This window comes from Perna viridis, chromosome 1 (assembly GCF_037379345.1).
Source record: "Perna viridis isolate PV_CMFRI_1.1 ecotype Kerala chromosome 1, ASM3737934v1, whole genome shotgun sequence".
Lineage (NCBI taxonomy): Eukaryota > Metazoa > Mollusca > Bivalvia > Mytilida > Mytilidae > Perna > Perna viridis.
In genome coordinates, this window is record NC_142445.1 from 28,453,679 (window position 1) to 28,597,857 (window position 144,179).

At 31.8% G+C, this 144,179-nt stretch overlaps 6 protein-coding genes across 15 annotated transcripts; 3 read left to right on the forward strand and 3 right to left on the reverse strand.

Annotated features, from left to right (window-relative positions):
• Positions 1-3,612: 3,612 nt before the first annotated feature.
• On the reverse strand, positions 3,613-15,858 carry LOC148628183 (phosphoserine phosphatase-like). 2 transcript variants are annotated; one of them, XM_088584314.1, is made up of 6 exons: positions 15,748-15,858; positions 13,778-13,961; positions 12,189-12,323; positions 10,999-11,144; positions 9,812-9,960; positions 3,613-3,730 (listed from the first exon to the last, which is right to left on the reverse strand). In XM_088584314.1, exons 2-6 carry the CDS (start codon positions 13,915-13,917, stop codon positions 3,623-3,625), a joined length of 678 nt encoding a protein of 225 aa, XP_088440440.1. In that variant the 5' UTR covers positions 13,918-13,961; positions 15,748-15,858; the 3' UTR covers positions 3,613-3,622. The 2 variants fall into 2 exon arrangements, with proteins under 2 accessions (XP_088440440.1, XP_088440449.1); XM_088584323.1 differs by having other exon boundaries at positions 15,792-15,810.
• A 195-nt stretch (positions 15,859-16,053) lies between these two features.
• On the forward strand, positions 16,054-27,985 carry LOC148628184 (RNA-splicing ligase RTCB). The gene is made up of 13 exons (XM_088584336.1): positions 16,054-16,150; positions 17,931-18,039; positions 18,853-18,999; positions 19,903-19,951; positions 20,343-20,550; positions 21,149-21,198; positions 22,121-22,227; positions 23,532-23,691; positions 23,962-24,137; positions 24,397-24,696; positions 25,531-25,650; positions 26,166-26,208; positions 26,657-27,985. The coding sequence occupies exons 2-13, from the start codon at positions 17,944-17,946 to the stop codon at positions 26,719-26,721; spliced, it is 1,521 nt and encodes a 506-aa protein (XP_088440462.1). The 5' UTR covers positions 16,054-16,150; positions 17,931-17,943; the 3' UTR covers positions 26,722-27,985.
• Positions 27,986-40,334: 12,349 nt separating this feature from the next.
• On the forward strand, positions 40,335-55,217 carry LOC148628185 (kelch-like protein 36). 2 transcript variants are annotated; one of them, XR_015922387.1, is made up of 2 exons: positions 40,335-43,039; positions 46,876-47,089. XR_015922387.1 is itself a non-coding variant. In XM_088584367.1 (2 exons), exons 1-2 carry the CDS (start codon positions 44,662-44,664, stop codon positions 49,385-49,387), a joined length of 2,568 nt encoding a protein of 855 aa, XP_088440493.1. In that variant the 5' UTR covers positions 44,521-44,661; the 3' UTR covers positions 49,388-55,217. The 2 variants fall into 2 exon arrangements, 1 of the variants encoding a protein (XP_088440493.1); XM_088584367.1 differs by lacking the exon at positions 40,335-43,039 and adding an exon at positions 44,521-44,717 and having other exon boundaries at positions 46,876-55,217.
• Positions 55,218-56,816: 1,599 nt separating this feature from the next.
• Positions 56,817-88,385, reverse strand: LOC148628186 (helicase ARIP4-like). Of its 2 annotated transcripts, none has more exons than XM_088584347.1 (20): positions 88,117-88,385; positions 83,851-84,772; positions 83,122-83,282; positions 82,172-82,267; positions 81,154-81,380; positions 80,436-80,769; positions 78,613-78,780; positions 77,903-78,017; positions 76,875-77,102; positions 75,741-75,918; positions 74,136-74,327; positions 73,116-73,234; positions 72,732-72,835; positions 71,412-71,511; positions 70,713-70,918; positions 68,140-68,213; positions 66,944-67,045; positions 66,073-66,260; positions 64,449-64,831; positions 56,817-63,147 (listed from the first exon to the last, which is right to left on the reverse strand). In XM_088584347.1, exons 2-20 carry the CDS (start codon positions 84,699-84,701, stop codon positions 61,634-61,636), a joined length of 5,340 nt encoding a protein of 1,779 aa, XP_088440473.1. In that variant the 5' UTR covers positions 84,702-84,772; positions 88,117-88,385; the 3' UTR covers positions 56,817-61,633. The 2 variants fall into 2 exon arrangements, with proteins under 2 accessions (XP_088440473.1, XP_088440481.1); XM_088584355.1 differs by having other exon boundaries at positions 82,172-82,249; positions 88,117-88,383.
• A 193-nt stretch (positions 88,386-88,578) lies between these two features.
• LOC148628187 (intraflagellar transport protein 122 homolog) lies at positions 88,579-116,935 on the forward strand. 7 transcript variants are annotated; one of them, XM_088584383.1, is made up of 31 exons: positions 88,579-88,729; positions 91,383-91,613; positions 91,828-91,904; positions 92,811-92,944; positions 93,596-93,675; positions 93,986-94,021; positions 95,410-95,485; positions 96,029-96,220; positions 96,574-96,712; positions 97,406-97,570; positions 98,053-98,111; positions 98,893-99,036; positions 99,700-99,837; positions 100,709-100,723; positions 101,443-101,607; positions 101,995-102,114; positions 102,732-102,850; positions 103,438-103,591; positions 104,333-104,494; positions 105,053-105,219; positions 106,166-106,337; positions 106,802-106,904; positions 107,523-107,663; positions 109,818-109,915; positions 110,370-110,470; positions 111,079-111,244; positions 111,631-111,742; positions 112,690-112,818; positions 114,123-114,202; positions 114,878-115,042; positions 116,356-116,935. In XM_088584383.1, the coding sequence occupies exons 1-31, from the start codon at positions 88,671-88,673 to the stop codon at positions 116,434-116,436; spliced, it is 3,780 nt and encodes a 1,259-aa protein (XP_088440509.1). In that variant the 5' UTR covers positions 88,579-88,670; the 3' UTR covers positions 116,437-116,935. The 7 variants fall into 7 exon arrangements, with proteins under 7 accessions (XP_088440509.1, XP_088440519.1, XP_088440535.1 ...); XM_088584393.1 differs by lacking the exon at positions 100,709-100,723; XM_088584409.1 differs by lacking the exon at positions 97,406-97,570.
• A 1,970-nt stretch (positions 116,936-118,905) lies between these two features.
• LOC148628188 (dol-P-Man:Man(7)GlcNAc(2)-PP-Dol alpha-1,6-mannosyltransferase-like) lies at positions 118,906-130,955 on the reverse strand. Its single transcript, XM_088584436.1, has 10 exons — positions 130,821-130,955; positions 130,114-130,263; positions 127,875-128,007; positions 126,729-126,902; positions 125,315-125,509; positions 123,862-123,965; positions 122,028-122,254; positions 121,460-121,629; positions 120,337-120,412; positions 118,906-119,141 (listed from the first exon to the last, which is right to left on the reverse strand). Exons 2-10 carry the CDS (start codon positions 130,255-130,257, stop codon positions 118,916-118,918), a joined length of 1,449 nt encoding a protein of 482 aa, XP_088440562.1. The 5' UTR covers positions 130,258-130,263; positions 130,821-130,955; the 3' UTR covers positions 118,906-118,915.
• Between the last annotated feature and the right edge of the window lie 13,224 nt (positions 130,956-144,179).

Sequence of the window (144,179 nt, forward strand, 5' to 3'; positions counted from 1 at the left end):
CATAAGGTTAACTTACTTTACTCAAACTATAAAAAAGTTGAAGGCTACATACAACGGATCATTTTCCCTATACTGAAACCTTTAACGTGTAACTGAGTTCCACGTTGACTCCCATAAGAATGGCCCGAAAGACATAGTAAAAACAAAGCATGTATAAACTGCTGGTCCGATAAACAAGATTACAGATTATTTTGAAATACGTGTGGAAAAGTTACTGTCTTATCTTCTTAGTTCTCTTCTCTATGCAAATGTGTTTTATTCTGTTATGTATACCGTGTATGTTGATAGTTTTCGTAAGAAATTGATGGCCGTTAATTTATATTTTAAAGCAGAAAAAATCTGGAACGAAAAGTCGAAAAGTATTTGCTTAAAAAAATCAATTGCGTTACTCAAAGTCGTCTGGCTAATTATTCAAGTATTTCATAAATAAGAGACTTTACTAAAATATACAAGCAAATATTATTCCTTTTACATGAATCATAATATTGCACTCGCAATCTCTTGCAAGGAAAAATATTACTCAGGATAAAAAAACGATTCACAATGTTAGAGTGCATCCAAGCTGGTTCTGGTAATGCTATTGTTAAAATAACTAGAAAACAAGCACAGACTAAGTTTTAGATACACAATCATCTTTTGTTATGCGCTAAGATGATACATAAGATGATGTTCTTAAATGTTTCATCCATGGACCGAAATAATCCATGAAAAGCCTGCAAGTATATCCGAAAAATATATACCCAAGTTAAATACTTTAACTAATATCTGATAAGACTAAAAGCATTCAATGCAAATTAATTTTCCAGACACGGTTTGAACGGGAAGCGTCCTAAATGACCCCCGTATTTCGGATTTTCAAACACGCAATCAAACTTGTGTTTTGGTTATGACGAGTGACTATGCATCTAACCGATCTACCGGAAATTAAATTCTCCTTGGTTCTTTCCATTTTATATAGGTCACATGCACATGGGACCTTAAAAAATTCTTTGCGTGAACAAATACCATTGAACCCAACAATATGTTTGCGTCATAAGAATAGAGAGGTAATCTTCAGCTTTTGATAATATTTAAATTCAGTCACAAAAAGCGACTAAGTGTTTCACTGGAAGTTATTTTTTAATTAACGTAAGTATTTTATCCAGGACAAGGTCGACGTCGCATCGAACTGAAACTTGGTTAAGTTCTAATAAAGGCAAACTGGGCAATTTGTCAGAAAGGACAGGTTTCCCAGTACCCAGTACATACAACTTAAGCAGTAACACCAAAATCATATCTCTGTATTGATTTCAACATTAAAGAAAAAAATTGACCGCATGAAAATCAATCAGTACTGAATTAAAATAAAAGATAGTGTAAGGAGTCAAACGATATCAAATAGATTTTTAAAAAAAATAGGGCATCAATGGAACATTTAGTGATTACCCCACCACATTGTGTGAAAAAGTGGGATGGCAAAATGTTCAAAACCGTCTTACTTTAAAAAAAATCATTGATCTGTAGTACGCACATTGGCAGTAGGCACACAGGGATGGATATCCCCCGCATTTGCAGAAGGCGCACAGGGTTGACTATCTCCCACATCGGCAGTAGACACACAGGGATGGATATCTCCCTCATTGGCAGAAGGCGCACAGGGATGAATATCCCCCGCATTTGCAGAAGGCGCACAGGGTTGACTATCTCCCACATCGGCAGTAGGTACACAGGGATGGATATCTCCCGCACTGGCAGTAGGCACACAGGGATGGATACCAACCTCAATGGCAGAAATCGCACATTGGTGGATATCTCCAGCATTTGCAGTAGGCGCACAGGGATGAATATCTCCCACATTGGCAGTAGGTGCACAGGGATGAATATCTCCCACATTGGCAGTAGGCACAGAGGGATGGATATCTCCCACATTGGCAGTAGGCACAGTGATGGATATCTCCGGCATTGGCAGGGATTAAGTTACTCTCTTACTGAATTTTGCCAGTCTTTTTTGCAACCTTTCCAAAACATTTGGTTTTACAAAAAAAGTAATAAGAAAAATGAGAAGAAAAATTGGAACAGCTTTACTTTCATAGCAATTGCTTAACTGATAATATAATTATCAATTCTTGGTACTTTTTTTGTTTTTGTTGTCCTTTTAACAGTAAAATCATAGCAACATGTGCAAAAAAAGTCTTGCTTTAGAGTGACTGGTTGGTAATTATACCCTTTAATTATTTAGGTACATTGGATCATTTGATGCACTCTAAAATGTCTAATTTAAAAAGATGCATTGGAAAGCTAACAAAGTTAATCTTGTGAAATAGCTTTTTAAAGAAATGCTAACTATACATTCAATTATGCTTTTTAAAAATCCATTTATATCATTGATTATTTGTTCTATGACCTAGTATCTTAAAAACTATAGTGGTATTTACTGCTTACGAAGTTACACCCAAATATTCTTCTGTCTAGAATAATAAAAAAATAATAGCCTTATTTTAGAAAAATTATGGCTTTACAATTACTTATTACAACCTGGTCTATGCTCCCAGTTTTTAGTGGCGTCTGAGTTGCTCATTTACTTTTGTTACTTTGTACATATTATTTTAGTTACTTTATGTTCTTTGTTGTGTTTGTCTGTTTTCCATGTCTGATCTTTGTCCCTGGATTACATTCTTCTGATTTCCGCTAGAATCTTGGTTTCCTTGATTACAACCTTTGAAAAAGGTTTTACTAAGTTTGGAATACTGCAATCTTTTGAAGAGAGTTAAACAAATAAAAAAAATAGATCAAAGCAATTCTACCTTGACTTTGTTGTTCTAAAAACCTTTCTTCTGAAATTTTTTTCACATTTTTAATATCAAAGCTTTGAACATTAATCAATCAAAGCATGTTAAAAAGTTAATACATGATTTTATTTTACTGACCAAGAATAAAAATATATTGAGCCTTGTCATTGTTGCCTTTAACATGAATTATTCTGTTTATGTTTCTGAATACTTCAAAAGCTTTTCAGTGTACAGGGCCCAAGTAAGAATCAGGTAGGATGAAATAAAACTGTGATCCATCAAACTTTTTTAACAACTTATTACTGCTTAAACAAAATTATTTCATCTCAGAAACACCCCCCCTTTACATGTTTCATTGCAAAGGTCTAGGATGGAAAAAAAGTTTAACTTAGTTAATTATTGATTGCATTAGTATTGAAATTGATGATTTTTTTATTCACCCCACTAACAAGTCTTTTCTAGATTTATTTCATATGTATGAGCAATAAAGGGGATAAAACACATTTTTAGGTGTATCAATCCATCTACCCAGGAGGAGAAAGTGTATCACTCCCTTATGCAACGGATATGTGACGTCATCCTACCTGCCCAGTTCTTTTATGGACATGTATTTATTTTTCGTATTATAGCTGACAACCCCAGCATGTAACACGACAGGGGTACCCCATTCCACCGCCTGGGGCATACATCCCAGTTGCTCTGTCGGCAGAGCGCCTAGCCCCGGCTAGGGTCTGAGCACTATTTAGTCACCTTTTACGACAAGCTTAGCGTTGCTGCAGGCCTATTCTTTTGACACCCGGACCCGCATGGGGCTGTATTTATTATCAAAAAAGAGAACATTAAACAGATAGAAATCATGATTTTAATTCATTGATCAGATCTTGTACATCAGTGACAAACCACGGAGCATTCTGTTTCACCTTGTCTCTTATGATATTTCCACCGAATCCTATAAACGCATCCTACAATAGAGAACATTAGCTATGCATTATGGATATTCTTTTTATATATTTTGAAAATGCAATATTTAATGTGTGTAACCCAATAAGAAATCTATACAGAAATAATGACTAATAATCAAGTAACTATTTGGGAATTTAGACATTGGAAACCCGTTTCAAGAATCAGAGATTGAAAACTGCCTGAATGTTCGATTATTTATATTGTTAAAAGGTTGAAAATATTTTCCCTAGCCATTTACAAAGGCCTGCATAAGTTCATACTGCAAAAAGCAAATTTATACATGTAACAATATTTGCAGCAGATAAAACACATATAAGTTTTTTTTCATATTTTTTTATGAGTCTGATTATTTATTTTTTTTGGTTTCTCTCTTTTCATTGCTTCATTACAGAGTTCTAAAATTCCTATTTCAGGTCATCCAGGAAAGTGAAATTTACATGTGAAGATGAGAGACATTATTTACAATGTTCTACTTTCCCTACATGACAATTACTAATAAAAAACTGGAAAGATAATGACAGTGGGAAAGTTTATTTGTAACTTGAGCTTGACTGTTGACACCTTAAGAGGGTGTCTATATAGAAACCAGACAGTTACTACGATATGGATGACAGATGGTTAATTTTATCCCCTTGAAGTTTTTTGTTCCTATATAACTTTTTTATCATATGTACGTCATATAGTGCAAAGATGTTTTTTTAATTGACAATGAATGACTCAGAAAATGATTTTAAAGTTCCCTAACAAAGCAACCAAAGTTTTCTCAAATTAAAGAGTTATCTACCTTTCTTTAATGAATTTCAATACTTTATATGTAATTTATTTCCATTTAATTATTGAAGTTAATAAAAATCAAAGACAGAAGTCTTCAAAGACGCTAATCGTCAAATAAAGTTTAACAAATGGCAATGCATGGCTATATATAGATATCGGGGCCCTGATAATGTATATCACCTATATAATCAATTGTAATGAGCCTCTTTGTTTGAATCAGAAACTGGGTATAATGTTATTTAATTCAATGCTAACTGATAATTTCATCTTTTATTGTAAACTTTCTGCTCTCATACAAGCAAAAAAACAAACATAGACATGTGTATGTTATTTTTTAAAAAAGGTACATTTTAGCGATCTTTGGGTCGCTTATGGTATTGACCAGGGAACCAGATTAGGAGCCAGATTAAACTAACTAAGGGGGTTTTTAACATCCTTGACTACCCTGTCGGGTCTCGCACGGACGGTAACAAAATTAAACAAATGGCAATTAATATTTATAGATATCAGGGCCCTGCTAATGTACATGACTTATATAGTCTTGTAACAAGCCCCTGTGCCTGAATTGGAAACTGGGTAATGTTCAAAGCTAACCGATCATTTCATGTAAATTTCTCGTTCTCATACAAGCAAGATACACATGTAGAACACATGTGCATGATATTTAAGAGGTACATTTTTATCTCCTATGAAGTTAGAACTATAAACTGGCAGTAAACACAGCAGAGATCGGCAGCATAACATGCAGTAGTAATCAATAATTATGCAAATTGTATGCGAAATTATGAGTGCAAGAAGTCACTAACACAACTAGCCACATAAAAACAACTGTCAACTTTGAGACAGGATGCATTTGTGATTTGAAATGGATGAAAATTTTTTGAAAACAAAATTTGTCATGTGCCAACCACTGCCTGGTTTTTGAATGCACTCCTTCTTAATTTGTTTTTAAAAATCCTCCCATTAACTTTTTAAAAATCTTTCCAGAGTTTAAACAAAACCAGTGTTTCTAGTCATACAAATTCAATATAAAATGCTGAATCATAGTCATTAATTAAATACAAGCATGAAACAATTCATAAATCAGTTAGGTATTAATTTTAATGCAATACTGTCAGTTTCATAGTTTTTCAGAGGCTGTCCGTGTAAATTCAAGCAGATGCTATGATATGGTTGGCAGAGGTTAAATTTTATCCCATAGATTTTTTTTTGTTCCAATGTAATGTTTATATTATATGTATGTCAAATAGTAAAAGATTTTTTCAAAGTTACAATGAATGGCTTGGAAAATGATTCTGAAGTTTCCTAGCAAAGTATGCTCAAATTAAAGAGTTATCTCCCTTTCTATAATGAATTTCAATACATTGTAATTTATTTCCCTTTGATTTTTGAAGTTAACAAAAAAAAGCAACTGTCAACTTCGAGAAATGATGGATGCATTTGTGATTTGAAGTGGATGAAATTTTTTTGAAAACAAAATTTGTCAGGGGCCACCCACTGCCTGGTTTTTGTATGCATTCCTTCTTAATGTTTAAAAAAAAATATTTTTTTAAAACCTTCCCTGAGTTTAAACTTAACTTTAAGAGTTAAAGGTCATAGAATTTTTTTAATCCTAAATAAAAGGTCCACCAGAAAAAAAGTAGAAGATTGAATGGATCCAGGACCTAGACAAATGAAATTTCAATGGTGACAGACCACATCAGAAATTGAGGGTCCAAGACCACAGACCTGTGCTGCTTTAAACTCCTTCAATGGTCCTTTATCAGAAATTGAGGGTACCAGACCTTAGACTCGTGCTAATTCAAACCCTGTTGTCAATTGTAATACCATAGAACAATGTTTTCCTTGATTTCACCTTTAATTAATTATAAACATCTGTAGTTGTACAAAACCAGTGTTTCCAGTCATATAAATTCAATGTAAAACACTGAGTCATAGCCATTAATTAAATAAAGATAATGAATTGATGAAAAATAGCCACGTTTGCAAGGTAAAAAGGAACTAAATACATATAAAATATGAATAAAATGTAAAAATATTGAGAAACATTCATTAATTAAATAGATGCACGAAACCATCCATAAATCAGTTAGGCTTTAATTTTAATGTAATACTGTTTTTAATTTTAATGTAATACTGTTAGTTTCACAGTTTTTAAGAGGCTGTCCTTATTAAAATCAGGCAAATCCTATGATATGGTTGGCACAGGGTATATTCTGTCCTACAGAATTTTTTGTTCCAATGTAATGCTTATATCGTATGTATGTCAAATAGTAAAAAGATTTTTTTAAGGCCACAATGGATGACTCAGAAAATGAAGCAACCAAAATCTGCACAAAAATCAAGAGTCATCTCCCTTTTTCAATGAATTTCAATGCTTTCCTTGTAATTTACTCTCTTTAACTGTTGCAATTAATCAAAAGCCAGCATTCAATTTTGAGTAAGGATGCATTTGTGATATGAAATGATTTTTTTTTAAAACAAAATTTGTCATGTGCAACCAACTGCCTGGTTTTTGTATGGACACTCTCTTAAAAGGATGAAATGGTTTACTGCATTAAAAATGGTCATCTTTGGTTTGTTTTTCATTCTTTTTGTGCCACACCAAATTGACATCTATGATAATTCAAGAAGTTGTAATAGTAAATAACTTTGACCATTATGAAAAAAGGACAGATTTCAACAATTTATATCATACCTATTTCATCACTGTGTGATTCTTATTCTGTGCTGTATGACTATTTGAGTACTTTGAATATCCCAAGCAGTGACATTAGGTATTTCAGGGATGACGTCAAGTTATGAGTCAGTTTTATTAATAAAAATCTTGTTGCTATGTTGTTTTTTTACAATATCTTGCACAATGCACCTCTTAAACTATAGCCAGATTACCAATATCACTATACTGATATTATGTGAAAATGGAAATAATGACCAGGAAAGGCAATTTTCATCATATGATGCATTTCTCTGAAATATGCCACAATTATCTCCCGTGGGTTTTTTATTGTATGCAAATACAGTTCAAAAACTACTTCTGTTATTTTTTTTTGCATCAAGTTTTATCACTATTTTGTAGAAAATAGATAAAATTTTTTATTACAATTAATTCTGACTTTTTTACTGTTTGATTTGGTCCTGTGGTAGGTAAAAAAATTAGCACTTTTCATCTGTCATGTCTGCCCTACCTCTCGATTATATGCATTACAATGAACCTTTAAAAAGGACAGTGGATTTCTGAAACTTACATAAGTAACCCTACTAGTAGATATTTTAGTACAAAGAATTTTGAACAGGTGGACTCTTTTTCATGTATATGGAAAAGTACTTGAAAATAAACTGTGGTCTTGTGCAAAAAATTCCTGCTATATTGAAATCCAATTATCCCTTTTCACATCATATTACATTTCTTTTATAAAAGAATGCCTCTCTACTATGGTTTCGAAAATTTGCACATGTTCCTAATTTGTGTTTAAAACATTATTTTTAGCTATGAGAGCATATTCTCATATCATTCAACAATTCAAAGTTACATGTATTTTAACTATAATACCCTACTTTTCATGTGCTTGTTTCCATGACAGTTTTAAAGACTTTGAAAAGGCTGAAAAATATTAGATGCATAAAACACTGAAGGAGGTAGACCTAGGGTAAGGGACACAACTCTTACTAATCATTGGCATGTTTGTAATAGGTGTAAAACCACTATTAAAAGTCTTACTTTCTATGTTGAATTAAGCAGTTTTAAAGGTCCCAATCTTTTTTTTCAAGTTTGTTAAAATGAACTTAAACAGGTTTGATCATAGAGAAGACCCTTTTAAGACTCTCTCATAAAATTTGCAGCATACTTTTAATCACTTCTAAGAAAGAACGGTGAAGTAAAAGTAGGCAGGTACTAAAAATACTACTTTCCTTTTGGAAATTTGACAAATCAATGGGCTTAAGATCTAGATTCTGACAAATTATTCTCTACATCAGAGTTCAAAACTGTTGTATTCAGTGTGTACCTGACATGATAAGCTTTCAGATGATACCCAGTTTGCATATACTGTCTAAATCACAAAAAATATACAATGCATCCTAGAAACTACTTTGTTTTTCACAGACTACTTTCTGGTATGTGCAGGCGACTGGTTCCCCTTAATAGTGGTATTATATTTGTATTCAGCATTTTACATCCATCACATGTAAGCATGTAAGTAACTTGGACTAATTTCATTCTGTTTCAAATGAAAGCTTTGGTGAAATCGAATATGATACAAAAATATCACTGATTTCAAGAGTTATGTCCCTTACTTTAGGTCTACCTGTTTACAAGAAGTTCTCCTGTTCATAAAACATGATTTTGACACTGTATGCTTTATTTCCCCGATTTAGCTGTTTCACTAATGTAATCAATGTGTTATTTAATTTTAATGATACTACAATCAAGTATTGAATCTGAATATTTATTTCTGTTTCAAATTGTTACTAACTAATTCATAACTAATTAATAATTATTGTGGAAAAAATACTTTATATAAGTGCATAATGAGAAAATTTTTGAAACAGCTTTCTGTGAAAATTAACCAATTCAAAATCTCCAACTACATCAAAGTAGCTGGAGCACAACAGGAACAAAAAAATATTAATATTGCGGAATAAAAACCATATCTATGAAATAACTATAACCTATGGTAATACCTTTCCCCATTCCTAAGCCTCATATATTTACAATATATGTACCAGTATTTTTAACAACAGCTTCAAAATTTTATTACTTCTTTGGGCCTACAAGTGGTCTTTAATTTGTTTAAAATATAAACCTGTATTTATACACCATAATAATCAGCCTTCACCTATCAAATTTTAGGCAATATTACATGCAATCCTTTTGTATAAAATTCATGTCTTATCCAATATAATCATTAAAGGGGTTCAATATAGACTGGTTTCACACAATTCTGGCAACAATACAATGAGGCAAAAACATATCTAAGACTCTTATGTATGAAAAAAATTCAGACTTGACAAATGTTTTGGTTTGGCATCCTTGACATTGTTCCATAAAATGATTCAATTTTTCTCAAATCTTTGTATTTAAGTCATCTGATTGGTCAATATATGAGATAAGAAAGAATTTAAAGAAATTTGATCTGGACTTTTTTTGTTGAAACAGCCTCCATAGTCTTCAAAGTGAACAAAAACATCTCCAGAACTTACAGCTGGTGGACAATATTTGTGATCAGAAAGAATTTTAGGAAATTTGATCATGTAGTTTTTTTCTAGTGTCTGAAATTTGAATAAAATTATTTTTGAGAACTTACAGCTGGTGGACAAGCTTCCATGTCTGTAGCTCCATCACCAATCATTACAAGGTTCTTATATCCGTGTTTGTTCTTCAGTCTCTCCACAACGACTCTTTTACCCCCCGAGGATGACGTTGGTTGATCTTCATCGAAACCTGCATAATCTCCTACAAAAGATATTGAGTTCTAAGTGAACGGTATCAATTACCCCTTTAAATCTATAAATACTTTCTTTTTGATGCATGGAACCTTATCACAATGTAGTAAAAATTTCACAGAGATCCATTCACTTTTACTCAGGAATTTCTTCATGATTAGGGACATTCAAAATCAATCCAAGTCTGGTAATGACCTTGTGGTACAATTCAATAGAGATCCATACATTTACAATTAAGTTTTCAGTGTTATAAAATGCCTGCTTTTGGTCTATTTTCCTATTAATTTGTGGTAATCGTTGCCAAAATCAATCAAAACCTTCCTTTTGTGGTTAAATATAGAACCTTTTGGGACATTATCATGGAAATCCATACATCTTCACAAAAACTATTTATGTCAGGAAACCAGAAAATGTTGTCCTTCTTGTTTTCAGCTATTATCAGCCCCTAAATCTTTAATTGATCAAGTTATAACCTCTAATACCAATCCAAGTGTGATATTTGTGGTACGGAACTTTGTGTATCTGTGGTATCAGAACCTTGTGGTATGGAACCTTGTTGTATGGAACCTTGTGGTATGGAGCCTTGTGGTATGGAACCTTGTGGTACAATTTCATACAGATCCATAGACTTATATATACTTGAGTTATACAGTTGGTTTATGAAATGCTTATTTAGGCCACTTCTTTTCTTAAATAGTTGGTGTTATAACCCCTACATCAATACCAACTTTTTTTTGAGTAATGGAACATTGTTGTTGTTTCTACAACCTTTTAAAGATGATATATTTGTACATGTGTCTTATTAATCATAAGACAGACCTCAATTTCTAGTGAACTGATATATCCTTATATAAACCAGTGTATGACATAAATTACACAAAAAAGTAGGTGGTAATTTCGCTAACCAAAATAATATATGCATGTCCTGTATAGTAAATGAATTTCAGTGGTCCCTTAGATAAGTGTGTTTTTAACTTGAAATAGATTTTTTTTTCTACCATACCATAAATTTTTTTTTCACTCTTATAAGCATCTGAAAAAGACATACCATTAAAGTAAAACTTGATTCTGTTAGCTATAATGTTTTCTACTGGAATGTTCAGTTGCTGAGCTACTGGTACCAAGATACTCTGGAACCCGCCAGATACTAAGTACACATGCACTCCTTTTCCATGTAAACAGGATACCAAGTCTCTGAAAAATAAAAATGATTAAAAATGGCAATGACACAATACCAAAATAATTTGATAGAAAAGTATTACTTTTTTATAAATTTGCCCTTCAAAATATCCCCATTTATCCAATTTGAAGATTTACATGTAGTTCAGAGTGATTTTATCCATGCAACACTCAAAGACTTAGAAAAAGACATGGTGGTTCTAGTAACATCAGGGTAAATCACTGTTGTATTTTTTTCAATTGACAATTGTCCCTGTTAAAACAGTGGTCAGAAAAGGATAACTATGTTTACAATAGTAATTTCTGTAGAACTCTGAGATACAATAGTTGTGATTTTGTAAACACTATTAATGCTTCATTTGACTCTTCATAGAGACGAATCAGCTTTGTTAAATTTGAGAGTTATCTACCTTTATAAAAAAAACAGCAAAATATAATTAAAAATAGGGCATTATTGGAACATTAAGTGATACTCTGCCACATAATGGTTAAAAAAGGGGGATGGAAAAATATTCAAAATGGCCTAACTCGATAATGTTATTTTGGATTTTGCTGACAATTTAACTTGACTTGTATTTTATAGCACTACACAACTGTGCCGAGTTTTTTTTTTTTTGAAATTCATTTATCCGTTCTAAAGTTATTATCTAGAAACTGTCTGGGGCAAACAAATGGACAAGAAGAGAGACACACAACTTTTCTGAGGGCTTCACATGATACCTTGCCACTTAATATGTGGGTGTGTTATAAAAACACTGAACAAATATCTGTCACCCTTACATTGTAATTAAGGTCCAGCTGAAGTCGATAACTGGGACATTTCTTATTAAAATGTTTTCATTCAAAATTTTAACAATGCATTTTGCTGAAAATTTAACTTAACTTGTATTTTATAGTACTTGATAAGTACGCAAAGTTTCAAAATAAAATTCATTGATCCATTCTCAAGTTATCATCTGGAAACCATTGGGAGATGGACAGACAAACATACTTGCTACTTTTTTGGAGGGTATCACATAATAAAATTTAGAATAAGCATAAATCACAGAATGATCTTACTTGATTCCAGGTGTGAACAGAGGGGGATGTTGAGCCATAAAATCTGCTACTTTCTGGATAGTTGGCTGTACAATCTTAAGCCTCTCTGTCAAAGCTTCTCTAAAGAACACATTTCCTCCCATAGCTTTGTAGGTCCTTAAAATATACAAGGATGTCCATCAAGAAGTTGATGGTGTGAAAAAAGAACTTATCCCATAACAGGCCTAAAAAAGAGACCATATTAACTCCCAAGTGAAATTTTGGGTACAGTTTCTACATTATTAAGCAAAAAGTACCCGGTTGTCAAAACCTGGATCTCCAAATTTATGACTGTTTTTAATACATAAAAAAGTTATGATACATGTACATGATGAATATTACAGTAATAAAAATACTTGAATGCTGTCATACTAAAGTTATAAAGAATACAAAATCATCTGAATCATGTATGAAGCACTATCATGACTTAACATGTACCTTAAGGAATGACATTCATAAAAATAAAGCCTTCATGTGAAGTTTTCATATGAAAGAGGGTGGTAAACTCCATCTAAGGGTAAATACCGGCACGAGTCTGATAGCAGACAAGTAATGTGAGGGAAAGTTGAAAAGAACTTTGAAGAGCGAATTCAAGAGTACATGAAACCGCTTAGAGGTAAATGGGTGGATTCACAAGGATCTTCACACATTAAAACACTAAAAACAAGGGTAATAATCATTGCAATGTAAAACATTAACCCTGAAATCCATAAATCGTAATGTTAGCTTGAAATTAAGTAGACTTTGTAAGGACTATTTGTGTATGAATTTAGGTCATAATATAGCAAGAATAAATATGGTGAATATGTCAAAGAGACAACACAGCCAGGATGAAAAATGTCAACCATTAATGAATTTATTAATTGTTGGTGTTTAAGCAGCAATATTTCAGCTATATCCAGGTGATGAATACAATGTATGAAATGGATGACAAAAAGAATATGAAATGATGTTGAAATGAAAAATGGGAAGGGACACAAGAATACTTGGGTTAACAAATTTTGATTGCCATGGGAAATAGGAAGAGGGGTAAGGTCGAGCAATTTAACCTCCTGCGGTGGAGTGCTAAGGTTCCCACTCCTTTTGAATAAGGCAGCAGGGTTCTTTAACATGCAAAGAATGTGGCATCTTTCTCAACACATTGCACCACTATGGTTTGTGGTCAGGTATTCCCTAGTATGGCCTGACGACCCCAGCATGTAGCATGCCAAGGGTACCCCATTCTACCACTTGGGGCATACAACCCAGTTGTTCTGGGTGCAGAGCGCCATAGCCCCCGGCCAGGGTTCTAAGCACTTTTTAGACACCATTTACGACAAGCTTAGCACTGCTGCAGGCCTATCCTTTTGACACCCTGACCCGCATGGGGCAACCAATAATGTATGTTGATCTGAATATATATCTGGATACTATAGAGTATGCATGGACAGATGGAAAGACTGTCTCCCTGACGGTAGTATGTGTTACAATAACCTTGCCATTCGTACACATTGCAACAACAATAAGCAGCCAGAAGGAAAGAGCTATATGAGAATATATATATACTAATAGCATATGCTCACAATTTTTACCATTCTACAACTTCATCTCCTACACCACAAAACTTGGCCAGTTCATCCAAGGCTTCATCCTGCAAAACTGTAGAGTCAACATCAAAACACACAGCATCCACACTCTTCCATACCTGTTTACACTGCTCTGTAGACATCATCCTGAGGAGGAAAGTGGAAAGCCTCCTACATGTACTGGGAAACCCTTTACAAAATATAATATGATTATATATTACACAGTAGCTATGCATTCTTCTTTTCAAAGATAATGATTTGGCTGAATGAATCACCCAATCAATGGAGCTAGCGAGCAATTTAAATTATGGGTCACTAAAGGTGTTTCATGAGGACAAATGTGAAATAAGATCAATTGTATCACAGTTCTCAATTTTACATCGATTGAAATATATACAGCCATTATCATGATATTGATGTGATGTACAATTATGATTGAGTGATAGTGTAGACCTTCTTCGAGGAAACAATGTAGATCAACATTGTATGTAGATGCTACTATATTGAACACAAAAATTAGGTTGCCATGAATTTTTGTATAAACCAAACAAACTCTATTTTTTTATAGATATTTTGGATGCTTGTATTACTTGACAGCATGATTCACATTACAAAACAAAATATTCCACCATCAAGGATTGAACCCTACACCCCATAGTGACTGTCCAGTTAAAGATCAGTTTGGCTTTAACATCTAATTTTGGACTGGCCATTATTTAGTATATCCAAAGTCATCCTGACACACATGGTTGGCTAAAACATATCAAATTCTTTTTTTGACCGAACTAATTTTTATTATTAATTTAAATTTGGGCCCTTTGGACCTTCATGTGAACAAATTTGGAATGGGGGTCAACTTAAAAACAGTAATATTAACTAAATCACTTAAGCAGCTTTAGACATTACTGAAATTCACAGCCTAATCTAGACATTAAAGACAAGAAGATTTAGTAAATTTTGTTTGAAAAATAACAATATTAACATTTTATTCTATATAATAATTATATAGAATAAAATGTTAATAATGTTATCTACGTTGTATTACATGTACTAAAATTTTTCCCTGTCAAATACAAATGGGAGAATTGAACACAAACAAAAAGTTTTTGCTCATTTCTCCCTCCTGGGAAATTGACTAGGCAATCAGCAATTTACATGTATGCATAGTATTATAGTCTTGTGTTTGGTCCATAATTCTCGAATAGGCTGGACCTTACTACAAAATCAATTATTTTTTGGTACACCTTCACACATTGGGGTCGATGGTCTTAAATTAAATTAAAACCCTAAGGATGACGAGGAAGATGAGGACAGGACAATAAATATATGCAGATGTCAATAATATCAATGATACTAACAAACTTAACTACAAATATGTAGCTTTGAAGGTCTCTCTTTTTAAATTTTGAAATTTCTTTGAGACCGTAAGAGCAAGTACCATGGAGTGGTGTGAGTTCAACCATTATTACATGTACTAACTTAATTTCCCATAAGGTTCCCCTATATATTGACAAAAAAAGTAATGTCCTGGAAGTAACAAAAAGTGACTGTCCTTACAGAGAAAATTCATTATTTCCTTAAATCAAACAAATAAAAATTTATAGGTTAAGATTATATTATGTTTTTTTTTCTGATAGTTTTTAAGCCTTTTCCATTTTTTATACTTATTAAAAGAAGTGAATATGATGTGTTAAAATTTCGGGAAAAATGTGGATGAACGTAAGTTAATCTCCACTGTTCCACTGCTGCTGTTGTCAAGAACCTAACTCCCCTGGGAAAAATATAACTCTGATAGTATTATCTAAAGTTGAAGCATAGTTTTTCTAAGATAGTAAAGGCAATCATTTTCTGTATATATTTTTATAAGGATTACATCCAAGAGTACAAAATGTACTACTTATTAATATCAGAAATTATTCCAAGTCTATGCTAAGCAAAGCTAATTTATAAGCAATGAATGGAAACAATTGTCTTACAAATCCTTTAATGTCTTTCGTAATTAACTGACTACTTTGTGTACATGTAATCAGCTGACTGGACCTCTTTGGTGACCCGGGTAAATAGGATTTTTTTTCTAGCTACACCGGATGAATGGTGCAGATAAAATACAGACGATCCCGATTTCAATAAAAATAAAGATACTAATAAGCAATCAAGAAATAAAGAAAATTGCTGACTTTCTATAAAGTTCAGTCATCCATTTCCATAAATACACATTTTCTTGTGGGAAAAATACATGCTCTCATCATTTTATTTTACAGAAGCTCAGAACAAATCTCTTCCTTTTAGAACTTTTTGAAATTAATTATCTCCCCTGTTTTTGGCCACAAGATTGCTGATTTCACAATTTTCACGTTTTACGTTATTAGATTCTTTAATGTAAGCCTGATAAACTCTTATCAAACTTGGTTACCTTTGTTGCATGATGAAACCATGTCAGAGTTTTTTTTTGAAACAACTCGCATGCACTTGACTGGTTTATTTTTTGTAGCAAGGATCGGTATCTACATGCAGTTCTTTAAGAAGCAAGCGCCTGTGCTACAGTCACTACTACATATGCAGCCTGACTATACTCAACGTCAGTGCATGCCCTTTATAGATTTAACCCTATTTCTTCTCATCCATTCAATTCTCTTTTCCAAACATTTGAGCACTTCGGTCTTCATAGGTGTGTCAAGGTGGCTCTTCAGATTTGTCTTTGGTTAACTTACAAAGAATCAACACCTAACTCAAAATATGTTGCAGCTATTTTTTTTAATCATTAAAAGTTTTCTTTTAAATAATCTTTGGAACAGATTATCTATGCCCTTTTTAGTACAAATTTCTATATTCAAAGATTATGGTTGAGAAATGAGGACTTTTCCATCTTGGCATTTTACTAGTTATTTCTGAATGGCTTCTGGTCAATTGAAATTCCTCAATTAACCATTCATATTAAAACATGAATGGCATATGGAGCTGTGCTGCTCCATTATTACTGGTGGGACCTCTTTGTGACTCAGAATGTAGGGGAGCTACATTATTGTAGACTAGACTCCAACCTGGATCTTACTCATTTGCAATGTACTTGTAGTGGATGCTGCTGTTGGAGCCATGTCTCGTTTTCCTTATCTTCAGTTTATATATGTAATTGTAGTTTATTCTGTTTATTGCATAGTATACATGTACATGTATGTTGGTGGACAAAGATTTGTTCATTCAGGTTCCACTTGTACTATTTTGCCAATTTCTTCATTGTGATTTGATCTTTCCAGCTGAAAATTGGTACATAATTACAAAATGACATGATGGCTAGGCTAGAATCAATGATTTTTAAAATGTTAATCGAAAAATTGATTTTTAGCTGATTTTCTGTTTTCAAAACGTCAAAATTTGTAACCTGAAATTCTTTACACAAAATCAAAGTCCAGTATTTTTATCTGTACAGTTTTTATGCATATTTGACATACATTGTAAGAACGTTGCAATGCATGAATATTGAAACAGGGTTTAGCATATCTCAAGCAATTTTCAGACCTCAATATTCTGTAATAAGGAATATTTTAGCAAAACATTATTTGGGTACATGGAAAAGTTGGTACAGGTATGGGTAACACATTTTATTCCCTACCCTATTTCTATTCACAAATGGCTTCAGGCGATAAGTGCTGCTGTTAGCAACATTTAGATCACTGTAGCACATAAAAACCTATAAAATCTTTCAAAGCCCACACTCCAATAGAAAGCAACTTAGAGTCTTTATTCTTTTTTTGAAAATGGTGATTAAAAAGTACATAGTCTATAATTGACCAATATTGATAATTATCAATGGCCTTAGAAATTTTTCAATGATCATGAATTCATTTAGTTGTTGTGTAAGGCAAGGCTTATGTTTAAAAGTACGACTAAAAAGTAAGAAGTTGGAACATTGACAAATATAAATGTCAACCTATTACATTTTTGTATTGGTTTCTCACCTTATGATACATGGAAATCATTTTCAGTTTTAGTTTAGGATTAAATAATGCTTTTCTAGAATTTATCAATGTATATATTCACCATATACTTTCTCCTTATCTAAATTACAAAAAAGGCTTATACTAATTTGATTGGAATTATTATTGCACAAATGTTTATTTGTAAAATTTCAAAATATGTAAATGTATTAAATGTTTTACAGATAACTGTACACTATGGTTGTGAGAACATATAATGATGAGTTATCCTATCTTGAGAAAGTTGGAACCAATGCCTGGAGAATCAAAAAAGGATTTGTGCCAAACATGAAGGTTGGTTCATTATCATAATTATTTACTTGATACACAAACATGATCTCATTACTGTAATTTATCTTGTACCATCTTAATACAGACAGACAATTCTATATGAAACTCTCACCACTATACATATACTTTAAAAACTATAGTCTCATAAAAAGCCAGTGTAAAAAAAGTTATGAGAAATTATGTTTAGATAAATACATTTTTTTAAACTATATATAGCTAGTTGTATAAACAATTTATACATATATTAATAATTGAAGTAACAATTCTCAGCAAAATAGATGTAAAAATTCTGACGTCATGAATATGAAATACACCTTGTGACTTCAGAATTCAATAGCAGATTGTGGCTGTATTAAAACATGCTTATTCATTACTAACAAGAAGTACAAAGGGTTACGGTCATTAAGGCCTATTTAAATTGTGATCCATAATTCGTTATGAACTGAATTATTTTATAATACCCCTTTCTCATCATCATTTAAATAACAAAATTGTTGAAATTTTGTTATTTTAATAAATGTAGAATTTAAAATTTAAATTTCATGACCACATTTGGTCATTCTCAGAAATCTATGCTTTATATTCTAAATTCAGGAGTATCATGCTTGAATGTTGTGTAGCTTGTGTTCATACTTTCCTGTTCAGGTGTGGACCGCTGTATGTGTATTTGGTTGCAACTGCAAAGTATTTTATTGTGATATATTAATACAAGTATTAAGTGGTCAAAATTTTGTATACCACTGTCTTGTAAACTTGTAAATACACATTAAGTATTATGTTGATATTATGTTAGGTGAAGGCAATTTTTTCTTACAGGTTGAAGGATTATTTTATGTAAATCCACGCTTAGAGAAATTGATGTTTGATGAACTAAAACAGTCTTGCAGATCACAAGGGTATGGAGGATTTCTTCCAGGCATGAAACAAATTGGCAATGTAGCAGCCCTACCAGGAATTGTTGGGGTAAAATAAATAGTACTACACAATGTTTTTATCAGGTTCAAGAAAAACCATGGCTTTATTTTTGTCTCCTGACACACTTCAAAATTTGTACACCTGCAGTATGGCCTGTTCTATTTTTCTATGATAAATCATTGGCCCTTGGACTAATCTCATGGTCATACTTGTAAAAGTGGTATATTCATTTATACTAGTTTCTTGCCCAGTTAACGGCATATTTTTGTGTTAAAAGGTGACTAAACCAGACATAAAAAGCTGTTAAACATTTATGAGACAAAATGAAGTCAAAAAGTATCCTCTCCTTTCTTACAAAATTAGGAGTTTTGCAGTAGTTTTTGGATCCCGGTATATTGGTCATTCAAACTAGATATTTTGTTAAATGTAGTCTTGATTCAATAGGCTTTGTGGTTGGGATAGGTAATTTGTTTAGGCATTTAGCCAAAATCTCTTGCAAAAAAATTAAATGAAATCAAGTGCTTTTCCCTGGTGTGGAGAATGTAAACAGTTTGGCTCCATTTTGAACTAAGGTTTCTATGTTTTTGTTTGGATGACCTGCAAACAAAGTTTTGTTGGCAAAATAAGCATTATGCAAATATTGTGCAATTTCCATTTGATTTTCTAATTTTTTTTTTTTTTTTTTTTTTTTTTTTTTTTTCATAGCAGATTTTATAAAAAAACCTAACATACTCCTTTGTTCTTATTGTAAGTTGAACTTAAGTAAAAACGACATACTTTTTTGGGCTTATGACCCAAAAGTTTATTGTATAGCCATTTCACAATTACAGTAATTGATTTACAAAATGTATTTAATTGAAAGCAGGCTTACTTTCATAATGGGAAAGAAGTTGCTACATGTTGATATTTGATATTTTATAGAAATATTGACCTTTTAATGTGTTTTTTTAGAAATCAATTGGCTTGCCTGATGTCCATTCTGGTTACGGGTTTGCTATTGGTAAGTTTTATAAAATGATGACGTAATTTAATTAGCCAGAAATTACCTGTTTGCTCAGTACATTGTGCACATTCTTTGTTGCCTACGTTCAACATAATTATCTCCCCTGGTGCACAAAAATCTGATTTCACATAAACAATATAGAGGTTCATTGAGATAAGATGTGTAATTCTTATCATTATATCAAGTTTTAAACAAAAAGAAAATGCTGCCATAAAATGACTTCTAGATATACATGATATAATAACAATTTATATTTATTTTTTGAGGAGACATGTACGGTAATTGTTTTTACAAAAAGAGCTAAAAAAATTTTGTTGTTTTTGAATGAGTCTCTAATTTCCCATTAGAAATCATTAAATAAAATTGATTTTTTTTCTTTTTTGCACAGGAAACATGGCTGCCTTTGATTGCAGTGACAGAGATTCTGTTGTATCACCAGGTGGCGTTGGGTTTGACATTAACTGTGGTGTCCGTCTTCTCAGGACTAACTTGACGGAGAAGGACGTTATTCCAGTGAAGGAACAATTAGCTCAGTGTTTGTTTGACCACATTCCTGTAGGTGTGGGATCTAAGGGAATAATTCCTATGACAGCAACGTAAGACATCTGACAATCCAAATACCATAAATGTATTAATTTGTGGTTGATGATTTTGATTCTATCAGATGAACATATTTGTAGGTATCGATTTTGGCTGTTTCAAAAAATGTTCAACATTATTTAGTTTTTGAAGTCAATTTTGCGGGTAATATATTGTGTGTTTTTCTGTCCACCGCAAAAATAGCAAAACTTGATGCGCTTACAGTAATAGTCAGTAATATCACAGCACTGTGAATTTTAAAATGATGGCTTTCTAATCTGATCTCTGGATAAATACTGGTAAGCATTCTTTTATCAGAGATGATTTAAAGCCTTCAATATCAGTTTCAATGGATTTCAAACCTCTATAAACCTAAAATCTGTATAAACCATTAGAGGTTCACTTTAGATTGGTTTAACCCTGAATTTAATACCTTTAAAGATCACAGATGATTTTTTTCCCCCCTTTTTAGCGGAATTCCACCAATAGAAATCCGGATTTTATCATTATGATTCTTTTTTTTATTGTTTATTTATTTCCGATTTTACCAATTTCCGCTTTGTTTGACGTCCCAGAAAGATGTAATGCACATGTATGTCTATCTATTGCTTTTAGGAATCTTGAAGAAGCTCTTGAGATGGGAATGGATTGGTCTCTAAGGGAAGGTAGGTCATTCATTACACAGGACGTTAATGTCAGGTTTGGACATTGTTATTGTTTTTATCTATTTTAAGCCGTCCCTGAATTATGGATGCTGTATTATTATCAATATATGAAATATTTGAAGTTGGAACTTCTTTTTATGATATCAAAATAAAGCAAGTAGAGGAAATTTCATTTAATGTCTTCCCACAGTAAGGAGCATTACATTGAGGTTAAGTTACATTAAGACCTATTTCACATGGAAATCTTCTGATACATGTTTGATACAAACCATTCAAATTAATATTTATGTATGAATTTAGATAAATTTGCATTATTTTAACATAAGCTTAGGCAACATCTATCTTTACAGTTGAATACACTTGCATTGGTATTCAGTGCTATTGAATGTATTGTTCACATGAAATTCAAGTGAAGAGTCATTTCACATGGATTTCACAAAGTTTGTTTACTCACTTCATGTATGTGAAGTAATTTTTCCTGTGTATACTTCTCAAAGGGCATAAGATGTATTGTACGATTTAAGTGTTGTGTTGACCACTCGTGATTGGATAAAACCGTTCGTCCAAATAACCAAAGCAGCAATATGCAAATTAAAATAATCCATCCACAAAATCTGAAAAAAAAATGTTGTAAGCTCTGGTAACCATCTATGACTTTTTAGACAGTCACCTGAGAGCTTATTACTTTCACTGTCTCAACTTGATATAAGAATTGGTTTTACGCATTGTGAATGTAATGTGTATTTGTATGTGCTTAAAGTATGAATTAATGGACACTATATTAATGTAGGAAGCAGTATGACGGTATAAAAATGGACCTGAAGTAAGCAAAATGATACTTCTACGTTAAAAATTCCATATTGCCTTTCTGGCTGTCCAGTAGATCTGTTATACATTATATAGCTTTATTTGTCTGTAACAGGATATGCCTGGGCTGAAGACAAAGAACATTGTGAGGAGTATGGCAGAATGTTACAGGCAGATCCTTCTAAAGTCAGCAGTAGGGCCAAGAAAAGGGGGCTTCCTCAGGTAAGATTAATATATTGAAGTACATGTTTATTTATTAGGTAGTTGTGATCAAAGAGAAAGGAAGGTTTTCTTCTTGATTTCATGTTCAGGTTAATGATTCATTTTTATAGTTTTTATATGGATTTTTGGAAAGCATTTATTAGGGTCATGCTTTGCAGGTGCAGGTGCCCATTTGTGTTTATTTTGTCCATCCATCTGTTTGTCTGTCCAACTGTCTGTCCATATGTTGAAAGTTTCTGTGAGTGCTGAGATCCTAACTGTATAAAATGAGAGTTTTCATTAATTACTTTTTTTGAAAGTGCACATTCAGCTTTAGTCAAGTTAAGAAAATGATTTTGTAATAACTTTCATTTTTGAATAAGCCCAGATATTAAGAATCAGTGGTCCTTTTCACAAAAAATCGTAAGTGTAGAATTAGTCGTAAGTTATGATGTCATAGTAAATAAAAGTATTGTGATGTCATAACTTACGACTAATTTTACTTTTACAATTTTTTGTGAAAAGGGCCACTGATTTGCAATTGCAAAGTAATTCTTTATGTCTATTAATTTTAAAAAAATGTTTGTAAAAACCAAATTATCAATGAAAAAAAAAAAACAGATATTTAGAAACCATGTATAGAACTTATATTTTTATTAGTAATTTAGGAAGTTAAATATAAACTACCAACCACATTTATGATTCAATAGTAAGTAACTTTTTCATGTTTTTGTGAACACTTAATTTGGGTTGTGACCTTTCTTGACTTTGTCAGTATTGTCAGGTTTTCATGTATATCAGGGACACTAAAATATGTGTGACCAGTTGAAAGCCCACTACCAGCATCAATGAATAAGTTTGCACTACATCCCAAAGTCCCAATGAAATAATAATAAAAAAATAACGTTTCGTTTTGATGTTATCCTGTCATAGTTGTTATCATGGCATCAACAACAAAGGTTTGAATAATCTGCTTCAGTTTTTTTTAGGAAAAACATAATGAAATTGAGAGATTTTACATGTATCTTTCATATTTTACCAAGAAAACTTTTATTTATTTTATTTTATTAAAAAGTTATTATACCTTCAAAATTGTCCAGGAAACCCAAACAACTTGTGTGTTGATTTGGACTATTTCCAACTTGATCTGCCTGAGAGTTGGGACTGAGAAACATGGATCAAATAATGCATGTATGTACGATGAACTTATTTCAAATCAATTTATTTTGTAGCAACATAAATATAAAAAAGACCATTAAAGGTCAGCTGATCTGTGGAAAGTCAAGTTTAAAAAAAAAAAAAAATATTTTGCTTTTTTTTTGCAGTTAGGAACATTAGGAGCAGGAAATCACTATGCTGAAATTCAAGTAGTTGATGAAATTTACAACTCGTTTGCTGCCAAGAGGATGGGTATCGATTTCAAAGGTCAAGTCTGTGTCATGATCCATTGTGGTAGTAGAGGCTTAGGTCATCAAGTTGCTACAGGTAAGGTCAAAGGTCAAGGTTATATATGGTTTTATTTCAGTCAATTCAGATATTGTGTGCATTATTAAAATTTTGTCAATTTAGTCAAGAATTTGAATTTAATTATGGAATTTTCAGAAATATTCTGCTTCAGACACCTTTTCACTCTCGTGTACATTTGAACAGCATTTTATAGAATTAAAGTGTATATGATGTGATCATTTACATGATATTTTTTAAATGCAGATAAATTATTTTGTGCATTTCTTTATGAATACAATAAATTTCCAGATGCTTTAGTGGCTATGGAAAAAGCTATGAAACGTGATAAGATTGACACAAATGATAGACAGTTGGCCTGTGCCAAGATAAACTCTGAAGAGGGTCAGGATTATTTGAAAGGAATGGCATCAGCTGCTAATTATGCATGGGTCAACAGGTCAAGTATGACCTTTTTGACAAGACAGGTAAGATTTATTGGGGAAATATTGCATTGTTATTGTACATGTAAGAATAAATTACTTACAATGAAAAAGCCAAATTTTATAGAACAGTGATACAGAGTTCCCTGCCCTTACAATTTCAGTGTAAGGCTCTCAATTTTAGGCCATCTTATGCCCTAATGATTGTTGTCAAATTCTTCACAATTTGAAAAGTTTTCTTTTTTCCAGATTTTTTTTTACTCTAACTGTTCTTTTGGTATTTTATTCCATTTATTTTTACTAGGCATTTGCCAAAATGTTCAACTCCACCCCTGATGACCTTGACATGCAGGTCATTTATGATGTCTCTCACAACATAGCCAAATTCGAAGAACACTATATTGATGATAAACAGAAAACATTACTGGTACACAGAAAGGGATCTACTCGTGCCTTTCCTCCTCATCACCCTCTGATACCAGTAGATTATCAGCTGACTGGACAGCCTGTTCTGATTGGTGGAACCATGGGAACATGTAGTTACGTCCTGACTGGAACAGAACAGGGAATGATGGAGACTTTTGGTACAACTTGTCATGGAGCTGTAAGTTCTAATTTATTTAGCAATATTTAAGAGTACAGTATAGGAAAACAAAGGTGTAAGGGAAAATATTCATTAGATGAAAAACACTGACAAAAAATACTGATTAGAAATGATGGAAAGCAATGTAGAGCCTTCAACATGGAGTTAAAACTAGCATTAAATCTGCCAACTCTTATCAGCCATTTACAAAAGGTACAATTTTTACCAGGTCATTTTAGCAACTGCTAGTTATTTCAATTGTAAAAACTGTCTCAGTGGTGGTGTACAAGTTTGCCTCAAATACAGGATGTGATGGGTTCGACTCCTGGCCAGGTTATACCAAAGACTTTAAAATTGGACGTTACTGACTCTCTGCTAAGCACACAATATATCAGAGATAGAGTGAAGGTAGGTTCAAAGTCAGCAATGTGTCTTAATGGAGATACACCTTCCTGTGGGCTGTTGCATCACTGTGCTAGGACATGAAAATCAGGTTAAGCTTGTTGGACCAGTGCAAAGTAGGGTCTATACAAAAATAATTGGTGATTTGTTTTTGTCCTGAAAAACATGAAATACTTATCATAGGGTGTTTAACAACAATCAGTCAATCAATACTGTAAGTCTCAGTTCTTAAAAAAAGGCTTGGACCATTTAAAAGGGAAAAGACTGCCATCAAATAAGTTTCTGACCCAGGAATATTTTTATTTTTAAGCAGTTAAAGGTGAAAGCCTGATAAACAGACAACAGCTGTCCTGCAGTGTCACCATAAACAACAATGTACTGATAATTCTTGAGGATATTTTAGTGTTTTCACTGTATATGAATTTTTACTTTTAAACTTTTTTTCTTGTTCAGGGAAGGGCATTGTCAAGAGCCAAATCTAGGAGAAATCTAGACTATACCCAAGTACTGTCAGCTCTTGAAGAACAGGGAATCAGTATAAGAGTAGCATCACCTAAACTTGTTATGGAGGAGGTAATACATCCTACATGTTGACCTTATGAAGTCTCCATTTTGGAGATCTTCCTCTCTCCAATTTCTGTGATAGGGAGATGTAGCAATATCTAATTTAACGCTTGGCCATTTGTATGGTCTTATATTAGTATTAATGCTCTACAAATACATATAATTGCTGTTTAAAAAAGGAGATTGTCTTCAGTGTCTATTTAGGACTTCAAATATCACTAATTGAAGTCAAATTTTGAGGGGAATATTGATTTAGAAAGAATGAGTATACTATTAGCAGATTTGAATACATGGATAGAGTTCAGATTCAGTATGGATGAATATTTAATGATATACTTTTTCACCGTTTCTTTGAAATTTGTTAAGTATGGATCCTTGAAGAAAGGCTTTCAGCTTGTATGTTTTAATTTTGTTACAATGGTATATTTGTGAGACAATTTAATAGAAGTAAAATGATATTACTTGCCTGTAATTTTACATGATGGAGTATTAGGAGTAACTAGAGTTTCATTTATATTTTCTAGGCACCAGAATCTTACAAAAATGTAACAGATGTTGTTGACACATGTGAGTTGTTTTTTTTTTTAAATTTCATTTAGATATGCATTGTATTAAAAAAATGTTTCAATTTTTAAAGAGATATTTTTGGCTGGTAAATGAAATATTATGTGATTTTTTTAAGCCAAAATTACTTTGTCAATACATTACATTGTAGAAAAAAAAAGCCCAAAACAAATTTGAATTTATACATTGAAAATAAAGTAAATCTAAAGGTTTCATACGTTATGATACCAATGAGTTTTTGGAGGAAATTTGTGTTGAAATAATAGGTCAACACAGGTCATTCAAGACACACTTGAGTTCTTTCATACTAAGATTTATAACAGGTACAAATATATTTACTTAAAATGTTACGTTTCTTAACAAAAAGGTATAGTTTCATTTCAATTTATTTCCTTTTTCATGTGATAAATCTGATAGTAAGATTTACATCATACCTGTCCAATTATTTCAGGTCATTTTGCTGGAATCAGTCAAAAGGCCATCAAACTTCGACCAATTGCTGTTATCAAGGGATGATCCTACGACATTCCTCCCCAAGAACTGGTGCTGGTGTTAGACAAGCTAATGTGATACGGACCCTGAAATCTCTCATCAGACATTTATCGTCACAGTGCAGTGTTTAAGTGCTTAAGAATGTGGTCTGTTTCAGCACTACTGAGAAAGTGATATGATTCATATGATACAATTGTCATGGATCTTGTAATTTGTTCATGCAACAAATTTTACTACTCAAGCATGTCTTTATTACTCCTGAAAAGAACTATGTTTTATTTAATCAAGAAAGGCTGAGGTATATTTATAGGTGAAATTTGCCCCCTTATTTTCATGAAAATTGATGTTTGAGTCACAGCAAATTTTACTTGCTGAACAAAAGTGTTATTTGCCTTTATTTATAACTTACCTGTATATTACATTTAAGTCATAATCACTACTGTAGTTAAAATAGCCAGTTTTCTTAAATTTTACAAGACCAGGGAGGAAACTACCCATTCCACATGAAATACAAGTGTCTGCACCAATGCAATATGTTGATGTTCTGACACATTTTTGTAAATTTTATCAGACTTCCTGAAGTTTTAGTGGGTCTACGTTGGCACAAATTTGAAAAAGTGATAAATTTTATACCAAATTCTTTTTAAACTATGTTTGACATGTCATTACCCAACAAAACTAACTATAAAATATAATATGGTAATGTTGTACTACATTTAGTCCTTTACAAAAATGCTGATTGGTAACATTCTATTACCATGTTTAGAATTTCAGCCTAGTAGGGGCCAAATTCATCCCTAAGTGTACCTTGTACTTTAAATTCCAGCAAACTAAGGAAGATGATTCAAATCATGAAACTTTTACATACATGTATGAAAATTACTTGTTTCCAAATGTTTTAGAAATCCTGAGAATAAGTGCTAATTATTGTACTCTATATATTTGTTAATCTACAGTCTTTGTTTCAAAGATAAAATAAGTCCAAAAAATTTAATGTTTGTTTTTGAGCTGATGCCTTTTTTTGTAAGTTCTTTTCAGAGGGTATCGTATCGGTATCACATGATACCTTGCCATTTCATGTAGGATTTTTATTTTATTTTTTTTTTGGGGGGGGGATGATTTTTTCTTGCTAACTAAATAAATAAAACACCCACGAAAATAAGTTGGTAAGCAGTAATTGTGATGGTATAAAAATGAACAATAGGAGATAACAATATTTTTATTGGAAACTGCTTCAGTGCAGTTAATATATACTTTGTTTGTTGGAATAAAATGAATATTACTGGTATTCTAGATTTTAATCCATGTCTAATGATGGAACCATGATAGAGTCAGATCCAGAGATTTTGCAAGGGGAGGGTTCAGGGCCATTATTTTATCTTATTTGTCCCAAATTTGTGTGCAATTAGTAATTTTTTTCAACAAATGGGGTTTCCAATTTCGGGATCCATAATTGCATGTTGTAGGGAATATACCTTTTTGTCCTGCCAACCAACTTTTTTTGCTTTACAAGTATCTTCATTGACATGAGTGGCTAGGATGCCAATGGTTTCTTTCCTTGATTTATGTGTTCGTGCATTATAGATTCAAAAGTTTTGAAATGTTTTAATGACTTAAATGAAAATTTGGATTGAAGTGTGGTAATACCTTATGTACTTGTCTTTAAGTTGGACTTTTTGGAGCTATTTTGAAATAAATTAATTTGAGATGAGATAAATACTGTAATCTGATTGGTTAAAATAATTTTGTTATATCTCAATGGATAAAAAAAATATTGACATGCCCATATTCAGTTTAATTCAGAGCTACTTTTTTTCATGTTTAATATTCAGATAATAGTCTTGAACTGATTGTCTCCAAAAGATCTTTCGAATTTTTCAAGATCCACATTAAATTAATACCATTACGGGAGTAACAAGTATTGTGGTAGGACTGTAGACCCTCTTTGACAGTTGTGAGTATAGAAGTTAAAAGTTTTGAAAGAGGTTTGGTGGTACATTTTGCAGATCCAGCTATGAAACGTTGTTTGTATGGATTCTTGTGGAGTTTAGGAATCCAGTACATAGACGGTAAATCACAATCATCGTCCTTGGCAGAGAGACCAAAAGAGGATAGCACAGATTTATGGTTTTCCACAATCTCTTCTATGGAGAGTGTGGTAGCAGTATAGGTCTTATCACTGCTATTATTTTCCACATCTACCTCTGATAATAAACATTGGATGTAAAAGGTTTTGCAGACAAAAACAATGTTGTTTGGGGCTTTGTCTGCTGGTATGACAACATATTTGTCATGTATAGTAGACAATGTTGTTGCTACATCGGGGTCTTTGAAAACCGATGTAGCTTTTGCACTCATTGACCTACTTAAAAATAACAAAAATTTTCCATGTGCATATTGTTTATTGCACGAAGTGCAATAAACAAAATATGCACATGGAAAATCTATGTTATTTTTCAATAGACAAAAATTTTATCGTAGCCAATTCTTATAAAGTAATTTTAAACATATTCTTATTTTTAATAGCATTAAAACCTGTGATTTTTCAAAACTGTATACTTCTATTTCCCATACTCAGTTAAAATCCCGACTTAAAAACATTATACATCGTTGTTTTTCCAAAAAAGATGGTACACCTGGATACAAATATATAGTTCTTGGTAGAGATTCCTCATACTTTGTAAGAAATAATTCCAAATCATCTTCCAAATATACAGAGGAAGATGTTTACAAAATGCTGGAATTTTTAATCGACAACATATTTGTCCAGTGTGCTGGACGTGTTTTTCAACAAACGGTTGGCATTCCAAAGGGAACAAGTTGTGCCCATTTACTTGCTGACCTTTTCCTTCACTGTTATGAGGCTAACTTTATAGCTGATCTGATCGAAAGAAAGAATACCATTTAGCTAGATCCTTTAATCTCAGTTTCCGCTATATAGATGATGTATTATCTTTAAACAATCCTAATTTCGGGGATTTAATACATCGCACCTACCCCAAAGAACTTGAGATAAAGGATACTACAGACACTGTGAAGTCAGCCTCTTATCTTGACATACACTTAGAAATCGATGGTAAAGGAAAACTATTGACCAAACTTTACGACAAACGTGATGACTTTTCATTCAAAATTGTCAACTTTCCTTTCATCTGTGGCAATATCCCTTCAGCACCTGCGTATGGAGTGTTCATATCACAACTCAAACGTTATGCAAGAGCCTGCCGAAACTACGCAGACTTTTTGTATCGCGTCAGAACTCTAACAAATAGGCTTCTGGAACAGGGTTATATTGCTACAAGATTGATGTCATCACTACAGAAGTTTTATGGTCGTCATCATGAACTCGAGGATGGTTATGGTGTATCCATCTGCACCATGAAAACTGATTTATTCAACGAGTCATAGTTTTCCTTTCCTCGTTTGTCTACCCCGGACTTGACTTTTTATGAGCAACTCGGCGGGTGTTTCTAGAAAAGCAGAGGACGCTTACCCTACTGGTGCACCTGGTCCATGCTCCCAGTTTTTAGTGGAGTCCGAGTTGCTCATTTGCTTTTGTTACTTTGTATGTATGATTTTAGTTACTATATGTTCTTTGTTGTGTGTGTCTGTTTTCCATGTCTGGTCTTTGTCCCTGTATTACATCCTTTTGATTACCGCTATAACCTTGGTTCCCTTGATTACTCTTTCAATAGACAAAATTTTTATCATAGCCAATTCTTAAATGCTATAACTTATTCTGCTGGAAAACATGCAAGTGCTTGATAAATGACACTAAAGTGATACCAAAAGTGAGCAACAACCTGCACTGCAATGTTTAGGCGATGACCATTTTATTAGCAGGATTGGGATGGGAGTGGGGTTCCAGGATCTTTTTGAGAAAAATAAATAAATGTTCCACATTTTTGAAGAAAAAAAAATGTTTTTACCCCTCTATTTAAAAAAAAAATAAAAATAATTATTCTGTATTTCACTCATTACTTAGCAAGGCAGTTTGTTATTAAATATATTGATTTTGGTTGCTGCTGAATTATAAAAATTTTGCACTACACGATAAAAATTCTTATCCGATATCAAAGTTCCAGACTTCCTCTGAATTAAAAAATGGTGCCTTATTGCTATTACAGTAAAAATTCTAAAGCAGTGTTTTCATTTCCTGTAAGGTGTAAACCAGAAAAGATCAAGTTATTTTTCACAGATCTGCACTGTAGCTCTTAGATATTGCTTCTACTTTGATCGGTTTATTCCCAGATTGCTCATCACTGAATTAATTTCTGCCTTACGTAGACTGGCAAATTCATGGCAGAATCTATTCTACAGTATGTTTTCATTTGAGTGTTGAATTAATTTTTTTTTATATTCTAAACTTTATAGAAGCTATTTTGCATTTCTATGGTAAAATACAGTTGTAGAAGTCATTTTACTTTCATAAACATAAAACAAATAAATTCTAAAATAATAGAAGAGCGATCTTCTCAAAAATTGTGCATGAAACTTTGTAAGCACTCTATTGTATTTCCAGGAGTTCAGGTAAGGGAGCATATATAGAATTAAAAGCCAAGTAAAGCAAGGTAAGAATATTTTGGGGTAAAATTTGTGAAAGTGAAGGTCGCATGCAAAAACATATTTTTTCCCAGTTTTAGAGGGGTGTAGCCTTGGTCTCCCCCTCCTATGAATCTGCATCTGTCTCTTTGGTCATCCTAAGTCCTTGCTTGATATCTTTAGGGTTTTATTCTGTATTCATTGGATAATTTCGTGGTCTATTAGTTAATTTCTTCTAACCAGCCATTTAATTCTCTTTCTTTTAAAACGTTCATGATATGTAACATACAATGTATACATTATCCTTGCATTACAAAATATGACATGTATTTTATTATAATAATTTCCCATTTAGTTTTGGCTTACTATTATTACAAATCAAAATTAAATTTTTAATTGCCCCATGCCAAGATAAATTAATCTGAAATAAGATTAGCAAGTACCTCCTGGGTCTCTAATCTGTATAATCCATTGGATTTTTAACACCTGATATAAAGTTCATGTCTGAAATTGTTGACGCAGAGGGATTTACTTGTAAAGTATTTTTGAAAGTGTGATTCATACAAGTCTACATAAATTGTTAAAGATTTATAAAGCTGTTCTATTTTTTTCTCAAAAATTCTAATTTTAACTTTTCAATTTCTGATAAGTTCCAGTGCAGAAATGTGGAAAAAGTTTCTTAGTTACTTTTTTAAAATAAAAACCTTTTTATAGATATATTGTAAAGGGGTATTAATTTAGGTGCGAAGTAGAAATGATTAAAGAAAAGTTTTGATATAAAGTTGAAAACCTTGTTCATATGTGATAATAAAAAGCATATGCCAATCTAAGGCTCCGTCCCTTGAAAAATTTCATTGATTAATAATATTTATATGAAAGCTTGAAAATTGCTTGAGCAGGTCCACATGTAGGCCAGTCAGTGGGTCTCCCTTCAGAACTTCTGGATCAGCCACTGGGTTATGAATTTTTACGATTTGAGAACAAAATCTAGTCTATAAAAATCATTGAAATTACTTATGTGTTTTGTCAATTTATGATTTTTAATAGTTCATATTCAGTTAAAGAAACATAGAATGCTGTTAATTTGTCATATTGTTTACACATATTCTTCTACTCAGTTATTCCACAAAATAAAATTAAGCCATACTTATCCTGTGAATAGTAGATATTCATTGCTAGTGCCATACTTATCCTGTGAATAGTAGATATCCCTTGCTAGTGCCTACTGTCATTTTGCACAGTTAAATATGCATTGTAATCTGTTCTAGTTTTTTATACACTGCCACATGTGGCAAGGTATTATATGATACCTGTGACACCTTCCCAAAAGTTGTGTGTTGTTCTGTCCATCCGTCCTTCTCCCGATAGTTTCAAGATGATTATTTTAGAACAGATCAATTAATTTTGTTTAACTTTGTACAGTTGCTTAGTAAAATTAATACATGTAAAGTTCAATTTTGAGCGAAATCCAACTTGAAGTTTTCAAGTTAGTCCATTTTGAACATTTACCATCCCCCTTTTTTCACCATAATGTGTTTGGGTATCACTTAATGTTCCAGTAATGCCCTGTTTTTGTTGATAAAATGTTTTTTTCTTGATAGTGAATAACATACAGTAACCTTGTGGTTTAGTCCTATTAATGGATATTGTAAATCATGGCTTAATTGTCTTTCTGTAACCCAGGAGAGTGTAGACATAGGCTCATGAAAAAATACAATTTTTTTCCCCAAATTTTGTGGGTTTTTTTCAAGAAACCTCTCCCAAATGAATACCATGAGTAGATACCAAAAAATGCCCCTAAAAATTGCAGCCTGGTACTACAAGTATACCTTATACTCAAAGGATGTCAAATATTTTTTTTATCCTGATAATAATTATCTCAAAGAATTATCATTTTTTGTTTTAGTATTTTTATACCCCAAATAAAAGCAAATTTTGGAAAAATGGTAACTCCCAAATTAAAATAGTCCAAAACTTGATGATCTGGATTTTCAAAGTATTTATTGGTTTCCAATCACGGTTCCCTTGATTTCTCTTTCGACTGAAGAAATTATAATGCCGGTAGTCCATGGCTCAATGGTTTGGTACGCATAGATCACAACAAGTAATGGTCAGATAAAAATTGAATCATATTAAATCTGGTTTCTTTGAGGTTTTCAATCAGAATGAATGAGTATAGCCACGATGATGCTATCGTTTTTTTTTTTTTTTGTTTTTTTTTGTTTTTTTTTTACTTTCTAAAACAACAATCTTGACTTCTGATTTTACCTTATTTTAACATTTGCTTAATCTATTTACCTTGTTCAATCGGATAAATGCGTACGTTTTCAACATAAAGAGGCTAATTATATTTCCTGTATATTGAAGATAAGGTGGTAAGTCCATGTTTGATGCTGGGTAGGTGGAATACACAACAGTTTACAGAAGCTGTGCACAACGCCTACGCAACAAGTTTTTGGATTAAAAAAAGACGGCTACTGTCTGTATCTGCAATGTTCCTTGAACTAAAATCAAAAGCAACCAGACTCGGATTTAAATGAAATATGACAACTACGCCAAGAAAAACTGTATTGAAGAAAATTAAAGCGAAATGAAAAACAAATGGCGTTTACCACTCCTATAAGATTTATATGTTTTAATTCTAATTTGACCAAAGAACTGGGCTTAAGCGAATTGTTTCTCCATAAATTCAACAGGATTACCTTTTTTATTTGAACAAGACTGAAACATCAAATAATATTGTAAAAATATAAGTAAATACGCTGTGAGACCCACATTCTAACGATGTAAACTACGAACAAAATCAAAACAAAAATTCACCACGTGAATCAACATTGGGACAACATAATCAGTTTTTATTGCCACCGCAGTTAAAAGTTAAAAAAAATAAATTGTACAACACAGAGAAGAAAACAGAAACGGGGTTTTCAAAGAAACAATGACCCTACCAATTGTAGAACAAACACAGTCAAAGCCAGTCTATGAGACATCAGTGATCGGGAAGATGGTGAGAAGACCGTCAATGAATGGTAATAAGGCTGACGATGATCAGACGGAAACCAATAATACACAAACAAGTAAGACGTCACCTGTCTATAAAAGACGAGCACGCTGAACAGAAAACCTGGAATCTGGTGATATGGCCATTTTCATTGATGGGTAGCCGATGTACACAGTGGCAGATCATCAAACTGTGCACAACACCTACGCAACAACAAAGTTGGATGAAAGTTCATACCATGAATAAAAAAAAACAAGTCTCCCAAGCCAATCAATGTGATTTTGTCGAATTATGTAAAGAAACATCACCGAAGTTTAAAGTAAGACCTTGGAGTAGATATTGTTCTTTTGTAAAATTGTATACCTAATGTGAACTAATAGTCGAAATCCCACAACATTTCATTGAGGCTGTCAGCATGGGGTTCAATTAGTCCTGTGTTTAAGATTTTTAACATTGGTCAAGTATCCTCCAAAAGTGGTGGACCGTTTGATAACCATAGGTAAGAATAGTATTTCATATTTTAAGTGCGTTGAAGAATTAATAGAATTTAGAAAAGAAAACGTTTTTAAGAACGGAAAAAAGAAACTTACATCAGTGATTAAAGTCCAATATTAACTGTGTAAAAACATTTTCTAGTTTTTTAATCACAATCCAACCTGCTTAGCAAGATTAATTAAAGACAACACAACAGTCGCCAAACGACCACAGAAACAAATCGTAAGCCAAACTATGCCAAATTTTCCAACTAACCTTATAATAAGCTATATATAAATGTTAGTCCCGAATCCCTCTAGCGCCAGTGTGCAAATACTGAGATCGAATGGTGCTTACTGCTTAAATAATTTTGAAACCTAGGCTCACTAATCCGTTTTGGACAAGTCGCATCGCGTGTACCATGACCAAATGTAACACGTCTTAAACAGTTATACATTGCAGTGATTTCATTTGTCCAATGATTAATACTGGACAGATTTCATAAAGTCCCGGGAATAATTATGATTTTCCTTTTCAGTTCTCTATCTAATTATGAAAAGAGATTAATTGGAATATTAAGAAGTGATTTGGGCCGATTATCCCAAAATTAACCTCCCTCGTCTTAATAATCCGGATTAGTCCGCAGTCGCGATCTCCCGCTAGGAAGAAGCCCTTTGTACGCCTTTATTTTTGGTTCATTAAAATATTTTTGAAAGGCGGGCTTAATGTTTGACCATATTTTACCACAAAATAAGTATTATGAAGAGAGGTTTGCTATGTGCTTCTAGATAAAGTGCTTACTTTGACTTTTGAACATTCAATTCACATCGCTAATCATCAAAGCTTTTAGGTCGGAACTTTCAAAAAGATACTCAAGAAATTTAAAAGGACTTTTGGTACGTTTCCACTTCATCTAAGTAGCAAAAGGAAATATACGAGTCTCTAACTTGAAAATAGACAAACCGCAAAAAAGGTGGGATGAATTATTGTTTCAACAAAAAAAAAGAAATTTTTTTAAGCTGACAACATCAAAAATCGTCGTTTATTGCTTTTAGAGTATAGTTTTAAAGTGTCCGCACGCCGAATAGAATATTTGACCGAATAAAAATGGTCGCTTGAAATTTTTTACAAGAAGCTATATACGTGACAGAACATACGATAATTAGGCAGCGTCAAACGGTACCAATACAACTACGATTAAGAGGAAATATAACACGCTATTTTTTTTTGTTGTTGTTGTTTTTTTTTTAAACAAATTCTTTTTTTCTTGATTAATCTCTACCAAAAGATATACCAGAATTTGGTTTGTATAAATTTGATGATGAGTTACTCGAACCTAGCTAAAACACCAATGTTGACGGAAAATTAACACAGTAATAACATTTTTTTCTCGAAAAATATGTTCAGAGACAATCGAAAATCAGAACACATTTCATCATGAACACTCTGTGCTTATATAGACAGTCGCCTCTTTTAGATATCCACCAATCAATATCCATGAATATATAGTAGGAAAATTTACGCATTACCTATTTTATTATTGCGAGTTTTGTCCTACTTTAAGACAGGAGAGGTTTCCTATTATTCATAAAACATGATGCTATTTGTTATGGTCCTCTTTTATCTTATGTAGGTAATGTTTGAATTAATAAGTTCAAGCAGTACATTCCTTGGGAAAATGTTGTTATGATTGTTGTGTTACATTGAATCCTTATAACCCCCCCCCCCAAAAAAAAAAAAAAAAAAAAAGATTTTCAACAAGGCAGGTATATCTGGACAATGAGTTAGAGTGTGTACAGCAATATAAATACCCTCATTTACACTTTTGTGCATCAGGTATATTGTCCTTTGTTCAAAATGAATTATATAAAAGAGCTCTATACGCATTTTTTTGTTAAACTGCAGAAAGATTTCTTTTCTTTAAAGCTAATGATTCAAACATGTATGCATGTTTTCGATCACATTGTTAAACCAATATTGCTGTATGGCTGTAAAATATGGGGATCTTTTAATTGCTTAATTACTGGCCAAATTCAAAAAAGATGTCAAAACACCATTAGATAAAATATATCCAAACTTGGCATGTGAAAAATTATAGCGTACATTATTGCAAAATATGGTTGCTGTTAAATCTTTTCAAATTTAAAAAAGTAATTTTATGACCTTGTCCATGGGAAGTCTAAAGGTATTTTTCGATCGATCTGCCTAACTATATGTATTTCCCTCTGAAATATAAATAAAGGTGTTTCAATTAAGTCTTGTAGGTCTTCGGGGAACATGAGGAGGAATGTAACCTTTTGATAACATGCATATCCTTACGCACTGTCCCTTGATGTGCCCCGGAGACAGACAGTACATCCAAGCAATCGGTAGACATAGATTTATACACTATAATGTCTTGTTGGTCTATATTGCACACGAAGAGGAATGCAATGATTCTGACGAATCATGCATATATTAAAGCACTGTCCCTTGGTGCCCACCGTGGACCGACAATACTCAATATCACATGGCTTTAACTACATATGTTTACTGTTCCTATTTCAAAATGTTTTATTATGAGCGATCGAATGAGTCTTTTCGGTCAACATAGGACACGAGGAGGATTGCAATAATTTTAGTGAATCATGTATATCCTTGAGCAAGGACAAAACTCTCACAAAAATAAAACAATTATGATTATCCATGACAGATAGAATGTTGCCCCTTGTCACTAGACAAATATAATGTTGGAAAAACTTCAACTTCGTTCTCTCAACTGAGAACACCTAGTTTTCTCAATTGCAAGCCATCTCATATCCCCTTGACTACACATATACAAAAGATACATGTATTGTGCTACATGAATGCCATTTAACATGTTATTTCTCTATATTGTATTATTGTGTAATGTGTGTGACGGATTTTAATGTTGAATGCAAATGTCCCCTGAGGGACAATGATTGGAATAATAATAATAATAAAAATGAATTTGAATTTGAATTCTATTAGACTAAAATACCATTGTCGGATCCAGATCTGGGGGAGGGGTAGGTGCTGACCAATATTTGTTTTATTGTTATATTACCTCTTAACAGAGAAGGATAAAAAAGCTCAGGTAAGAAAGAGGGTCTTAACATACATGCAACTAATAGCCGAGCGGAGCGAGGTGCAAATTTTACCAAACAAATTGTGGAAAATCGAGATATACATATTTCTTAATGTTATCCGCTACTGAGTATCTGGTCAAGGACGAAATAAAAATGAAAATAATTTTGTCTTTTGTTTCTACTCACGGGAAGTGGAGTGATTTCTTTCCTGAATGCACCGATCATCTATTCTTTTTGTGTGTTCTGTTTTTTTTCTTTTTTCTTTTTTTTCTATTTCTTTTCTTTTCTTTTTCTTTTTTTTATTTATTTTTTTTTGCGTTGCTTGAAACTTATTTATCCAAGCCAATAAACTATACAACCAAGTAAATAAAATATACCATGGTAATTATTGTTATAGTGATAACTAATTGTTTGACTCTAACATGTAAAATGTAAATATATATGTGGTCCTGTTGTGTCCTTCGTGTTCACCTGAGTTCAACTTTAAAGTGTTTCATATTGAATTATTTAAAGTTATTATTTTATTACAAATTTATTGGCTATGCAAGTACACAAATATATTTTTACGAGAAGCGTATATAATCATATACATTTGAATGTACACACATATATATCTGAATGTAAACAATAATATATTTAGCTGCAAAAAATGTCGTTGATTTTGACAGATATGGACCATATGTTTGCAGTTCAATTTACTGCTATACTAAGTCATTAATAAATGGGAATATCTAGCTTCATTTTTGAGTATTACTTATTGATGCTTTTATATTTAATTTTTAAAAACATGGCCTTTTTACTGAATTATTGGACACAAAACATGTTTGAATAATAACTAGAATTTCAAAGCAATTTTATAAAGAATAAAACCAAACATTAAAACCCAAGACCACCTTAAATATGTGTCGCGCTTAAAAATAGAGAGATATATTTATCCGGAATAAATTTTACCGGACACCGAGGTTACTGGAGTTATCTTTCCTTCCTTAGAAAAAAAGCTGACCGGCAAGTATCTTGTTTATTTTTTGTGCGTGGTTCGTCTTTCACCTTGCTAAAGCCATTTTTCTAGACTAGTGATAATTTTTCATAACAATCAAAAGATAGAACCCAGCTTTTTTACAATTCTAGCTTATGACAGAAGGGTGAATGGTGCATCCATCATGCCATTCATGGCATTCATGCTTCGTTGCTTACTCATGTGTGCAAAATAATTTCGATCTGTTGTGTAGATATAGCATATGCTAGTGATTCTCAGTCGGAAGTTAGTATAGCCCGAGAAGAAATTGCTATTACCAGTAAATTTGTTTATTCTGAAACAAATGTTGTGTATAATTTATTTATTTTACAAGTTAAAGGGAAGTAACTCTAACCTAAATGAATGTCATAGTTTTTTCGTTCAAAATTCTCAATGACTAGCCCAAATAATAGAGGACTGTACAGGATTCAACTAGGCCTAAACAAGAAAAGTACGCATCATTTCAGTAGCTGTTAAGGCGAGCACTGATAACAATTTACTTGCAGTCTTGTATTTCTTTCCCATAACTGCATAAGCTTCTATTGTAAACCTTTTCAAATTTTTTTACAAAGTTGACAAGGCATTTCAATCTAACTTTTCACCATGCATTTCCATTTTATTTATAGTATGTAAAATAGGCATCTTTTACTCTTTTTCCTCTAAAACAAGTTTTTAATGTCATACATGTGGCTTGATACAATGTATTTAGCCTTTACTTTGGATTAACAATGATAATCATTTGCAAAAAGCTAAAAAAGCAAGAAAATGCAAACAGAAAGCCCTCTATATTTTTTATCCTCCATGTTTTGATGAACAAATATACACTCACTCAAACCTATCAATAAAAAACCCAGAGATGCAGTATACAATAGTAAACTATGTATCCTAGAAAGCAGGAATAAAAAGAAATCATCCATATGATTTTGAAAGAGTTTGTATTGAAAAAATGCAGTTGTATAAAGATGGCATGATGTCCAAACAATAACTTTAGTATATTAATGTCTTTGAAATTATACGTGAAGGTTTCATACCAAAGGAAAACTGGGGTTGCTTTATGACTTCAACTGCTTGGGAATATTGCCCAAATAAGAAGCCAGAAACAAGCATTTTCCTAATGCCAGAAACTACATGCGTTAACTTGTAAAATGTATGGATCTCTTTTAAATTTTACCACAAGGGCCATACCACAAATGAGTATAGCAGTGTTTGGAATTCTTTAAAAAAGTATTAAAAGGTGTAATATATTAAGGAAGGCTGGGATTGATTTTTCAGCTTTTGTCTTGAACTATTTAGTAATTGGAGACAAATAGGTGGCCAAAAACTATACATATATATATATATACTTGGTTTCTTGGCCAAAACTTTGGTAGAAGTGTTCGGTTTGGATATCTTATGAAATTGCATTGAAATCTTGCAAAACTTAATTAGAAAAACTATTTGGGTCATAACCCTTTAAATCAACCAAATACTTCCTTTTGTGCATTGAAACTTTTATAAGATATACCACTCTGAACACTTCTACCAAAGAGTATCCTTAACGAAAGGAGTGTTTGGATTTTTGATCTGTTAAATAACATGGCCGCCGTTACTAAAAATAGAACATAGAGGTTAGTAGTTTTTTTTTGCATATATCTCCAAAACTGTTAGGTTTAACCAATATCTCTCAGTTGCTGAAATGATCCTTATTACGAGGCCTACAAAAGTCCCCAGAGGAATCAAAGTTGTCAGAAGACTCCATGTAAGAGTTATTGCCCTTGAGAGGTCAAAAATGACATTTTTTTTTTTTTAGTATTCATCCTATGTCTTACAAACTGAAACTTTCAATTACTGAAATGATCCTTGATATAAGGCCTTCAAAAGTCTCTAGGGATTAAATTGTTTGACGACTCCATGTGAAGAGTTATTGCCTTTGAAAGGCTGAAAATTACATTTTTAGCAGTTTTCAGCCAATGAAACTTTCAATTGATGAAATGATCCACATGATAAGGCCAACAAAAAAATCTTTATGGTTTGAAGTTGTAAGATGACTCATTACTACAGTTATTGCCCTTGAAAGGTGCAAAATGATCCAGATGAGTGATTTAGGCACCTGTGAGCCTCTGGTTGAAGGTTTTTAGTCTTAAGAAAATGACTTATTACATGTACTTTTGACATAAGTCTAAAATACATGTATAGAAGGTGAATACTTCTAGATCTATGTGCATGCAATGCAATTGTTTCGCTGCTGAATAGCATATGTAGGCCTTACCAGTCTTGAAGTCCTTTTCATATATTTTTTTCTATTAAGATACATGTATTGAATTTTTCATTTACTTTTACCATCCTGTCTAAAAGTTAATGGCATTGGTCTGCCTGTTAGACTAGTATTTCTAACAAAGATAACAGAATAAAATACAATTACATACAGATAACAATACACAATGTTATTTACTAAAGCACTTGTAATATAAACTCACACAGTATTAAGTTTGCAGATTTGGCAATTTAATTTTAACTGATCATAAATAAAGTTCCATCAGTCCAAGGTTTATCAACCCTGTATCAGTTGACTAGCCAGTGATATTGTTTGCATTAAAGTACCTCCAAAATGAGGCGGTTTCCCCTGTTGAAAGTTTCCCAATTTGTCCAAAAAAACATGGCTAGAAGTTATCCTAAATAAGATAAACTATTTCCTAATTGGTATTGGAAGAGTACATTTGTAGAATTGGTGTTTCTGTTCAAAATTACCCTGATAAATTGTTTTTGATTTGTTAGTTCTTGAAATCCTCTATAGATTTAATCTTTTTAACTACAAATTCAAGGTTTTGTACAGCTATTCCAAATTTCCAAAGTAAAAAAAAAAGAAGTATATCTTGCAAATGAAAAAGGGATGAGGTAGTTTTGATAAAGGCTAACCATATTGACAAGTTTTCAGTGATGTATATTAATATTTTCCAAACACTATTTTATGTAAATGTAAATGGATTTTTAGTTGGCAAAGATTCATTTTGTTGCAAAATTTGAAAGATAAAAAAATACCATTTTTATTTTTGGTGTTTGCAGTATTGACTTAAGTAGCAGTCTTTGTAAGAATCATGCAAATTCTGTAAAATGTGATACACCCCAAAAAAGGCTACACATTTTTATTTTTGTAATTAAGTTGCTTTATAGGTCTATATGATGAAGTGAATAGTTATTCATTCCAATCTATCTGCTCTTGGTAGATAATCCACTTTGAAAATATTACAGTTTTAGAGTTATCTCCCTTAATTTTGAATTCTATAGTACATTCTGTATAATTTTTATCTCCTAAGAGCATGAATTGTATGAAAATCACATATTTATTTCTGTTTTCTATAACATTTGATACAAACTATCAAAAAAAAATATGTAGGCTTTCCAACCACATATCCTATTGTGCATGACTCTTACCTGAAGTGCTACTTAATACATTACTCATATATACGTAGGTGGGTGTGTCTAGTGTGGTTACTGCTGTTTTATGAAATGCTATGGTAACAAGACAATTTTTCTGTCAAGTCTTCAATACTAAAAGTGAAACAAGTAGTACACAAAGTACAACTTCATAAATTTTGAATAAAGCCTCACAAAGTTAATTACTGGGTTTTCAGGCTCTCCCTCATCTTGTTTTAAATGGTGTCTCGTTACTCATTGTCATAGCCATGACAATAAAATAAAAATGAAAGAGAACCTCTTGATCTTCATTTATTGTCTATGAACAATAAACCAGGAAACACATAAGGCATAAAAATATGAAATGAAATGTCTCTTTTCTTTACTGAAATGGCTGAAAACAAATATTAATTTTGAGAGCCTAAAATAAAAAAAAAAGAAAAAAAATAATAATGAACCCAATCTTATGTGTAGTGGTGATTCATCTCCGATTTTTAAATATGAATTTATGGTAGAATTTTAAAGAGGCAAGGAGTTCATTCATACAATTTTTAAATTGCACATACATGTAGTCTTTGTCAGAGTTAAATGCCATGTTTGTTTAAGATTGTAAAATAAATTTTATGTGTAGGATGGGGCTTAATGTTAACCTTGAATAAAAACTTAAATCAATAAATATTTTAATGTGGTGAAAAAAATAAACTAGGGTACTCCTACACTCAACCTTAGACACTGGGATGAATAATTTTGAATTTTGGTTTAACTGCATACGGAAAAGTATGAATGAAAGTTATACTGGCTAACACTAGAACTGTTTTAGAGATAAAGGTATGTTAGTAATATGATGTACACGTACATGTATGAGACTGTGCAATTTGCCCTCAGTCTCAGCCTGGGTAAGACTGTTTTGACTGTGGGCCATTTTCAACCATCAGTCTAATTTTAATTGGTCGTTCTTTAATGTTCTTGGTAAAAATTTCTGATTTTAATGGGACAAATTTGCTGGAATGTAATAAACGACACATGGTCCCCTCTAATCCTAATCACTGAAATTGGCTGAAAGTTAAGTAGAGCTATTTATTGAACATGACAAAATGCATGTTTGTCACGTACTAAGTGTTGTAATCTTCACTACCATCCAACTAATAAACTTTGAAAGTATACTTCTATGAAGTGGATGTTAATTTCACAGTAATTATGCATAGAGGCATTTCTTGTTTTCCATAATTTGAAGTTTTTTACTGCAAAAAATTGTAGTTGTATTATGTTATGGTGTTGTCGTGTATGTATTTTTCATTTTCCGTGTCGGTATGTTTGTTAATTTTTTTGTTTATGGATGATACCTTTAGTTGTAGCCAATTGAATGTCATGGAATGATATATTGTTACTTGCTGCTAAAGGTAGCTTGCAACCAGTATTTATTTGAGTATTTCTCATCATTTTTGAGCAACAAGGGGTCAAAAACATCATTTTCTAAAGACTTTACCAGTATTTAAAAGCTTTTCATCTGATTTAAATGATTTTTTTTTGTAAATTCTGTTAGTTTGAGTCTTCCTTTTAAACCAGAATTATTGGTACTAAGTCTGAAGAATTATTTAAAGGGAGGTATATCTGATGTTTTACAGTGGCTCTGTTTTAATGCACTACCAGTGATTTGTTGTTTTCATTCTAAACATTTCTGTATGGTTAAAAGTTTGTCCTAATTTATGGATTATTACCCCTGAAAATGACACGCAAATTAAATTTAGCTTTGAAATGTTTTTGCCATGTTAAATACATAATGACTTCCATGCTGTTTCTAGGGTATAAATTAGGATTAATAAGACAGACACCTCTACTGTACAAAAACAACTTTATCTGCACCATCTAGCTACATACTGTACATATTTCATGGTGGACAACCGTGAAATAGACATGCTAATTTGGTATGATTGTTGATATAATGTGAATCACAAAGCCTTAGGGTCAACATCGACTCAGACAGAGCTACAGGCCCTACCTAAGATACAAAATACATCTAAATACCAAAGATTAATGGCTTTTCAACTTCAGAGGCTGACAAAACCAAACAAGTCCATTTTAATATGAGGGTTGTGAAGGGTGTAATAAAAAGTTTATTTTACAGTTAGAATTATTAGCTGTCCCTTTAACCTTTAGATTTGATTTAAATTTAAGTCATAAATCTGATTTAACTTCATTGATATATAGTACATTTACAGTTATGGCCAGAGAAGATGTAAATATAAGGGGAGATAATCAGAGACTGAGATTTTTTCCCCTAGGCTGCAGTTTGATTGGCAGGTGTAAGTTTCAGTCAGTGGTTTCTTCATCACTAACTTCAGGACTAATAACAGTTAGTCAGGATAAGGGGGGTGGCATTTATAGTCGTCATTATCTTCTTGATACTTAGATAGATAGTTCTGGATTGTGGTTCTCATGTAGTATTTGAAATGGCTGATGCTTCTAAGAGTAAAGCTGGGGATATTAATGGTACTGTTAATGGAAAGTAAGTTAGTTGTTTCAATTTTTTTTACTCTTAAAAGTTTGCTGAAAAGATGTTTATAATTCATGGTAAAAGATTTTTACCACTGGGTACATAAAAAAATGGTTCATACTTATTAAACTGTGCATGCTTTTGAAACTGTACATTTTCTTTATTTTTGTTTAATTAAGTAAGAAGTTTTTTTTGTGAATAAATTCAAAACATTGACATGATTCTTTTGAACTTGATATACAAATAAAGGCAGATAATTAATGAATAGCACTGATTATTTTTAGGGTTCTTTTAGTCATATATTTAGTATGGTTTATAGTCAGTTGTCTTTTGGATGTTGATGTTTCAGTGTATTACACTTTATGTTTCAAAGTTACTCCCAGCAACAATTTAAAATTGACAATTTAGTTCCTGTGATAAAGTGAGAAAAAAATGTAAAAAAGGGACAGTTGGTCAGTTTTCAGTGATGAAAGTGAGTGTGTGTTGTGTATTAAATAATAAAGGTTTGCCAAGAAATGACTAATGAAAACAAGACATTTACCAGTAAACAAAGTTTCTTTTTGAAAAAAAAAACAATTATGCTTTACACCTTAATTTTGCCAATGGCTTTCATGTTTGCATTTTCATAAAGTCTCTCAAGTATCTCAGTCAAGGTCAATTTGCCCATGGGTTTTAATTTTTGCTTTTTATTAAGTCAATTTCAAAATTTACCTGCATAAAAATTGAGAGATCATGTAATCAGACAGGTAAACACTTAGGTGTTGTAGGTACAAAGACAGGTGTGGTCTTGTATGATTGTTACTGCTTCAGGGATTATGTCATGACAACTCACTTTAAATACAATATCTTGATAAATGTGCCAGTACTGTTTGTTAATCAGTAATAAATTGTACTGTTAAAGAGATTTTATTACTATAAAGAGGTCTGGTTTTGTTGAATTTAGGTTTAAACAAAATAAAAATGAGAGTTGATTGTGTTTTTTGTGATTTAATGATTTTCTAAGAATTTATTATTATCTTATTTTGCATTGGAAAAATACTCAGGGTTAGAATTAGATATTTAATTTACTTGCAGAAGGGGGCAATTGGCAATGCTATTAAAATTCCCTGATTTGTTTATATATTATAATATATTGTAAGTTGTTACTTACAGACCTTAATTTGCACTTATAGCAGGAGGTTCGGGGCAGGTCAAAGCACTCAAAAGCTCTCGATTTGGGGTAAATGGAGCAAATTCCTGCGCTGTAGGCATTTCTTAGCATCTGAATAGATGTTTTTTCAATCTCTGTGTATATTTGCATGAAAGGAAATGTTCACTTGCCAGCAGGGTATTATTTATGGAAATTGACTTGCACCTGCCAGTTTTGACTTGGCACAGGCAGTTGGACATTCAGTTAAATTAAACCCTGTTAACTGATTCTTGTTGTGACGAAAATCCTGTAAAACATGATTTTTTTTTTCAAACACGATACCCCATGCTTCAAATAAACCACAATCTGGGTTATCTCCCTTTGCAGGTATTGGATAACACTAATTCTTATATAAACATCTTAATATGATGTTTAACCTTCACATAAAATTTCATCCAAATTTCTTGAAGTGTTTAGGAGAAATTGCCCATATAAGATGTGTTGATAGACAAATGGACAGACAGACAGTCTCGTATGTATTCCTCAAACTTAGCTTGTTGGGGTATAATTAGTACTTAAAATGTTAGTTTCCTAGAAATTATAAATAATTGGAAAGGGTGAATAACCAAATATGATCACTCATGCCAAGAACGCATTAAGATTTAACTTGTGCGGGGAACAAGTTCCGCACACTCATTAAATCTAGGTGTTCTTCGGCACTCATGAACATATTTTGGTTATTCACTCTTTCCAATAAATTATCCTATTATTACCTGATGAGCTTCTGTAGGTAGTTAACTGGACAATTTAGAAAATTTAAACTTTTATTATTCCATATAGGTACTTGAATCTATGTCTAAATCTTCTTGTCAATTGTCCAGTTAACAGTTTATTGCAGTTCATCAGGTAATGGGCATTCAATTAATAAAAGACAAATTCTATCCCTTGAAGTTAACTGTTTTACTCGCTGTAATATTTTTATTGTTTGTATATCTCTTATAAGTATTTTAAGATTTTTTTTAATTATTTTTTTTATTTCAGACACAATGAGTCAGACCAGTTAGACAAATCTGCACAAGATTCTGGGTCAAAGGGCAAAGGTAGTGGAAAGAAATCCAAAGCTAAATCTTATATAGAACAAGTCAAAAGAAACTTCTTACTTCCAACCAAAAGTAGTGCCAGCAAAACTAAAGAAGCATCTAAAGACACTACACCAAAATCACCCACTGACACAAAACCAAAAGGAAAAACAAAATCAGCACCAAAACCTCCAAGCCCTAAGCCAATAGTTAAACCTAAAGGCCCTGCACCACCATCCCCAAAGGAGAGTGTACCAGTAGAACAAACTTCTGCCTCTAAGGAAACCAAATCTCAACAGAAAGGCAAAGCTCCAATACCACCTCCTGACAAACCTGTTGATGTTAAACCTAGAGATTTAACAAGGCAAAATTCTAAAGAAAAAAGTACTGCTAAACAAAAGGAAATAAAGGACATTGGTGTTAGAAGTAAGGGAGATAACTCTAGTAATAACAACAGTGTTGGCAAACAGAAAACATCAGAGTCAGAACAGGTAGAAACCACATCCAAAGCTTTTGGTCCAAGACGTAAACTTTTCAAAACAAAACCTGGATCAGTGGAAGAAGACAATTTTGAAGAGGAACATAATGCTGGCTGTAGAATAAAACGAGCAAATTCAATAGAGGAAGAAAAGGTGTCAAAACTTGATTTACCAGAAAATAAGTGTGTTTTAGATTTGTTTCAATCCAAGATGGCTACAGGTGCTGACCCTGAAAGTGGTGATCAACATCAAATTCCTCAACTGGAATACATCTATGTTACGAACAATAAACTAAAATACATGAACAAAGACTTTCAGAAAGTCAATGCTAAAATGTATGACTACAAATGTGATATAAAATTGAAAGTGGCTGATCAGAATTATAAAGCCCACAAGGAAGTTTTGTCTAATGCTAGTGATTACTTCAATGCTATGTTTTCCTGCAATATGAAAGAGAAAGATCAAGATGTTATAGAATTGAAGGAAATCAGTCCAAAAGGATTCTCAGCAATGATGGACTATTTCTATCACGGCCATGTTACTATTGATCCTGATAATATTGAGGATGTTATTGAAGCTGCTAGATTCTTCCACAATGATTGGTTGTTAGAATGCTGTTGTGACTTTCTGATTAGGCATTTAAGTTTAGAGAACTATACTTCAGTCATAACACTTGCTGACAAGTATTGGTTAGGTGATCTTAGATGGGATATATTTAGATTTATTGGAGAAAATCTAGGCAATTTAATTCAACAGGAAAACTTTTACCAGAACTTGTCTATGGAACTCCTTCTCCAGTTCCTAATGGAGAATATTTATGTAGAAGCTGCCGAGAGATTTGTTTTGGATATAATACTGAATTGGGTTAGAGCTAAGCCAGAGGAACGAAAAGAGCATCTGCTCTCATTGTTACGCCAAGTTCGATTTCCTCTGATGGAAATTGAGGAATTGGAAACTCTTCCTGAAGAAGTTCTTGAGACCACAGAGATTAAAGATGCTGTGGAAGATGCTCTAAACTATAATTTGAATTTGATGGGTCAGTGTTTGAAAAGAGGAGAGATGTATCTTCAGAGAGGAGCAAGAACTGTAATCACAATACTGTCATTTAGCGAGGAGGGCAATATGCTTATATATCGTGATCCTGAAAAACCAGGATTTTTTGTTGAACAACTTGGACCAGTTGGACTAGACACAGTAGACTACCAAGCCCTTAGTCAAGCAAAGCTTGGTAACTACTTGTATGCTGCTGGTGGATATGATGGCACTTATTCTAGTACAAATCGTGTGTTCAGGTTTGATCCTCGCTACAGAGATTGGACAGAAGTTGCGTGTATGATCCAGGCAAGGGTCTCGTTTGCTATGTGTAGTTCTGATATGCAGTTATTTGTTGCTGGAGGGGTTAATAGAGTCGAGGAAGATGAGACAATATTGGATACTGTAGAGGTTTATACAGCAGAGGACAACTCGTGGATGACTTTACAGTCAGTCCCTATTAAATGTTGTGACGCTGCTTTAGCATACCACAACAATTGCTTGTACTATACTGGTGGCATAAGTATCGACCCAGCTGATCCTATACCACTTGACAACACATGGTGTTTAGATCTTAGCAATGATAGTGGATGGGTTCCAAAGCAGAGTATGATCACTGGGCGCCAAGGCCATAGCTTGATATCATTTGGAAATAAGTTGTATGCTATCGGAGGATTAACATCGGTAGATGGACTTATGACATTTAAAAACTGTTTGTCTAATGAAGTCTATGATTTTGAAACAAATCAGTGGACGGAAATAGCACCAACACCAGAGCATTTTGGACAATTGTTCCGTCACAGTGGAGTAATTGGAAACAAGATATTCTTCATTGGATCTACTGGTGTTGTAGCAAATTTATTTGTTTATGACATTGAATCTGATACATGGGAGGAATGTGAATCTATTGGACCTAACATGCAGAAACTTGCCATTTTGGATGTAGCTTATCCATATACATAGGCTACAGAAGGATTGTTGTTATTGCTGAGTTTTGTGTTCAGAACTAATGCTTAGAGCTTTTTACTACATTATAACAAGCTTGTTTTCACCTAACTTACAAAATATGATTGGGATTAAAAACTAAGTGTAAAACTAGTGCAGAATGTGTGGATGTAAGTCTTTGTAAGAATCAGGCAAAGTGGGAAAAATCAGAAACATGCATGTCAAAATCCCACTGATCCAACAATATAATTTCACTCAACGATGGTTTCTCTGTTTGAAATGATCACTATTTGATCTCTGAAGCACTGGATTTGTTAAAAAAAATTTCTATAGCATATCAGACAAATGAGGTTTTTGACAGAGTTACCTGCCCTAGAAATGTTCATAACTCAATTTACCAAAATAGCATGCAAAATTTTGTCTTTTTTCCTTGATTCTGATGGTGCAAGTAGTCAAATTAAACTTTCTAAATAGTGTTTTATTTTATACATGTACCATGTTTCTCCTACTGCCTGATTCAGATTCTTACAGAGACTGACCATTATAAACTAGTACAGGATAAATTGCTCATACATCAATTGATTTGTTGTAAATGTAAACATGCATTACAGTTGATACATATAAATTGACTGCTATTATATAATATAGAAATAGTACATTTAATGATCAGGCTGGGCTAAAATCTGTTTAAGACATTTATTATTTTGATAAAAATATATTAAGAATGGATGTTTTCAAAATATTGTAATCTTTAAAATTTGACATTTAATAAAGTCTGTTGATGATACTACATTGTATATAAATTGGGGGGGGGGAGTTACCTTTCTATACAATAATGATTAGATTTTGTCATGCTTAAGATTTTAATTAGGACTAAGTGAACAGGAAAAATGGTGAGGTTATTTTTTAACCATGTTTGCATGTTACATGTATATTTTAATTTCAAAATGACTTCATTATAGATATTTTTCATTACATTGGTGCCTCTTTGTGAAATTACACTCTGTTACTCTTCATTGATTGTTGAAATTTGCACTGTTTTTCAGATATTGTTAAGCATTTTTGAAAAATGTTTCACTGTATTAAGCCACTGTGATTTATTTTGTGCCTTTGTTTTCTGTTTTATGACACTGAAAATAGATCTGAAAATTATGATATTTGTGATACAAGGAAACCTGTCTTAACTAAAACACTTGAAGAACTAGTTTAGTTAAAGCAATTGCAGGCATGGATTCATACCAAAATGACTTCATTATAGATATTTTTCACCACATTGGTGCCTCCTTGTGAAATTACACTCTGTTACTCTTCATTGATTGTTGAAATTTGCACTGTTTTTCAGATATTGTTAAGCATTTTTGAAAAATGTTTCATTGTATTAAGCCACTGTGATTTTTTTTATGCCTTTGTTTTCTGTTTTATGACACTGATAATAGATCTCAAAATTATGATATTTGTGATACAAGGAAACCTGTCTTAACTAAAACACTTGAAGAACCAGTTCAGTTAAAGCAATTGCAAGCATGGATTCATAGCAGATGGACCCAGCTTACACCCTCCCCCTTAAATTCAGAAGAATTTTTTTGGCATAAAAGCTGGATTTTTTCCCACTAAAATTTTCTTGCCTCGCTTTGCTCCGTGTTTAATTCCTCCCCCATTCCCAAAGCCCACTACAATGTTCAAATTTTAGGTGTCCATGGAGAAATTTTAAATGAAGATGAACTTTCCAGCACATAAAGTTAGTGTTCCAAACTTATCAAATTCTAGTTTTCAACTTGCCAAATGAAAAGTGATACATAATGAACAATATTCCCACACCAAAATGTCAGTTGACCTTGGTGGCAGGAAAGTGGAATCCTAGAACACTGCAATAGGCTGAAATCCTGGACCTGCCACTAAAATTTTCTGTTTGTGCAGGTTAAAAGAGAATTAAAACTGATATTAAGGAACTTCAGAGGATTTTTGGTTAAGACTGGTTAGTGTTCATTTAGGGTTCAGTTTAGGCAGGGTTCACTGTATATGAGGCAAGTATAGTGTCAAAAGAAGTAGAAAGAATCTTTCAAAATCATATCAATACATCCATGTTTTTTTTTTTTTTTTCAATGAAATGATGTGAACTAACTGTTGTCGTTTTTAACTACAATAAGCATGTACCTGTGAATTCGGCCAGTCACATTGCCACTTATACCCCCATATAGGTGTACACAAATGTATCTACTAGAATTATGGGAATTTGTTTCCAGTGAAGTTAGATATTTATTAAAAACTCCTTCGAAAAGTTTTTAAAAAGTGAATGTAAGCATTCCTCGTTTTTTTGTGTATGAACCTACTTTGAATAGATTCTCTAAAATAGTAACCTTATCTATATACTTTTCTAGATTTTTTTTGGGAAAATTTCCAATCTCCAAGGTTTCTTGAGTATTAAAAGGATGACTTCATCGCACATAGAACCTATAACAATTATGGTTGTGATTTATTTTAATTATACAGAAGTTTTTGCTACCTGTTCATCTGCTGAAACTTTTCATGAAATCATTTGAAGCTTTGATGAAGTCCACAAATTCAAAATTGCCCATTTCAATAAAGTTTTGATGTACCATGAAAATTAATAACCTCTAATTAATGTACCAGTTCTTTCTTAGCAGTATATGAAATTTAAACTGTTGAAGTCTCATTTCAGAACTTTTTTTATTGATTTTTTTGCAAACTATACTGGTTTTCTGAGAAAAATTTGTCTGTGAACAACAAAAACAAATTCTTGGAAGTCATTTCAGTGTCTCTCATTGTGAAAATTCAGTTTAAGTTATTGTAAGAATCGGGCAAACTGAGAAAAAATCAGAAACGTGCATGTCAAAATATAATTTCACTCGAGGATAATTTCTCTATTTGAAAAGGTCACTATTTGATTTCTTCAGAAATTTTTCAATAGAGTGTTAGAAAAAATTGGATTTTTTGCAGAATTATTTGCCTTTGAAAAATTAATTTTTAGTACAATTCAATTAAATTATAACTTAATTTACAAAATTGATTTTGAAAATCTTGTATTTTTCCTTGAATCTGATGGTGCAAACAGTCAAATTAAACTTTCAAAATTGTTTTTTTTCTCCATACCATGTTTCACCCACTGCCTGATTCTTACAGAGACTGACACTTAAACACATGTACTTTGAAAATCTTAATACTTCAATTTGTATTTTTGATTTTAACAGACATCTGTCCTAGTAGCAGAGATTTTTAGGGTAATTTTAACCATTAGCACCGAAAATTAGAGTACTGTGAGAGTACTTTAATTTGTGGATACCAAATTTTGTGGATTAGGGAAGAAACAGGTTCGTGGATTCTTAAATTTGTGGTTTGAAGGTGTTCAATATACACATCAAAGGAAATCTCCTTTTCGTTAGGAACCAAATTTTTGAAAATCTTAATACTTAAATTTGTATTTTTGATTTTAACAGACATCTGTCCTAGTAGCAGAGAATTTTAGGGTAATTTTAACCATTAGCACCGAAAATTAGAGTACTGTGAGAGTACTTTAATTTGTGGATACCAAATTTTGTGGATTAGGGAAGAAACAGGTTCGTGGATTCTTAAATTTGTGGTTTGAAGGTGTACACATCAAAGGAAATCTCCTTTTCGTTAGGAACCAAATTTCGTGGTTTGGCCTACCAACGAAATCCACGAAAATTGGTACCCCAAGAACAATAGTACTTTCACAGTATATTTAAGATCTGTATGGGTGCATATAGAAATGTATTTAAATATTTACAAATTATCTGATCTCCATTGAAATGTGATGAATTTGATGGTCATACATGTATTTATATGCATTATTATGTTTACATAATTATTCCAGTGCTTCCTAATTTTGTTCAATGTCTTTTTCATTTGTTTACATTTTTATAATTCTCATATTTTCCTGTCATAATAACTTTGTTAGGAATTGTTATCTTCCGTATTAGTGGTGTTGCTTTTGTCTGAGGTTTATGTTAAAGTTGCACGCATGTGCTTTTGATGTTTCATTAAGGAGGTAGACCTAGGGTAAGGGACATAACTCATGAAGTCAGTGATATGTTTGTATCATATTCAATTTCACCATAGCCTGTCAAGCTTTCATTTGAAACCGAATGAAATCAGTCCAGGTTACTTCGATGCTTACATGATATTGATGTAAAATGCTGAATACAAACGTTCCAATGATTTTTGTGAGTTGTGTCCCATACCCTAGGTCTACGTCCTTGAAGTACTGATTGTCATACAGAATAGATGTCAATATCAATTTTAAAAGTAAAGTTATTGTAATGCTGAAACTATACAGTTATTTGCATAATTACAATCTAGACCTATGATTTGTTCCATTCAATCACTGCATGTAGGATCTTACAACACTCCATTCTACTTTCCGTTCAGATAACCTTTTCAGAATCCTCAGGGTTTTTCCTTTGAATAATGCTTTCAAAATCATGAAAGATGAAATCTGATTGGCTGATGAGAGAGGTCATCTGCATAAAAAGTAGAATTGAGTATTATTAGATCCTAGATGTAGTGATGACTTTAACAATTGATGGATCTAATTGGATAGACACAATTAATTAAACAAGGGTTTGCATATTTACAATATATATGCATATGTAGTAAGCTTAAGATTTTTCAAATTTTTTGTTGGATAATGACCAAGTTCGATAAAATATCTGTTTCCCTTCCCATCTCTGCCATGACTCTTTTGGTAGAGAGATAGGCTATGTAATCTAAATTATTGGCAACTCTATTTTTGTCAATGGTTCTTACTGCCAGGTATTTTCTATTACAGGCTGCTGTCGTGGTACTAATAGATATCAGCAATATCCAAATGTCATATCCACTTTGAGAGTGCTGATAAACAGAATAATGTCATATTTGAATGTCTTGACATAATATCTTGCCCAATAAGGCTCACGGTTATATTTTCTGTCTCGACTTCAAAACTGCAGTTATTCCAGATTTGTTCCCTTCAGTCCTACATGCAGTGACTAAAGGGAACTTTAGTTGGTCAAATTTAAATTAGATAGGTAAATAGAGCAAATATTTGTTGACAAGAAAAACATTTTTTGTGGTAGTCTTTTTTTTGGTCAAGTACATGGAAAAATGGGAACAAAAAAAAAATGTTTTTTAACTTATCAATATGAAATATATTAGATACATTCCTGAAGTTTTCTTGATATAATTTAAGTTGTATGAAGACTCGTGGATTTTATAACTATTTAATACTATTGTTGTGCATGTTTTTGTCTTTCTTGTTAATTTTTTGACAAATTTTATCAATTTCATATTTACTATTATACAGTCATTCCTGACATTTTTACATTGCTATTTTATATATATATATATATATTCTGCTTTTACTTGATCTACTGTCAATTCAGAAATCTTGTGGCCAATTACTGTCGTTAGTTTATCTAGAGCATCTTGTTATTACATTTGTAAAAAATAAAAACACAACTATTTGTTGGTATCCAATGCATTTGAAAATGCTCGTCCAGTTTCAGTTACTAGTAATGGGTGGTAAAGTAGGGGTGGATCCAGACTTATGAGATGAGGGTGTGCTAGGACATTATTGGCATTTTTTTGTCAATGTTGCACAATGAAAATGACAAATTTTCCAGTAAAAAGGGGGTGCCAACCCCCTGCAACCTCTCTGGATACACTACTGGTGAAGTGACAAATTATCTTCATTTTAGTTGGTCACATTTATATCTGAATTTACAGTAGCTTATACTTGGCAGTTGCCACTCTTGAGAACATTAATGTGTCATATTCATGTTTAATAGTTAGCTGAGCGCTTGCCATATTAAAACTATACTTAATTCTTGAAGTTTTGTTGTACTCCTACTTGAGGGATCACAGGTCTGTGGAAGAATCATTTTCGTTGTTTTTGAAGTTATGTGAAACCACGAATTCAATAGCAATTTCTTAAATGCTCTTATGAGGTCATTGTCATGAAATTTTCATAAAGATTCAAAACTTTGTTAAACCTTGAAAATTTGTACCCTCTTAATATACACACCTTAACGGTATGTTAATAGTAGTGGTAGTGTACAATGATCCCCATTTGGTCGTTCAACTTCTAGATGAAAATTAAAGATTCAATCAACTATACTTCTATTAAAGTACAGGTATGATTATGGTTTATTGGAATCATCATGTCCATCTGTCTTAATTTCCTTGCAATTACCTCAACGCCCATTTCAAATTTGGGATGTGGCTTTTTTTTTTGGACATATTTTATGGGTTTTGATTGTTGTCTGATATCAATGTCTTGTTTTGTGGATTTCACCTTTTTTCCTACATGTGCAGCAAAAACCTGTCTTAACTGAACCCTGAATAATCGAAAACCTGTCTAAACCTGACTCTTTAAAGTCCTATTATATCAAGTGAATTGTATTTAGAACATTTGTAAACTGGACACTAAATTTATATTCATATTTCATATTGGTATGTTTCACTTGACAAAAACAGTCCACTAAAAATAAGACAGACTAGATATTTTCAAGATGGAATTCATTCTTGTGGAACCCCCTGTGGTAAAAATCCTGTACATTAGTCATGCACAACACCTTCAATTTATCACTACAGCCAAACAACAGTTGTCCAAAAATCATTAATTTGACCTCAAGGTCAAAGGTCACAAACCACAGTATAATACAGTTGGGGCAAATATGGACATACCATTCAAGCTTGATACAACTTTGAATATTGATTATGATTATAATTTGACACAGGATAAGAATATGACCAGAATCAAAGTGGTCACTTATTAACCTTGATTCTTAATTGGTTCCAGTTAAAAAACCTCAAATCAATCCCAACCTTCCTTTGGAGGTATGGTACCTTATAATTTCTGGCCCCTTTGTGGTCCCCTATTCTTACTTGGTTCAACTCATAACCCCAAATATTGTTTCCTGTCTTCCTATCCTGGTATGGCACCTTGTAATACAATTTATGCCAGATCCATTCACTTCTACTCAAGTTATTGTCCCGACATAAGGAAAATGCTTGTTTCAGGCCCATAATTGTAAAAAAAAAGTTTCAGCTCAATAAATTAATCTGTCTTCTATTGGTGTTATAGCATCTTGTACATGTAAAACAATATCAATGGGGTCACTTCTTTAATAGTCAAGTTAATATCTGCACATAAGGAAAATGCATATTTCTGGCCCCCTTTTGGTGGCTAGTTTCTAAAATGTTCAAATCTTAACATCCAAAATCAATTCCAGTCTGCCTATTGTGGACAGTAGTAATTGCATATGAGCCAAAAATATAAAAAAATACTATTATTCTAAATTGATTACACCATTGTTCTGTTCATGATGAGAAATCATGATCTTTGTTAGCACAAACACACACAAATATTAGGCAAATTCAAAACCAATGCAAAGTTGCCCTCGCCAACTACAAGGAAGAATAAAAATAGTCAAAATTCACATTTATTTATGACAAAAATTTAAAATGATATAACTAAAATCTACAAAAAACTACAACAATAATTTACATCTTATTCTACTGCAATGACTCAAAAAGATTCAACAAATGTATGATTCATCAATAGTGCTGATGTGGCAGAAACTAGGTGCTAAGTGACCCCAGTGTTAGTTCCAAGTCCTAATAAAAGATGTGTTCCTGTATAAGAATTTTGAAGCTGAAGAAGCCTATAAAAGAAGATGTCATTTTTTTTTACTGTATAGTTATCATCTTATGTATCATCCTTTTCAAAGGAATTAATAAATCAATAGAGAGCATGAACCTGTAATAAGTTAATGTGTACCAAGTATCTCTAATGGCAATTCAACTTCATCATGTTATTTGAGAACCTTGTGTCTGCCACATATAGTACCAATTTGGAATTGAAATTGAAATGATTTACATGAGAATAACTTTCAATATTGCACTCTGGTAAATGACTGTATAGACAATATCAGGAATTTTGTTTACATCAGTGGAATTATATTACTGCTATTGCTAAGACTGAAGGCCATAAATGCTTTTGATACGGTAATATCCTAACTGTAATTTTTACAAAACAAAATTATGCAGTTTAGTGTCATAATGTATTTTATTTTTATGGTCTGTAGCTGTAATCTGGTATAAGGTCATAAATCTGATCAATTGAAATGATACTTTAAGATTTCAATTTTAGCAGTCTTTAGTTAACTGTGAAACATAGCAAAAATTGTATTGCTGGAAAAATTTCCATATGGTACCAAAATTCCTGATACAGAAAATTTATTTCAATTTTAATGTGCCATAGGTAAACAATCATTTTTTAAAAACTTGAACAGAAAATAATTTCATTTTATAAAAAAAAATAAAATAAAAACAAAGAACTTGTCCTTTTTTTTTACTTTTTTGACAGATTATAATATTTATATGAAGATCATATATTAATTTTACAAAATAAACTGTAGAAGTATTAGTAATAGTTCAAGTTAACATTTGTACATCACTGCAACATTTTATTCATTTCATAATATCATTTTACCTATAAACTCATAAACATTTTACAAAAATTAAAATGGTCATTAATCTTTACACTTTGGGCACACCGCTGTTTTACTCCAAATTATGTAACCTCAGTGTAACAAAATGAACAAATAAAAAATCTTAAGGAGGTAGACCTAGGGTAAAGGACACAACTCATAGAAATAATTGGAACGTTTGTATTCATCATTTTACATCAATCTCATGTAAGCATCAACATGACTTGGACTGATTTCATTCTCAGAGAAAAGCTAGAAAGGCTTTGAAATTGAATATGATGCAAACATATCACTGATTTCAAGAGTTATGTCCCTTATCCTAGGTCTACCTCCTTAATACAGAAAAAAATTATCTAACATACATTACAACATTTGTATGAACATCAAGTACAATAAAAAAAATCAGCTGATGAGCCTTAATGAATGAATTAAGTATGAAAAATGTTGAGATAACATGACGATACTGCCTAATGCACCAAAGTATACATTGTAAGGGTCTTATATGTAACAATATTAAAACCTAAATGTGACATTCAAGCTTCAGAAAATAATTCAATAGTTAACAAAAGTTCAACTAAACTTAGTACATCTCTTTTATTAGTTAATGAATCTCATGAAAAGAATTATTACAGCACAAACACAGATGATGTTCAGGAGATAGAGTTGGTCTTGCCTTCATGAAATAACATGAAATAACTGATGTACTTAACTGGACAACTAATTAATTCTGAAGGTAATCTACAGGTATTTGAATCTACATGTATGTCTCATTAAAGACTTAAATCTCCTTCTCAACTGTCATTTAACTATGGATTGATTATCATTTTATCAAGGAAAGACCATCTCTATCCCTTGAACATTATCATTAAACGCACTATAATTTGCAATTATTATTAGTCTCATATGGACAAACAGGAAATGTTCTTATCTTGGCTGTTTACTATCTAAAATATAAAATAAAATTGAATTTTGGTCAAACAATTATATGCAAAGTACCTGCGAACAAGAAAAATTACACTTGCAGATTGGAAGAGACAACTGAATAATTGCCTAAAAGGTAAAAAAAAAAATTCACTGCTATTGTTTTGGGCACTGGACTATCAGTTTTGAATTGAATGCACTTAGGGCAATGTGTTATGATTTCATGAAAAAGCTTAAAGAGCTAAGCTATACCAGTAACAAGTTTGTTATTTTAACAAGGAAGATCTAAGGTAAGGGATCTAACTCTTACAAATCATTGAAACATAAACGTAAAGTATTTAACATCAATCTAATGTAAGCATCAAAGTAACTTGGATTGATTTCATTCTGTATCAAATGAATGCTTGATAGACTTTGGTGAAATTGAGTATGATACAAACATATTGATGATTTCAAGAGTTATTTCCCTTACCCTGGGTCTACCTCCTTAAATGAATGGGGAAGAACAACTGAATTCCAGATAGATAAATAAACAAAACTGTTTGAATAACATTTCTTTCAAATCTGGTTGTTCACAGCATCAGATGTGTAATTAATTTTAGAAATGGCATGAGTTTAAAACACAACTTTGAAAACATTACATTATTTATATATTTCATTTTGAAAATTATTTCATTAATAAAATACAGCTATACAAAACAAATATACAGGGGAAATAGTCCAAATTTTATGTTCAACAGCTGCTGAAATACATGTTTTGAGAACTAAGTCCTAAAAAAATATGGCACATGAAAATAAAATTTATAGTTAGCATGAATTCTATAGAACTTTTATAAGCAAAAATTAGATTTCACTTAAAAAATTTAACAGTAGAAACTACCTTTCAAAATTTCTTTCTAACATTAAACAGAATGATGGATTAACACCTAAAATTCTACTTATATCTAAAGAAATATTAATCATAAAAATACTACATCAGTGATCACTCAAAAAAATCTGGAATTGATTAATTCTTAAAGAATCAATCTACAGCAATATCAGTTGCCTAAGTACAAATATCTCATTAAATACACACTTCTGTGAAATGAAAACCTTATTTTGGTCACAAAAGTTTTGTGTTTTGAATTCTTTTCTACTACTGCAGAGTCAATTACAAGTCAATTAACCGTGAAAATATGTCAAGTAACTATAAACAGTGCATGACATTAAAGATTGTCATATTGCCAAGCAAAAGTTAAACTACCGTTTGGACAAGTAAAAGTTCAATTTTACCTGTCCAGAGGTCAACCAATTTTTTTATATATTTTTACTGAAGGACAACACAGATTTATATTTTGACAAGCAAAATTTTCATCAACTTGCTCTATAAGATGCTATTCATAAAATGTTAACATCAAACCCTGATAAATAATAATGACTCTGACCATATTTCATATCATAGAAACTCTGAAATTTTTCCACAAGGGGTTATGGAAAATTTCATGGTATTGTTAAACAGACAGCTACTAAAACATATGATTCTTCCCCCTTAAAAACAAAACAACTCTGAGATGAAAAACTAATGGATCTTCCTCCCACAAAGACAAACATTTAAATTTGAAGTTACAAAAATCACGGAAATTGCTTTGTAGTTATCAAGTTCAGGGCTCACCAAACCAGTTGAAGGGGGAAACAAAACAGCCCACGAATTTCGGATTTCACCCTCTTCAACCCTTATGCTGTGCAGATAGACGGTACAGTGGTAAACCCTAATACACTGACCAAATGATGATGCATTAAGTGAAAGATTGATGATCTGTACATATAAATATTGAATATGTATCAACAGAACAAAAAAAATAGCAAAAATAATTTTCGCCCTGAATACACTAATAAAAATCTTAATACAACATGTATTACACAGCTTACTCATCTTGTCACAAAACACCTGATCAAGAACAGCACTAAAGATGAATGCTTAATTAACTTTACAATAATGTATATACATATAATAGAAAATAGTCATATTTTTAAAAGTACTTAATTACTAAGCTTGGATCGATTTTACCATTTTCACTTGCCTAAAATTAAAATAGTTTGAGGAAACACAAAATTATTTCATTCTCAAGGCTTCTCAGCAGTCATTATATATAAATCATTTTAATTGTATTTCCAACACTAATGATTGAGAATAATTCAACTTGTCTCATTTCTTGAAACAACAGAACATATCAAATTTTGAATATGCAGTGTTAAAATTACTGTTTTTGACACAGGTTGCTAAGTTGGCAAGTAAAGTAATTTATTTTACTTTGTCAAAATTAACTAAAGCCTGTCTCCTTGTTCACCAAGTAAATTTCAATTATTTGACTTGCCGAAAGTTGCTTCCTATCATTTTCAGCCTTATAAGGCAAGTGGCCAAAACATTGTTCCTCAAAGGCATATTTTCTCACTGTGAGCAAGTGGAAACTGTAAAGTCTACCTGATCCATAGCTTAACTGTTATGTAGAACAAATGTACAACATACATGAAGATAATAACAATCAGCAGATAAATCCAGTATATGGTTGATGACAATATCAAATATGAAAATGTTCATGAAAAAAATATCTGAATGAGGTTTTAAGAAGTAAAATGAAAATCATAAAAATGGAGATCTTAAATTAGTCTGGTTATTCTGCACAGTCAAGTGTTTGCGAATGCTCTTAATCTTTTATCACATTTTTGAGTTTGATGGAACCTGAATCGTCAACAAAATGCTATCTTGATTTCCTATTGTTGACTTCCTACTTAAAGCTTTTAAGACTTTAGAAATGGTCAATAAATACAATGTTCAATGAACTATATGACTACTTTATTGTGACGATTCTGTGTCCTGTGACTGCTGTTGTCCCATGCCTTGCTGATGCATCATATTTTGTTGTCCAATACTCATATTACTAGGTGGTGGCATCATGCCCCCTTGATGCCCATAAGCAGTTGGCATACCCATTGGCATGTATGGGTTGCCCATGCCCCCCATCATATATGGTGATGGCATTGGGAAAGGATAAGGACTAAATGGGAATCCTGGCATCATTGGACTTGATGCCATCTGGGACATATTTTGTAGAGGAGACCTAAAGTCATTCTGTGAAGAATTCACTGTAGAGGCATCCTGAGATGAGTTAGTTTGTTGTGGATGAGAGTTGTGAGGAGGGAATAATACTGGATAGGGAGGGTACATAGGGTTGTAACCCATCTGAGGCTGACCTTGGTTGAAACCTGACATAGGGTTGTACATATGAGACATTGGGTTATTGTGTTGCTGTTGCTGTTGTGGGTAGTTTTGTCGTATGTTGTTAGGTGCAATCCTTGGATACCTAGACATGAACGAATCAACATTTTCACCATTGTCTTCATTCATTTTATCACTTTCATCCCTCAGGTCAATATGTCCCATGTTCGATGACAATGATGCTGATGAATCGATCCTGTTCATTGATTTGTTAGAGTCCTGTCTCATGTTTTGTGTGAATGGCAAAATATCTGAATCATCAAACAGACTTTCCAAGAATCCAGGTTGACGCTGGTTATTTTGGGTATTGAGGTCGATAAATTGTGAATTTGTATTGCTCATATTGCTATTGTCTGATTGGTCAAAGGCTCCGAATTCTGAGCCAAACATACTGTCATTATTCTCAAACTGAACTGGTCCTTCATCTGATGAACTGAACTGACTACTGTGGCTGTTCTGTCGTGAGACATTTATAGCACTACTGGAAGAATTTGGTCTATTGAATTCAGCCTGACTTTCAGGCCGTGGTATACCCTCTATAGTAGCTTGACTATTAGATCGTGATACACCAGGCATACAACCTTGACTGTCTAACTGTGGTACACCATCTATACTAACTTGACTGTTTGTTTGTGAGACACCTTCTACACTAGCACGACTGTTCGAATGTGATAACTGGACCATTTCAGTTGATGTCTTAGGAACACTGTCAATTTTAGCTTGACTATTGACACCAGATGGGCTATCAGATGATACTTTACTACTACTAGTACTGGTAGGAAGATGAATCGTAATGGTCTTCGTTTTGGACTCTGATGTTGTTTTAAGTACAGCCACATTTTCTGATTCTGATTTGTTCATACTACTAATGTCAACTATCTTGATCTTTTTAGCTGCTCCCTTGTCTGATGTTTCCGTTTCCATTTCTTTATTTTGATCAGATTCTGTTTGGGGATCATTTTGACTGTTTTTATTAGGTACATTTGCTTTGGTTACTCTAGGTTGTCGAGAAGTTGGGTTCCTATTGATTACAGCTGATCCATTCTTTGGATAAACAATAATGGGCTGTGCTGTTCCAACTTTGGGAGGTCCTGCAAAATAATTATAGTAACATTATATCATACCAGCAGATGGCTATAATTTCAATATATAAAGTCAATTATCAATTTGACAGAATAAATATATACTGGGGGATTTTGAAAATGGTAGTAGTTGGATATCATTCTATCAAAGGTCATGGCTTCAAGTTTTTCTTTTTGTAATGCAAGTTTAGTCAGGTTTTGAAAGTCTCTCATTATTTTTATTTCTGTTTTTATGTGTACTTCCCATTCTATGAATATGTAGTTACAGGTTTCACAATGAGTGAAACTTGTATATTGCAGAATATCAACTCAAGTTCATTAATTTTAACATCTTAAACAACAACCCTCAGCCAGTTGGTTACAATGTTGAAATTAAATAAAGTGAGAAGGTATTTTGCGATATTCAATTTTCACGAGTTATAAATTATTTTATTCTATGATTCTTTTGGAATATTTTGGCCATTTGATATTCGGCCTCTGTCATGATGGAAATTCTAGTGGTCTATGACGTTACTGGTGGTGTCGGGAGAACAATGTTAGAAACTTCTCAAATAATCAATCACTTTTTTGTACTGCTTAACATATGTTCAGTCTAAGTAATGTAGTAATTGTACTTTGTAATAATATAAAGACAACCTCATCACTTTTATGGGGCAATATAAAGGGTAAATTGGAAAGACCCCCTTCAAACAACGGTTCAAGAACAAAGAAATTATTAAGGATAGGCTTAAATGATTGCAGAAACAAACTTAAATATTTGATCCATTTAAAAACAAGGTAATTCATTACAACCACACACCATATAGACATGCTAGCACTAGTTGACCCCTAAACCATTGGGTACCTATTAGGATGATTTACACTTACATGTATACTCATGAGAAAGATACTTATTTTTCTACATACCTTCTCATACATGTACATGAACTATATTTCTAATAAAGTTAAAGTTGTATTGATTTCATTTCAGTCAAAAACTATACTTTGTTTGGATTGATAAATTATTCACACTTATATAGAGAATTAAACTTGTTATTTCATTTTATCATGAACTTATTCAAATCTTAATATCTGTATCTTAAGTAATAGAAAAAAAAGGAAAAAAAACCTTTTCGCCTCCCTCAACAGATAATTTTATTTGCTCATCATAATTCCATATGTACAGTCTCTTTTCAATGGGGAAATTTTCAAGGTTAATCAATACACAGTTAATTCTGTTGAGTAAGCATAATAAGGAGTACATACTAGATTTATACTTTCTAAATTATAGTTTAAATTATGAAAAAAGGTCATAACCACAGTAAACTTACCTGATGTAGATGATTTCACTGTTACTGTAGTAACAGCTGACCCTGAAGACAATCCACTAACCAATGGTGTTTTAGCTCTCACAGCAAATATCTTGCCTTCTTTGGTCCTTATATACACCCCTTTAGGGGTTTTGATGACAAAGACTTGCTGTCCAGCTGGAATCTTATTGGTCATGGTACTACCACTTGCAGACCCACCAGACTGAGTGGCTGTACTGGTTCCTGGTAAAGTAATGTCTGTCGTAGTAACAATCTTGTGGACTGTGACACCAGGTTTAGTTTGTGGTATGACAGAGACACCATCTTTAGCTTTCATTGGTACTGGTGTAGACATGATGGGTTTGACACTGGCTACAGGGCGATTGAATGATGATTGCTGGTTCCTGAAAAAAAGTATATTTTGAACTTGTAATTATTCATTCAAATCTGCCTGCTCTTAGAAGATAATTGACATTGAAAATACAGTAGATTCTATTGTATTTGAGTGCCATGTACAGAGTTATCTCCCTTAATTTTGAAATCTACAGTGCATTCTATATAATTTTTACCTCCAAAGAGCACGGGTTATATGAAAAACCACATGTTAATTTCTGTTTACAATGACTTTCAAACAAAACATCAAAAATAAAAATATGTAGGCTTTTTACCCATGAATCACATTTGCATGATCCTTAGATGGAGTAACACTTAAATTATAAAAAAAATCAGGAACAAAGTGATATAAAATCAAATTTAACTTCTAGTAAAGTATCCTTAAAAATTGTATTAAAAAAAACCAACTTTATAACAATATCATTAGGCAAAACAAATATTATTTTGGTTTCCTGTTTCATTTCAGAATAAAATAGGGTAGGTAGGTAGGGATTTTGTTTTTTTTTCCCCCAATATTTTTACATTGATGAAATCTGAAGTTTAATAGTGCTTAATCAAAAATGTCCATAAAAATGTTAGGGTAGGTATTTTTGAGAGAAAAAATATGGACGGTAGGGAAACAGGAAACACAAATATTTCTTTCTTTGGCCTTATAGTAATAAAGATTTTGTAAGAATCAGGCAGGATGGGAAAAATCAGAAACATGCATGTCAAAAACCCAACTTTCTGACAGTATAATTTCGCTCAAGAATGCTTTCTCTATTTGAAAAGACCATTATTTGATCTCTGCATCACTGGATTTGCTCAGAGTTTTTGATAGAATGTTTAGAAAAATGAGATTTTTGACAGTTACCTTGAAATGTTCATTTTCAGTGCATTTCAATGAAATCAAATTCCCATTACATTTCTATAGACATTTAACCACCTATTCTTTTTCCATTGAAAGAATTTCATAACCAACAATCTCCCCCTTAAAGAAACTTTTTGCAATTAATGTTTGTAATTTTATACTGGCTACATACAAATTTTTATGAAAAAAATCCCATTAAAATAATTTAAACATATTATTTTTTCATCATTTCAAACACTTTTAGTTCATAGAAATATATATGTCTATATCATTTTGCAAAATGACAAGAAAGAATGCTACGTGCAATAGGTATGACCAAAACAGCTTTTTAATGACAATTAAATATTTAGTGAAATTAGTTTTGATTTGGAATCAATCACCTGAATATGTTATACCACTTACCACGGTGGCTGAGCATGCCTGATTTGTGGACCACCACCTTTTGGATAGAATGCAGCATAAGATGGTCGAGTGTAAGTAAGGTTCAGTCTTTTCTCCATCACATAGCTTTGTTTGGCTAATCTCTTCTCCTTCTTACTCAATCGTAATTCCTTCTTGTCTATCAGCAGTGACTCATGGGTAAAAGGTTTCTATTAAGATATAAAATTTCAATAACTACATTATCATAAGTGTTGGAAAATTGTGAGTCTAATCACCTTTAAAATGAAAAATCTAATTACTTATTGGTGAACAATACATGTAAATGCTATCATTTTACACATGTTTAATGCTGTATATTTTTTTTTACCCTTTCTCTAACAATCTTATAAAATCATATGCCATGGCCATCAAATTAATAATTCATCAAAATGTCAAATATACTGCAAAACTTTAGAATAACAAATGAGTGGATGTTATGCAGTATGTTGCAAAAATATTTAAAAAAAGATAAAAGATCAATTTATGATATTTAATTATGACTTTGTTGAGTCATGTATATTACGTACATGACCTACAGCAGGACTGTCTACGTTGTAATGGTATACAATCATACAGACTTGCATATTTTATTCGCTTAAGGTCATTCAAAATTACTTCTTCGGTTCTCTGGCAATATTTTATGAAAACCAGTTGGCAGAGATTTCTTTTTTCTGTTTCATTGTCTCAAAAATGATGAGTGTATTTTTACCTCGTTCTTAGCCAAACAAATATGGTTAGGGAGGTCATTTTTTGAATTTATTTTATAGATATGGATTTAAAAAAAAACGAGCAATGCAAGACAGAGGGCCTGAGATCGCAGAAATGAATTTCCGTTGGCCTATCATCAACATACCTTAGTTAACCAATGTCCCTGCCGTTTGATGACATTAACCATTACTTCGTCATCATACTCATTGTGTGAGTCTGTAAAGTCTAAAGGCTCTGTTTCTACATCCTACAAATAGAAACAGTTACAAAATTGATTAAACATATTAGGAAAAATTAGAGTTCACATTTTTTCAAAAAAGAACTGAAGTAATGGTCATTTCATTTTATGACCTCATCAATTATGGTAAATCAAAATAATCATTTTTTCTACAGGATAACAATCATATTCCTTCATGCATATCCACATATTATGCTTAACCTTCCTTTAAAATTTGACCAAATTCCCTTGAGTGTTTTAGGAGTTGATCTTACAATAAATGTGGACAGACAGACAGGGTGATTTCTATATACCCCACCTTATAAAATTTCATCAAAATCATTTGAGTGGTTTAGGAGGAGCCATTCTTACAAGAATGTGAACAGACAGGGTGATTCTTATATATATCCCCCAATATTTTGGGGGGATGTAACATGTACATAAAAACCTGTAGAAACAAATTTCAGGAAATATATCAAATATCTGCTAAATTAAATATGATTATGCTGGCTAGATGTTCATGCAATACTGTAAATGAATGACTTTAAGTGGTGCATGATTTTCTATTGTTGGTCACAACACACCTACATTTTTAATGAATATTTTAAAAAAATATATACATGGTTTGTCTAATCATATCAACAAAATTAATTATCTATTAATAATTTTATTCGCAAGTAAAAGTTGATAACCATACAATACAGTTCTACCGAGGTATCCTACAAATATTGCTCTTAATAACACCTTTTAAACATGAGGTTAAGAACAGCAGTTTGACCTCTCCATAAGAAGTGTTAACCATGGTAAACAGAAAGTAACATGGTTTTTCATATAACCCGTGCTCTTAGGAGATAAAAAATTGTATAGAATGCACTGTAGATTTCAAAATTAAGGGAGATAACTCTGTAAATGATGCTCAAATACAATAGAATCTACTGGATTTTCAATGTTGATTATCTCCTAAGAGCAGGCAGATTTAAATGAATAATTACATATTTCATAATATAGATCCATAAAACAACTTAATTACAAAAATAAAAATATGTAGCCTTTTTTAAGGTGTATCATATTTTCAAGATTTTGCATGATTCTTACAAAGACAGCTACTTAATTTCATATGTTACCTCATATCTAAGTAGATTGTCAACTTGACTTCTACAGAAGTTGTTCTGAGGGTTCAGCTCATCTACAACTCTATCTGTAACCAAATAAAAACTTGTAAGTTATCAATAGAATAGATATATATTTCTAGCATATATTTTGCCTTATGATGCAAGAAAATTAGATAAAATACAAAGAGAACAAAATATAAAGAAGTTTAAATGATGTTTATTCTAGTTCCTCATGAGATAATAATTTAAGATAAAGATTTAAAGCATAAAACAGATAAATAAAAAGTGTAATAAAGAAATAAGATCTAGATACTTAATTTTGAACTTGTGTAAATGCCACAACTCTTATCTGATAGAACACAGTGTGTCAAAGTAGGGTCTGTATTTAGTACATGGCAAAATATATATAAAGGAGTTCCCCAAGGTTCTCGTGGATCGTTGTGGTGTGTCCATCCGCACCATGAAAACTGATTTATTCAATGGGTCATAGTTTTCCTTTCCTCGTTTGTCTACCCCGGACTTGACTTTTTATGAGCAACTCGGCGGGTCTTTCTAGAAAAGCAGAGGACGCTTACCCTACCGGTGCACCTGGTCCTTGCTCCCAGTTTTTAGTGGAGTCCGAGTTGCTCATTTACTTTTTGACTTTGTATGTATAATTTTAGTTACTTTATGTCTGTTTTCCATGTCTGGTCTTTGTCCCTGGATTACATTCTTTTGATTACCGCTATAACCTTGATTCCCTTGATTACTCTTTCTATCCTTGGACCTGTACTGTTTAATTTATTTTTAAACAATATTTTCCCTTTTGTTACAGAAAGTACTTTATATAACTATGCAGATGATAATACATTGTCACACTCAGGCTATGACATCGACGGATTAGTCAAAACTTTAGAAAATAAAAGTGCTATTTTAATAAATTGGTTTTCAAACAATCAGATGAAGGCTAATCCAGAAACAATTGCAATTACTATTTTTTTTAAATGTCTAATTCTAATTATTGTCCAGTGGTTTGGCATTTCTGTGGGGAGGGTAATACAAAAAAGATGGAGAAAATACAAGAACCTGCCATACACTTTATTTATGAAAATTATGAATGTACATATGATGAATTACTTTCAAAATCTGGTTTTCCATCTCTTAAAATAAGACGCCTTCGCTATATGGCAATAGAAGTTTTTAAAATAATCCATAAAAAGTCTCCAACTTATTTACATGACATTATAACTTTAAAAAAATCTAATTACTCTTTTAGGAAGGGCAATTCAGCTGAAGTTCCTTGGGTAAGAACAACAGAATTTGGTTTACACTCAGTAAGGTATGCTGGGGCCACACCCTGGAATGAGCTGCGAAATGAAATTCGTTCTCAGTCAAATTTGGACAGTTCAAAGCCTCATTAATAACTGGAATGGCAGCTCATACAGATGTATATCCTGCAGATCTTAATTTTTAGTTGCTTCTAGTTCTAGTTTTATTTTTCCAACCATTTTTAGTTACATAGTATCTCAACTGTGTGTCTTGTGAATTTTATGTGCTGTGCTTCTTGTGTGTGTCTTGTTTTATTATTTATTGTTTTCTTATATGTATGTTGGCTAAAAGCTCTATAGAGCTTATGTTTTACATTATATTGAAACCGGACTTTAAATAAAATTTCTTAGTCTTAGTCAGCATTTTTCATCAATCTTATGTAAGAGTAATCAAGGGAACCAAGGTTATAGTGGTAATCAAAAGAATGTAATCCAGGGACAAAGACCTGACATGGAAAACAGACATACACAACAAAGAACATAAAGTAACTAAAATCATACATACAAAGTAAAAAATGAGCAATTCGGACTCCACTAAAAACTGGGAGCATGGACCATGTGCACCGGTAGGGTAAGCATCCTCTGCTTTTCTAGAAACACCTGCTGAGTTGCTAATAAAGTCAAGTCCGGGGTAGACAAACGAGGAAAGGAAAACTATGACCCGTTGAATAAATCAGTTTTCATGGTGCAGATGGATAAACCATTACGATCCATGAGTTCATGATGACGACCATAAAACTTCTGTAGTGATGACTTCAATCTTGTAGCAACATAACCCTGTTCCAGAAGCCTAATTATTAGAGTTCTAGCGTGATACAAAAAGTCTGCGTAGTTTCGGCAAGCTCTGGCATAATGTATGAGTTGTGATATGAACACTCCATATGCAGGTGCTGAAGGGATGTTGCCATAGATGAAAGGAAAGTCATCACGTTTGTCGTAAAGTTTGGTCAATAGTTTTCCTTAGGTCAAGATATGAAGCTGACTTCACAGTGTCTGTAGTATCCTTTATCACAAGTTCTTTGCGGTAGATGCGATGTATCAAATAAGCATCTAATTAACTTGGATTAATTTTATTCTGCTTCAAACGAAAGCTTGAGAGGCTTTGGTGAAATTGAATATAATACAAACATATCACTGATTTCATGAGTTATGTACCTTACTCTAGGTCTACCTCCTTAAGTTAACTTTTCTTTTAGTCCAAAAAGGGTACTGTTTAGACAGCTTTCTCTGTCCTAATCATCAAAATATTATTCAATAGTAGTGCCGATTATTACCAACCTGACATTCCCTGCTTGTTGACCTGTCGATCATAAATCTTTTTTTCCATGGTATTATCAGTGACCAGCCTGTATATATAACTTGGTTTAATTTGTCCAAATCTGTACACCCTACAGACAGCCTGACAGTCGTGACATGGGTTCCAAGATGCATCCATCACTACTACTCTGTTTGCTCCGATCAAATTAATACCAAGAGAACCAGCTCTAGAATGGTAAAGTATCTTTTGTAAGAATTATTGAATAAATAATTGGGAAAAGTAAAAACACTTTTATCGACCATAGGCACAAAAGAAAAGAGTTTTGACAGGAAGTTTGGTTTATTTGCAAGTTAAATCTAGTAGTGCTCTCAATCCGAGTAAAACATGACAAAAATGTGTTCTATGCAATGTATTCATTTTGTAAACACGTTAATACTATCAACATATCTTCATGATAGTAGGCTATTAATTTTCTGGGTAGGTTACACAATTTTGTTAACAAACCAGGTTCCATTTCAGACTACATTTTCCTGAATACTAACACAGTATATATATCATATTTGTAAATACCTTTTGATCCCCATCTCTTTGCAAAATATCATAGATTTTTTATTTCTTTAAGGTAAGCAAAACAGGAATACAGGACGGGTATGCAAATAAATGATATTTTTAACTGACAAAAAAAATAACATGTATCTTGTATCATATGACAAAAATACCTTGTAGATAGAAGAAACAGCCAGACTCTGTTATTATCATAAGCATTAAATTGCGTAATCAATTTCTCTCTCTCCTGGGCTAATGTACTTCCATCAAGACCTACAAATATTAACAGTTTTTATAATCTTTGAGATTAACAATAAAAGTTTCAGGGATATATTCAGGATTTCTGGGGGCAACAAAGGAATCTAATCACTGAGCAGAGAAAAATTTAATGTTTTGGGATAAAAAATTCCATGCCAGACAGAGCCAACCAAAAAAGCAGATATTGTTGAAATCGTAAGTAAACATACAGTGAAAAAAGAACCGTAACTGTTAATTCCAGATCTGAAAAAGCGTAAGAAAATAATGTCTGTTCAAACAAAAAACATATTTTTATTATTATTTAGAGGAAGGGCATATATTAAGCTATACCAAGTTTTTATTTTGTGTTGATATTTTAAAACTGATTTATGCCAATCCATTCATTACTACATTTTATATGAATTTTTCAAATAATGAAAATCATATTTCAAAGACTGGATTTATTCAGTCTAACCTAATATGAGAAATTAAAAGTCCCTTTAACATAAGACAAAGAAGTACATCAAAATGATAGAGGGATGTGCTGAACCATCTACAGTCAAACCTAGGTAGCTGGAACACCCAAGGGACCATTCAGTTCAAGGGAGTTGCAGTTATTGGGAATCAGCGAAACTGAAGATCAAAGGCTTAGGAAATGTTTCGTTCCCTGTCCGAGTTTGATTCAGGATTTGTTTATTCCCTATGGAATTTTCTTTTAATGGTTTTTGGATATTTCTATATAGTTGAATGTCTAATTTGTAGACATTACATTTCTTTTACTTTTATGAAAAAACTTACTGAGTTATAGTGGGTAGGTCAATTTTAGCATTCATTAAATTTTCTTCATCTCTTTCATCATGTCAACTATGCATCATTCTTTAACTTCAATAAGTGTCTTGTAAATTTAAAATACCCTAATTAGTTAGAACATAAAAAAAGCCTATATTTACCTTTGATTACTGATAAGGCTAACCTTTATATATTGTCTGACAAATAATCAATTGTTATTCTCCAAGATTTATTCATTTGAGGGTTTGAGAAATCAATGTTGAGAAAATTCAAGTTATTTACACTGATTATATGGGAGAAAATTTGGAACTATAAAACTGAGAATGAAAAATCCAGAGAGTTTGAGCCATCTGGTCCAGCAAGTGGAATTCAACATTATTTCAGGTTAGCTGGGACCCGATAACAGTTCAAAATTTTCTTCACCTATGACATTTTTTTAACCTCTGCAACTGAACATAAATACTTACGGAAGTAATTTCTATTTTTAGACCAATATTCATCTTGATCAGGTCTTGGTACTTTACACTTTGACAATAAATCTTCAATCAATGAAAGTGTGTAAAGACTTTGGCTGAAACAAAAATAAAAAATATCAAAACTTACTGAAATTATTAAAATGACATGACAAGTATGAAACTTGTATACCAAGATTACACCCTTTACAAAAAATGTCCATCCTTAAATAATATTACAACTGTTCCCTTAAAATTCACTTATTCCATACATTTTATCTGTAGAAATGTCATGTTATGTCATTTCAAAATAAACTCTCTAATAAAATGTTTGATCACATTAATTTTTCAAAGCAATTATCCAAGTTAAAATTATATTTCCTGTTTTCAAATATTTACCTAAATATCAACATTTTGTCACCAACTGCGAGAGTTTCTCTAATCAATTCAAACAACAGCATCATTTTACCACCTGTTTCCAGCAGACCAGGGATATAGTCCTTTAGTATCTTCTCAGCCTATAAATACAAGTTATACTTAATCGCCCAAATTCAAAAGATAGTCTAGTACAATAACAAAGATTTAATTTTTTTTTTGTGTAGCAAAGAACATTCAAATCAATGTAACAGTCGTGTTCAAAGTCAAAGATTTTTGTTTTTTGAGTATATATAAATTAGCATAGAACTAGAATTTAAAAAACAAAAAAATACTTTTTCGAGTTTGATTCCTTTCCTTTCCTATATATCAATATAGCAGTCATTTTTACTTGAATGATATTACCATTGACCATTGCTAATTTATATCATTTTAATTGTTCGAGCAGCTCAATCAATTCAAATGTAGAGTCTGCACTGCAACAGAGATGATTTTACGAGGTTTACAACAAAGCAGAAATTGGCAAAATCGGAAGTAAATATACAATAAAAAAAGAATCATAATGGAAAAATACGGAATTGAAATAGCGGAATTCCACTAAAAAGCTGGGGGGGGGGAAATCATCCCTGATTTCAAGCAATCAGTAATAATCACACTGTCCTTGATAATACATGTATAACAAACTAAGAAAGTAATCTCTAACATCATTATCAGAACTCTTCCTTATCAACAATGAATTCCCATTTCTTTATGAAAGTAGAAAAAAGTTAACCTGCATTTTCAATAGAGTTGAATGGTTCTTCAAATATGATCAAGAACCTGCAAATGTGACTCACAGACAAATGAACATGAGGATCACTAAAAACCCCTGTCCCTGGTTGGTTGAGCAAGCATATGTCAGGGATGAATTAACAAGGTCAACAAACAGAGTGGAAAATGGCAAAATCGGAAGTAAATAAACAGTAAAAAAGTCCAGATTTGAAATAGCTGGATTCTGCTAAAAAGTGGAAGTAAATCATCCATGATATGTAAATGAATATTTACCCATTCATATGTAATGGATTGGTCATTTTTAGCTTTTTCTGGCTGCGCCGGACTTACTGCTGCTGATTGCTTCTTCCCCCTTTTCTTACCACCAGATGTCTCTCCTGTCTCAATGTCAAGGTCATTGTCTTCAGCTAAATCTAATTTCTTTTGTTTCAGAATTTTGTACAGGACATCTGGGTGATTCCATATCTGTTCAAAAGATGTATTAGGAGTAATACAGATTATATTGATAATTAAAATCCAAAATACAAATATACAAAATACAATTCAAAAGTTATAAAATCTAATAAGGATTCAATATTTTAAGACGATCCTCCATCTTTCAATCCTGCCCACTGATTGGTTAATGTCATTTTGTATGTTTTCTAAGTAATCAAAATAACCAACAACTCATGAACTTAAGGATGTAGATCTAGGGTAAGGGACATAACTTATGAAGTCAGTGATATGTTTGTATCATATTCAATTTCACCAAAGGCTATCAAGCGTTCATTTGACACAGAAAGAAATTTATCTAAGGTACTTTGATGCGTACATGACATTGATGTAAAATGCTGGATATAAACATTCCAATGATTTTTAAGAGTTGTGTCCCTTACACTAGGTCTACATCCCTACCTCCTTAAATTCTGTCCCAGTCCCATGCAGGTCTGGGTGTCAAATGATAGGCCTGCAGCAGTCCTAAGATTGTCGAAAAAGGTGACTAAATAGTGCTCAAAAACCTAGCCGGGGGCTAGGCACTCTGCCCACAGAGCAACTGGGATGTGCGCCCCAATTGGTGGAATGGGGTACCCTTGGCGTGTTACATGCTGGGGTTGTCAGGCTATAATACGGAAAAAATGACCATAAACCATAGTGGTGCACCCTGTTGGGAAAGATGCCACATTCCTCGCACGTTAAAGAACCCTGCTGTGGTATTTGATAGTAGGAACCTTAGCGCTCTGCCACAGGAGGCTAAATTGCCCGACCCTACCCATCCCTCCCTTTTTCTAGCGGCAATCTTAATTTGTCGACCCTGTTGCCCTTGTGTCCCATCCCTTTTTTATTTCATCATCATTTCATGTCCATTTTATCATCCATTTCATATTCATCGTCTGAATATAGCTGAAACATTGCTGCTCGGATGTTATACCCCAAAAATCAATCAATCAACAATCAATCATTAAATTCTGTCCTAAATTCCGACCTGTCAAATCACATAATACCCTAAGTTACTAGAAATTTCTTTTCTACCACTTTACCTAATAGCCATTTGAACAAGGTAACCAGTTTAGTCCCACAGGTTTCAGAAATCATGACAAACCAGGCACTGGCACCACAAAAATTTTCTCAACTGTTTTATAAAATCTTAAGACTTTTCTTGGAGTTACCATGTAAGTTAAGAGTATTCTTAGACTAAAGTATTTTTTTTGGAAAGTTTTGTGGTGCCAGGACCAGTAAATTTCATGGGTTTTCATAGTGCAACCTATACATAAAAGATTTTTTAAAATAATTTTGTCCTTGACTGAAATAAAACTCTAAACGATTGAAAAATCATGGGATAAATTCTAAAATATAACCATTATGAGAGTTTTTTGTCCTCCACAACAAAACCATTCATACCTTACAACAGACAGAGAATGCTTTGATAGGATTTGTAGTAGCCCATGTATTCAGTGAAGTCTCTGCCAAATTATCCATGAACTCTTTATACAGCATCTTCTGAACTTGTGACATGGTGATCAGAAAGATATATTCCTGTTTGGGTGGCAAGGCAGCTTGTAACACAGTGTGCCCTCTCCTAAAAAGATATCATATACATGTACATGAACAATTTCTGCATATTGAACACAAACTTGGCATTTTTTTTTATTACAGTAAAACTTGTCTACAGCAAACCCTCTTGGACTGAGAGATTTGTTAGGTTAAGGCAGGTGTTCAGTAAAAGAGTAATCAAGGGAACCAAGATTCTAGCGGAAATCAAAAGAATGTAATCCAGGGACAAAGACCAAACATGGACAACAGACATACACAACAAAGAACATCAAGTAACTAAAATAATACATACAAAGTAAAAGAAGTAAATGAGCAACTCAGGCTCCACTAAAAACTAGAAGCATGGACCAGGTGCACTGGTAGGGTAAGTGTCCTCTGCCTTTAAAAAACACAGGTTTAAAAAGTATTGGAACTCATACAAAGGAATGTCTGGTTTACACAGGTTATTGGTATATTCTGACTTTGGTTTGAACAGGTTTCTCTGTACAAAGCTTTGTCAGCTGGCAAAAGTTTGTCCTAAAGTTCTTCCAAGTTTTCATTTTTCATTATCAACATAGAATGACCATTCAGATTATGATGGCTAATTACAGGGATGATTTTAAGAGGTCAACAAAGCAGAAATTGGCAAAATTGGAAGTAAATATACAGTAAAAAAAAAGAATAGTAACAGTAAAATCCGGACTTGAAATATCGGAATTATGCTAAAAATCAGAAAAAAATCTGTAATTGCATTTTTATAAATTTTGAAGAAGATTTCGCATATAAATTTAGTTCAACAAGTTGAGTATTATCTGCTGTACATTCTGTTAAGAAAGAATGTTGCAAATTTGAAGACATCTGGAGGTCAAATCACCATTTATAGATTTTTGTTCCTATATGTACATTGTTCAAAAACAAAAAAATAACATCCTGATATCATCAAAAGTACTTTATGAGAATTCTTTGAACAGTCATAATTTGTGAAGAGCTAGATTGTAATACCTTTGAACAAATCCTTCCAATAGACTGTGTAATACATGAGCCCTGAATCTCATCAGCTTTATGTCAGAATCCGTACTATCAGCACACTGGCCATTCATAATGGGTCGTTCAAACATGTTACAAAACTCTGTCTTATTACCAAGGTAATTAGGTCGGACAAAGTCAACCATACACCAATACTCTATCAAATTGTTCTGTAGAGGATACCCAGTAAGAACTACTCTTCTCCTGTAAAGAAATAGGGAATGGTGTAAAAATATATTCCACCTCAAATATAAATAAATTTGTTTGCCTTGTCTTTTCTTTATTTTTTTCAATGGCTAACAATCTTATTGTTTGGAATATGCTTGAAGTTTAATTGTTTGTTTCTTGGCTTTTGGTGGATGACTGTCTCACTGGCAATCATACCACATCTCCTATTTTTACATTATCATATTTTACTCCTCAAACTGTAGTGTTATTACAAAATTCTATATAAAAAAAATTCAAATGGTTGATTGTAAAGTATAATTTTGTTTTCACATTTCTTTACGAAGTGTAAAAAAAAAAGATTGTTGTACAAATATGAACTTCACAATAAGAACCTTCTTGTTTCATTCAATTTGTCAAAATTTATTGTTTGGAGACATGATTTTTTTAGCATTTCCCAACACCTCTCCAGCCATTAATTTACTGTTTATATGTCCACATATTGTGAAACCATCATTGTACATGTGGTACAAATCTTTGTAGTTTTCATGGTTTTGTTCAAACTCAAATTCCTTGAAGAAGTTTGTAATTTTTCCATTGAAAAGTTAGTTGGTCCACAGATTTTTTTTTTTAAATAACTTTTTTCATTTTTTTTTCACATTCCATCAGCATACAATAAAATAGTAATCATGTTCTACCTTGTTAAAATATTTTTAAGTGACTAAAATACATGTACCAACACAGGTATAGTAATCATGTTCTACCTTGTTAAGATATTTTTATGTGACTGAAATGCATGTACCAGCATAGCTATTTTTATCACAAGTTATAAATCCTACCTTGTTTTAATGTTTTTGAGAGACTGTGAGATACCAGCATGACTATTTTTTATCCTGTGTCCCTCATCACATACAATCATATCTGGTCCTGGACTTTGTAATGCTTCATGTACATCTAAAAAGCAAAGCAAACTTGTAGAAAATATTATTTCTTGGTCTCAATTTTCTCCATAACAACTTGATATACAGTAGATTTCACACAGGTGTTCAGTGGTAATAAAACAGAACACATTGGTATAATGTAGGGCAGATTTCTACCTAAAGAACTATTTAAATCACACAGAAGTCTAAGTAGATTTGTATTTATAGAGGATTAAGTCATCATAGTGGTATTTAATGCAAATTTAAGTCATAAATTGGAATTACTGAGAGCATGATTTCAGTCTGAAAGGAAGTCGCATCTTTCAGAGCTTCCCATCCAAAGTTTGATATATCAGTATCTTCTTCACTGAAAAGCGTTCATAATATGGTCTTTGGTAATTATTGAAATTCAGAAACTTTTTTTTCTTTCAGACATGCAATAAGAATAGGCCTTTCTAGCTTTAGCCTAAAATTATGAAGTACGAAAGTACGTCATACCGGTCTCACTAATTAGCGACAAGAAGCATCAAGATGTCTAAAAAAGCATAAGAGGGGAAAATAGCGACAAAAAGATTCTAAGATTCTTAAATATATCTATATATTTAAAAAGAGTCACACTAAAATCTTACCAACAAACAAATCTTTCGTTTTATCTTCTTCCTCTACATCTATAACCATTTCTTTGCCAGCAGCTTTTCTTCCCTTCTTGGGTTGTTGTATATGACCCTTCCGACTTGTCATCAATCGATACATCTCATAACCCATTAACAATACACCTCCAGTCTTGAACCACTCAACTGAAAAAAAAATAAGATTGATGAAAATTATACATAATGTTCCCTTAAATCTAAGAAAATTGTTCCTCTAAAAACTTCCATGCTTCATGCACAATTATCTTTTAAATATTTTTAATGATTATGATGATTTGATGCTAGATGGCCATTTTCTTGGTAGTTTAACAGATAGACTGATTTTATTTATTAATTTAATGAGATAAACAACAAAACATTTAAAAACAGCTTACTACATGTATGTTAAATCCTGTACTTAGATTTTCTCCTTTGCAGGCATACAACAAAAAATATTCTTCCATACACCTGGGGTTGCGCTGGACTTCGCCAATGTCGCAATTTGTGATTTTTTATTTTATCTGGTGACAAAAAGAGCCAGTTGGCGCTTTTCTTGGCGCCTACATGTAGGTTTTTTATATCAAAATTGACAGGAAGTTCATCAGTAACGGATATTCTCTTTAATTAAACAAATGTGTGACACCTGGTCAAAGTTAACTGATACCAATTTGCGACTTAAGGCAATTAAAGGTAATTAGACCAGGCGACTGGACTGACAATATCCTCCTGGGAGGTGTCAATCAATTGAGCCAATCAAAACTCTCATCATCTGGTCAAAGGTAAACACAATTAAGGCCATGTGCATGTGGCTACACACACGTTTCACAGCCCTATTTAACCATGTAATACATTCAGAAACAGACTTACCTAATAACAGAATAAATTAAATCCAATTAACAATGATTATCCCATTAGTATGTCTAAACACTTCGAAATGAAAGAATTAATAAAAGAAAATGGATGACATCTGTTTACACTTTTGCCATATGACTTTTATGAAGGGGAAAACCGGTAAACAAATAGAATGGGGATTCCCAAAATCTAATTAAGGAAATTCTATTCAGATATCAAGATAATTCAACAGGGACACAATTAATGGTCCATGGTACAAACTGTAGTTAAGATAGAAATTTTATCACTTGAAAAAAAAGAATCAAGTTTGTTAAAAATCATAAAAAAAAAAAAGAAAATTATATTGTATTAGATATATTAGATCATAAAGGTCAAAGGTGAACATGTTTTAAAATCAGGGACTGCATTAGAATAATAATATAGTCTTTGATAGAAGTAACATACCTGTTTCTGGAGTAGTACTTAATATTTTATGCATATGAAAGTGACAGACTAGAGCTAAAAACCTGTTTTATACATGCATCAAGAGTGAATCTTGGGTACATGTATGTCATGAATGGAGAGGTTATTTTGATGAATTGACAAAAATAATTTATCAGTGAACTTAATACTGTCTTTTTTTAAAAAAGTATAATTTTTTTGGCACCCTTTGGCTCTATTTTCTGAAAACTGGTGACAAAAAATGGCAGCTGGCGATTTTTCTGGCGACAGAATTTTGGAAGCCAGAGCAGCCCCTGCATACACACCAATGTACAATGTCAACAATGTTGTACTTCCTTTTAAATTTCATCAAAATCCATTATGCATTTTAGAAGAAATTGTTATACAAAATGTGTAGATAGACCAACAAACTGATGGACACATACAGGCAGGGAGATTCCTATATACCCACAGAACTTTGTTCCTTGGGAACAAAGAGATGACAACTTCTACCTATCAATTTTAAAAAACTGCAAAAAGAGCATTTTTACCTATTACTTTGGCTCTAGCCAATGGAGTCTTGAAATTGTCATTCAATATGTAGACTTTAAAGTTCCTCAGCTGAACATCAGGATAGCCTTCTGGCACAGACTCCGGACACCACATGTTGATCTCAGACAACCAGTTTTGTAAAGTGTTTATAGGCACAATCAACAGAACAGATTTAGCCGAGGTGTGTCTAAGGAAAACATCTATGAGGGATATCATCTGTATAGTTTTGCCAAGACCCATACTATGTGCTAAGATACAACCAAAACCTGGACTGCTTTTAAATCTGGACAAGGATTCTATCAAATTGTCATACAGGAATCTCACGCCTCCAATCTGCAATTAAATGATAAAGTACATCTTAACTATTGGGAAGGTATAGCTTATTTAGGGGTATGAGAAACATTTATAACTCTATACATAGCACTCCAAGAATTTTGTCAAGACCAGGAAGTACTTTCATACATGTCGTAAGCATGTTTGATACTTGTGATCGTTGATGAAGTTTACCTCTTCACCTCTGAATTTAATATCTGGAATAATAATAATATTAGGTCATGTTGCAAAGAAAATGTATTTTTCATACAATACAATTTTTACTAATGATGTGACTCACTTGGTTTTATAACATACATATCTATAATAAATTTCTTACAAAATTATCAACTTTTAAAAATACTTAATAAATGTACATATAGTCATGTATCTGGTTGATTTTACCTGATGCCTTTTGATATACTTGGCTATTTGAGGAGCAAGGAAGATATCTGGTTCATCAGGAGGATGACCAATGTTGATTAAAACCCTCCCTTCCTCATCTGGGTGGTTCAGGCTATCATCGATATGGCTACCAGCGTTGTTTGGATCTTCATTGTCAACGATATCTTCTTCATTATCTGCACTTAGCATAATATCATCTTCGTCACTGCTGATGTCAATTACATCATCTATAACGAGTGAGAAGTGAAATAAACTCTTTAATTGAGGAGTAACGTATAAATAAGGGTATGTACATGTATAAATGCTGTGGAATAACAAAATAGTAGAAGTACATTTACATATACTTGGGTTAGTTTATTTTTTCCACAGATGATTAATTTAGAGTACCTAACATTCTTCTAAAATTTATTTGGTTTGTTTAAATTTCTTGAAATTTTATTGAGTATTTTACTTTGATAAAAGAAGCAAAACATACAAATTTCAAGAAATTTTTTTCCACATGTTTCATGGTAATAATTTCAATGGACATATAGCAGCTTCATTAACAAAATCTTATTTCTTGCAATTGCAAAGTAAAATGTCTACTATCTCTCTAGAAGTTTTTTTTAGTTAACTGTGATGTTTCAAAAACAATGATTACAGCAAGACACTTTTTTCAATGTTTTAAAAATATGCTGTACTATGCCAAAGTATTGCACACATGGAAATAACACAAATAGGAGATAAGTCCAGTTTTAATGTTATCCCCTGTATTACGAAGTTTAATCTACAGGGCAAATGGGTACATTAATGAATAAAAGGGCATGTTAAAAGACTTACCAAGTTTCAGATGGATTTTAAAAAAGGACAGTACATGTAATTGACATAGACATTTGTGCCAGATACTGGGTTAGACTTAAACATTTTCTCTTTAAGATCAGATGGTTGCTGTGCTTCCAATTACAAGCTATATAAGATAAAGATTAAATACAATTAGGTCAAATTCAAAACAAAAATACAGTGATTTCTTCAATCTTACTGTCTTTCTTTTTGTTTTTCCCTTCATCACTGCTGTCCAGTAATATCACTTCATTATTCTTATCATCATCATCATCATCTGCAATGGTATTTATATCTGAATTTAAAACATCTTTCAATATTATAAATGAAAAATAAGGATGTACATGTACATGTAATATCTATTTTCTATACAACCTACAGGTTATACACGTACCAGTTACAGTAGTACAAAAAATGTTTATTGGAGATGTCGCTTATAAAAAACATGCATATGAACTACTTTTCAGTACTTGTCTAATTTCCGCTGACAACATAAATTCGGCTTAGGCAAGTCTTATCTATATCATACACAGTAAAAAGCACAGTAACATCACTGAAACCTAAATCTTATTTGCCAAAACAAGAAGTTTAAGAAGTTGATTAATGTCTATGCATCAGTTGAAGATGCCTTCTACAGACATTCGCATATTTCTTTTTCTGGTAATGAATACATTAAAGACAATTAAAAACAAGTCATGGACAAGTAATAGTGCTGAGATAGTATATGAAAGGGATCTAATGCTCTATTGTGATGGGATGTTTCAGTAGTATACTGAATGCATTTCAGCAATAAAAAGATATGTATAAACAATGTATTTTTTAAATTTTTCAACAACTCGATTCTTTTTTTTAATTGTTCTTACTTCCTGATACTTCCATCTAAGGCTACTGTAGTTATAATGATAAAAAAATCAACAATGTTTGATGACAAGATTATGTCAACTATGACATTGCCAATAAATAGAATAATGTCAGTTTTAAACATCTCGACAGAACATCACATCACATCGTATCGGGCCCACTGGAATATTTTCTGTCTTGACATCAAAGCTGCCATTATTCTGTATTAATCATCATTGCAATTGGTCTAGCCTAATTCTTACATTAATATGTACTTTATGAACACTGTAAATATATTAATGAACTTACCTTCCAATAATGATTTTAGCTGAGAATCTTTTTCTCGTTCCTTCTCCTTTTCTTTTTCTAGAATGGATTTCTTTATTTCCTGTAACCGTTTTTTCCTCTCCATTTCTTCTGTCTGAGCTGCAATGGTAGTTGATTCCAGATCTAGATCTTCCTTCACTTCCCTGATATAGATTTAGAGTATACCAGTATGATTTGATAAACTGATACTGATATTCTAATTTACATCATACCAAATTATAAAGTAACTTTATGGCATATAATTTTTAACTTTATAAGATAAACAAAAATAATGAAAGGGATTCATGAATTCATGAGATTTTTAAATGTATATATATACATGTGTATTGTATAAAAATGCATCATATTTAAGGTTCACTGTGAAAGAATTCTGTGGCCCTCTTCACAAAAATTCGTAAGAGTGAAATTAGTCGTACGTTATGATGTCACAATATTTTTACTTACTATGGCGTCATAACTTATGACTAATTTTACTCTTATGATTTTTTGTGAAAGAGACCACTGCATTTTCTATTATTATTTTCACAGAAGCATGTACAAAAATGTATTTGAAAAACACTTTTTGATTCATCAACAAAATAAGAATTGAAAAACAAGACATTGTAATTTCTTGCATGTACATGTATTTAAACTTGGCTAGAAGAATAACATTCCTTAAATGGCTTTTTACATTGATATAACATTTTGAGAATTCAGTATGAATAACCATACCTTATGTTTTTTCTTAAATTAGATGGTTTGACTTTTTTCTTCTTTTTCTCTTTTTTCTCATCTTGGTCTTTTTTCCTCTTCCTTGTCCTTTTAGGTTTTGCTTTTGGTGTTTCTCCTCCTGGTTTAGGATCATCTAGAGAACCATTTGAAGAAACATTTTCATTTTTAGCTACTGCATCTAAAACACTGTCAACATTTGCCATGATTCTAGCCTTTTCCATTGATTTTTTATCCATTATTGTGTTCGATACAGGCTGTGACATGACATTACCAACAGTTTCAGTATTATCTATAAATGGACCTATTCTGGTACTGTCAGGAAATATTTGGTCTGCAGAATTGTTTATCATGGGTTTAACTTCATTTACCAGGTCATTACATCTGTTCGTATTATTTTCATCTTCATCCTCATTTGATTCATCACTCTCTTCATCGTCATCATCATCATCATCTTCCTCATTTTCTTCATCATCATCCTCATCTATATCATCATCTTCTTCCAAGTCAATGTCCCCATCCCCATCTTCTTTCTGCCCCTCATCGCCATTGTCATCAGAAACCATTGCCACATCCTCACTGACATGGAAATTATGTGCACCAAAGTCAATAGCACCATGTCCTGAAAATTGACCTCCTAATCGTCTGTCTATATAGCTTTCCTCATTATGTCCAAGAAGATCACTAATTCTGGAACTTTGAGCTTCATTTTTTAACTGGAAAGGGTTTACTTTAGAAACTACTTGACTATGTGAGTCAATTTGAAGTGCATCTGAGTCTGATGAAATATTGCTATTTTCAATATTTTGTAATTCTCCTAAAGCTTGCCCGGATAAATAAGCTTCCAGTGACATGGTTGACCAAATTTGTTTCAAGTTCCAAGTGACATAACAAATTTATCAGATTTTTCTCCTGTTTTTCAACCCTGCAATAAACAAAGAAAATTATATATTGTTGTCATCACAAAAGCTGAGCATTAAGAATGCAATACCCATCATTATTACTTTGTGAAAGAATTTAAGTAGGGTGAACCATACATGTATATGATACACTCTACTCAAGAATGGTTCTCTAACACTTAAGTCCATCCTGAGTGAAACTCAGAGTTACACTGACATAGTCAGTGTTGAACACACAGATTACACCTAGCAAACACTGACTGATTGTATATTGTAATAGTCATAAAGTTCAATGAGGCATAAAAGGGAATTCATTGTAAGATATGATGTATACTCTGTTCCTATTTCTCAGGTGTACATGTATATCCTCTGTTAATTCTTAGCAATCCAGTTAGGATAAAAATTCAGTCATGTAATTAAAAATTCCATACAGTCTATTCTTATTTTGTACATGTTTATCATTTATTGATGTATTACCGGCATTTTTTATTTACAGCTATGTCCAAGGAGTGGGAGGTATCATATAGAAATATTTTTTTTATATTTTTTATCAAGTAATCTTTTGATTTTTTAATTTTGCACTTTTAAATTGATAATTACTGTAACAATTATAAATAAAACACTGAATATATTGATTGTTGTACCAACAATTTTGGTTTCAATGACAGACTTTGTTTTTTTTTCCTGATAGTTTTAATAATAATAAAATGGTTTCTTCAGAAATAAAAGAAACTAACTACAGCTCCAAAGCCTTCTGGGTAATATGTACTTAAGAATTCCAAAGAAGCCCTTAATCAGGACTATGAACAATGTAGGTATTTACAAACAAGGATGAGACGGCAATCTTGTTAAGTCTTCAGCTGGTCTATGGCATTTCTAATTCAAAGAACGTTTCAAATACATCCTATATTTTATTTTAAAGATTAGTTTTGTTAAATAATTTTGAATTTTAATTGATGCCGACCAATGTTAAAACATTCCCTTGACGAACCTCACACATAGTTGTCTATTTCAGAAATTTCAATGAACAAACTGTAACAACAGTGTGGGAAACCATTTTTTTTCCAACTTGCCATTCTGGCTTGTGGAATATTGATCTTGCTAGCCAAATAGAAATTCAACTAGCCAAATTTTTTTTGTTTTTTTTTCTATATTATCATCTGTTTTCTCATGGATTTGACTCCCTTCTACCTTTCTTTTTCTTTCTTCAACTATCTTTTCATTTGTTTTTAAATTTATCAAAAACTTTTCCTTTTTTGAATATTCCCTCCCATTGAAATTTTTCATGTACTTTACAGTAACAAAATAAGTACTCCATTTCTGAACTCATATTTATAAATGAAATTATATTTCAACAGATTCATCATTATGAAACAAGAAAATGTTGATCATTTGCTTCTTGTTCATTTTTATTTTGACAATAAACAACTAATTTGCAAGGTAACATATCTTAAATTACCAAGATAATTTTGTTTGAATACTAATATGAGATCGGAACCGTCGCATAAGTTTTGGCACACCCCGGAATTGAAATGGCAGATCGTAAACAATGCTTTACAAGTCAATAAAATTGTATATATTCAAGCTAAACTTGTTAAAATGTAGGGAACATACTTTGAATGTATGATGTTAAGGGATGTTTTAATTCATAACCTGTTGGCTGGTTAACAAGTACATGTACATGTACAGACGAACTTCACTCATTCGAACTCCGATGGCTCGAACACCCGGGATTTCTCGAACACAATTCAAAGTACCAAAATTTTCTTCTATATAATCAATATAAATAACCTTGGATTTCTCGAACACTCGAACTGACTAGTCGGTCCGTTCAGTAATAAATCTTAGAGAATAACCCTCATTAACTCGAACTCATCAGCCATTTTGTCAGCTTGGGTAATAAAAGGTGTGAAAAACTGAAACCCTATCATTAATCAGTGTCACTTTAGTTAATTACAGGTAATACTTAAGTCATTACTAATTAGGTAGTTTTGATCTTAATATAACACTGATTGAAGTTCGAGAATGTTCCGAAGTCAGTATGATGAAAGCATGAAAGAAAATCGAATGAAATAAATTATTAACCAATGATTTTGAACTCTGAACATTTTTTAAAGCGAACACATCATTCTTAGTGTCCACAAATCAATATAATCTTCCAAAAGTGAATGAAAAAGATCTAGGAACTAACACACCTTCGTAGGGAGTAAGCAATTACTAACGATAAAGTTGAACTCGGACTGGCAACGAAAAAATCAGGAAATATATGAACTTCAGTTTCTCGAACTCCCGATAACTCGAACAGATTTCAATGGTCCCTTGGAGTTCGAGCTACCGAGAATTGACTGTATCTCTAATTGGTACAAAAAGTCAACATGATTATGAATCTTAAAAAAACATAATATGTATTTGTGTTATTTAATACTAATAGGGATTGTGACAAACAGAAAGGGATTTTTCTCCATCTCCTGCAATATCATGATGTCACAACATAACATGTATGATTTTTAAGTCTGACCAAGAAGATCCAGGACTACATTTAAATAGGGTATGGACTGTTTCTTTAGAAGCCTCTGTGTTATATTAGTAGTATTTGTAAAACACTTGAATACCGAACAACATTTTAACAGATAAACAAATATTGACTGATGGATCATTTACTGATCATCTATGTTTTTTCTCATTGCGATTTTGTTACAATGTATGTTAAATAGTGGACTATCAACATTGAACATATCAAATATCAAAATAATTATTTTAAATTTCTATTTTGCATTTATATTCAAAGAAACAAACCTTATAGAAAAATAATTTTAAATGCTTTTCCTAAATCTATATCATTTGGTACATTTGAATAATGGAAAATTAATTAAACAAATAGTTCTGTAAAATATTGGAACCCATCAATTCATGTGGTATAAAACAGAAGCGACCATCAGTTGAACAGATCAGTTTGGTGGATCTATGACTGATATGAAAATGATAGATGGTTAGCTTAAGTTTAATTACTGTAAATTGTAACACATCTACATATTTAAAAACAACAATTCATCATTACAATAAGGACTACTTGTCTCAAAGTATTTGGTAAAATTATTTTAAAGTACTAAGTAATGTTCACAAGACTTAAATATTTATTTGATCTATGTACTTGGTGAACTAATACTTGCTTTCCACTAGAAAAGTACTAATAAATATCATTACAGATTACAAAACTTCCCCAAATAATGTGAAAATATCTGTCATTGTTTACATAACAATATTGTTTATTATATAAATTGAAAGTGACTGATTATTTATTCATCATGATTATAATTAACCTGTTGAACTTTCGCGAATGTTCTCCATTTTTATAGTATTTTTACCTTACCATAATAGGGCCTGATTTTCACCGTATTCAAGTTCGGGATATAGAATGTGAAACCTTGCACTTTTCCCAGATCTTTTCTGAAGCTGATTGTATTGTTTGAAGCATGGAATTCCCCTCCTCAGGCCTCTAAAGGGTAAAATCTTCCGGCTTAAGAATTTGAAAACAGAAAAACAGTAACATTTTAATTATTGACAAGAGTGTTTGTGAGAATTTTTAAACGTAGATACAAAACACAAATTTCAACTTCACTGCCTTCGTTAGCGTTTTGTTCCTTCGATGAGGTCAATACTAATTACCCTGCAGGTGCCCGAATAGTTTCGTATATTTTTTTCTTCATTACAATAGGACCTGTATAATATTTCGAAGAAATTATAAAATTTTTTGATGTAAATTTTCCAAATAATATCAGTATATTTACACTGTTTTTATCCGAAAATGTGCCTCTACCGGAAATAGCTCTGCGCATGCACCGCTTCATTGCCCACCGACAAATTCCAAAACATGACCGTCTGAGAGATCTGAAAATTCTGAATTTGTTTACTTAACGTTATACGATGAGAGCAATACCAACTTGGGTCGATAAGGTTCATGACAGAGAAAAAGTAGAACAATGGTGAATACCACAAATTCCCTTCTAAACAGTATTTGTCAGTAGTTCTTTAATAATATTAATAATACCCAATACTTTAGGGCAATACTAACTGGCAGTAGAGCAGTAAAAAAAAAATCTGGGATTGGCTGGATGCTGTTTCCCAATTTAAGTGATCTTTGTTCCCTTGTTTAAGCTATTTAATGATAGCATTTCAGACGCCTTAAAATGTAATGAGAAATAAGTTGTTAAACTTTTTTATTGTTTAATGATATCCAAGGTATACACACATATGTACATACTAACTTGCTTAAACAGAAATTTTAGCAAACTTAGTAAAGTTAGTTAATAATAGAATCTTCCAGATTCATTTAACACAGAGATTGGAAATTCTACACCAGACAAAGACATAAGGGTACATGAAGCATGGTGGAACAGTAATAAACATTTGGGCTTTTTTGTGCCATAATCTTCCATAAACTCTTTTGTATACCTTTTTATTGATAGAATATCTGATTCTTGTGTTTTAATATGAAAAGGTCAAACTACCTAGGTACCTGGGAAGTATCTTAAAGAAAATGAAAAAAATATAAGATAGATGTTGGAGAAACTTTCAAGACCTTAAAAAGTTACACACTACAGAAGAACTTTCTTCATAGTCATAGTTTGCTTTGCATTGAAAATACATCAAAAAGAAGAATGATTTGTCTTGTTTATCTTGTGCAATCACTACCTGATCTGAGAACATATAGTGAAAACCATCCATACCAGGATGGTACAAAGTGGATAAGCCTGTAAAATTAATTATTGATCGTACAGCCTGCCCAAAGATATTGTATAAATTGTTAATAGAACTAAGTAGTAATATTTTTTTCTAATGTATACTTATGATTTGATAAGTTTAACCAATAGCTGATAATTTCTCATCACTATTTGAGATGTTTAGATCATTTTGTGGTATTGAAAATGATTTTAAATGGACAATAAATCCTTTTGAAGGGAAGTTGAGAACTCTCCACAAGAAATGGTAGGTGAATCTGTTGTCGACTCTTGAGAAGGGTTATCCAAATGAACAAGTAGAGTAGGAAATGTACAACTTATGATCACTTTTACAAGGTGTCAAAATAAAAAATATGCTGTTTCAATTTTAGATGGTGTTCATTCTCACTTCAGAAGAATTTTAAAGAGTTATGTACAGCTCTGTCTAAAAACCAGGCAGATCCTTATAATGGGTGATACATGCATTTCTTAATCCCAAATATTTTTTATTGCAAATCCTTCTGTAGGCCCATAGAAACTGTATTAGGAAATATAAGTGCAAATAAAAAAGTCCACCGACGATATTAAAACTTAAAATTTGGTTGTGTTCAGGAAAATTTCTGGCCAGATTTAATACACTATAACCTGTCAAAAAACTATTTCACAGTAGGTAGGCTAGTAGATTCAAGGACATGAACATAGGAAGAGTTGTTTTAGGACCAGAAAAATGTATTTATACAGTTTTATTGATTATCCAAAAATAATATGAGGAAGGTGAAACCTTAAACGCTCCTGAAGAAACATGAATTCAAACACTTATGTCCTTTCGTAATTTTTGTGAGCTCTGTTATTATTAACTTTCAAATTGGTAAAATGTGTCATGATACATGGTTTGCTGGATAGTTTAGGTGCTTCAAGTGTATTTTCTACTATGTAAAATAACAAAAGTCATATAATGCTACAATGGCATAAGCGATATCTACATCAGCGTCTGTTAGCGATTACAATTTTCCATTAAAAAGACACTTTTTGGAAATTCTATCTAAGAACATTGAAAGAAAATAGAAAATATATAAACAGTTTTCAGCTTATTCTTAAGAAGTTTGCTTATTTCACATTTTTTATGATTTTAGTAGGCTTGGCTTATTTTCCATATATGGAAAACAGCATGGTTTACAAGCTTGAGCATCTCATGAAACCCCCCTTTTAGTTTATTTACTAATTTTTATGTAAATATTACCTACAGGCTCATAAAAATCTATACATTTACAACATTAAAAACATCCATAAAATTATGAACACAGTCGTGTAAATGCATCTCCTTCAAAACGCATTTCAGTGCTATATATAGATAAAAAAATGTGTAACATCATGCACACTTGTATTACAAACTTAGAGCATTCATGGCGATATTGTGGATGAGGTACGAATGTGCATGGTTATAATATAGAAATTAAGTGGAAGAAACATCAGATATCTTAATTGTATAACCATTAATGTCATTTAATCTTGAATCTAAAAATAGATCATTTGAGGTTGTTATGGTCTGCAATGTCTTTGCATCAATTTGTCTGGTATTGATAAGTGGATTACATCATTTTTGTGAACATTTGGATGTCATGTTTTGACCATCCCTATTGTGAAAAATGCCCACGTTTGGTTTGTATTTAATAATTGAAGCTAGTTTATAGTTCTTAGACTGGTGTGGTCCTGAATCACATTTACTAAGTATACGAAAATTAAGATGCCATTATACTGTTTTTAAGCTCCCAATTTTACATGCACAAAAAGGATATTGATGCTTTTTCTGCCCATAAGTATGCAGTAGATGAATCGCCCCCTGCCTGGTTTTTAGGCAGAACCAAACATATATGAGATAAATATCCAATTAATATATAATTTTTATATTATTTTGTAGCATTTGGGATTTGTGTTTTAGACCAGATGGTAGTCAGTTGGTGGTCGCTGCAGGAAACAGAGTTTTGGTATATGACACAAGTGATGGAACATTGATACAACCATTAAAGGGACATAAAGATACTGTGTACTGTGTTAATTATGCCAGGGATGGAAAAAGATTTGCCTCAGGATCAGCTGATAAAAGTGTTATCATATGGACCAGTAAACTGGAGGGTATCCTTAAGTACACGTAAGTTTCAGATACCGTTGAAGTATGGTATGTTTTTGAAATTTAATTTATTTTTAATGGTTTAATTAAAAAAAAAATCAGTAGAATTTTAAATAATATTGTATGTTTATTAATGTACATTATATAATTTTATATAGTGTTTGTCATCACTTGTTGGTAACGGATGGCGCTGAGTGGTAAAGTACAATTTTAACTTTTTTTTTTCTTCTTTTAGACATAATGATGCTATCCAGTGTCTGTCTTACAATCCTGTTACTCACCAGTTAGCCAGCTGTGCTGTCAGTGATTTTGGTAAAGACTTAATTGACTTCTTGCTATAATTATTATCAGAGAAAAAAACAGATTGTTCATTTCATTCTACAGGGATCATTTTTTTTTCACTTTTTAGCGGAATTCCCCTATTATGAAATCCGGATTTCACCATTATGATTCTTTTTTTACTGTTTATTTATTTCTGATTTTACCAATTTCGGTTTTGTTTGATGACCTTGTAAAATAATCCCTGATTGTCCCTGATTCTAACTGTATCAGTTGAAGTTTAAAGAATGTAAAGGGTTTACCTAGATAGGATTCACTTTGGAAAAGTATGAAGAAAACACTGATTTAGGTATCAAGGATCAAAAACTTTTTATTTGTTATTTGATCACATAGATGATACATAATTTATTGACTGACAAACAATTGTAAATACAATTTATAGATCACTTATTTATTATGTACAGTAGAGCTTTTTTATCACACCATAATATACTATATCTGAATTTTTTATTTTATATGGGTCTAATATTCACTTTTCTCAGTAGGAATTTAACAGTGAATTATACCCTACACATGTACAGATTTATTTATTATGAGTCATAATCGGATTTTTTAACTGCCTAAGTGGTCTTTGAAAAGCCTTGAGTGCAGGAGGTAGAGTGTTCCATCCCAAGTTGAGTCGGTGCTTCTCCGCTAAGCACACAGAAATTAGTGGATATTGTGAGTCACAATGATGAGTCTAAGTGGGGTGATATGCCTGCTTATTGATTGTTGCTTCAGTGAACAGGGACAAGATATGGGTCAATGTGTTGGACTAATACAAACCAGGGTCTTTTTGATTGGTCAAACATACTCGTCCTAAAATGCATGAAATATCTGTCATATGACATGAAACTATTACCAATCAATCAAGCTGATTTTCTGAAATGATATTTCCAGGTTTATGGTCACCAGAACAGAAGAATGTATCTAAGCATAAAGTAAACAGTAGAATAACTTGTTGCAGTTGGACAAATGATGGACAGTATTTAGCTTTGGGACTTTACAATGGTTTAATTAGTATCAGAAATAAGGTATAGTGTAATATGTTATACCATACATTGGGATGTTTTGGTCGTAGTTTCATTTTGGTTTATTTGGCACCTCTTAAAAGTGGCTGAGATAAACAAAGTATTCCATCATGACTCCATAGCTTATAATTAATCAATGTTCTAGAATTTCTGAAAGTTTTCACTTTCCCTGAATCATTATAGCTTAAAATTGCTTTCTTTCCAACATTTATATGAATGTGAAAGGCTGTTAAAATTCCAACTTTCCTGGGTCAAAAATCACTTAACATGGGTGACTGGAAATTGTTTATAATTTATAAACCTTGAAGGCCCATAGACTGCCTTTTGTAATTCCTTTTATGGTTGTGTATTGTTATTGTTTTGTTGACTTATTTCTAATTTCCACTTTATTCTCCATGCTTGACTGTACATGTAGATGCTGTCGTCACTAAATTATTTCAGAGAATACTGGACTAGAACAGCATTAATTTGATTTCATTTAAAAGTCTCAATTTAAATGTTAGTATATTCTTTTTTCATATGTCAATTAAAAATATGCACAAAATTTCAACGGTCATTATCCCCATATATTGGTAAACAAAATACAGTATTGATATTAAATATAACATTAGTTTTATAAGACTGTAATATTTGATCATCATTGATTTTATTTAGGGAGGAGAAGAGAAAGTAAAAATTGAGAGACCTTATGCAGCAGGTAGTCCAGTGTGGTCCTTAGAATGGAATCCTAGCAGGTGTGTTTCACAGCTTTTACTGTAAAAATGACACAAAATAAACTTATATACATTAAAATGCATACTTGTTTAAAATTATCAAAGCAGTTATGTATTTGTCAAATATTTTGTTCTAAAAGAGGTTTATTTACAAACGAAAATGAATCATATCAGCAGTTTTAAAAAATGTTTCCTTTTATCCCTAAGCACCTAAAAAATTTCCAATTTAATATTTTCATGCTTTTTAAATGGAAATGTTCTGTATTTGAGTATAAATGTGAAGATAATTGGAAAAATTTAAAGCATCATTGTATAAGATAATGCATTACAGGAGAGGTTCTTCATCACCCCATTCACATTTTGTAAAGTAAGTTGTGTGCGAGGAATCAGGGGGTAGGCTAGTCTGACAAGTGTCCTTAAATTAGAAGTGGAAACACTCTTGCAATTGAGTGACTTACTGCACCACTATTTATGAATATTGAGTGAATTACTTTGCATATTGAACAAGACAAAACCAAATGTGTGTTCTTTGTATTTGTATGTGAGAGTTTGATGGTGTTGAAGTAAACCAATGTAAGACAAAGTTTTGCATCTATCTTAGCACGGTCATCTTTCAGACTTTTACACTTTCAGTTGAGTGAAATCACATTGGTATATTTGCGCTGCTTTTATTCTTATCTGCATATAAATGTACATGTATTGTGTTTGTGTTGTCTTTGTCTTTGAGGTAATTTTGTCTTTGTTTATCTGAGAAAACTCAGGCTACACCAATATTAAATAATTCCCGCTTTGCTTCCAATTCCCCAGATATATGATTTCTATTCCATTCTTTTTCCTGTCCAGCTATTAGATTTATTGCAAATAATGAATGTTTAATGAAATTTGCTCAACTAAACTCAGATTATTGGTAATACATATATTCACTTATAGGTAAGCTACACCTAAAAATATGTCAAATAAAATTTTGAAGTGTCTCAAAAAACCCTTGAGAGATTGTCAAAGTTCAATTTTGATCCAAATCAATAAGCAGGACATGTGCTTTTACCCTTTATGTCTTTCTTGTTTAATTAGTTTAGTTCTACATTATGAATTAAATGTTAAGATATGTTTTCCACCTCAGTTATACTGAGTCCCGTGCAGGTCCGGGTGTTAAAAGAATAGGCCTGCAGCAGCGCTAAGCTTGTCGTAAAAGGCGACTAAATAGTGCTCAGAACCCTAGCCTGGGGCTAGGGCGCTCTGCCCACAGAGCAACTGGGATGTGTGCCCCAGGTGGTGGAATGGGGTACCCCTGGCATGTTACATGCTGGGGTTGTCAGGCTATAATACGGAAAACCTGACCGCAAACCATAGTGGTGCACCGTGTTGGGAAAGATGCCACGTTCCTCGCACGTTAAAGAACCCTACTGTGGTATTCTCCCGGAGTAGGAACCATAGGGCTCCGCCACAGGAGGCTAAATTGCCCGACCCTACCCACCTCTCCTTATTTTCAGTGGCATTCAAAATTTGTCGACCCCATTGTCCTTGTGTCCCATCCCTTTTTCATTTCATAATCATTTCATGTTCATTTTATCATCAATTTCATGTTCATCGTCTGGATATAGCTGAAATATTGCTGCTCGGACGTTAAACCCTAACAAACAAACAAACAAACAGTTATACTGACATAACTATCTGTATAATCATTTTACTCACATTTCATGAAAGCTGTACTGTTATGCCAAAACATTTTTTTACACCAAAATGCATATTTTACAGGGATGAGACTTATGACATTTTAGCTGTAGCTGACTGGGGACAGAGATTATCCTTCTACCAACTGTCTGGAAAACAAGTATATATTAAACAGGAATATTATTTTAAAAATCTGCAGTAATTCAGATAGATGAGATTTGGCAGAATTTCATATATTTAAAGGACTAGAGTTTTGTGTATTGATTATGAAATAGTCGTATTTAAAAAAAAAACAAAAACAAAAAACAATAATAACAAACAATAGAACAAAGCATGCTGTTTTGTTAATATATATGAGGTACAAGATGAAAGCCCTTTTTAAATTCTGTATTAGTGATTGTGAGAACTTTTTCCTAATTGAATTAATTATATAGACTTACAGTAGGTTCAGATCACTTCTTTGGGCAAATGCCCTGGCTGTCAAGTGTTATATATGTTTTGATGGAACAGCTCAGAAATTTAAAATCAACAGTTATCATCAATCTTATTTTATTGTTTGTTGTTTTCCCATGAAATATTTTGCTTAAACCAACTTTAGACTTTTATTTGCATACATTGTAACTTTAAAAATAAACATTGCTTTTTATTTCCCCTCCAAAATTAATGACTCCACTTCTTCAGTATTTTAATTATTTTATTTCAGATAGGAAAAGACAGGCCATTAGGATATGACCCTTGCACCCTGGGATGGTTTTCTAAGGGAGAATATGTTGTTGTTGGAGGTTCCAACAAACAATGTAATCTCCATACGAGAGAGGGAGTAAAATTAGGGGTGATTGGAGACCATGAATCATGGGTTTGGTGTGCTGCTGTTAAACCTGACTCCAACTATGTGGTACGATACTCTTTGTTCTCTTTGTAATGTGTGCATATACATAAGAAGGGGTTTTGAAAATTTAACTTGTTGCCTAAGTGCTGCAAAGGGAACTATACTATTTCAGACTTACTTGGATTGGTTTACTAGGTTACACAAAGCTTAATTTTGTAGGAAATCAGTCTTTCTGATTAGTAGAAACTTCAAATTAACAAGAATCTGTTGTCTAGAACCTTTAAAATTAAACAGTAAACAACTTAACACATAAGTCTAAAACATTCTTCCCTACATCCTCCAAAAGCAGATTTTTATAATTTCTTAATGTTATAAACTTAAAGTTTAAAGGTATTAGTAATTAACATGTTATTTTTAAGGCTGTTGGTTGTCAAGATGGGACCATAGCATACTATCAGCTGATTTTTAGTACAGTTCATGGTTTGTACAAGGATAGATATGCCTACAGAGATAACATGACAGATGTTATTATACAACATCTTATAACTGAACAGAAAGGTGAGTTATATCCCCTCTTACATAGAAATTGTCTCCCTTTTTGGCTGAACTACTAGGGTATGTAAGTCTCATCATGTGACCCAATGATTTCTCGAGAATGGGTTCTGGTTTACCATTCAAAAGCGTGGAGATAAGTCATTTAGAGAGTGTTGAGTTCAGTGTTAAAGGCAAAACTTTTGTGAAAACAATATCAATAATAATGACTAATATCTACTTCTACATGATAAAAGTATTGAGAAAAAACATAAAATAGAAGATTTTGCATTGTTATACAGCGTTTCGAGTACCTGACAGTAAACAAATGCAATACGTTTTACGTTTGAAATTCCGGTAAAGAAAAGGAAACCAGAACGAGATTTACATACCCTATTTTTAAAGGGAACAAAATATGAGTTATCTTCCCTCTACAAGTATAGACTGTCTTCCTTTATTTTATTTTATTTTTTTTTTGGCTGACCTTGATTTATATGAGAAAAATACTTGCTTCCATTCGATTTGGATTATTTTCAACTTAAACTAGTTAATAATGTCAATTGGTCTACTCCAGTAGACTTTCAGCACTGAATGTTGCGTAATACTGATTAGAATACCATTATATCTTCTTAAGAATGAGAAGGATTGTTTAGTTGCAAAAATGACATGGACTAAAAAATGCAATTTCTGTAGTAAAAGTTTGTTGTAAAATATTGTTAGTAAAGGGTATCACACAGTATCACAGAATAGGGACTATGAACCACATCTTGGAAACCATATCAATTGAGGATTATTTTGGTCTCCCTGAATCAATAGAAGAAAAAGCTGCTAAGGAAATTAAACGAGCACTAAGAGCATTAAGCCCAGTTGATCAAACACATCAAAGTATACTGTTTTCTAATGAGTGAATTGTTCGTTATAATTGTTGAACATTGTTACCGTTGTTCCTTGTTTAAATTAGTTTGTTTATTGTTTCTCTTAGTTTTTTTTGTCAAAACAATTTACCCGTTTTTAACCTTTCTTATTCTCTTATCCTCTTTCCTTGATGTTCGTATATTCTAGATTTTTAGAGGAAACATGCACAAAGCTAAAGTGAATTACAAAATTGACTTTCAAACAGTTAATCTCCAAATTAAGCTGACAAACAGATTTTATTTAAATTCTTTTTTTTTAGTATTTTCTCGCTTATAGTGTGCAATATTTTTCCAATTACTTTTTAATATAGTTTTTCTAGTAATTTTAGGTTTTGTTAACATCATATCTTGGCCTTAAATAGTTGTTTTTCTCTCTCATAATTTGCTTGTTGCTTTGAATAATAAATATGGGAATATGGACCTTTATAAATATTTGTTTTTGTATATTTTCAGTAAGAATCAAGTGCAGGGATTTGGTAAAAAAGATTGCCATATACAGACATAGACTAGCTGTAAGTACAGTGAAAAATGTCGAAATCAAACCCTTTTAGAACTGTAAATTCTAACCAGTAAATGAAAGTGGGAAGTTTACAGGGTTTGTAAAGTTTATTGATACTGAAATGAAGACTTTAAGTACCAGTCTATATAAAATTTAGACACTGGGTATGGTAAGGCGACTCATGGTGTAGAAAAACCTACGGAACCAGCAGTACCTTTTTGGTCTACATATGCTATATTTTTATGTGGCAATAGTCCTTTCTGTATTTAGATCTGTACTTTTGAGAAAATTACACTTTAATAACCAAATTGAAACTAAATCAAGAACGATAACTCTTGCAAAGTGCTAATTTCATGTACAATCTATATGAATTTTATCTCAAAAGCACAACCCCCAAATGAAAAACTTAGACTGGTTATTTGATCTGTAACGGTTTCTGAACAAGAAATAAAGTCCACGAAAATTTGTACCCTATGAACAATAGTACTTTCACAGTATTTGTTTTGTACCAATATCCACAGCAAAAAATACAATTTTATTATTGTGACTATAAAGATCTTAGCAACATGACTCACTGTGTTTTAGTATTTCCCATTCCATTGATTCTTCTTTTTCACAAATCACATTTCAGACTTATAACAGTCTTTCTTAAATTGTTTATGCATTGTCCCCAATAAAACGATAATGCTAGATTATACAAGTTTGCCTGCTTATTCTTCACATATTTTGTAAGTGATTGTTTAACATGACTTGATCTCTGTTATTCATTACTTTTATTCATTTTGATGTTATAGGTCCAGTTACCAGACAAGATAGTGATATATGAACTGTATTCTGATGACTCAGCAGATATGCATTATAAGGTCAAGGAGAAGATCAATAAAAAATTTGAATGCAATTTGTTGGTAGTCTGTTCTCAAAATATTATACTGTGTCAGGTAAGCAAATGCAATTTTTGGGACATCAAATTGAAGTTTGTAGGAATTGCTATAATTCTGAAATAAGTGTATGCATTTATTATTGTGATAATTTTGCAATAGAGCTAATTGCAATTTTTAATTTTTTGCAACACAAATGTTGATGAAAAATATGAAAAAAGTGAAAATTAACAGTAATTGTAACAATTACATCATTTTGTAAGTAAAGATTATAGCCCATTTAGTTCCCATGTCAAGTGATGCTAAGGACTTTGAAATCGGCAGTCATAATAGGCTTGTGTGCCATCGAACATGTATACATATAGGAGATAATTTTTGAGTGTTTAAAATTACATCTTGACCATCAGTGCGAGTCTTGTAACTTTTTGACAAGATTAGCTCAAAATGAGGTAAATTTAGATATGGTATCTATATTGCAAAAATATGTATGATGGGAATTCAGGGTTGGCTCTTTGAACTTTTAAATTCTGCTTCTTGAATTATGATAATAGAACTTGCAACATTACAACATAGATCTTGATTCAATTTATTACTGTTCGATTGTACAATATTCTGCATGATATATGGTATATCTTGATTTTTATTTTTCAATAAAGTACAATGAATATACCGGTACATGGTATTTTATAATGCTAAATTAGCTCTTATCATTTACTTTTACAGGATAAAAGATTACAGTGTTATTCATTCCAAGGTGTGAAAGAACGGGAATGGATGATGGAGTCATTGATTCGGTACATAAAGGTCATAGGTGGTCCCCCTGGTCGGGAGGGGCTGCTGGTAGGCCTAAAGAATGGACAGGTTAGTTGTGATATAGGCCCACGTGGCAAAGAAGGGCTGTTGGTTGGCCTAAAAAATGGACAGGTAGGCCTGAAATATCTGTTTTATCTCTCTGTAGAAGTGGCACATGAGTGATATTTTCTAATAAGAAAATAACTTGTAAGTATGTTCTTGTGTTGAAGTATAGCCTTGAAGAAATAAATGTGGTGTGATATTGATTTGAATGTTCAAACATATTTCAATATCAGCAACACTTGTTCATTTTAAAATGTCATTAAACATCATTCATTGTGGCCTTAAAATGAAAATCCTCATCTATCATTGAAATTCTGACTCAAGTAATTGGATTGTTTTGTTTTCTTGCTGAATTTGAACTTTATATTCTTAAGGAAATCTAATATCGTTGTGTTCTTTCGATTCATACACATATGAAACAGAGAACTCATTTATAAATTTTACAGATTCATTATTTCATCTTCAAGCATTCTCATTGTTTTTATTTAGTGCAGTTGTCTAAACATTAGCGAAAACATAAAAGTTACTTTATTTTTTTGTCACACTGTAATATATTTTGATGAGTTTTAGGATATCTTTCCCTGAAGCATAAAAATACCTAATTTTTTGAAATTATACAAAAACAAATTGATTAGATAATTGTAATTTGTTATTTTCTTGTTAGAAAGTATATTTTGTAAATTTAAAACAAACATACCAGGTGTGGTTCTAATATCATTTCAAGGCTCCTTGCATATTTTGTTTCTAACAATGTTTTCTTTTTATAACACATTTTTCCCCATAGTAGATTAGTACACTCTCAGTGCGGCATTAACTCTATACCAAAAAACCTCAGTTCTTTGACCAGGAAGTAAATTAGTGATACTATTTTTTATAGGACGGTGCAAGTGAGGTATATCTGTTTGATTAATGTGGTGGGGAGAAAAAAATCTGTTATAGTTGAAGTTTATTCTTACAGTAAAATTTTGGATCCACATGCCAAAATCATATTTTCGAGAACTTTTTTTTTCATCGATATTACTGGCTTATAAGCATTTTTAATAACCTTTGGCTTTGGACTACTGGTTTATTGTGAAGTTTGTGTGTTTTTATTCTGTAAAAAAATAGAATTCCATGTTTTTATATGTAAAGTAAATCAAAAGATTTTTTTTTATTCATCAAGTTTTTATAAAGTTTTTGCTATAACAGATATCAGTCAGTTTTTGTTGTGATAGACAAGGGAAAAGTTGCAAGTTTTTTGGTTGTTGGATTATTTTTGGAAAGTATAGTTACAAGTTGACATCGTTTACAATGTTAATCATACATATAATTAAATGTTATGTGAAGCTTTGTTGAAACATTTATTTTGTTGAAAAATTATGGTTTAAAAATATCAATTTGTGAATGATTTATTAGGTTGTTGTAACACATAATAGTGACATTTCATTCTAACCTTAAAATACTGCAACAACTTTTCATATCTATGCATTCAAGAGTTCTTCAATGTTCAGCATCAGTTTTTTTCACCATACAATGTATTAACTTTTATAATTATTCAATTTTGATATTAAATAATGAAGTATTAATGTTTTATTTTCATATAAAAAAATGTTTATTCATGTACATTTATAGATAATGAAGATATTTGTGGACAACGCTTTCCCAATCATGTTACTGAAACAGAGTACCTCAGTCAGATGTTTAGATATGAGTGCCACCAGAACTAAGTTAGCTGTAGTAGATGAACATAATACATGTTTGGTGTATGATATCAACACTAAGGATCTGCTTTTCCAGGTAGCATAGGGTTATTGCATTTATACTGTTCCAGGCAGATGTTATATTGCACAAGATTGAGAGTGCAATATTATACTCTGCAAGTGATGATATTCGCCAATATGAATGCAATAATCCATATTATTATATAGACAGCAGTGATTTACCAGTAAAATGTAAACATTTTCGATATTTCACACTGTGAAATAAATTCGGTTCTGCACACTTGTTAAATCTAGGTGTTCTTTGGCACTCATGATCATATTTTGGTTATTCACACTTTCCAATTAATTTTTATTATCATATAGTTACAAGCCTTTCAGACATCTTTATGTCACTGTATGTCATTCAAAAAAAAAATATCTCTAAATATCTTGTGTTAATGTATATTTGTTAATATCATCATAGGAACCTAATGCAAACAGTGTAGCCTGGAATACTCATTATGAAGACATGTTATGTTTTTCTGGGAATGGTCTGCTGAATATCAAAGCTAGTAACTTCCCTGTTCATCAACAAAAACTACAGGTATTATTTATGCAATACATGTAAAGTAGTATAATAAACATAATCATTTTATTTTGGTGTCAAACTTTATGGTTCCTTGACTTTAATTCCTATGAAATATTTTTTTTGATAAATATTATTATCATATAGAAGTAGGACATAGTACATTCATTCAGTTCAAACTGTTTGGTTTTGTTTCTCTGAGTTTACAGAGTTATCAGAGTTGAGATTTTCATAAGAAGTGCATTTCAGTCTTATTTGCTATTTACGATAAATGCAAGAGGATGCAAGTTTTATCTTGAAGTAAGTTAATCCAGACTTTTAAAATGAAACTCACTTTTTTTTTCAAGCATGTTATTTTAAGAAATAGAGTCAACTGGTTGATAGCTAGGTTGCAGTAAAAATAATGTGTGAGCGGATTGATAATATTTTAAGCAAGCTTTTGATTCTGTGAATAAGCATATCAAAAACTTCTATCAGAGTGTTGGTCAAGTACATTTATGATTTGTTAGATTGAAATATACGCCCCATTCTAAAATGCATAAAACATCTGCTAAATTGTCGTTAGTAGTCAAAGGTGACTGACTACTACCTTTTAGCTCTCCATCTAAATTTCTTTGTACTTGTGTATACTTCAGGGTTTTGTAGTAGGATTTAGTGGATCAAAGATATTCTGTCTCCATGTATATTCCATGTCATCAGTAGATGTACCACAGTCAGCTCCTATGTACCAGTACCTGGAGAAAAAACATTTCAAGTAGGTTTTTATGTGGAAAAAAAGCAAAACAAAAGAGAATACTGCCATTTTGATTCAAGAAAGAAAGTACCATTTTAAGCCCAATATGAAGATTTATGATGATCTGTTGAGCAGTTCGAAACAAAAGTTATTCTTTAATCACAAGCATCACGGTTGTATTTATTGTTGTTGGATATTTTAAAAATAAATTTCATGCTAGTAGCATGAGTTGAAAATCTGACAATAAGAATAATGGAAAATACTTGTTGTTGGATATTTTAAAAATAAATTTCATGCTAGTAGCATGAGTTGAAAATCTGACAATAAGAATAATGGAAAATACTTAAATTTCCAGTACATGTATTTAAGGTCATGCAGTTTATTTTCTGGAACTTTTTTAAATAGGAAGTCAATTACATTTTTTTGGCTGTTTCATCCAGTGCAGTTGACTCTACTTTGTTCATATATTATGCTTTTGCATAAAAATAATTTTTGTCATCAGAAGACAATTGACTTCACAAAAGTCTGTAAAAGTTATGTAAGCTTTAAAAGGTGAGTCAACTATTCTTGCTTAAGAATTTTGAAAAAGTGCTCACAATTTATTTCAGAGATGCCTACAAAGTGGCATGTTTAGGTGTTACAGAGGGTGATTGGGAGGCATTGGCTCATGAGGCCCTGGAAGGGTTAGATTTTGACACTGCCAAGAAAGCTTTTATTAGGATTAGAGATCTCAGATACTTAGAGCTTATACATAGTATAGAGGTATTGTTAGCATATTATTAAATGTGGAGTTATGTGATAAGTTGTGAATTAATTTTTCATGACCAAATCAAAAAATAGATTTCTATTGTATGTCAATATGGCTTTTAAGTAGCAGTCTTTGTAAGAATCATGCAAATGTGACTCATGGTTTGAAAGCTTACACATTTTTATTTCTGATATTTTGTTTAAAATGATATAGTAAACAGAAATTAATATGTGGTTTTTCATAGAACCATTGCTCTTAACTGATAAAAATTATATAGAATGTACTGAAGAATTCGAAATTAAGGGAGATAATTGTAAATGACACAAAAATACATAAAAAAACTTTTGAATTTTCAGTGTGGATTATTTTCTATGAGCAAACAGATTGGAATGAATGATAATACATTTCATCATATAGAGCAACAAACAACTTAGAAACAAAAATAAAAATGTGTAGCCTTTTTTAGGTGTATCACATATTGCAGAATTTGCATGATTCTTACGAAGACTGCTACTTAATTATCTTGCATGAAAGATATTGTTTAGGAATTTCTGTTGTTTTATTCAACAATATGTTTGATAGTATATCAAAGATATGATTTTTATTTTTCTGATAAATTTTCTTTTAGAACAAAAGATCTTTGATGTAATATAAAAATTTCTATGAAACTTCAGTTTACATATGCAGCTTATATCAAAATTTGACCTCATGGAAACTTTGTACTGCTACTAAAGAAATGCCACTTGGTTTTTTAGGAGAGGAAGAAGAGAGGTGAGAATGATAACATGATATTCCTGGCTGATGTCTATAGTTACCAGACTAAGTTCCATGAAGGAGCCAAGCTATACAAGAAAGCTGGACAGGAACAGAGAGCTATGAACATGTACACAGATCTAAGGATGTTTGATTATGCTAAGGTACTTAGTTCTTTGACCTATATATGTTAACCTCTGAAGGGTCATGGAGCCTCCACAACAATCCTCCATCTGCTTCTGTTGTTAGCTGATCTTTTTGCTTCTTCCCACTTAAGCTGACATGCTCTTAGGTCAGTGTCTATCATTGTTTGTTGTCCACTTCTTTTATTGTTTTGTGGGTAATTTATGGATACTGGTAATGAAGTTAACACATACGCTTCCCTGGTTAAAGGCCTATCTTTGAACAGTTTTTACCCATACAATTCAGTGTCTATTTCCATTGTTATTCATCTCAAGCTTGGTGTAATATTTTTATATCTTTGTGTTGTGCTTCTGAATGTGTATGTGGTTTTTTTTCATGCTATTCTTTCATTTAGATAGATCTAATATAATTATTAAATTTCTTGTCAGAGTTGGCCAAATGGTTAGAACTTTTAGGGTCTCTTTTTTTAAGAATTATATACACAGGTACTTTCAAATCAATTGTTGCCTTAATATCATTATATGAAATATGTAAACATGCTCAATTAATTTTTTTTTAATTTTTTTTTATTATTTTAGGAATATATAGGATCTGGTGATCCACTAGATAAGAAAATGTTGATCACAAAGCAGGCTGACTGGGCTAAGAGTAGTAATGAGCCCAAAGCTGCTGCTGAGATGTACATATCTGCTGGAGAGTTCTGTAAAGCTATTGATATCATTGGTGACCATGGATGGGGAGACATGTAAGCATAAGTTTTTATGTGTTACAGTGAAATTTAATTATCTGTACTCATATGCTTTTGAGGAAAAATGTTTAAATATTTTTTTTTAATAAATGTGATATTATTGTTGTCTTGAAATTATGTAAGGATTCAATTTATTTAATATTTATACTAAGTTTTTTTTTTTAATTTAGGAAAAACAGACTGTTTAGATTTTGGTCATCTTTTTATGCACTAATATGTATCTACTATTTTATTATTTTTATTCAAGTTAATAGGATAAATCAGTACAGAGTGTGGATATTAAAAATAATTGCAGATTTTTACAAATGTTCAATGGCTTCCTGGTACCAAAAAAAAAATAAAAATAAGGCAATACGAAAATAATGCCTAGATTCTCAGCGGGAGGGAGGCTTATTTATTTTTTTTTTTTTAGCAGAAGCAAATTTTCTTTTATTTTTCAGAAATTTCATCAAATTGAACATTTCTGTAAACATACAGGATATTGGGAAGTTAAATAAAATACTCCATGGCATTAAAACTTTACTGGAATATGAGATGTGGCAAGAAATAAGAGCCATCTCTCTGCCATGAGACATACTTCCGTTTTTAATGATCAATGTTAAATGACAGCCTCACTGGCATCATATTTTTTACCTTTCTGTCAAGCCCGCATATGAATCCGTTAACTAATTAAAAGTTGATTCAGGACTGAATATGAAAATTTCCTAAACAGATATGAAATTTCCGGATTTTACCGACAGATGCGGGAGGGTTTTTAGGGATGCAGCAGGGCCTGAGAACCTAGCATATTTTTTTAAAGTCTAAAACAGATATACTGATAGCAAAATCTTATTTCTTTTCATGCGTTTTATAAACAATCACATCAGTTTATTTCAATCATTATATTTGTTATACTTTAAAGTCTGTTTGGTATTAGGTATCTTCCTTGTTTTTTTCCTAACAGGTTGATAGATTTAGCCAGAAAGTTGGACAAAGCGGACAGAGAAGCATTGTCAAGGGCAGCCATGTACTTAGCTAAGCTAGAACAATATCCCTATGCTGCCGAAGTTTACAGTAAAATGGGAGATATAAAAGCTCTCATCACACTCCACGTAGAGGCTAAACACTGGGAAGATGTAAGTTCATTATTTAGGTCATTGCATAGATGAGTGAAAAAAAGACCTAGACAAAATGTAAAGACTTGAAGAAAACTGTTGTATATAAAATCCAATGGCAACAGGTTTATAAAAAAAAAATCTTTCTTCAATAGGTTGAAGGATTGACAGGCTTGGGATACTGTAAACAACTTTTAAGTAGTAAAGTATACATAAGCAAAATTACACTAAAGCCCACTAAAATATTTATTTTGTTCTCAGCCCCTTTGTATCCTTTTTGAGGGTACTTAGTAACAATTTCCATCACCATATTCATAAAAGAAAAATGGTACCCTTCTAATAATTTACTTGGCTCTAAATTATGCAAAGGTTTCCTCATCACATTTTTAGGGACAGTAAATACCTTGAAAAATGGCCTGAAAACTAACAAATTATCCTTGGATGGTCTTCCTTAAAATATTATTCTTTTTTGATGTGTACTTCAGGCCTTCACATTAGTAGAGAAACACTCAGAATACAAGGAAGAGGTTTATGTACCCTATGCTCAATGGCTGGCTGAAAATGATAAGTTTGAAGAAGCTCAACAAGGTAAGGGTTAACCCGTTGAAACAAGAATTTAATCAGAAGTCTCCATGCCTGTTTCAATGCATTTTGATGGACAAGTTTGAAGAAGTTCAACATGGTGAGGGTGTTAATCATGGTGAAACTTACCTAAACCAGACTTCATCATATAAGTTTCAATGCATTTTGAACACATGTATACCAAGCTATTGCCTTAACTACGGTAAACAAATCCAGTTCAGTTTAGACTGGTTTTATTGTAAAAGGCTTTGTTATTAAGCAAGTTAACAAATTACAGTGATTTATTCTTTGTCCGACTACTGCTGAATCCTGTAAAGTTCGAATGTAATGAAAACCTCATTGACAGGTATAACCAAGACAGTCTAACTGTTGAAGAACAAATGTTTGTAGAGTACTTACATGCATGTTTTTATTTAAGATTCAGGTAAACCATGAACAGTATAAAAATAAAGATTTGAAGAAAAATTACAAAATAACAAAGAAATAATGATATGATAAAGTCGATTCTAAGACTGTACCTATTGTCTTATATTGTGCTTGTATTCATGCAATGGACACATTTATTTCTCATAATCAACTTAATGACAACAATAAAATTGCACACCATCCAAATTATAATTTCAGCTTTCCACAAAGCTGGACTTCAGACAGAGGCTGTGAAGGTATTGGAACAACTTACCCATAATGCAGTGCTGGAGAGTCGGTTTAATGATGCTGGATATTATTTCTGGAAACTTTCTATACAGTGTTTAGATATTGCTAGAGGTATGTCTATTTCTTTTCTAGTCAAAACAAAATATGGTTAAAGACCCTTTGTGCTAATTTGCTGAGCAGGTTCAATTGGTATTTCTGTGACGTAAATGCTACACTTTCATAACAGCTCTTTTAACAGTTTTCAACCAGATTTTTTTACAGGAAAGTGTTGCACCTACATGTACCTTGCAGAAGTACTAACTGACACTACTCAGAAACTTAGCATGGAAGGATCTATTAATAGTTCCTTCTACAAGCAGTACATTATATATTTGTTTTGAATGGTCCATTAGTGAAGCATGATGGTATGGTCTCCTACTTTTGCCTACAGGTACCTATATACAGCCTGTACTGCATTCTCTTCAGCTTTCTGCCAAGTTCGGATAATTGCAATGACGCAGAGGGTATCTAAAATTAAGTGAAAGTTTTTTTGTTTTATTTTCAGAAAGTATAGAACTGTTAGGTAGTTGATGTTAATATTGCTAGGTCATTACTGTTTGTATACTGTAAACAGATAAATTTTCAATTTTATTTTTATACCCCCTCCCTACACTTGCAAAGTGGGGTTATATAGTGATGGGAGTGTTTGTCCTTCTTTCCTTCCTTCCTTCTGTTATATGGGGGACCCATCTCGTATTTGTTACTCCTCCTACATCATTGAATGGAATTGAATGAAACTATAACAGAATCTTTATTATATGTTCCAATTGTGCACCTCCTATTTCAGATTTTGATTTGTATCGATTTCGGGGTTACACATAGCAAAACATGGACTTTGTCATTTGTGCAAATATCTGTTACTTCTTGTACATCACTGAATTGAATTGAATGAAACTTTCATAGAATCTTTGTAACAGGTTCTCATTGTGCACATCCCATTGCTCACAGTTTTTCTAGTTGTAATTTTTTGGGGCAAGTCCAATAGTAAAGCTATCATAATTATGATCATCGGCAAATGTTCTAACACAAATCACCACAATTTGAAAGCCTAAATTGGCTGAAAAAGGTGGATTGATGTGGAAAACAGTGAAGAAAAAGATGTCATGAAAATTTCTCAGCTTACAGTATCAAACATAATTAAAAGTTTTACTTCATCTTAACGAATGCACACAATTCACTCTCATTTTGTGTGATCAGTGTACATTAAATATTTTTTTGTGAGGATGGACCCTTTGTGGTCATGAGCACATTTTATTTCAGGTACAATATAATCAGTATCTTTTGACAGGCTTATTATGGTATTTATATAGTGCTTTGAGGGATTTTTAATATCTTATTATTTTTGGTCAATAGATCTCATCCTGAAATACATGAAATATCTGCCACAGAATGTTGAACCATAACCAATCAATCAATCAATCAATTATTAGAATGTTTTTCTTGATAAAAAAGGCCTTCATTATTTTTATACCCCTGTTTTGAAAGTAAGAAGTATATAAATATGTAGTGATCATGGTGTCTGTCCTTCCATTCACACCTTCCATGTTCTGTGCAACTATTAATCACAGTTACTTGATATTTTGATAGAGGCTTTTTATAGGTGTACCATATTGTGGAATTTGATATCAGATTCAAGTGACATTAACATGTTGTTTGATGACTTTTTAAAATAAAATACAATTTGAATACAAAATTCATTTAACAATTTTCTCTGCAACTATTTATCACAGCTATTTTAAAATATTCTGTCAGATAAAGGTATACCATATTTTGGGATTCGATTTCAGGCTCCTATGACTTCTATTTCCTGTTTGATGGATCTGTTTTTATTTTGACCATATTGACCATATAGTTTCTGCAGAGAAAAGAAAGGGATTTTCTTTTCTATTTTTATTGATCTTCACATGTCAAAATAAGAGGAGTGACTGTATCATGCTTTAAAACAGCTGTTGATGTCTTACTAAGTTGTTTTTCTCTGTACAAATGTGTTTCTTAGTACATTAAAGCAAATATTGTGTCAGCCTATATTAAGAGGCAAGCTACCTATAATTTACTCTCTATACAAGTGTTTTTCAATGACATCGATCATGGCTCTTAACAATACAATATAAGTTGGTCTGACAGTTATATTATATCTCTAATGTCTTCATTCTTTCTGTTAATATCTTTTGTCCTAGAAAAATAAAGTAGGAATAAAGATAAAATGTTATTTTTGAACATTTATAGAGGAACCAGACAAGAGAGATGAGATGTTAGAAAAGTTCCATGACTATCAGAGAAGAGCTGATATGTACTATGCTTACCACTCCATTCAGAGATATACTGTAAGATTTAAGTGTTAATTGTACAGCTGTTAAATCCAAGATTTAGTCCTTTAATTCAATCCTTTTCCTCTCAGGATTTTTTAATCATACAGAACAGTTAACCCTAGACTTTCAGTTGCTTTTAAAATTGTCTCAGTGTTTAAATGTCATCCAAATGGTTACAAATACCATTAATTTTGAGATTTTGCAATATTAGGTTATAGTAATGAAATGCATTGTTACAATTTTTTTCATTAACTTCATCAATGGAAAGGTCACATTAGAAGTGGAAATTTGAAGAATCAAACTTTTGTACAAAAAGAAAAAAAAAGGAAAAAAACCTGGATTTTTAAAAAAATATGCTGATTTGTTAATTTAGCTTGATGATACAAAGATAAGTTTTAACCATGACTTTTACATTAAGTAGATAAGATATGACACAATTCAAATTATAAATCTGGCATTTGTATTGTAGGATGAGCCTTTTACATCCCATCTTCCAGAAGCTTTGTTCAACATTTCTAGATACTTATTACATATGATGCAATCAGGCATTCCTTATGGAATCTCTAAAGTGTATCCTTTATTTATATCACCAGTTAGTTTAAACTATATGAATATTTATACCTTGAATAATAAGAATATATTTTTTTTTATAGTTTTTTTAAGATACATTGCAAAATTTCTAGTGTTTTAGTGTGAGAATTATTGTTAGGACTAATTTAACTAAAATTTCCAACCAAAATGTGAATTTCAGTTATGAACTGGGAAAGTCTATTCTGTGATCCACAAAATAGTGAAAATTTGACTACCATGGGCATTGATATCTATGAACAATATAAATAGATATATAGTAACATATTATGTTCTTGGGGAAGACTGTAATAGTAGAATTTACCAAAAACACTGAAGAAATTATAGTGAAATTTATTCTTAAACATCAAGTATAGCACCTTGTGAAAATTATTGTTATATTTTATTCGATTGGCATGTAATTGCATTCTCTATTTACTGTAAAGATATCTCTTGATTTTAATTTTACAGTTTGATATAAACCTTACTTTTTCTGTGTGGCAAAATTATCATTCAATAACTGAATCATTTATATATAAAAAAAAAAAAAAAAACCCTGCATGTGTTTCATGATTCTTTTGTATACCATACAAATCCTTAACCAGTATCAGTGGGACATTATATGCCCTGGCAAAACAGAGTAAGAATCTGAATGGATATAAGCTAGCACGGTATGCCTATGAGAAGTTGCACACACTGAGGATTCCCAGTAGATTCCAGGAAGCTGTAGATCTAGGCAGTGTAATTATCAGATCTAAACCTTTCCAAGATGCTGAGGTAAGCATTAAAAAATAAGAGGAGAAAAAAAAACATTATTGGGAAAAGGTCCTTGTCCATTATGTACATGCGTCTTTTTTACAGTGAAGCATGTCTAAAGTGAATCTTGAATGAAATACAAACTGTCAAAACCAGTCATCAATTGAAGTTTCAATATATTTCGAAGAAGAAAAATAAAACTGCATTGTACGATTATATTCATAATAAAAACTTAACTGAAATATTACTTAGCAACATGTTCTCTAAAAAAGTACCTCAATCATCAAATGTTTTGTTTTAAAAATGTTAAAACCTTTCTGTGATTGAAAGAAAATTAATGTGTGATTTTTGTATGATTTTTTTTCTCATTAACATATTTGTTCATCAAAGTATAAATTAAATTTCAGGAGTTACTTCCCATGTGCTATAGATGTTCTACCACAAATCCCTTATTAAACAACAATGGTAATTTCTGTATCAACTGTAGACAGCCATTTGTACATTCATTTGTCTCATTTGGTAAGTACTTTTCACTTCTTTGTCTCATTTGGTAAGTATTCTTCACTTATTTGTCTCATTTGGTAAGTACTTTTCACTTCTTTGTCTCATTTGGTAAGTACTCTTCACTTCTTTGTCTCATTTGGTAAGTACTGTTCACTTCATTTGTCTCATTTGGTAAGTCCTGTTCACTTCATTGTCTCATTTGGTAAGTACTGTTCACTTATTTGTGTCATTTGGTAAGTACTCTTCACTTCTTTGTCTCATTTGGTAAGTACTGTTCACTTCTTTGTCTCATTTGGTAAGTACTGCTCACTTCATTTGTCTCATTTGGTAAGTAGTGCTCACTTCATTTGTCTCATTTGGTAAGTAGTGCTCATTTCATATGTCTCATTTGGTAAGTACTGTTCACTCTTCGTTACATCACTCAGGCAGATTGATTTCTTGAAAATGGTTATTAGTCAATATCAGATGTTCAAATGTGACATTTGGAAAACAATATGATCTTTTTTTCTGATTTCCAGCTAATTTAAACATAGCTCAACCTGTTTTGTAAACACTAATACTCTCACATTTGAGTTTTTTTTAAGATGACTGCTTTGGATTTCATTGTAACATCATCAAAACAAGTCATTTTTGTATTTTGACTGTACACACAAATGTTTGGAGAATTTTAACATCAATAGAAATAAGAGAAACAGGTTCTTACATTATAACTCATGGATTATTAGATTTCTCCAGTTGAAATAGTTAAACAATGTGTGCTGAAAACACTATCATGTAACTACCTTGATTGGAGAAATATAATAATCCATTCATACAATGTGAAAAGCTGTATTATTGATTCTCTGGAGGTTGATAATACTCATTTGTAGTGAAATCGATATAGGGGTAACGTTTATGAGACATCAATCCACACATCCACATACAAAAAAAAAGTTTGAAATGAAGTTATACATATTTTTCAGAGGTTCTACCATTGGTAGAGTTTGTACTAGAGGAAGGTATAGCTGATGAAGAGGCTGTACAAATCCTAGATTTATCTATACCCAAACAAACACAGGAAGATAAGAAGTGGCATGAGAAAAATATAGGCCGTATCCTTGTACTGCTATAGAGTGTTAATACATGTATACATGTACTATATACCTGTATAGATACAAGTGCTTTTTATACCCTTCCTTTGTACAAGGTCTTTAGTGATTATGATGTTAGTAATCCACAACTTTTCTCTAAAATTTCTTGTCACAGCCACTTGATATTTTGACAGAAAGTATACTATACCATGAACTGAATTACATCAAATTCCCTGTTTGATGACATTTTGTTTTTATTTTGACCATTTTGTAACTGGGTTTTGAAACAGTGGGTACACTTCCAAATAAGGTCAATAAAATTTAATTGTGATAAAGAAAATGATATGCCCCTCCTCTTTTTTATTGTTTAATGTCACAAAATTTGTAAATATTATATCAGAAAAACATGAAAAACATCAGGGATCTCCATGGTAACAAACATTGGATGGATGAACTGTAGAACACTGTGATATGTCTGTCAAAAGACATAGGTATAAAAACCGTAACTAGAAATTCTGGTCCTTTAACTAGCATTGAAGAACACTTTTGTGAAAGGAACTTAAGACTTTTTTTTTATTCTTGATTTTGGAACACATTTTTCTCCTATTTTTGACAGTATTCACACATACACACGTATCAAAAATCTTATACCATGCATGAAAATAGTATGGGATATACATAAAGTTAAAATAAGAGAGCACCAAACCAATTGTATCATGAAAAGATCTTGAAATAAGGACTATCTGGGTCTTGGATCTTTCATCATTTGTATATTTTCTTTCTAAAAGGGTTTGTGGACCTTAGCTTATTTAAAATCACTGGTGACAAATGGATTGTGGTAACGGCAATTACTACACTCCCAATATGGAGATGAGTAATCCTGGTATAAATACCGGTACATAATAAAGATGCTAAATCACTCAGGTTATTTATGTGTTGCCACTATCTCTCAAAATTTTGATCTTGCGTTACTCTGATCTGTTTTTGAAATTACCACCATCCATTTATTTTTTTCGCATATGATTTTCTCAGTATTGGACATCTTTTTAGAAATGATATTTCACAGACTCATTGCAAATAATTATAACCAAATGATGGCGGAGTAACTTCAGTCACATTTATGTATCAACAGAGAAATTGATAGGATATGATCCTATCTGGATATCCCTCCTTATTTGAAGTGTAATAATGTCCGTTTCTGCACTTGGCTTGTCACCAGTGAAAATGTGAATTTATTTTTTGGAGCCAATCGAAAACCCTGTTATACTAGTATTGCAATATAAATTATGAAAAAAAGGAACTGTTTCACCTTAACCATGTACCAGGGGCTCAGACATTACAGCTGGGAGATGAACCAGATGAGCCAGACGAAGATCCATTTACAGCAAAACTCCAGACCTTTGAGGTTAGTACTTGTTTGTCAACTGTCATCATGGTAATTGGAGTGCCAACAAAAGTTGAAGGTTTTGGTATGAGTTAGTGCCGATCTCAGAAATTCTTACCCTACCTCCACCCCCTTCCAAAAAAAAAAACATAACAAAAAAACAAAACAAAACAACCAAACCCATTTTTTTTTGGTTTAAAAAAGACAATATTTATGGTTACAAAGAATGATTTCAGATGTCTACATTTTTAGCACAAAAAGTATTGTAGCATCAGAAGCATTATTTCAGCTATTCAAGTGTGATTAAGTATTGTTAATGATTAGCAAAAATTAGAATGTCAAAATAAACAATATAATTTTAAGCATTTTCTTCCATTCTAAGCCGGTGACTAAAAATGCACATGACCTTACAACCACCGGGAAGTGAATAAATTTCTGTGAGAGTTTTGGTGCCAGTTTACATTTTGCAAGGTTTGTACAGATTTCATGGGAGAAATTGATTCTCCTCAAGCCTATTCTTGATTGAAATTCTTTCTCCACTCTTTATGGCAGATTTAAGACTTTACCATGTCAAGGGGAGAAATAATTTAAACACACTCATTAGTGAAGAAGAATCCATATTTACATGCAAAAAACTTAAATCGCTTTTGAGTAATCTTGTGTACTAAAAGACTATTTTCTCATCTATCTAATTAGCAAGGAGGATCAGAATTTAGACCAGTCAGGGTGACTAGATCAGTGTTGAAGTCCCTGTCAAGATCAGAGGTGTATATACTGAAGTGGCCTAAACCTCTGCGATACCAGTTCTTCAAGTCATTACTGCCTGATGTTACTATTACCCAGTGTCCATTCTGTCACAAGGTAAGGGAAGCAACTAATAGGATTCAAATTAGAAGTTTTCAGTTAACTGAAGCACTAGTTCTTAATGCTGTAGAAGAATTATTGTGGTTTGGTTAATCTTCAGTTTCAAGTTTGAAATGAAATAAAAAAAAAAAAAACTTCCATTCAAAAATTAATTCTCATGTAGACGAAAATAACTTGTTACAAAATTGGCTAACCATTGAAATTCATGTGCACAATACTGGTACATATTTCTCTCTTTGATTTGTAAAAAATGGGTGGGTATTGACATGAACAATGCTATAGAAAACATTTTCAAACATTTATACCACAGAGGTTTTTACCTTTACAGAGAAATTGTTGTAAAAATGAAGATTTTTAGAAAACTGAGGTATTTCACTAAAAATGTATTGCTTTTGATTAAATTTTGAAAAATATTTTTCCAATAAGATGAATTTTCCAATTTATGGTCTTATGTTATGCACATAAGAGGAATACTTTTACATGGATAAAATGTGAATTTTATTTTTTGTTCTTTGAGTTTCTATGTAATTAACATGTATGTGATTAAGTGGAATCTACTGTACTGATTTTTTTTAGTTTCTACGAATTTTTACTGCAAATTACTCTACTGAGTGGGAATATCTTCAAAGTATTTAGTTCAAAAATCACGAAATTCAGAATTTTATGGATCATTTTCATAAAACACGGACTGTCATAAAATATCATAAACAGATCTGATTTTCATATTTTTTTAATTTAAAAAAAAAATAGATATGCCTTTTTTTTTTTTCATGCCTGATTTCATGAGAAAAGATCATGTGGTGAAGAATTTCTTCTTATTTGCAGCATAACATCAAAGCATGTTACTGAATGGGCAAAATAGAGTTGCAATCCATATTAAAGTGGAAACCCTAGTTAAATTTTGTAAATGGATGCAGTGATATAAATTATGTTTATTTAATAAAAGTTCCTATTTTTAATTATGGCCTTGTTTCATAAGTACAGTGAAATCTTTCTAAACTGAACTTCTCTCAGATTTTACAATTGGTTTGGTTTAGCAGGTGTTTGGTTTAACTAGGTTCAAAATACATTTTAATTGATGAAAGTGTCTGGTTTAGGCATGTTGAGAGTTCAGGGGCCGGTTTCATAAAAAATCTCAAATTGAGATTTTCTTCAAATCCTTCCTCAACTCAAATTTCAGCCAATCAGAGATAGCTTGAAATTGAAGATTTGAGGAAAATCTCAATTTGAGAATTGTTTATGAAACCGGGCCCTGATAAGACAAGTTTCACTAAATATATGCTGGTTAATAATTTTTTTTCTATCTACAGCTATTCCATACAGATGACTTTGAGCTACAGTATTTACAGAAAGGAAATTGTCCATTCTGCAGAAACTCCCAGGAAGAATAAAATCCGTCTATTCTGATTGGTTGTGAAAGAAAGTTGTTAATGTGTTGACTTACTCTACGATGATGGTAAATCTATATGCACACACGTTCCATTTACAGAATCTTTGCTTCTATGATAAAGTGTTCATTTTTGTTATTAAATCTACAAGTGTTTTATCATATAGTGCTGTTTAACATGAATTCCGTCCTCTGAAAGACTGTATTTTAGAATCTGTAATTTATGAATTCATCTTCTTATGTTTTTTGCACTTCGTATACTATGCATTTGTAACTTTCTCAGTTTGAGATCAAGTCTTGTAAAGATGTTGTTTCTCGAAAAAAAAATTTTTTTTTAATAAACAAAAAAAAAGCGTATTTGTGCATGTACATGTATGTACAAAATATGTACAAAAAGGTATCAAATTGTACATTAATTGTTTATTTATTTATGAGCTGAATATTAGTATATTGTTAATGAATTAAAATGATACTTTTTAAAATAAACATTTTTTACAATTTTTTCTTCTGACTTAAGAATTATTGTGCCTAATGGGAACATTAAATTCACAAGTGTATTAATTTGTTCGTCAAACAAAACTATCTACAGAAAAAGTTCATGCATTAAAAAACTTAAGTGTAATGATCTCAAACTAAAAGCTTCATGGAACACAGCATGTGGTCAAACCCTGAACAGTTGGGGCAAGCGTGGACACAATATTAGTTTTTGACACACTTTAGCATTGGGACTTACAGTTCATTATGGACACAACAACTGGTTTGGACACAATACAGCACAAAACCTGAAATTCCTTAAAAAATTATCAAAATCAGACCAAAAAATTAAGCAAATTTTTTGGGGTGTGGCCCCTTTGACCCCTTATAACTCAAGAACCTTAAATCTATCTGAAATCTCAAAAACTGTAAACTTTGAAACTTTGAAACTTTATTATTTGATTAAATGCCTATTTCTACACAATGTATATTCCATGGCATTGTACAATGCAAAAAATAAAAATATGAACATACAATAAAGCAGCTGTACATAACATATATACTTATACCAATGATAAAACTGGCATCTTACACTGTTAACTTATGACTACTTTAGCTCAGAATAATGAAAAATAATCTTCAAAATACAGTGACTTTAATTGACTTTTGAAAATATCAACAGATTTGGAATTTCTTATGCTAACTGGTAACTCATTCCATAATTTAGGACCAATAGTACAAAAACTTCTATCTGAAAATGATTTCTTCTTGTTCAAAGGAATAACAAAACAACCTACAGAAGACTCTGATGACCTTAGTGTACGTTTAGACACTTGAGGAGACAATAAACTAATTAAATAAGATGGTGCATTACCAACAGAACAATTGTACATGTATGTTAATATCTTAAAACTGATTCGAGCTTTTACTGGCAGCCAATGTAAATCATATAGAGCCTGTTTAGAACTGCAAGACTGTAAGAGGTATCTAAAATCTGATTGAAAAACGCAGGCTTTGATTTTTATCCAATAAAAAAATCCAAATAAAACCAAAAATAAATAAAGTTCTGTCTACATTTTCTTGAACTCCTTTCTGGTCCCTAATTTCACAAGTTCAAGTCTTTACCCCAAAAAATAACCAATTCTAACCAATGTGGTATTGAATACTGTGGATCAATATCATAACCATTCTTAAGCTTTTTCAATGGAGATTCATAGTTGAATTCTGTGATATACTTGTTTTAGTCCCCTAATTCTAAAATGGTTGGGGCTATAACCTCCAAAATCAAAAGCAGCCTACTTTTTGTGGTTTGTAACCTTGATAATTTTTTTATAAAGAACAAATAACTTATACTCAATACTTATATATTGCACAAAAACCAAGTCTCTACAGACAACGACAGCACCATACCAATATACCACCACAAATTTTTTTTCCAGTCTCATGGAAACGTGAAATAATAGTTGCAAATTTGATAAATTCAGACATAAAATCTCCAGTAAAAGAAAAATTTTTAAAAAATGTAATGGTTATCACTATAGTTTTCAAAACTGGGAAAAACACATGTATTTGTTGACTCTTAAGACTTGGTTTAGATGTATATGTTGATGACTGTTCACAAGTTCAATTCAAACTTACATGGTAATTCCAACTAACAATTTGATCGCATAACAGAGAATGTTTATATTTTGACTTTGTAAAGTGTAAATGAAGAATTTTTATATTTTGACTGTGTAGTGTAAACAAGAATGTTTACATTTTGACTGTGTAAAGTGTTAATGAAGAATATTTATATTTTACTGTGTAAAGTTTAAACAAACAATGTTAACGTTTTGACTGTGTAAAGTGTAAACAAAGAATTTTTACATTTTGACTGTGTAAAGTGTAAACAAAGAACATTTACATTTGACTGTATAAAGTGTTAACAAAGAATGTTTGAATGATGGGTTTAACAGTAGATGTTGGATTACTATTTTTGATTAGACAGAAGAAACAAATATTTATTGTGTTCATTTCATTTTAATTCGTTCTAAAATCCAGATGTCAGGTTGAAGTTGTATTTGTAATGGCTGCCTGATATTTTTATTGAATTGTAATCTACTAAATCCTTCCGCAATATATAGAGTCCTATGTGTGTTTTTATAATAAGGTAAAACAGTCTGGTTCCCTGTCAGGAGGTGAGAAAAGGTCATCATTGTATCTCCTCCAGGACTTAGTTCTTCTTCTTTGCTGTATCTGAAAATTGAAAATTAAGAAGTGGTTCAATGCAATAGATAGACTTAAATATTACATAAGACCCAGTTACTAATATTGTAAGGATAATTTACAAAATGTATTACTCATCTTAAGTTGCTAGTCATCCTAGGGCCTATTACACTTAGGAAAATAGCTTGTAGGCCCAGTTGTCTATTTTAAAATTTTGTATTTGTACAATCAGAACTTCTCTGCCATTCCACTATACTTTCGTGTAATGAGAAAGACTGAGTCGTTCCGATTTGTATTTGCCGAGCTTATCACTTCCTGTAAGACTGAAATCAGACCCTCTGTGTGTTTTATGATCATATGTTCAATTTGTATAGATTACCGTGAGGACTTTGTCATGTACTAATTCATGAAAATAGATAATATATCCCTATTTAAAAGCATCAGGATTGGTTGTTTATAAGTTAAACCCCATTTCATAAGTACATGTATGGACATTTGTTGTTATACAATTAAGAGATAAATTTCTTGCATGTGAATATAACAATGAAATCAAGCCAATTAACTATTCAATGTGACAAAAAGATGAGAATAGTCTGAAATATCACATTTTAATAACTATGCATCACAGGTAGAAGTTATCTTATACATACAAATATATCTTGTCATATAAGAGAGATAGAAAAATATCTGTCAACAAGATGAAGGGAAAAAAAGAACAGATTTCCGATGAAATATTATAACTACTTTGCATCAATGGTTAGAAGTAACCTTGTAAGTGCAAATCACAGATAAATTTGACTTATTTTTCATTTCAACAGTGGAGATTTTAAAACAGAAAATAGCATGGGAACTATATTTTAAAAGCCAGTATTGGCATCCTTTTAAGTAGAAAACTGCTGATAATCAGCAAAATAAATCCATTATTTTTTCCCTCAAAGTTTGATATCATTTATTGCTAAAAGTTGCACCTCCATCTGCAAGTTTTGTCAAAGGAGGCTGCAGGGAAAGGTGTATGTTTTATAAAACTGATAATTCACAAATTACAAAAGGTGTTGTGATCACATGATCCAACCTCTACCCACCCTTTTACCCCCGGTCCCAACAACCATGAGCTGTGATAATTTAACATCAGCTGGTTGTCATGATGTCATTGTAAGAAATCCATTATAATGATAAAACTAGTAACAGATTTTTAAAAATGATACTTCTGTTTAAAATCACTCACATCCATTGGTTGTGTATCTGTGTAAATCTACTAATTCCAGTCTGAGCACTCTTTACATCAATATGTAAGCTAACATCTAAAAAAAAAAGGCAAAATTACCGGTTCATAATATTGTGATAGAACTCATTTTTTATAGGGTAGACAGCTTTTGTGGTATAGTCAAACCACTACTAAGTGTCATCTACCTTTCCTTTCTTCGTCTGCCCTTACTTGACTTTTTATGAGCAAACTGCAGTTTTTTCTAAAAAAAAAAAAAAAAGCAGAGGGCATATGCTACCAGTGCACCTGGTCCACGCTCCCAATTTTTAGTGGAGTCTGATTTGCTCATTTACTTTTGTTACTTTGTATGTATTATTTTGGTTATTTTATGTTCTTTGTTGTGTGTGCATGTTTTCCATGTCTGGTCTTTGTCCCAGGATTACATTCCTTTGATTTCCACTAGAATATATGTCACAACATAGTAAATAAATTCCCTGCATTTGATTGGGTTCTTTTATATTTGTTATGAAACATGTCTGTTGTATTCAATCTTTGGATGGTTCTGTTTATTGTGAAGTAGGATGTCTGTTTCCCCATCTGTGCAGCTCACTTCATGCAGCAATGCAACAGTCACCTACCAATTTCTTTACAGGTTTTAACTAAATCTCCCAATGATATTAACAAACCAAGGAACTCACATGATACAAGCACCATGTATTGAATATTGATGTGACATCACTAAAAGAGCTTAATAAGAGTTTGTAGTCTTTACAGTCAGTGTTAACATATCTAGCCTTACTGATTTTGCTATGATACTCAGACGTGGATCCAAGGACTGGTGTACTGGGTGTATGCCCCCCCATAATCGGTAAGAAAAAAAATTTCGCCACTAGTTTCACCCTATAATATTTTTTGCCTTGCTTTGCACGGCATTTAATTCAATTAATGCCCCCCCTAAACTCAAACCCTGGATCTGCTCCTGATACTTGCAGAAAATTCTTACCTTTCCACCTTAAAAATTGCCTTTTACCTTTGTACATCATATCTACATGTTATTTAAATATCTTTTCAGAATTAACCTTTTTTTTTCATCAAATACCAAATTTGTTCCATGACCAGTTATCCACAAAACAACAATACAAACCTTTAGAAGCTAAATCTGCATTTTGTAGAAACATAATAGCGTTCCCTCCTGGATAGTTGTTGTAAGAAACTGAGAGAAATACACTCGCACCAATAATATTGCCTAATAAATGTAATACAGCTCCTAAAGCTAAGAACTTATGGAATGAGGACTTGTTTCTGTTGTTCCAGCTACAAAATAAAATTCGCATGCAAAAAAAAAATTGTTTTATTCCAAATCTATCACATAAGATGTGAGATACTGCAGTAAAGTAATTGTTCATTGCGTGCCAATTTTCATGATTTTTAATTATATGTGATGAATAATATACATGTACAAAAAAGTGTTCCCTGTAGAGAAGGAAAATCCCACTCACAAGATCCAAATTTATTTAATTACTCTTAATACTTTCTGCAAATGTCAGTGGTGAATAAAAAATTCTGAATAAGAGGATCCATCCTGTGATTTCCAGTTTTTTCCTGTACATGAACCAAACTGTGTGATCATAAGGGGATTGGATGTGTTCCTATTGGATTCAGCTATGAAGTAGACCTGAGGATAGTCATATTGAACTTGCATTGGTACTTACAGTCTTGATAATGCTGAAGCCGCAGCAACATTTATTACTGGTACAACATAAATGATGAACCGCAACTCCTTGTGTGGTAAAATGGAATACAAGAACACAAAAATTAGAGCAGGAACAATGATAACTCTTGTCTGTGGAGTCAGAATTAATCCTAGAGGTACCAGAAATAAACTGAGGAGTAGACATCGTGGAATGGCAGAATAGAAATACCATAAAAATGGTAATGTCTAGAGATAATGTAAGAAAACAGTATGCAATGATATTTGAATCTAATAATCTTAAAACATGGGCACTAGTATATGCATAAATTTTCTGCAAAATTTTACTAGTCAGAATAAATTTTTACTAGTCTGAAATACTGAACTAGTTATGTACCACCATACAGACAATTTGGAAAGTGTAATGTATTAAAATTAGCCAATAGTGTGAGAGATGGACGGAGTTTTTCTTGTATGCTACACATGCATTTATGTCTAAGTCTGTATTACGTATCTTTAGTTATAGATAGATTTGATAACCAAAACAATGTGTTTAGTTCCCAGGCCATAAAATAACACTAATATGATATTACATTTACCTGTAAAAAGCCTGGGAAAAAGCAAAATGTAATGATATGATAAGCAACACATACTTATCAACTTATAAAATGTCTTGGATCTATCATTTCCTTCACTACAAACTTGTTCTATTTCAGTACATGTTAAGCATCAACCATTTTATCATTATGTGGGGAAACTGGGATTTTTTCAACAACAAAAATATATGTCCAAACTATTCTACAAAGAATGTACTTCTTAGATGTACGTCTTTGTAAAATAAAATGCTTGGAAGGGGCAGCTTAATACAACTGTTTGGACACATCAATCAGACTTGATATATTAGCTCTGAATTGTAATTAACCTCTTTCTTGTCCCTTAATCATGAATGGTTCTAGTCACAAACCCTTAAATCAATACTCAATTTCAAAAATATATAGTCAATTAATTGTCCAAGCTTAATGAAAATCCTTGTGTTTGGCCCTTTTTAGACTCTAGTTCCTTAACAGTTAAAATCATTACCCCATAAAGTAATCACAGGTTTCCTTTTGTGGTATGGCACCTTGTGGTACAATTTCAAAGTGATCCATTTACTTTTATTCAAAGTATTGTTCAGAAGTTGGGGAAATGTTTGTTTATGATCCCTGTCTAAGACCTAGATTGTTCAAGTTACAACCCCCAAATTCAAATAGGATGTGCACAATGGGGACATGAAATAAATATTCTGTGAGTTTTTTTTCAATTCCATTCAGTAGTATGGCAGGAGAAGTGGATAAAAGATGGGTCTCCTATGTCCCAATATTCACAAATGAAGAAGTCTACATTTTGCTACGTAAATCCTATAAACTGATTTGACCAAAATCTAAAATAACAACACATTAACAATGGGAACATGTGATAAAGGTTCTGTAAAAATTTTATTCAATTCCATTCAGATGTATAGGAGGAGTATTGGATAAGAGATGCCCCCATGTCCCATTTTCACAAATGACAAAGTCCATGTTTTTCTATGTAAAACCCCTAAATTCATTCCTATTAAAATCTAAAAATGGAGGTGCAAACATGAAATAAATGTTCTGTGAAAGTTTCATTCAATTCCATTAAGTGGAGTAGCAGATAATAGATGGGTCCATCCAATGTAACAGAAGGATGGAAGTATGGACAGATGGATGGACACCCCTAACACTATATAACCCCACTTGCAAGTGGGGGTATAAAACGTTGCTGACTTAACTACAAAATACAATACAAGGTACCTGGGACCTGATACATGTAACTATGAAGTTAATGAAGGATACACCCCATTTAGAGCTCTTATTTAACACTGTATTGTACCAGAGAACTTCTGCTTCAGGCCAAATCCATCTCCGCCAAAAATAACTATCCACTATAACTGTTAAACCTAAAAATATATTGGCATGTGATATCATAAAAATTACAATGAAACCTATGGATCCACCTAAAAACTAGGCAGGGTGTAGTTCATCATCGCTTATGATAATCAATGAAACTGTATACCGGTAAATACATTTGTTAGGTCTTAAAAACAACTCTTCCTATGTTTATGTCCTTGAATTTGCTGCATATTGTAAAATATTTTTTGATTGGTCATAGTGTAAAGATTCTGGCAGGAAATTTTTCTGTAGTAGAACATCACCAAAATCTAAGTGTTGATATCACAGGAGGCAACTTTTATTTGCACTTTTATTTTTGAATACAGTTTCTGTGAGGCCTACTTAAGGATTTCCAATAAAAAAAAATTTTTGGACCTCATATATATCTTGAAATATTTTTTGACTGTTTATAAGTGTAAAACTTCTGGAGGGAAATTTTCCCTTACTTTTTCTGTAGTAGAACATAACCAAATTTTACATTTCAATATCTCCAGTGGACTACTTTTATTTGCATTTACATTTCCTAATACAGTATCTATGGGGCCTACAGAAGGATTTACCTGTTTTTTAAACAGAGCTGTACTTATTTTAAAATTTCCTTTATCAGGATATGTTGTTAAGTATGATTCATAATATTGAAATACAACTTTATTTCATATAATCTTTGTTCTACTGATTGCATAAAAAATCAATGGAATGCAATATCATTTTCTTTTTAAGGGAGATATCTCTGATTTTGTCACATTACTCTATTAAAACTTTTAACTAAAACATCTTTTACTAGAATGGGCCCACATGAAACAATTGTGGCATTGTCCATTCCATAAATAAAATGCCTCAAGCAAATTACCATTAAATATGAAACCATTTAACCTTTTTTTAATCAAATTGCTTGATTCTAATTTTGAACAAAAAAAAAATGTAGCCAAAACTCACTTCATGATACTCACCCCCACCCCTCCCTGGATACCATATAGGAAACCCCATGAGTCATTCAGTTGTAAAAAAAAATATGGGGTGCACAACGGTATCATCAGATAAAGAATTTGTAAGAGGTGTATCAAATTTCATTCAGTGGTTTCAGAGGACTTGAAGATTAGAAGATAGTCCCCCATTGATCAACCAATGATAAAGTCCATGTTTTGCATCGTGAAACCCCCAAAAAAACATTCCTATAAAAAAACAAATGAGAGGTTCACAAAAGCATCATGTAATAAATAATCTGTGAAATTTTCATCAAAGTACATTCAGTGATTTCAGAGGAGTTGCGGATTAGAACTTAGGACGGACAAATAACTGGACGGATGGACCTCACAACCATTTCCCATTGTTGAGTACTTATATATCTCTATCATACCTATCAGAATGATAGCAGCAGGTACAGCATGGACCATTAACTTCTTTAAAGAGAGTCTCCTAGAAAATAATTCTAACAACAAGATCTGTCCAAGGTAAATCAATAACTCTGCTCTGAATATAAGAATGGCAGCTCCAGAGCACCAGAGAAATCGGATATGCTGACCTCTTATCCAGCCTGCTAGAGCTAACAATACTGAAAGTATTTGAAAAACTGTGTATACATTTTAGCGGTATATTGAGCCCAAACACTTTAAGTTGGTGTTTTTCTATAATTATTAAAACTACACCGGGAAATCAAATACAGCATGATTTTCAATTCCAATTAAAAGAAGCTTGGAATACTTCATTAGCCAATGATTAAGATTGGAGGGAGGGGGCACATGCCCCATTTACCGGGTGGTTAAGATTAGAGGGAGGGGGCACACACCCTATTTACCAGGGTTACTTATTTACGTTTGTTTCTTTCAACATGTTATTTTAGTATTTCTTGTTCTTTGTTGGATTACATTCTTTTGATTATCCTTCCAATTCCAGTTACCTTGATTGTCCTATAACATTCCAGCTGAAAAATATCCCTTTAAGATGATTTATCATTATAAAGAATGTTACAGAATGGCCCATCAAATTTCTGAATACAGTAACATCAAAAATAACCCATCTCAAACAGGTCACATTTTAATTCCATTATCACTGAATAAAAACAATTGCAAAAATCAGTATACAATACTGTAAACCATATTTTTCACCTACCCCTCTCCCCCTCAAAAAAAAAACAAGGCAAAAATTCATCATTTTGCAATCTTTAACAAGTTTTATGCAAAATTCAATGTATCACACATAATTCACAATTCATGTACAATTTATGAGTAGCTTGGAATTGACCCTACAATATAAAGGATACCTAGTACAGTGATAATTTAACAATTGTTACGGAAAATTTTGTAATGGTTTTATCATTGCGAAAAAATGCAACTGCAGCCATATGAATAAATGTTTCTCCATATGGTTGTATAAACATCACATTTTAGTGACAACTGATAATATTACAAAAATAAATGCACACTAAAGTTTCTTAGTTTACATCTTCTAATTTACAGGGGTAATATTAATTTAAATTTATTAGTTTATAAATTGCCAATAAAGTGTGAAAGGAAGCTATGAAAATTCAAAATGTAACCCTAAAAATTTTCAACATCAAAAGCATAAATCATGAATAATTGTGACCAATCACAAATACTAGTGATTAATCATGAATACTTGTACCTAATCAAGAATACCAATACTTGTAACAAATCATAATTACAATTTTATTGCAACCTATCATGAACAGTTGTGAAAAATAAATAATATTTGTAATTAATTATGAATATTTCGTGACTAATCATGAAATTTGTGACTTTCAGTTGACTTACCAAGAACTAAGGCATATATATTAGGTAATGGACGTGTCATGTAAAACATAAAATGGAACTGAGTCATCATGATAAGATACAACCATCTCTCTACATTTCTTCCCAGTTTCTCACCAATGGCACCACAAAATGTAAACAAACCAATCAAGACAAAAATACCTAGCCATAGTCTGACTGCAAAAAAAAAATAATTATAAAGTGCACTGACTTTAAAAGAATATTATTGCGTCTTGTATTATTGATATTCAACTTTTGAATTTCCATTTCCATTTAAATTTTCACCGCTTATATTTTGTCTTTTATCTGCTACTTTAAAACTTAAATACAAAATGTATGTACAATCAATTTTATAAAAAACATGAAGTTGCATGCATAGTCGTGCTAGAAATACTCCTACTCATACAGGAAGTGGATAACGGACAGCACCAAAGTCACTTACAACATATGCCCCATCTATATAAGGCAACAAACCTAATTTGAGACCAATCCATCTCACTTGGAGCCAAGATTTTTGTGAAGAAAATTTTCTTTGTCATTCCATAAAGTGTAAAATGGCAAAGCCCCACAAACCAAGGAAGTTGATATCGGACAGCACTCAAAAATTGTTTAAAGCATATATCCCATCTGTATTTTAGACACACAACAATTCCATCAATTGGGAACTGAGATAACTGAGATAAAATCTGGACAGACAGACAAAGTGATTCCAATAAACCAATCACTTGTTGAGTGAGGATATACTGAACAAATATTTGTGGTTAAAGAACAAATAAAAAGCAAAATTGTTTCAACTCTTCTTTGTATGAAAACAATATTAATGCTCAATTTTTTTTTGTGACAAGTAAAAATTACAAATCATTCTTGTATTTAAAATGTTCAAATAAATAACAAAAAAAAACATAATCACAAATTTTCTTTCTAATTATGATGTAAAGGCCCATACATAGCAGAGGGATGATGGGACAGTTTCCCTCCCCCCTTTTCCAAAAATATTTTAAATCCCAAGGAATTTTTTGCCACATTTTAATCCTCTAAATTTTTGGCAATGTAATTGCATCCCCTTCTGAAAATCCTGGGTAAGGGCCTGGAGAAACTCATAAATCTTTGGCAATTTTCTTTAACATACTCCAGTAATAACCAACATACCAGTTATTTGTGATGCAAACTTGGTAAACTCCATACAGTTGAAAAGATATATAAATGGTGATGAAGTAACTGCAACAACAATAGGTCCTATGAATGTTCTGGGTACAACACCGGGAAACTCAAGATGATCATACTACAAACAGTTAACATAACACAGTGGATTTCATTATACATGTACCTATTTTGAATTTTTAGTAATTTTACTACTGTTTAGGGAAATGGGCCTAAGGCCCATGCAATTAGGAGAAAGTGAATAAAAATTAGGACTTAAGAAACTTAATCTATACACATGAGAGCAAGGATTTTTAACAGTATTTCAAAAATAATTTCTAAATAAAATCTTTGATGAGGACCAATACAGTTTCCATTGTACTGAAATTCTCAAGGTGACCTTTAGACGAATTACAAGTTTAATACAGGACAGTGGAGAAAGGATTTTGTACATCTTACAAATTTCAATTTTTATCATATACAAATCATGAGATGATGTCTCAAGTTACAAATTTTGGGAATTTCCCTACAAAAATAAGGGAAATTTGTAGCAAGTTTTTTACTTTATTACCACTGATCAATATTAATATTTACTGGACACTGCCTTAGATTGACAGGTTGTTAATTATAATTACTTTCACCTTTACATTTGTCTTATCTAACATCTGCATAAACTTGGAAGTCCATAAGATGGCACAAAGTTTTACAAAACTGTACTGTATACTTAATATGTCATACAGCAGGTAATTTTTATAGTGATTACCAGTAATTTATATATAATTTCAACTACACACTTGTTATACCTTATAACAGGTACATGTAGTTTTCATGGGGAGCTTAAACAGTAATTCTGGCGCATTTTAGCGACCTGTTTAAAAATACTAAAATAAATGCTGTCAAATATTAATTCTACAATAAATAATAAGTGTACCACTATGCATCCATCAATTTTAAATTGGCAAATTCTTTGCACACATTTTTTTTGCGATGGTCTAAGACGGGACATATGGTATACCGTTGTCTGTCCATCTGTTTGTCATCCACACTTCGGACAATAACTCAAAAACACTTTCATCAACTTTTATGAAACTTTGGTGATATGTTCATATCTATTGATGTAAGCTCCATTTTGATTTTTATAAATTTCAGATCTTTCGTTTTAGTATTATGAATGTTTTACTTAAAAAAGAGGGATTTTCAAGTTTTCGCACAGTAACTCAAAAAAACTTTCACCTACTTTTTATAATGAAACTTTGGTGAATTGTCTTTATCTATTGTCATAAGCTCCCTTTTAATTTTTATAAATTTCAGTATTTTCATTTCCATGTAATCAATATTTATACTTAAAAGGACAACAACTCAAAGATACTGTCATCAACTTTTATGAAACTTTGGTGAATTGTTCATATCTATTGACATAAGCTCCCTTTTGATTTTTTTTATAAATTTCTAATATTTCGTTTTCGCATTATGAATTTTTTTACTTAAAAAAGGGTGATTTTCAAGTTTTTGCACAATAACTCAAAAACACTTTCATCAATTTATATGAAACTTTGATGAATTGTTAATAATTATTGAGGTAAGCTCGCTTTCGATTTTTATAAATTTCGTTTCAGTGTTATGAATTTTTATACTTAAAAAAAAAGGTGGATTTTCAAGTTTTTACACAGTTACTCAAAAACACTTTCACTAACTTTTATGACACTTTGGTAAATTGTTCATATCTATTGAAGTAAGCTCCCTACTTGTATATATGTCAAATTCTATTTTTCCGTGTTATGAAGTTTAACTCTTTTTGAAAAAGGCCTGAAACAGCCAAGGAAATTTTATTCATTGAAAAAAATGCTGAAAATAGACCATTTGTAATGATGATCGACTAATAAATATAAAAAGTACTTTGTAACCTTGTCAGAAAAATGTGTTTGGAACAAGATAGAAATGTATGGGTGAAAAATCAAGACAACAAACTCATTTAAAATTGAGGCAGCCTTGATAGTGCCAATTTTTTTGTGCATTTTTTATTTGCATCTTTTTTTTGGGGGAGGGTATTTGACAAGGCTTACAGTATTTCTAATTTATCATATAAATTCATAAAAAGCATAAGGACAAGTTAAAAGGGCAACCAGTGTATCATGCACTTAAAGTGCAGATCTTTATTACTTAATATCCCCATACTTTACACATGACAAAATAAAAACCCCTACGGTAACAACCTGCAACTTAAATTCATGAAGTCAAAATTACCTACCTTACTTATATTGATCCCATGATACAGAATGTCATGCATGGCCTGAACATTGAAACTTTCTTCCACCTTAGTAAATGGACAGACTGCAAGGTGTGTAACCATGGCAACTGTTACAAATCCCTTCAAAAGATTACTGGCATCCATATCAACCTACAATAGAAATAAATCTGTTTACAATGCCAAATGTATTAATAACCCACAGTTATGCTGAGATCTGGAAGCAGGGAAGTGATCCTTGTAAACTTATTACTCTGTGCTTTAGATTGTCTGGAATTGTACTAGTACAAACTAATATTGCATTAATCTTTGTCTTAACTTGTACATGTAGGTAACACCCTTAATTGATCAGGTTAGACTAGACCTGGGCTTTGGTGGTTGAATTAAAGTACTGTGGAAATGTACTAATTATAAAAAAATACACTGCATTTACATTATGCATAAAAGACATCGAAGACTAAGGATAAGATCTCGACTCTAGTTCCTTCTACTGTTGCAGCACAATCTCTTGAAAGTTTTAAAAAGAGACTGATGTCCTCACAATAAGGAGAAGAGCAATGATCATCAAATTAACAAAATACAATGTGACAGCACTTCAGAAGCCATGGATGTGGACCTAGTGGAAAGACCAAAACGTATTCAAAGAAAGCACTAGGCTTCAATTAAATCAGAGATTTATATATTTAACTCCTTGATTAAATTGATCTTACGTATTCCAAGACAATTATTCTGGTTGAATAACTTGTCAGATATCCTACAAGAAATAAATGGCTAGGATATTATAAATTTGAAATTTGTGCAACAATTATTAATGGGATAATTTTATCAGGGGGAGTGAAACATCTTCGATTTTATCATACCTTCTTTCGTCCCAAGAACTAATTGTCCCTAAAATATTACATTCAAGTAGAGGAATTTTATTGTTTATTTCGTGCAAATTTTTGGCAAAAATGAGCCTATCTTAGCTAGGGATGCCCTTTTAGCAACCATCTAGAACCTCTTTTGACAAAACCTCTGGATTCACCCATACACACCCTGATAGATCATAGTGTAGATCTATCTGTGTGCACAATATGTATTGATTGATTGAACATGAAATGATGAAATGAAAGAAAAAAAGATGAGGCACAAGGATAATAGGGTCGACAAATTTTGATTGCCACAAGATAAAAGGGAAGGATGGGCAGGGTCGGGCAATTTAGGCTCCTGTGGTGGAGCGCAAATGTTACTACTCCTATCAAATACCACGGCAGGGTTCTTTAACGTGCGAGGAACGTGGTATATTTCTCAACACGGTGCACCACTATGGTTTGCGGTCAGGTTTTCGGTATTATAGCCTGACAACCCCAGCATGTAACACGCCAGGGGTACCCCATTCCACCACCTGGGGCACACATCCCAGTTGCTCTGTGGGCAGAGCGCCCTAGCCCCCGGCTAAGGTTCTGAGCACTATTTAATCGCCTTTTACGACAAGCTTAGCGCTGATGCAGGCCTATTCTTTTAACACTCGGACCTGCACGGGGTCAATATGTATTGAAAATTACTTTGAAAACGTGCTCACTAGTTACCATCCGTAATTTCCCGGTCTATTCCGAAATATTTTATAACAAATTTGGTTCAGGTAACGGTCTGCTTTGATTTAATGCTTAAGGCTAAAAACCACTAATTCCACTTTCCATAGGCTTCTATGCTAATTTCACAATATTCAATGGCTTCTCTGGACTTTACCTTAACTTTAACCTGCAGAGGACTATATATCAGCATGATTCTACATATGTCAGCTCACAATCCTCAGAATGGCATGTGGGGTTAGCAGACTTGCAGTGCAGTACTGGTCACCGGAAGTGAAGGGTCTATAAATAGCATGGGAAATCCCAGTGTTTTCACAAGATAGGGGTATATTTAAAAATCATTATGGAGATTAGGCTTCACATCATAAGAAGCAAAATGCACCTATAAAATGTACAGAAAGGTTTTTCCTTTCAGAAACTGTTTAAATTTTTTAAATAAGATGAGAACTTTTTTCACAGCACTATGAGGAACAGGGGTACTTTCTGTGTAGGACTATTTTTGCGTACGTTCCGAATGCTCATTGGTTGAATTGGTGGTCTGTAACCTAAAGAGTCACTTTTTGTCTTAGAAAAAAATAAATAACTATACAGGTATCTTCCTACACACATACTGAATGCATTTGCAAAGTTTCAGTGAAATGTGACAAGCACTTTTTTAAATATTTGATTTTTAAATATAGGGTAACCAAGTTGTGCGAGCAAAAAAGTGACAATATTCTACCATACTTAAATGCATTAAATATTTGCAAAGAACTTTTTCTGACTTTTCAAATAAAAAATATAAATCACAACTTGTTTTTTAACAATATTAATGAAGAAATAGTTTTAAAAGTAATCATTTTCTGAGAAATTGGTCTATTTTTAAAAAATTATTTCTGACATGCCTCCCCCTTTTTCTTGATCACATGTCAAAAATCCTAAATCTTTAAATTTTCACAAAAGGTGATATATTTGGCTTTAAATTTGTAAATACAGTGTTTTCACATTAAAACATGACCAGTAAAGGGCACCTAAAGCAAAAAAAGGACTCAATAATGGATTTTCCATGTTGCCATAGGGGAATGTTGATATGGCCTTAACCGCAGTAATGAAAGTGAGTTTTTCCTCATTTCTAACCTAATTTTTGCTCAAATCTACACAAAACTTGATTTCAAGTGCTTACTACCACCATATTTAGGTAAATATAGCCCTCAAAGTTTAATATTTGATATTTTTACTAAATTTTCTACACTTTTTACAAGATAGGACATAAAAATCAGCCAAAAAGACCAATTTTCCATAATTTGGACCTATAACTTAAAAAATGCATATTTTGAAGGATTTTTGTAGTGTATTCTTCTCATGGCAAAGTTAACAAGATCTTCAAGTAGTTTAAAGCTATTTCAAGAAACTTTTCATTTTGCCATGGCTTCATCTTCAAAGAGTCACTTTTTGTCTTAGAAAAAATAAATAACTATACAGGTATCTTCCTACACACATACTGAATGCATTTGCAAAGTTTCAGTGAAATGTGACAAGCACTTTTTTAAATATTTGATTTTTAAATATAGGGTAACCAAGTTGTGCGAGCAAAAAAGTGACAATATTCTACCATACTTAAATGCATTAAATATTTGCAAAGAACTTTTTCTGACTTTTCAAATAAAAAATATCAATCACAACTTGTTTTTTAACAATATTAATGAAGAAATAGTTTTAAAAGTAATCATTTTCTGGGAAATTGGTCTATTTTTAAAAAATTATTTCTGACATGCCTCCCCCTTTTTCTTGATCACATGTCAAAAATCCTAAATCTTTAAATTTTCACAAAAGGTGATATATTTGGCTTTAAATTTGTAAATACAGTGTTTTCACATTAAAACATGACCAGTAAAGGGCACCTAAAGCAAAAAAAGGACTCAATAATGGATTTTCCATGTTGCCATAGGGGAATGTTGATATGGCCTTAACCGCAGTAATGAAAGTGAGTTTTTCCTCATTTCTAACCTAATTTTTGCTCAAATCTACACAAAACTTGATTTCAAGTGCTTATTACCACCATATTTAGGTAAATATAGCCCTCAAAGTTTAATATTTGATATTTTTACTAAATTTTCTACACTTTTTACAAGATAGGACATAAAAATCAGCCAAAAAGACCAATTTTCCATAATTTGGACCTATAACTTAAAAAATGCATATTTTGAAGGATTTTTGTAGTGTATTCCTCTCATGGCAAAGTTAACAAGATCTTCAAGTAGTTTAAAGCTATTTCAAGAAACTTTTCATTTTGCCATGGCTTCATCTTCAAAGAGTCACTTTTTGTCTTAGAAAAAATAAATAACTATACAGGTATCTTCCTACACACATACTGAATGCATTTGCAAAGTTTCAGTGAAATGTGACAAGCACTTTTTTAAATATTTGATTTTTAAATATAGGGTAACCAAGTTGTGCGAGCAAAAAAGTGACAATATTCTACCATACTTAAATGCATTAAATATTTGCAAAGAACTTTTTCTGACTTTTCAAATAAAAAATATCAATCACAACTTGTTTTTTAACAATATTAATGAAGAAATAGTTTTAAAAGTAATCATTTTCTGAGAAATTGGTCTATTTTTAAAAAATTATTTCTGACATGCCTCCCCCTTTTTCTTGATCACATGTCAAAAATCCTAAATCTTTAAATTTTCACAAAAGGTGATATATTTGGCTTTAAATTTGTAAATACAGTGTTTTCACATTAAAACATGACCAGTAAAGGGCACCTAAAGCAAAAAAAGGACTCAATAATGGATTTTCCATGTTGCCATAGGGGAATGTTGATATGGCCTTAACCGCAGTAATGAAAGTGAGTTTTTCCTCATTTCTAACCTAATTTTTGCTCAAATCTACACAAAACTTGATTTCAAGTGCTTATTACCACCATATTTAGGTAAATATAGCCCTCAAAGTTTAATATTTGATATTTTTACTAAATTTTCTACACTTTTTACAAGATAGGACATAAAAATCAGCCAAAAAGACCAATTTTCCATAATTTGGACCTATAACTTAAAAAATGCATATTTTGAAGGATTTTTGTAGTGTATTCCTCTCATGGCAAAGTTAACAAGATCTTCAAGTAGTTTAAAGCTATTTCAAGAAACTTTTCATTTTGCCATGGCTTCATCTTCAAAGAGTCACTTTTTGTCTTAGAAAAAATAAATAACTATACAGGTATCTTCCTACACACATACTGAATGCATTTGCAAAGTTTCAGTGAAATGTGACAAGCACTTTTTTAAATATTTGATTTTTAAATATAGGGTAACCAAGTTGTGCGAGCAAAAAAGTGACAATATTCTACCATACTTAAATGCATTAAATATTTGCAAAGAACTTTTTCTGACTTTTCAAATAAAAAATATCAATCACAACTTGTTTTTTAACAATATTAATGAAGAAATAGTTTTAAAAGTAATCATTTTCTGAGAAATTGGTCTATTTTTAAAAAATTATTTCTGACATGCCTCCCCCTTTTTCTTGATCACATGTCAAAAATCCTAAATCTTTAAATTTTCACAAAAGGTGATATATTTGGCTTTAAATTTGTAAATACAGTGTTTTCACATTAAAACATGACCAGTAAAGGGCACCTAAAGCAAAAAAAGGACTCAATAATGGATTTTCCATGTTGCCATAGGGGAATGTTGATATGGCCTTAACCGCAGTAATGAAAGTGAGTTTTTCCTCATTTCTAACCTAATTTTTGCTCAAATCTACACAAAACTTGATTTCAAGTGCTTATTACCACCATATTTAGGTAAATATAGCCCTCAAAGTTTAATATTTGATATTTTTACTAAATTTTCTACACTTTTTACAAGATAGGACATAAAAATCAGCCAAAAAGACCAATTTTCCATAATTTGGACCTATAACTTAAAAAATGCATATTTTGAAGGATTTTTGTAGTGTATTCCTCTCATGGCAAAGTTAACAAGATCTTCAAGTAGTTTAAAGCTATTTCAAGAAACTTTTCATTTTGCCATGGCTTCATCTTAAGAGTCACTTTTTGTCTTAGAAAAAATAAATAACTATACAGGTATCTTCCTACACACATACTGAATGCATTTGCAAAGTTTCAGTGAAATGTGACAAGCACTTTTTTAAATATTTGATTTTTAAATATAGGGTAACCAAGTTGTGCGAGCAAAAAAGTGACAATATTCTACCATACTTAAATGCATTAAATATTTGCAAAGAACTTTTTCTGACTTTTCAAATAAAAAATATCAATCACAACTTGTTTTTTAACAATATTAATGAAGAAATAGTTTTAAAAGTAATCATTTTCTAAGAAATTGGTCTATTTTTAAAAAATTATTTCTGACATGCCTCCCCCTTTTTCTTGATCACATGTCAAAAATCCTAAATCTTTAAATTTTCACAAAAGGTGATATATTTGGCTTTAAATTTGTAAATACAGTGTTTTCACATTAAAACATGACCAGTAAAGGGCACCTAAAGCAAAAAAAGGACTCAATAATGGATTTTCCATGTTGCCATAGGGGAATGTTGATATGGCCTTAACCGCAGTAATGAAAGTGAGTTTTTCCTCATTTCTAACCTAATTTTTGCTCAAATCTACACAAAACTTGATTTCAAGTGCTTATTACCACCATATTTAGGTAAATATAGCCCTCAAAGTTTAATATTTGATATTTTTACTAAATTTTCTACACTTTTTACAAGATAGGACATAAAAATCAGCCAAAAAGACCAATTTTCCATAATTTGGACCTATAACTTAAAAAATGCATATTTTGAAGGATTTTTGTAGTGTATTCCTCTCATGGCAAAGTTAACAAGATCTTCAAGTAGTTTAAAGCTATTTCAAGAAACTTTTCATTTTGCCATGGCTTCATCTTCAAAGAGTCACTTTTTGTCTTAGAAAAAATAAATAACTATACAGGTATCTTCCTACACACATACTGAATGCATTTGCAAAGTTTCAGTGAAATGTGACAAGCACTTTTTTAAATATTTGATTTTTAAATATAGGGTAACCAAGTTGTGCGAGCAAAAAAGTGACAATATTCTACCATACTTAAATGCATTAAATATTTGCAAAGAACTTTTTCTGACTTTTCAAATAAAAAATATCAATCACAACTTGTTTTTTAACAATATTAATGAAGAAATAGTTTTAAAAGTAATCATTTTCTGAGAAATTGGTCTATTTTTAAAAAATTATTTCTGACATGCCTCCCCCTTTTTCTTGATCACATGTCAAAAATCCTAAATCTTTAAATTTTCACAAAAGGTGATATATTTGGCTTTAAATTTGTAAATACAGTGTTTTCACATTAAAACATGACCAGTAAAGGGCACCTAAAGCAAAAAAAGGACTCAATAATGGATTTTCCATGTTGCCATAGGGGAATGTTGATATGGCCTTAACCGCAGTAATGAAAGTGAGTTTTTCCTCATTTCTAACCTAATTTTTGCTCAAATCTACACAAAACTTGATTTCAAGTGCTTATTACCACCATATTTAGGTAAATATAGCCCTCAAAGTTTAATATTTGATATTTTTACTAAATTTTCTACACTTTTTACAAGATAGGACATAAAAATCAGCCAAAAAGACCAATTTTCCATAATTTGGACCTATAACTTAAAAAATGCATATTTTGAAGGATTTTTGTAGTGTATTCCTCTCATGGCAAAGTTAACAAGATCTTCAAGTAGTTTAAAGCTATTTCAAGAAACTTTTCATTTTGCCATGGCTTCATCTTAAGAGTCACTTTTTGTCTTAGAAAAAATAAATAACTATACAGGTATCTTCCTACACACATACTGAATGCATTTGCAAAGTTTCAGTGAAATGTGACAAGCACTTTTTTAAATATTTGATTTTTAAATATAGGGTAACCAAGTTGTGCGAGCAAAAAAGTGACAATATTCTACCATACTTAAATGCATTAAATATTTGCAAAGAACTTTTTCTGACTTTTCAAATAAAAAATATCAATCACAACTTGTTTTTTAACAATATTAATGAAGAAATAGTTTTAAAAGTAATCATTTTCTGAGAAATTGGTCTATTTTTAAAAAATTATTTCTGACATGCCTCCCCCTTTTTCTTGATCACATGTCAAAAATCCTAAATCTTTAAATTTTCACAAAAGGTGATATATTTGGCTTTAAATTTGTAAATACAGTGTTTTCACATTAAAACATGACCAGTAAAGGGCACCTAAAGCAAAAAAAGGACTCAATAATGGATTTTCCATGTTGCCATAGGGGAATGTTGATATGGCCTTAACCGCAGTAATGAAAGTGAGTTTTTCCTCATTTCTAACCTAATTTTTGCTCAAATCTACACAAAACTTGATTTCAAGTGCTTACTACCACCATATTTAGGTAAATATAGCCCTCAAAGTTTAATATTTGATATTTTTACTAAATTTTCTACACTTTTTACAAGATAGGACATAAAAATCAGCCAAAAAGACCAATTTTCCATAATTTGGACCTACAACCTAAAAAATGCATATTTTGAAGGATTTTTGTAGTGTATTCCTCTCATGGCAAAGTTAACAAGATCTTCAAGTAGTTTAAAGCTATTTCAAGAAACTTTTCATTTTGCCATGGCTTCATCTTCAAAGAGTCACTTTTTGTCTTAGAAAAAATAAATAACTATACAGGTATCTTCCTACACACATACTGAATGCATTTGCAAAGTTTCAGTGAAATGTGACAAGCACTTTTTTAAATATTTGATTTTTAAATATAGGGTAACCAAGTTGTGCGAGCAAAAAAGTGACAATATTCTACCATACTTAAATGCATTAAATATTTGCAAAGAACTTTTTCTGACTTTTCAAATAAAAAATATCAATCACAACTTGTTTTTTAACAATATTAATGAAGAAATAGTTTTAAAAGTAATCATTTTCTGAGAAATTGGTCTATTTTTAAAAAATTATTTCTGACATGCCTCCCCCTTTTTCTTGATCACATGTCAAAAATCCTAAATCTTTAAATTTTCACAAAAGGTGATATATTTGGCTTTAAATTTGTAAATACAGTGTTTTCACATTAAAACATGACCAGTAAAGGGCACCTAAAGCAAAAAAAGGACTCAATAATGGATTTTCCATGTTGCCATAGGGGAATGTTGATATGGCCTTAACCGCAGTAATGAAAGTGAGTTTTTCCTCATTTCTAACCTAATTTTTGCTCAAATCTACACAAAACTTGATTTCAAGTGCTTATTACCACCATATTTAGGTAAATATAGCCCTCAAAGTTTAATATTTGATATTTTTACTAAATTTTCTACACTTTTTACAAGATAGGACATAAAAATCAGCCAAAAAGACCAATTTTCCATAATTTGGACCTACAACTTAAAAAATGCATATTTTGAAGGATTTTTGTAGTGTATTCCTCTCATGGCAAAGTTAACAAGATCTTCAAGTAGTTTAAAGCTATTTCAAGAAACTTTTCATTTTGCCATGGCTTCATCTTCAAAGAGTCACTTTTTGTCTTAGAAAAAATAAATAACTATACAGGTATCTTCCTACACACATACTGAATGCATTTGCAAAGTTTCAGTGAAATGTGACAAGCACTTTTTTAAATATTTGATTTTTAAATATAGGGTAACCAAGTTGTGCGAGCAAAAAAGTGACAATATTCTACCATACTTAAATGCATTAAATATTTGCAAAGAACTTTTTCTGACTTTTCAAATAAAAAATATCAATCACAACTTGTTTTTTAACAATATTAATGAAGAAATAGTTTTAAAAGTAATCATTTTCTGAGAAATTGGTCTATTTTTAAAAAATTATTTCTGACATGCCTCCCCCTTTTTCTTGATCACATGTCAAAAATCCTAAATCTTTAAATTTTCACAAAAGGTGATATATTTGGCTTTAAATTTGTAAATACAGTGTTTTCACATTAAAACATGACCAGTAAAGGGCACCTAAAGCAAAAAAAGGACTCAATAATGGATTTTCCATGTTGCCATAGGGGAATGTTGATATGGCCTTAACCGCAGTAATGAAAGTGAGTTTTTCCTCATTTCTAACCTAATTTTTGCTCAAATCTACACAAAACTTGATTTCAAGTGCTTATTACCACCATATTTAGGTAAATATAGCCCTCAAAGTTTAATATTTGATATTTTTACTAAATTTTCTACACTTTTTACAAGATAGGACATAAAAATCAGCCAAAAAGACCAATTTTCCATAATTTGGACCTATAACTTAAAAAATGCATATTTTGAAGGATTTTTGTAGTGTATTCCTCTCATGGCAAAGTTAACAAGATCTTCAAGTAGTTTAAAGCTATTTCAAGAAACTTTTCATTTTGCCATGGCTTCATCTTCAAAGAGTCACTTTTTGTCTTAGAAAAAATAAATAACTATACAGGTATCTTCCTACACACATACTGAATGCATTTGCAAAGTTTCAGTGAAATGTGACAAGCACTTTTTTAAATATTTGATTTTTAAATATAGGGTAACCAAGTTGTGCGAGCAAAAAAGTGACAATATTCTACCATACTTAAATGCATTAAATATTTGCAAAGAACTTTTTCTGACTTTTCAAATAAAAAATATCAATCACAACTTGTTTTTTAACAATATTAATGAAGAAATAGTTTTAAAAGTAATCATTTTCTGAGAAATTGGTCTATTTTTAAAAAATTATTTCTGACATGCCTCCCCCTTTTTCTTGATCACATGTCAAAAATCCTAAATCTTTAAATTTTCACAAAAGGTGATATATTTGGCTTTAAATTTGTAAATACAGTGTTTTCACATTAAAACATGACCAGTAAAGGGCACCTAAAGCAAAAAAAGGACTCAATAATGGATTTTCCATGTTGCCATAGGGGAATGTTGATATGGCCTTAACCGCAGTAATGAAAGTGAGTTTTTCCTCATTTCTAACCTAATTTTTGCTCAAATCTACACAAAACTTGATTTCAAGTGCTTATTACCACCATATTTAGGTAAATATAGCCCTCAAAGTTTAATATTTGATATTTTTACTAAATTTTCTACACCTTTTACAAGATAGGACATAAAAATCAGCCAAAAAGACCAATTTTCCATAATTTGGACCTATAACTTAAAAAATGCATATTTTGAAGGATTTTTGTAGTGTATTCCTCTCATGGCAAAGTTAACAAGATCTTCAAGTAGTTTAAAGCTATTTCAAGAAACTTTTCATTTTGCCATGGCTTCATCTTCAAAGAGTCACTTTTTGTCTTAGAAAAAATAAATAACTATACAAGTATCTTCCTACACACATACTGAATGCATTTGCAAAGTTTCAGTGAAATGTGACAAGCACTTTTTTAAATATTTGATTTTTAAATATAGGGTAACCAAGTTGTGCGAGCAAAAAAGTGACAATATTCTACCATACTTAAATGCATTAAATATTTGCAAAGAACTTTTTCTGACTTTTCAAATAAAAAATATCAATCACAACTTGTTTTTTAACAATATTAATGAAGAAATAGTTTTAAAAGTAATCATTTTCTGAGAAATTGGTCTATTTTTAAAAAATTATTTCTGACATGCCTCCCCCTTTTTCTTGATCACATGTCAAAAATCCTAAATCTTTAAATTTTCACAAAAGGTGATATATTTGGCTTTAAATTTGTAAATACAGTGTTTTCACATTAAAACATGACCAGTAAAGGGCACCTAAAGCAAAAAAAAGGACTCAATAATGGATTTTCCATGTTGCCATAGGGGAATGTTGATATGGCCTTAACCGCAGTAATGAAAGTGAGTTTTTCCTCATTTCTAACCTAATTTTTGCTCAAATCTACACAAAACTTGATTTCAAGTGCTTACTACCACCATATTTAGGTAAATATAGCCCTCAAAGTTTAATATTTGATATTTTTACTAAATTTTCTACACTTTTTACAAGATAGGACATAAAAATCAGCCAAAAAGACCAATTTTCCATAATTTGGACCTATAACTTAAAAAATGCATATTTTGAAGGATTTTTGTAGTGTATTCCTCTCATGGCAAAGTTAACAAGATCTTCAAGTAGTTTAAAGCTATTTCAAGAAACTTTTCATTTTGCCATGGCTTCATCTTCAAAGAGTCACTTTTTGTCTTAGAAAAAATAAATAACTATACAAGTATCTTCCTACACACATACTGAATGCATTTGCAAAGTTTCAGTGAAATGTGACAAGCACTTTTTTAAATATTTGATTTTTAAATATAGGGTAACCAAGTTGTGCGAGCAAAAAAGTGACAATATTCTACCATACTTAAATGCATTAAATATTTGCAAAGAACTTTTTCTGACTTTTCAAATAAAAAATATCAATCACAACTTGTTTTTTAACAATATTAATGAAGAAATAGTTTTAAAAGTAATCATTTTCTGAGAAATTGGTCTATTTTTAAAAAATTATTTCTGACATGCCTCCCCCTTTTTCTTGATCACATGTCAAAAATCCTAAATCTTTAAATTTTCACAAAAGGTGATATATTTGGCTTTAAATTTGTAAATACAGTGTTTTCACATTAAAACATGACCAGTAAAGGGCACCTAAAGCAAAAAAAAGGACTCAATAATGGATTTTCCATGTTGCCATAGGGGAATGTTTATATGGCCTTAACCGCAGTAATGAAAGTGAGTTTTTCCTCATTTCTAACCTAATTTTTGCTCAAATCTACACAAAACTTGATTTCAAGTGCTTACTACCACCATATTTAGGTAAATATAGCCCTCAAAGTTTAATATTTGATATTTTTACTAAATTTTCTACACTTTTTACAAGATAGGACATAAAAATCAGCCAAAAAGACCAATTTTCCATAATTTGGACCTATAACTTAAAAAATGCATATTTTGAAGGATTTTTGTAGTGTATTCCTCTCATGGCAAAGTTAACAAGATCTTCAAGTAGTTTAAAGCTATTTCAAGAAACTTTTCATTTTGCCATGGCTTCATCTTCAAAGAGTCACTTTTTGTCTTAGAAAAAATAAATAACTATACAGGTATCTTCCTACACACATACTGAATGCATTTGCAAAGTTTCAGTGAAATGTGACAAGCACTTTTTTAAATATTTGATTTTTAAATATAGGGTAACCAAGTTGTGCGAGCAAAAAAGTGACAATATTCTACCATACTTAAATGCATTAAATATTTGCAAAGAACTTTTTCTGACTTTTCAAATAAAAAATATCAATCACAACTTGTTTTTTAACAATATTAATGAAGAAATAGTTTTAAAAGTAATCATTTTCTGAGAAATTGGTCTATTTTTAAAAAATTATTTCTGACATGCCTCCCCCTTTTTCTTGATCACATGTCAAAAATCCTAAATCTTTAAATTTTCACAAAAGGTGATATATTTGGCTTTAAATTTGTAAATACAGTGTTTTCACATTAAAACATGACCAGTAAAGGGCACCTAAAGCAAAAAAAGGACTCAATAATGGATTTTCCATGTTGCCATAGGGGAATGTTGATATGGCCTTAACCGCAGTAATGAAAGTGAGTTTTTCCTCATTTCTAACCTAATTTTTGCTCAAATCTACACAAAACTTGATTTCAAGTGCTTATTACCACCATATTTAGGTAAATATAGCCCTCAAAGTTTAATATTTGATATTTTTACTAAATTTTCTACACTTTTTACAAGATAGGACATAAAAATCAGCCAAAAAGACCAATTTTCCATAATTTGGACCTACAACTTAAAAAATGCATATTTTGAAGGATTTTTGTAGTGTATTCCTCTCATGGCAAAGTTAACAAGATCTTCAAGTAGTTTAAAGCTATTTCAAGAAACTTTTCATTTTGCCATGGCTTCATCTTCAAAGAGTCACTTTTTGTCTTAGAAAAAATAAATAACTATACAGGTATCTTCCTACACACATACTGAATGCATTTGCAAAGTTTCAGTGAAATGTGACAAGCACTTTTTTAAATATTTGATTTTTAAATATAGGGTAACCAAGTTGTGCGAGCAAAAAAGTGACAATATTCTACCATACTTAAATGCATTAAATATTTGCAAAGAACTTTTTCTGACTTTTCAAATAAAAAATATCAATCACAACTTGTTTTTTAACAATATTAATGAAGAAATAGTTTTAAAAGTAATCATTTTCTGAGAAATTGGTCTATTTTTAAAAAATTATTTCTGACATGCCTCCCCCTTTTTCTTGATCACATGTCAAAAATCCTAAATCTTTAAATTTTCACAAAAGGTGATATATTTGGCTTTAAATTTGTAAATACAGTGTTTTCACATTAAAACATGACCAGTAAAGGGCACCTAAAGCAAAAAAAGGACTCAATAATGGATTTTCCATGTTGCCATAGGGGAATGTTGATATGGCCTTAACCGCAGTAATGAAAGTGAGTTTTTCCTCATTTCTAACCTAATTTTTGCTCAAATCTACACAAAACTTGATTTCAAGTGCTTACTACCACCATATTTAGGTAAATATAGCCC

Coding starts and splice junctions, on each gene's coding strand:
- LOC148628183 (XM_088584314.1), bottom strand. CDS start 13,917: ATGATGTCTACAGAGCAGTGTAAACAGGTATGGAAGAGTGTGGATGCT. Junction 9,961..10,998: donor AATCAAGTTTTACTTTAATG/GTATGTCTTTTT, acceptor TATCTTTTGTAG/GAGATTATGCAGGTTTCGAT. Junction 3,731..9,811: donor TGGAAGCTTGTCCACCAGCT/GTAAGTTCTCAA, acceptor TCTCTATTGTAG/GATGCGTTTATAGGATTCGG.
- LOC148628184 (XM_088584336.1), top strand. CDS start 17,944: ATGGTTGTGAGAACATATAATGATGAGTTATCCTATCTTGAGAAAGTT. Junction 21,199..22,120: donor GGATTGGTCTCTAAGGGAAG/GTAGGTCATTCA, acceptor TGTCTGTAACAG/GATATGCCTGGGCTGAAGAC. Junction 22,228..23,531: donor AGAAAAGGGGGCTTCCTCAG/GTAAGATTAATA, acceptor TTTTTTTTGCAG/TTAGGAACATTAGGAGCAGG.
- LOC148628185 (XM_088584367.1), top strand. CDS start 44,662: ATGGCTGATGCTTCTAAGAGTAAAGCTGGGGATATTAATGGTACTGTT. Junction 44,718..46,875: donor AATGGTACTGTTAATGGAAA/GTAAGTTAGTTG, acceptor TTTTTATTTCAG/ACACAATGAGTCAGACCAGT.
- LOC148628187 (XM_088584383.1), top strand. CDS start 88,671: ATGAGAGCAATACCAACTTGGGTCGATAAGGTTCATGACAGAGAAAAA. Junction 91,614..91,827: donor GAGGGTATCCTTAAGTACAC/GTAAGTTTCAGA, acceptor TTCTTCTTTTAG/ACATAATGATGCTATCCAGT. Junction 98,112..98,892: donor TATACAGACATAGACTAGCT/GTAAGTACAGTG, acceptor TTGATGTTATAG/GTCCAGTTACCAGACAAGAT.
- LOC148628186 (XM_088584347.1), bottom strand. CDS start 84,701: ATGTCACTGGAAGCTTATTTATCCGGGCAAGCTTTAGGAGAATTACAA. Junction 78,018..78,612: donor AACGAAAGATTTGTTTGTTG/GTAAGATTTTAG, acceptor TTTGCTTTTTAG/ATGTACATGAAGCATTACAA. Junction 64,832..66,072: donor AGGCATGCTCAGCCACCGTG/GTAAGTGGTATA, acceptor ACTTTTTTTCAG/GAACCAGCAATCATCATTCA.
- LOC148628188 (XM_088584436.1), bottom strand. CDS start 130,257: ATGGATGCCAGTAATCTTTTGAAGGGATTTGTAACAGTTGCCATGGTT. Junction 128,008..130,113: donor ATGGGATCAATATAAGTAAG/GTAGGTAATTTT, acceptor AACTGTTTGTAG/TATGATCATCTTGAGTTTCC. Junction 123,966..125,314: donor TGCTGCTATCATTCTGATAG/GTATGATAGAGA, acceptor ATATATTTTTAG/GTTTAACAGTTATAGTGGAT.